Source organism: Watersipora subatra, chromosome 10, assembly GCF_963576615.1.
Source record: "Watersipora subatra chromosome 10, tzWatSuba1.1, whole genome shotgun sequence".
NCBI lineage: Eukaryota > Metazoa > Bryozoa > Gymnolaemata > Cheilostomatida > Watersiporidae > Watersipora > Watersipora subatra.
In genome coordinates this window covers 44197289-44333940 of record NC_088717.1, presented here as the reverse complement: position 1 = coordinate 44333940, position 136652 = coordinate 44197289, and the positions used below count along the sequence as shown (strand labels likewise).

Here is a 136652-nt window from a genome sequence, read left to right as displayed (position 1 = left end):
TGCCTTTTCATCCTTTATCCTTCATTACATATGGATTAGTAGATCAACCACAAGTTGGAGTTTTCTACTCTTGAGTTTATTTTAAATTTTATTTTATATCTAATTCCTAATCTAGAAGTTTACATTGATACAGAGCTACCCATAAATAATATGATAGTATACATTGCAGCCGCTATGCCAGCCTTGTGGTTGCATTGGAAAACATATAACATAAAGTTTGTGATACCAAAAACCCTTCCTTTATGTAAAACCAGAGAAAAGGCATTTACACTAGAGTAAATTTGCTTCCGGACTCATTCTGTACAGATGATTGAACTGTTATTCAAAATACGTTTCAGCTAAATGAAATTGCGAAAACAGTTTAATGGTGCTGTTGCTAATCTTGAAGAAATCAAAATATCCTAGGTCTAATAATAGTGAAACCAGGAAAAAATTGAAAAAGAGCTAGGTAGGTCCAATTTTAAGCCAATCCAGGGCAAGCATCTCTTTTCACTTAAAGGTTGACTTGCACCAAAATTCACATTACAGTTATTTGATATGAAAAGATTCACCATGTCTTACTCTGTTGTGTTGCAGGTGCCAAATATGTGGGAATGTGATTACAAGCTCTTAAAAGCTAAAAAACGAACAGTTAATCGCAGTCACATGAGACCGCTGTAGTTTGGATTCTCTTTCCAAAACGGCTCAAATGGGATGTACTTGTTACAGGATGGTTTTAGTTTACACTTTCATGCAATCTCGTTCATCAAAATATTTTCACAAATATATTCACGCATGCAATAAAACCATGTCTATTGTTCTTACGCGTCTGTTTTATCGTCATTGTAATGCTGTCACTTTTAGCAGTGATATCTTATAACTTAACGTAAAAAATTGTTAAACTTTTCAACCCTAGCTCAAATGAGTACATATCATTGTCTAATAATCATGACGGGCCTGTTGGTTACCTGTGATAATCGAAAAGTGCTGCAAAAATTATTTTCAAAGTATTGGGTCACATGTTCAGATTACAACTTGACGATTAGTTCAAGCCGAAACAAAACGTAAAGTAGCGAGCATCTATATTTGATACGGGTCTTCGGTAAAACCCGAAGTGTTTGTCATAAACTAGTGCTACAATAAGTTTTATATTGAGCTTCTTATTGGCCTTTCAATTCACGTGAGAATATTACGTGACAAGACGATAACCAAACTGTAACGAATACGTCAAATAAATAAAGAGATTCCAATCTACGGCGGCTTTTCGTTTTTGAGCTTTTAAGAGCTTGTAATCCCATGTCCACGTATTTGGCACCTACAGCACAACAGAGTAGGACATGGTGAATCTTTTGATACCAAATAACTGTAATGTGAATTTTGTTGCAAGTCAACCTTTAATGAAACTAAAGTGAAATAGAGGGAAAACAACTCCCAGGTGCTATTGACCTAACACCTTTGAAAGTCATATCGTAAAAGTAAGGAACTTTATTTTTATTATCATAATCTGTGATCAGGTTTTCAGCAAAAAATTTGTAGAAGAGATCTGAAATAAGTATCAGTTTATAAGATCAGTATCAGATGAGCTGCCTCTTTTACATGGATGATATCATTAAATTCTGTTTTCCATTTTACGGAAGTGACTCCTGCCACCATTGTAATGTTTCAAATATTTACCTTTTTAGTGGTCCATTGATTTACTAGCCACTACACTTTTTATCTAGCTTCTGCAACTTGTGAAGTCCTTTAAAAAGCATGAATGTCATCAAGCTATATAGGTTGTATAAAAGCTTCTTAAAATTATTATTTTTTGGCCAATCATAAACTATTGAACCTCATTTATAACTGAGTAGTCTGTAATAAGATTGTCTAAATGTTTATACTAAATCAATAATGTTTATGCTACTGTTAAAACAATTATAGTCAGCAATAACTGGTTTTTCGGTATCATGTTAATTGTTAATATGTTAATTGTTAACATGTTAATTGTTAACATGTTAATTGTTAACATGTTAATTGTTAACATGTTAATGTTAATCCTGTTAACTGAAGGTAATTATAGATTGTAAAGAGCCATCTTTGTATCTTTGTGCAAGAATGAAAGTGATTAAAATTGAATCCAAATTATACAAAACATAATTTACTTATATAAGATTACTTCTCAAAGCGCTAAAAGGTAAATGCTAAAATTATTCAATTTCATAATTATGTAAAACTTGAGCTATATTTACAAACGTCAGCTGCAAAAAAATCATAAATACAATTTCAAAAATTTTGCTAGCAGTTTATGTAATGTGGCCATTTTATAGGCACTTGATCTTCAACAACACAAAAGCTCTATATTCAGTTAATATTTGGTTAAGGCGTAAAAGGTCTAACAGAATTAAATTAAAAACATTAACTCTATTGCTGTCCATCTCAAAACAGATTGAAGTTTCAATAAAATTTTAATAAAAAAGTAAGCCACAAAGTCTTGTGCAACAGTTAAAATGAATTTGCACCATCAAGTTTGGGATCTAAACTATATAGGACAAGGTTTTCTGCCTCAAGGCTTCTTTACGTTATAGCTCATTTAGGAAGCCACAAATGCTGCCTAATCGCTAGCTAGTGTTTACACCTGTTTAATTTGCCACGGTTAGCGTGCTTCAAGTTGATGGGTTTCCCAGCTTTCAGTTAACAAATACAATTTGGAGCTATGCGCCCTTACAATATAATCGTTCACACAATCCATACACTGCTTTAGGTTAGTGATACAGTTATAGCCAATCAAAGTGTTTAGGATCTTAGCTGAATAGCGAAATAATTGAATAAAGGTCACAAGCTCTGCCCCAATTTGTTGTATGAACGTTAAAGTTTAGCGGTCAAATCATATTCAATGTCTATAGTTAATAAAAAGTTTTTGTCAATAGTAGATAGTAAATTGTTTGTTAAGCCCATCGATTTGCAATTTCGTAAACCGGTGATAAAATAACTGTGCGCTACGCTATTGCCTCATTGTCTCATATCTCTCAAAGTAGTTATCTTGTTAATATACTTTTGCTTTCGTAAAAAGCCATATCGTTCACATCACACAAGCAATATTTGTAACATGTATTTTATTAACAAATAGTAATCATACAATGACAAAACTAAGAAGTGCTAAAGAATTCTGGTAGTCAGCAGAACACCAAATGGAATAGAGGAAAGCTAATAAAGGTATGCACTAGCTATAAAATCTATAGCTATAGAATTAAAGCTATATAGCTAAACCACGAATAAAGGTATGAATGGCTATAAAATCTAACACGGGTGCATGAAATGTAGCAGCTTTTATGGTAAAGAATGTATTACGTACGGCTGAAAAAACTCTTGATTACAGTCAACTCCCCAAAATGATAACTACATTTTATCATTTTCTATTCTTACTAGGATTTTGCTGTACTATGTTCCTTTTAGGATTTCACTGTATTCTGTTCAATTTGGGATGTCGCTGCACTTTATGATATTTAGGGTTTTACTGTACTCAGCTTCTTTAGGGTTTTACTGTAAACTGTTATTTCAAAGGCCTCATTGTACTCAGCTTTTTGTAAGGTTTCAATAGTTCCAAGTGAGGACAGTTTAGACATGAGCTTTTCGCAAATGTCATTTTCACATCTATTTTAATCTAAAAATTAAACAGTTCGCTGCCTCCCTTACAAGGTAAACTTGTTTTGAAAGTCAGTTTTTGTGAGACGAAAATTGATGAAGTTGGAAAAATTTTAGGAGTAACATTAAATCTCTGCCTCTACCGTATGAAGAAACATCATTTTAACAATACTGTAAAAGGTGAAGATCTTTTTGCAGTTTACAATTTAGGAGTTGTTTCGCTAAATGTACATTTTTATACTTTCTATCATTCGATAGCTTGCTGTATGGCAGCTAAAAGTATGGGATCACACAAGGTGTGCTGTCGACAGTTTTTTGTTCTTGCTAATTTGCTATCATTGCGCGCAACGTTCTGAAATATTAAACCAGGCTTTGACTTTTGAACAAGCTTTGTGGATATCATTGAATGACATCTTCAATCAAATGAACAATGCACCATTTAATATTGAAACAATATTAACAATAAAACAATAAAATCAAATCAAATAAAATAAAACAATCAAATAAAACAATCACAATTTGGGTGTTATTATTATTACTGTTGTTGTTTTGTAAGGTCATAATACAAACAAAGGTCATTTAGTTTTTGTTTCGATCGACAATTTCATTCAATTACTCATTTGAATTTTAAAATATTCTGTTTCAAACTACCAGATACTTAACACAGACATTTGCAGAAAGCCCATTTTTAAACTGTCCTTTTAGAACTAGTACATAGTATTGGAAGCGTTTCACAAAGTTTGTTTATCAATTGATTTGGAAACCAAATTGGGTAATAAGAAATGCGGGCATCTGTTAGTAAAAATCGGCCTTCAAAAGCGTTATTGTGCCCTAGCCTTAGTGCCCTAGCCTTCAGCAAATCTAGCAAGCCTTCTAACAGCATTCAAGTCTAAAAAAATAAATTGCCTCTTCACAAAGTCTTCAAACGATAATTTGAACACTAAAAGTTAACTTTTTACTTTAATAACTGTTGATAAATGCAAATAAATTAATTGGTACTAATATGTTACAAATATATATAAATAATATGTAGTTAGAGATCGCTGAAGATAGTGAGAGCTGCCACATGCTGCCGGGTAACACTACAAGGTGTCATATCTAAACACTTTTACACAGTGATTGCCTGAGTCCGCCACTATCACTCTGTTATCTAGTGTCGCATAGATAGACTGTGGTCCAAAGAGAGGAGCTGCGCTAGTATCCACAAGGCTAAGAAAAGAACCTTCTTCATCAAATATCTAAAATCACCAGCAAACTTACAAGAAGACATGATAAAAATAGATATCACATTTTTGCTTTTGATTCACTGATCAACGACTGCTAATATTTCGTCTCATATCACATGTAATAGCTACATTTTTATTTGTGTGGCACTTTTTCACGACGAGCTCACTACACACAGTTTCATCCTTCGCAAATATTTGTAAAGATACATGTATTTGGAATATTTTACAAATATAAAAAATATATTTGTAAAATACTTAGTGCTGACTTGAAGATTAACTGACCAAATTTAAAAATTACACCTATTTATAACAATACAATATTTATTGATATTTTATTTTTCAGCAATCATTGTGATATTAGAACAAAAAGCCAGTTTTACAGACGAAAAACCTATACTGAAAGCTCCAAGCTGTGATAAAAGGAGGTCAGCAAATTCAGACTTATGAATTATGTCAATGCCCACGATTAACCAATGCGTGAATGTTGGACAAAAGTACTTCTGTTTCAAGTATCTCAGACAATGACAACTTCAGATTATCATAAACATAAAATTCAGATTGGGCTACTTTTAGGATTACAATTATTGAAGATTATGTTAAACGTAGTGTACAAAAATAAAATTCCTTCAATTAAATGTTGTTATTAACTGTATAACCAGAAATTATCATATACTTCAGGGTCTTTGGTAAATGATAACTGTCAGGGCTAAATGATGTTAATTTCACAAAAAGAAATAATAAAATCAACATAACCCGCTGCTTTAAAAGATTCGCCGTACACGGTGATAATTTAGTGACTTCAAGATTAGGATAAACTCTGCTCTCTAAAAATATTGATAACACATTCTACAATACATAGACACTAAATTAAGGATTATTTTGTTGGTGAAGAAAAAAATTGAATTCATTAAAACAATTATACTTTGAGGTCTTTTCTATTTTCTATTTATACATTAGAAAACCTGATTTATATTTTTTGATAAGTTTCTAAACTTTTCAAAAGATAATTCAACACTTTAACTGCGCTAACCTGTATTCGAGAATTGCCCCAATCAGAAACCAGAACATGTCCATTCTGATCAATTGTCACACCAGTTGGTGCATTGAACTGCCCATTACCACTCCCGTGGTGACCAAAACTCCTTTGGAATTCACCCTCTTTATCAAATACCTGTAGGAACAAACATCTACTAGCTGCATGACAACTGGACAGTGAAAACACAAAGGCTTTTCCTTTGTAAATGTAAGACAGAGAACTAGCATGCTTTAAAAGAGATGATAACTCCTAGTTTTCTTTATAAAGACCCTGATTTCAACATAGTTTTGACATCAGTTAGTGTCAAGATGTTAACTGCAAGCCAATGTGCCTATTGAGTTGTCAGCAGTGCATATGCGTAGAGAAGACAACACCAATATGGTTTATTGAAAGTCTCCGTACAGCTGAGTCCATGAATCAAGGTTTGTCATCATTAATAAGAAAATAAGTTGCATACATAAAGAGCTTCAGACTGAATGGATCAGTAAATAATACAGTTTTAGTCATTAGCTGTTCCACTCATACTGTATGTACTGAATTTCTTTTTGTTAAAACATGGCGCTAATTTCAAGTAAAACCTATTCTAAATTGAACCATTAAGCATATTATTTATACTGATGGGTAGAAAATCTTTATATTTATTAAAAGAAATGCTAATAACAACTAAATTTTTCTATAGATTATTCCACATTCACATCTAAAAATATTCTTTCAAAAGTGGTTGTTGGAGTTGTCCTTCCCAATTCTGAAACTGCATTTCTTTCTAGTCAAAATAAGATGAAAACATGTAAATATTGATAGTAGTTAGATGCCATACCTTTATGCAATGATTGTGGAAGTCGGATACAAATATATCACCAGATTGGCTAACAGCCACGTAGTGGGGACCAGCAAAGTGTGTCGCCTAAAAAGACATCATGTTCATCTTAAATGGTTATAACCAATGGAAACTCCTCTCATAATTCTATTAAATTAGGTTTTTAAAACAGAATTAATTTTTGCAGCAGAACACATACCAAAACATGCACTAAAAAGTATTAAATGAAATAGCATAGCAGATTTTTTCTCCAAAAATCTGTTTCGAAAAGATTTTAAGATTAATTTCACACTTGATGTTGAATGGCCTACATGATTAAATATTAACAGTTTTGGAAATGTCACAGCAAAGCTAATCTTTTTGACATCCAATCAGAAGTTGAAGCAGATATTTTTGGTATCTAATCAGAACCTCAAGACAATTCTAGGCGTCCAATCATAAGTAAACTAGTACATTACTGCAAGTAAACAAGATAAAAATATACCAGTTTGAACCCAAAAATTGTGCAAATGGTAAAAAAAAATCATTTAATAAACCTTTTCCGGTTTGATCTCACTAACCTTATCATTCTTCACAGATTGAATCTTTTTTATAAGCCGCCCAGTGATAGTAAATTCTAAAAGCTGATTCCCTTTATTATCAGCAACAACTACACTGCCTCGAGGAGTAGTTGCGATACCCTTGGGTCCAATTAACTTTCCTTGACCGAATCGTCGGATATACGACCCATCTACATAAACAAACTCACAGTTCAAGATGATCAGCTTTCACTCTAAAGATGCGGGTCTACGGTTTATGAACTATTCAAGAAACGCTAAAAGGTTGGCTGAGCAAATAACCAAGTTTTAAAAATATGCTATTAGAAATAATCATCATTCGAGACTTCTGCTTGTATTACAAGCCTTGTAATAAGTAGGTGGAAATAATACCGGAAAAGTTGAGTGATCAAAACGACTTTGTGGCAATCAACTTCTAATAGCATCTTTTTAGTAAATACTGCAGTAAATTTTTTTTAGTTTATTTCAACTTAAAAAGACAATGATATAAAACTTTGTGGAAATGTTACAAAAACTGTAAATTGGGCCATAAAAATTATCAAAATAGCATTGCTATTTCTAGAATCCTCATTTTACTTACTTGAATACACTATTTAAACTTATAGGATGTATGCTGTAAGTGTGTGACTTACAGATCTCTAAAAATAATGTACATGTATATCATACATGTATATTTAATGGCATATAATTATAACCTTTGAAGACATTGATGCATTTGTTCTCATAGTCTGTGAAAAGAAGGCAGCCATCTTTACTACAGCATATCCCGATTGGTCGAAGCAACTGGCCTGGCTCTCTTCCTTTTCTACTCACAGTGTTGATAAATGAGCCTGTTTCTGTGAACATCTGAAAGTAGCGAAGAAGAATCACGTGAATAAAAATAGCTTGTTTTTATATATGAAGAAAAACAAACTGTAATTGCAGCTATTAAACCATTTTAGTTTGACAGGTGTTTTTAAGGTTTAAAACATAAAATAAATAGAAACATTTTTGAGGTTAAATTCAATTTTCTTGTATGTTAAAAGTTGACAGTTTGTTATACATTTACAACATAGAAACATTTATACCTTGTTATCAGCATGTTTTAAATGAAGCTTTCAAAATAATTCTGTTTATGCTTTCTTAGCTGAAAAGATGGTGTAACATTGTAGAAACAGAGCTACACAAAACATCAGTCAATTCGGGTCATAGTTTAGAGACTTCGACTCTGGTTTTTACACCTAAGAATGTTTGTACCTCACAGCAAAAGTTGTAATGACTCGTAGCTTATGGGAGCAAAGTTCAGGTGAACCTTAGCCCAGATCTCAAGAAATGTTTACCTCGAGGCTCTCATTGCATGATAGTAGTCTTTGAAGAAAATAAGAAAATGACTTTCAAAGCATCGTGTTAAAAAAGTAGCCCTCACCAAAGTTCTACTGGAAAAGATGATAAGAATTAAGCAGACAAAAAATCAATTAATTAGTTTAAAGACGAATGTATAAATAATTTTAGTAAATTTTACCAGAAACTATCAGCCTTTTTCTATTACTTGCAATGTTTATGATGTTTCAGGTGGTCTGATTGTCAGGATGTTCCAGGATTCAAGTTTAAAAAACTTAATTACAGTTAAAACTCTCAGATTAAGAGAAAAACGCTCAGATCAAAAGAAAGTGCAATTACAATGTCTATAGTTGTAAAGAGACCAACAGAATAGAGACACAACACTGCAACTTGAGCGCTGTAGCCAATATCAACTATAGCAACGATAACGACTAATGATTTCATTTTGGCACGTAATTTTCTTCTGAGGTTGTCAAATCAAGTTTGCCGATTTTAATCTTGAAACATCCTGGCAGTCAGATCACCTCTAACATCAAACATCAAGAACAGGAAAATAGATTTTCTTATCAAGATAGGAAAATAATATTGATTTTTGAAAGAGTTCATTTTTAAGGTTCACAAGTCTTATGAAATCATAAAAACAGAAAAATTATACTAAGCTTTACAATACACTCTCTCTCTAATAAAATGATACCTGGATATTCTGGTTGGTGCTATCTGTGCAGTATATCCTTCCATTGTAATCCATTGTAACTCCTTGCGGGTTGCTAAGGTCTCCCTTTTTTCTGCCATACTGGCCTATCACAGCCAAATAGTCACCAGAAGGAGGCTGAACAGCAGATGCTGCGCCGTGGGAGTTTGGGGATGTTGGTAATATCTAAAAAAGTCATTGTTTTAACTGATGAAGCACCTTAGACACCGGCAGCTTGTACTTTTCAAAGAAAAGCGGATTCATTTTAATTAAAATATTGTTAATCAAATCTTCATACACTTTGCACAGAATTCTAATAAAACGGAGTATAGACAAAACTAGCTGTTAGGTGAAAACAGTTTTATTTGTAAATAAAATCATGAAAGAATCAAACTAGTTTTGGACTAACCAATTTTAAACTACTGTTTTTAAAAACAAGAGCATTCTTCCATTACACACTCAGGTTCTAAAAATAGAACTGTAATAATTAGACTAATAATATAGCAACTTATACAGAAAACGCTTATATTTATCGTTTTAACTACTAAAAGCTCAAATTTTTTATTACTGCATGCTACCTTCATAAATTTAAAAACTACTCAATAAGAAAAATGAGTCAATTTCAAATTTTTCAAAAGCATCAACATCTTGTTAACTATTTTTATAGAAACCTAGCAGGTTTGTAACAAATTTTTTAGATATCAGTTAGTCAATCACAAGCCTACTATATAAAGCTACTTCATAGAAGTCTTAGACCGCAATTCTAAATAAAACAAACCACTATTTTTTGCAGAGATTATAAAGTTAATTGTCAAAGGGTTGGTTCTATCAGTTTTAAACTAAAACAAATAGTTACATTTGAACGCTAAAGGCTCAAACACACCATATCTCGCTACGTGGCACCAATCTGAGCTGGAGCTCGCCTAGCGAGTTGATGCTGAGTGATAACAATACACTCTATCAGAACTTTATCACACGCAAGATGCATTGTGATTGGTTGGTTTTCCCCAGAATGCAATGCTCTGGCTGCTAATTTGTTTTGTCAATGTTCACCAACTTACAGCAACAACATTTTGCTATTTTGTGGCGATTGAAACATTATCCAAATGAGCACCTATTTGTTGATAGATTTAATAAGAGCAGATCCAGTCCTGTACGATGCTACACACAAAATTACAAAGAAACCCAGTAGAAAACCAACATTTGGAAGTCAATCGTTGCGAAGGTTGACTATCTTGAGAATATTAAATATTTATTATATTAAAATTAAAAAAATACTATAAAGTAAACTATATATAAAAATCATAATATATTATGTTCTGTTAAAAATATAAGAATCGTTTTTCTCTTATGTCTTCTTGTAGTGTACAATTCGTGAAAGTGAAATAGGCCTAATAACAAAAGCGGAAGTTGTTTACGTCATTGCCTAAAAGGCTCCATATTGACGTAAATTTATTTACAACTCCGAAGAAACTGACGATATGGAATTTTATTGGCAGTTTGTGAGCGCGTCTGCATTATCGTTTGCTGGTGAATTGCTCAAGTGTGTTTGAGCACACGCCAGCGATATCTCCGCACTCCTCATGACGCACGCGATAAAATCGCCCAGTGTGTTTGCACCAGTGTGTTTGGGAAATGCATGAAAGCAATGTATTGGCTACTATGAATAAAGGATAGAGATACATACCTTGAGAGAACTGAAGGATTCAGCCGAGCTGATACTCCTTGGAGAGGAGATACGAGGGGAGGGAAGTCTAGACACCTGGACAGGTGATGGAGAGTTGTGATGCTGCTGCACCTTTCTCAGTTCATATGTGTTTGTAGATTTACTAAAGCGAAAAAAAGGTAAACATGTCAAAATACTCCTGCAGACACTAAACCTTTTATCGCTATTGTCGCTATTCGATAATGCTTCTGATAAGAGTGGGTCTCAATTCAAATATTTTGTCTTAAATAAAGAGACGCAGAGTTTCTTTTAGCAAAGATCTTTGCAACCTTCAGGCAACAAGGAGAGGAGCTCGAGTGATCATCTTTAAATATAAGCAACCTTTACTGTGGTAAGCACCAGTTATACTTTACAACATGTTTGCAACAAATGAAAAAGTTGAAACTTATTGTGGTAAAATACATGCTAAAGCTTAGCTTGAAGTAGGTGTTAAGATGGCCAAATTCATTTAAATTAAGTTAAGGTAATCAATAGTCATATTTTACAATATGTTTGCAACAAAGTACCACAACTATAATTCTTAACTCTATAACCTGATTCTATAACGCACTACACAGTTTTTTCTTACATTAATAGTATGAAACGAGAAGAACTATAAATAAGCACTTGTTGACAGTTGTCAACAGCTGTCTATCATCCCAGCCTGTGAATTTCATCAAATTAGTCTCTTTGTGTTTACAATAAGTAATTAAAAGTGCCGGACCAAAATTACACTTTATTTCAGCTTGAAAACATTAATTCAAACTAAATTAAAAGAGCCGTTAGCTGTGAAGATTCTTTACTAATCGGAGAGCTGTAATCGCTGTCTACATTTATATATCTGAGATGTATACAACTTTCCCCAAGACTAACCGGTGTCAAAATGAAGCAGCGGTTAGCCTGGTGCTTCTAAACTTGTAGAAGTAAACTGCTGAAAGGAAGTCTTCACATTTTGACCAATCAGAAATAAGTAGAGCGGCTCAGAGCAAACATTTATACCATAGCTCTATTAATATCAAATTATAATTACATCACTTTGGTTGATATGATCTCACAATGTGCTCTGACTTATTCTGCCCTTGATAATCATATTGAACTTTTCAATGATTCACTTCTGAACATTGTCAGTGAACGCAAAATATAGTAAAAGTTCACCAACCCTGTCCCTAAAGTGAGTTTCTGTTTATAAATTCAAGCCTATTTACAAATACACCTTCACAGCTTTTACCTTCACAAGGCTGTGAAGGTGTATTTACACTTCACAACAGAAGTTTAAATACACCGTTAGACTCGAGGTAAGCACAGATAAAATTTTAACGACTTTGTATGTATTCAAATTTTATTTTTCACTGTTCCGCTTTATGCTTACCTAAATGTTACCCTAGAGCCAGTAATGACCTTGACACTAAAGGGAGAGCCTTTGAGATGTTGGTGGAAGAGGCGTACAGCCAGTTTGTATTGGCCAGCCTCAGGAGCTATGTATAGAATGTTGTATGTTCCATTTCCATTGTCCAAACTTTGACACTCTACATTCACTTTCTCATTGTAGAGCTGTGCCGCTAACTGTAACAAGACAGATTTACTTTCTCATTTTAGAGCTGCGCCACTAACTGTAACAAGACAAGTTTACTTTCTCATTGTAGAGCTGCGCCACTAACTGTAACGAGACAGATTTGCTTTCTCATTTTAGAGCTGCACCACTAACTGTAACAAGACAAGTTTACTTTCTCATTGTAGAGCTGCGCCACTAACTGTAACGAGACAAGTTTACTTTCTCATCATAGAGCTGCGCCGCTAACTGCAATGAGACAAGTTTACTTTCTCATTATAGAGCTGTGCCGCTAACTGCAATGAGACAAGTTTACTTTCTCATTTTAGAGCTGCGCCGCTAACTGTAACGAGACAAGTTTACTTTCTCACCGTAGAGCTGCGCTGCTAACTGTAATGAGACAAGTTTATTTTGGCTCAAACATATCAGAGAATGTATTCATGTCTTTTCCAAACACTAATACCATAATATAATTTATAAAGGCACATTGGCTGATTACTGAAAATGCAAGGACAACTATTTAAAACACCTTAAAGTGTACATATACTTGAGGCAAATGCAAAATATACGTATGTACATACATATTATTGAAGTTTTGAAGTTGAAATGCAAAAGCCTGAAAAGGTGCCTTCAATTGCAAAAAACGATTCTATCAACTGACTCATCATCTAATTACAACTTACAAGTTTCCAAACAAAGAGTACTTCAGTAATGCATTTAGTTAATGATACTAAGTTTGAAGTTGTCTTCACAGTTTAGCTAAACCTTTTAAGCTAATAATTTAGAGAGATGAACAATCTCTTATAATTGAGGCATAAATGATACATATAAGCCTGACGAGCGCAAAGAATTAAACAGCGGTGTAGCTGCCATGAAAAATTTTAGTCATATAAAACTATCTAGTTTTATATATATAGGCCTATACAATATATATATATATTTATATATATATATATTTATTTTTATATGTATATATATTTATACATACGCCTTTTCAAAAAGAAACATTGTCAAATTTTATTGCACACTCTTTTGACTATAGTTTTAATAAAAAGAACAAATTATTGTATGTTAGAAAGTCTGCGGAGGGAGGCTTGTAAGCACATACAGCATGATGTAATTATATGCACATGAATTCTTGTAACAGCCAATCGCAAGCATCATATCAATTTTGGGCTACATTTAAAGCTAAAAGTATGAAGAGCTATATGTCTCATTCAAGGTAACAAGAATGAAGTAGCTGAGCTAATGAAAAGGTAACTACTGAATGAGTCAGTCAAAATTAAACTTGTTGTTCATTAAAGACACTGACAGAGTTGCTTACCACAAGACCTTTTTCCCTCTCCAAGGTAGACTGACAATTTCGAAGAGTTACTTTAACGAATGTCTGCTTATTGACATGAGCTTTGTGTATTCCATCTCCAGAAACAGTACATCTGCTTGGCACCACTTGGCTACTAGTGACGCGTGCGAGGCTGCCGAGGGCACGGCGTACTTCTGGTAGCCCATGCTTAGTAAACTGAAGGTCAGTATTCTTGTTCAAACTAAAAGAAATGATTTTGCTGGCTCTTTATATTTGGCCTTGAAGAATGTAAAGTTACATTCAATTTTAACTCTCTTTAAAGCTGAATGTAACTTTAAACAAAATATTGAACTTTAAAGAATGTTAAAGTATGCCTCTTTAAGGCATACGTTCCGTGTATGCCTTAAAGAATGGCATAGCAACTTTAAGGCATACCTGCTTTAAGAATGTCATTTACATTCTACACATCTATAAGCTCTGGAATGTATATGACTTATCATATTTAGCCTCAAAGAGTTTAAAAACTGTACAATCTTTAAGGCTATTTAAGGCTATACAAAAAAGCTACTTTGCACATTACAGAATTTTATTTTGTAATGTGCAAAATAACTTCTCCATTTTGCTGGCTCTGCATAATATGGAAAGTCAGCATATTTAGCCTTAAAAATATATAATTTGTGTGAGACATTCGGTGAAACATAGGTTATAAACAAAGTTCATAATATCTAGTCTTTGAACCAAGTTCTCAATTAAATTGTTTAAATTGCTATTCCAACTAGTAACTGTTGGAAGTACAATATCTTACTTTGAAGAAATATGGTGACCTATAATAAAGACTATTAGGTCATCAGAATCCGACCTTAGAATCAGAACATCTATCAAGCGACAGAATTTTAAATATTAAAGGGAAACTCTAAGCATAAAAATTGTCCAGACTCAAACACAAGGCAGCCAAAACTTATTCAGCTAGCAGACAAACACTTGTGGTCAGACAAGTTGTATAGTTATTCAAGTCTATCCTACACATTCCACTGTAAGAGGAGGTATAATTGTGGAGTTGGCTGCCCTACCATCTTAGGGAACTATAATTGTGGAGTTGGCTGCCCTACCACCTTAGAAAGGGCTAGCCTAGTACTGCACACTTGTTTTCCACTTTTAAATCTTAGAAATTTATCATAAAGCTGTCTAAGAAAATATTTGTTTTTTGCAGGCATTAGTCTTAAAAACTATAAAAATTTTACTGCCTAAAATTGAAGGTTGTTTAATAAAAACTAGAAGGGTAGGTAACTCCGAAAATAATGAAACGCACAAAAATGTGACACAACCAAACGTTTGAAACTTTTGGAATCAATTTCATAAAGTGGCTAAAATTAAGAACTCAGTCTACCTGAAAGAGTTGATAGAATCAGCTTGCTTTTCAATGCTCTCAGAGGCTTGATGTAGCTTGTCACAGTGCAGGGCTATTAGGTTTGTGTCAGTCAACTCCTCTCTTATCTAATACATACACAAAGTGTACATCAATAAGGTCTGCTATTGCATAATTGACAGAAAAGAGCTACAGTACTAGCATCATCTTTAAAAATCTCAATGAATAACCAAGTCATTGATTCACATGAGTTTAATTTGATGCCATCGATAGAGATGGAACGAGACAGGTTTTTAAAGTTCGAGACGAGACTCGAGACACTGTCTTGTGAAAATTCGAGACTCGAGACAGTAAAATAATGAGCATTTGGTGATGATTTCACTACACAAGTGCTAGCGTACTTGGTATATATAAAATTGATAAACCTTTTTTTAAATTGAATTTTCACCTGGTGTAAACAATTTAAATACAACATTTTAATAGTGATATGCATGTAGTTTTTGTAATCAAAAGTGACACAAACAGCTCTAAAATATCGAAGTTATATATTACTAAAAATTTTGAGCTTGATTGATAATAATTATTATAAACATATTGCTTTGTACATGTATATTTTCACCATATATTGAATAGGTCTTACTTTTTAATGTAATGTGTAACGAAACCGATAGCCGTCGCTCTACAAAGAAATACCGCAACTAAAATAACACACGATAACATTTTCATTCTTATCGTTTGATTAATGTTAAGTTTTGTTTGTGTATTAACTGTAGTATGTGATTTATATTTAAATTGTACTTACGAAATTATATGAATTACTGTACACATGTACATGTATATTCTTATATTGAATTAACAATAACGTTATTGTTAACCGAACACGGACTATGGTCGACACGGCCTTTCGTTCATTCCTCGGTGTCCGGACAAGTTTTACCCGCAATTGGTAGTATATAAAAGAGGCCCGAATTTTATAAAGGGCAGTTGATGTTTAGACACGATACGATTAAATACAGACATTTTACTCGCAATAGTCTTATTTATTAAATTGGATTATCCGAAGAGTAATTGGATACAACCCAGTATCTGTTTTAAGGACACAGAACCAAACTACAATATATTAACAGGGCCGTTGTCCGGACTACATGATTAGACTCGGTGGCCAACATAATCAATAGCAACAGGTAGTAACGGACCGGGTATAACTTTAAAGGCAGTTGCCTGCAATCCATTACAATATATGGAGTTGTTGCTACCGCAAGAAGCCATGTTTTAACAACCGTGCGCAGGCGCTTTAGTTCTGTTTCCTGTCTCGAGTTTGGAAATAGTTAAGTCGAGACGAGACCGATACGAGACAGGTCGATACTCGAGACGTCTTGTGTCTCGTTCCACCTCTAACTATAGATACATTCAGGGTTTAGAGGAACTATTCAAAATGACAGTCTGGTTATAAAAAGGGTCTTATTAGAAATGTCAGCAAACTGCTGTCAGCTACCATATTGCCAGTCAGCCTGTTTATTAAATTCGATTTCTTCAAGTAATTTTGGCATTCATTAATCAAAATAAAACCCAGTCTTTGAATATGCCCTGAGCTCTTCATTATCAGAGATATAGTGGCAACTAGAACATCTATAAGACAGCCTTGTTGACACTAATTAAGAACCTGTGATGATAGATATGATACTTTATAACCTAGTGTTGTAATTGCAGGGAACAATATGATACCTGCTATACGTGTCGACAAGATCTAGCAGCTGATTGGGCAAGTTGAGTAAAAAATTATCTCTAACACTTTCTTTAAACTAGTGTCATATCAGGTTTCATTTAGTTAACTCTTTCGCTACAGCTCGTCCCTTTAGTCACGGCGGAGTCATTTACATGTATTCCGTACGGGCACGCCACTTTATCAGCCACTCGATACGTTGTTAAGAATAAGTGGTATTGCTTGATTTGTACTAGGAGTAGACCTGTAGTTTCTTTTTTTTTCTTACAAAAAATAAGCAAAACGGTATTTCCTCTGACCAATTATTAGATTTGTTTCAAAATTGGAAGGATGAAAAATATAATTGTTAGATTTACTAATTGTGTCTTCCAAGATGGCTAACGATTGCACAGCAAGCACATTTTGGCTTTATGCAGAAGTATTAGCTCCACTTTTTTACACTTATTAAAACTTATTAAAACTAGCCCATAATGTAGGAATATGTACTAATCTCTCATTTTTATTTTTTGGTAAGTAGATCAATACTTTTTAAGTTATGGTTAAATTTGCGTCAGCTCATTTCTGAAATAGCAAAGTTTCAAAAAATTAATTACATTCAAGTTAAAAAAAATCATGTATTGAAAGAGTTGAAGCGCAATTTATTTGTTAAAGTGGTTTTGAAAATTTATAAAATTTAAGTGCTTTGAATATTTAAAATGAAGATACCATAAAACCTCTAATTGAGTGCCACCTCTATTTGAACGCTACCTCCAATTGACCGCCACCCTGAGAGAAGGGTTAAACAATAGAGCGCCACTCTCCAATTGAACGCCACCTTCATTTGACCGCCACTGACATTACTTGAACTATATGAGCCCATAATACCAACTGACCATTAGAAAAGTGTCCATATGATCGTATTAATAATGAATCGTTTATATCAACAACAATTAATTCTCTCGTTGTCCAATTCCAAAGCTTTTCGTTTCTTTAGTTAAAATTTTGAAAACAACACCATAGCAATAATCAAAACGGTCTCAGGCTTCTAGTAGTTCTTTGTTTAACGCGGTTTTTCTACTTCAAAGTAGCCTACAATTATAAGTAACGGCTTAAATTTACGATGGTAAATGAGTTTTCAAAGCAATGCTATAGAAATAATTATTGTGTCAGGCTAATTATAGTGGTTCTTTGTTTAACACAGTGCTGATACTTTGAATTACATGCATATAAAAACCGGTTTGCAAATTTTGGACGAAAGGCTACGTTTACCGAGCATACTTTTATTGTGCTTAATGCAGCGAGTAAAAGTTTTGCTCTGCCTAAAATTGTTTGGACGCTAATATCGACTAGTTTAGCAGTGCAGAAGAAGAGTTGAGGCCAGAAAATCTTGTGGAAGGTATTGGACAACTAGATTATGTTTGTTCCATCGAAAGCAACAATCAGAACGCAGCTATCCGAGCAAACAATGGAAATGTTTTTGTTTTAAAAACGTTAATTTTTGTTTCTGCATGTAATATAAGTATGATTCGTTTATGTCACTTGTTCATGAATATATATTTGTATCATTTGATAGGTAGATTATTGTATAACTTATAAATACCAGGTAAGCAGATTTAAAGCATGTTATGTAATAGCATCCTTGCAGTTATCTTAACACGGCATACAATGAATCGATGTTCATAACTCCACTTCCATTGCACATAAAAAGCTAGTCTTGGCTGTAAACTGTAGCAAACATGTCAAAGAGTGCAATGAGCCTTTATGCAACAATGTTAAATATAGATATAAAATAAAAATATGTTTTCATATTTAGAGTGAAATAAAAATTGAAAACGCCAACAAATTGCAAAGAAGGACACAGGCTATAATATCATTGCAAGTCAATTGCAAGCAATAGATATCAACTGGTAGAGATATTTCTCATTTTCTCGATGCACATTTATTAAGAGATCTTTGACAAGTTGGAGGTAAGTTAGCAGATTTATTGCATCCAAAAGGTTTAATATCGCTCCACCGAAAAAAGAAAGCGAAATATAGGCGACATTCGCTTTGTCCGTATTATAGGGATAAATTTATCTTCCGAAAATTCTGACAAGCCATTTGAAAAATAGACCGCCAGCCTCTATTTAAATGCCATCTCCAATTGACCACCACTATAATAGAGGAAAGGTTGAAAAATAAAGCGCCATAGCATTCAATTAGAGATTTTACGGTAAATTGAGAATTAATAAGAAGCAATTGTAGTGACTCCATTTCTACAACTAGCAAAATGTAAGCCTACCTGCTGGAGACTGGAAGCTGTCTCTAATAACTTTCCATGTAATCCTTGCATGTAAATCAGCTGCTCCTCGAGGTAACCTTCCTTTTCCACACCGCAGTCAGTCAGCTGAGCAAAGAGGGTCATTTTGCGCTCTTGCAGCTTGTGTTCTATTTCCCTAAAAGCCACAAATAAGCCGGCATTTTATTGCAATGTGAATATAAAAGGAAATAATTTTTTATCTGGGTGTCAAAGGTTCTTCTATATAGTTGCTGGAAGCTCTAGAAAGTAATCTATTAGTCTCTGTAAGTTGTTTTTGTATATTTTTAAGTCTTTTTCACATGTTTTAATTTTAGTAGATTGAATGTACATAAATACTGAAAAATAATCTCCTAAATCAAAAGTTATGGCGCTACTATTTAAAGACAGCATAAAACACCTTATTGGATATTTTAGCGGTATAGCTGGTTGGTTAGTAGCCATAACTTGCAGCCAACTAGCGTTGATAAATGGCCGACAGCATGTTTGTATATATAACTACTTCTTTATTTTTGGTACTGAAGTATTCTGTTGTATGTGTCAATTTCATTCAACAAAAAATCTTCAAACATTCCTTTCTTTTAAAAGTACCTTCCCCGTTTTATAAGTCCTCATTTGGTCATAGTTGTTTGTCTACAGGGTGAACTTGAATAAAAAAATTTATTTGCATTCCTTCATGCTTGATCTATTGAAACATGCTTCCTTTTGTTTAAAAAAGCAAGAAAGTTCCTTTAATGAAGCTATGCAGCCATCAAACTTATCAAACCTATAAAAATTAGGCTAGGTGAAGGCTTAAAGACTGAGGTATCAAGGAACAAGATGTGATAAACTGAGGCCTCAGTTGAAAGCTTTAAATATCAGCGTTAAAGCCACTCACCACAGACTAAATCCTGGCTCAAAAACTAATGCAAAACTCGAGCTATTTAAAATGTTAGACTGAGATCCTACCTAACTATTTTTATACAATTTAGAATTCAATTAATTACATACTAAATCTCTACTCTCAAACGCGTACAAAGCTTTATTGATTTTGTGCGAAGCCTGTGGCGCCTGAGTATTTACAAATACAGTACATATATGTACCTGAACATCTCATCGAGTTCAACTGCAATAGACTTTCTAGTTTTAACTAGTCCAGTGCGGAGGCAGGAGATATGGTTATTCCATCTTTCTGTACTGGCCAGGCAGGCAGCTGTGTTGGCCAAAAGAGAATCGCATTCACTTGTCTGGTTAGAGATCGCTGTGGTTACCTAGTAGCGTAAAGAAAATAGCAATGATCTCTCCTGCATAGTTATTCATTTCACTATTACTTGAATTAATAGCATTGCTAACAACAGCTCCTTGGAGTAAATTCATGTCTGTTTATATTCATGAGTTCAAATCCCGTACGAAGCAATGTTTTTTCTCAACCTCCAACAGTAGCTTTAGACAGACAGACAGGCACAGCTCTTATTATAGTAAAGATTTATTAGCTTGTTAAAATTTTCAAGAAACCAACTCTCTCACTGATATAAATTGTAATTTTTGTGCGATAAAAACTTTGTAAACTTCAGGAGAAATCTTCTTCAGGGACAATCGTAAGCAACAGGTAAATAATTTTGTGTTAAATTGTTATAATTTAGCACAAAGTTTAGTGAAATAGGTTAAGGAATCACATTGATAAAATCTTGCATGCTTTTCCTGTCTGACACATAAATATTCAAACTTATTTTTCCAAAATTAACGTTGTAATTGCTGCCAACGCAAAAAAGGTGTTATGATTTGCTCATGTTACAAGCAAATGAGGTCAGCGACTGCCCTGTGTAACCTAATGCTGACTGCATTTTATTATACACAAGCCCAGTCTATATGCACATGAAAGCTTGATGATTCTCAAAGATACTCTGACAATGCTAACTGTGACAGCGTCGGAAAGTAACTAATCTAGACCAAATGCATCAAGGATATGACTCAGGGTATATGACAAGTCAACTCTGATAAAACTCACACTTCATGCATCCAATCTTTAACTGGGTAACTTAATAGGACCAAGTGGCGGCTACAAGCGTTGAAGCACCTTGGGCACTTCCCGTTCATAGAGATTTTATATAAATGCTAGTACCCTGATAGTCTAGTGTGCTGTGAGAGATCATAAGGTTTGCCAACAAAACACAGTGAACAGCTATTCACGCAATTATTCCAAAATACCAGAAGGGGAAACAATTAGCACAAGTGTTAGTGTTGGTCTATCAAACAGAATGTTGCCAGTTCAAACCCTGCGCAAAGCAATCTTTTTTCCCAATTTCTAGCCAGGGCTTCAGACAGATGGACACCGGTCTTATTATAGTAAATGCTATAGTAAACGTTATAGTAAATTTTATAGCAAATATTATAGCAAATGTTATAGCAAATGTTATAGCAAATTTCATTGCAATTTTTATAGCAAATGTTATAGCAAATGCTATAGCAAATGTTATAGCAAATGTTATAGTAAATATTCCAGCAAATGTTATAACAAATGTTATAGCAAATGCTATAGCAAATGTTATAGCAAATGTTATAGCAAATGTTATAGCAAATGTTACAGTAAATGTCATAGTAAATGTCATAGTAAACATTACAGCAAATGTTATGGTAAATGTTACAATAAATGCTATAGTAAATGTTATAGCAAATGTTTATTGGAATATTATAGCGAATAATATAGTGAATATTCTAATGCATGAGGGCACCCCTGAATCAGAGCTCTTCACTGTGTCCACTATAGCCTTATCCAGAGATAACTGTGTCTACTGTTGTAAAAAGGATTACTTTTTAGATTACGATCTCTCATTGTGCTTTTCGCAGTTCAATATACAGTCTACTGATGAGTCAACATATTCTATTCACACTAGTTTTTGTCAAACAGAATACACATTTAATTCTGCATCTCATTTTCTAGCAGGGTTTATTGCTCGCTTGCCTATCCGCTAAAAGTTCTTTTGACAGATTTGAGTTAGCTACTGGTTTATATTGAAAGAGCTGAACTGCAGTGCACCTTTCAAGTTGGCCCGGTGCTGTGGCTAGCAGGTTACTAAGTGAGCATCTAATTATTTCCCTAGATACAAGATGACTAGGCTCTAGGCATCTACTACAGGAATAGTTCTGGTATAAAGTTAGAGTTACCCACTCTTGCTCCCGGGAATAAGGTGGCTGAGTTGACTAATAAGCGAGTCATACATTACGAATATAAATAATAAATAATAATATAATATGAATAACAGTTTATGAACTTTCCATTACTATAACCTACAATTCACTAACTCGACTCTTCTGCAATACTATTAGTTTACCAACTTTTAAAACACTTTTGTTCAACCCTCTCAATAATTCCTGATTTCTGTCTTGTCATTATTTTTCTTGTCTTGTTTGCATGTAATAACAAATATAATTTTTTGATGATTACTAGTACAAATAAAAAGCTATACATACATAGCAGTTCCCCATAGAGCTATGGCAGAACTTGGTTATAATAATAGAGTTATTTTGAAAGTACCAAATAAGCCAAACGCGTTATGGAGAGTAGGACAGGGTTTTGCTAGAAAGCTGTAACTCTCATGTAGTACAACTAGCAAATAGTTGTTTGCAGCACTATTGATTATTCTAACAACCAACATCAGCACTTTTAACAATTTTCAATCTGAAGAACTAGTGACGTCTAGTTTAAAAGTTCTCTGAACAACTATTTTACGATAGAGTTCACAAGTAGGTCAATATTATCAGAAACCAAAGTAAATGCGTTAGCTGTTTCCATAGCAACCATTTTTATTAGTAGAAATAAAGTAAATAATGCAACTTTAATCAAGAATGATCAAGTCGGGGACAATATTGCCATATGACTTGTGACATCATTTCCTTTTTAAGTCTACAGCTAGCCAATATGAATGCCAACACTAACAAGGTGACACACTGCTAGCATTATGGGTGGTCCTATCAGAACAAAAGTCTGTCTGTGTTGCAATTTTTGAGCAATAAGATTAGGGCTAACTTTAAACTCGCTGCCTCAGTTAAAAAATTTTCACGTGTCGCTCTTGTAGCATATTCATCTTGTAGCAGTAAGAACCATCAGATGAGTCATTATTACCCGCTTATTGACTGTCAGGCAGCACGTACAGTTTAATAGAAACTGATGCCTATAAACCTGTCACTGATTGGATTAAAGTGAAGTTAGTCCCCTATCTCTGCTAAACACTTTCCACAATGCTAGCAAATAATAGAATAATAATATAATAGAAAATAATAGAGTAAAGCATAGCCAAAGAAAATATATGATAATATAATACTATATTTTGTTTGGCTAATATAGTATAATAATATATAGTATATATAATATAGTAGAAACCTATACAATATAATAGAATATAACAATATTTACAAAATACTAAATGTTATAGATAAATATACAATTATAATGAGTAGTATTCTACTAGATTACACTCTATATTGTGTAATAAATTTTTTCAAATTGTTGCACTTTATATTATTTCCACAGCGCAGTCTCTATGTTTCTCTAGCACTTAGGGTTTATCTAAAAAGCATGTGCTATAGCTATAAATAACTCACTTCCACAATCTTGTGCTTTCTGTGCAGCTCCCTAGATTTTAGATGTTCATGGCAAGTGAGACAAAACAAATCATCCGAGTCTTCGGAAGTTATCTCCTCTTCATGAGAGAAAATGCTAGAAGCGTTAACCTTTTTATCAGATGAATTAGCTGAGTCAACACCTGTTGAAGGACTAACAAGTGCCTTCTCAGGGTTAGCATTTTGTTGAAAATTTTCGATGCTGCCATTCAAAGAGTCAGAGGTACTACAACTCAAAGGGTCGCTATGGTTGCTACTCGTAAGGTCGGTATCGCAGCCACTCATCTGTTCAATTGGCAAGCTGCTATTTGATACTTGTAAAACTTTGGTATCCTCTGAACTCTTGACCTTGGATTGAGCAATGTCACTACTGCCCTTAATAGGGTTTAAAGCTGTTTCTAAGGCTAATAAATCATCAAAAAGGGGATTGGTCTTGCTAGAAGTGGCAGACGATAATTTTTCTTTTGCTTGATCGCATGCAATCACAGGGGTTGAGGTTAGCGGAGGATCTGCTGCAGCTATGACAGTCTTGTTAAACTTTTTGGAATGTTCTATAGTAGGTGAGAAAGCGGGAGTGGTGCCAGACGTACCACCGGATGCTGCGCTGTCGTTTGCATTAGTCATGCTGCTCTTTTGCGCATTATCTGGGGCTGATACATGCGGAGACGGCCTTATGATATAATTAGCATCATCATTAGCGTGATTCTCTGGTGGAATAGATGAAATATAGCTCTTGGGTGTGAGAGGCAATGGAGTGGCTGAGAAAGATTTAACTAAACTGTTAACCTTTGATCCCGATGAAACGTTATTATTATTTTGGGAGTTATTGTACTTGGCCAGCAGTGTGCCTACTTTTTGCCTCGCTGTCGTCATTTCTGGTGCATCTAAAGCAGCCTCTGAGTTGGATATGTCTATTTCTGCATAGCCTGGGTGAAGTTGAGTTGGTGATAGAGGTAGAGATGTTGGAGGGAAGTCTTGGGTATCGGCCATTTCACAATTATGCTTGTAAGGCGGTCTATAAATACATTTAAAAAAAATGTATATATACTTTTATTGGTCAGTCCATATTAATTTTTGTAGAAAAATGTTCTACATATGGCACACAGAAAAAAAGATAAAATATATATGATATATATAAGATATACACTGTATGTCCTATATCTATATATGTAAACCTCAGTGCTTGTCAGTCATTCGTGTGCTCAGTTATAGCGATGACGTTTTAGGAAAGAGAAATCTACTTTGCACTAGATTTGAACTCGGAACTTCCAGGTCTGCAGACAGGCATGAATATCCACTAGGGGAAGTGGCTACATTGCTATGCAAATGAATAATTGTGCACATATTTATGTACCTGCCAGTCTTTAATGCCGAATGGTTAAAATAGCATGCTTCATGCTTCATCTAGTGCACTTGAAGATCACGCTTGCGTGGAGATCAAGATACAATCTTTTTTCTAACACATGAATAAGTTATAATAATGGCTATTATTATAGTAAAGATTTAGACTAGTTTATGTTATTCATTTAACTTATTTAGCAAAAAAACTTGACTAATTAAAAATGAATTTTTCTATGCAAAAACCTTTTTATTACTCCTGAAATGCCGGGCATTCACCTAGTATATATATATTTACAGTATACGAACAGATTATATTTTACATCTTTTAAAGTAAAAGTAAAAAATTATTGTATATTTTTCTATGTGTCTCTTCAATCTTTCGAATTTTTACTAATTGTGCTGAAGTAATCCTATAATGACAGTATGAAATTGTCTTCTCACCACCAAAACCTCTCTGCTGTAAAACGCTAGTGAAGTGCTGGGCATGTCATAATAAATCATTAAGTTAATCAAATTGACTTGAAAAAACTACAAAACCAGAATTCTTAACCGCTGCTTCAAACTAGAATCTGTTTCATACATCTATAGCCGCAAATTGATTTAACAGTCTAAAAAACCAGAACGGCATTAGTGTGAAATCGGTTGAGTGCTAACAAAACTCTGTAAGCTCTGTAGTCAAAGACACGCGTGAATTAGTGAATGAGCGATGTGGTACATACACTACCTGCTAATTAGTGCGTAAGCTGCATGAATGGATTGTTTTAAGTGCACTTTAAGAACAGCTTTGTTTGCTGCAGGAATAAACAGAGGAATTGAAAAGAATAGGAAGGTTTCGTTGTCATATGATATATATGGATGAGGCACAGCTTTTGATGCAATGTATCAAAATCTCCTCCGTGGAAAATGTAAAATAACCAAGTAAAAACAATACTATTAGTTCCATATCAAAATATAATTTTAGGTGATACTATTGCCTTTTTTATCAGGCAAAGAAGGCAAGTTGAAAGTCTAGCACATTTCCAAGCAACCAATGAAACTCATCTCTGAAAACAGTTGTTAGTATTTCCTGAAAATACCAACTTTGTATGTTTTGGAGTAGTAAGAATCGGAAGAATAACATGAAGCATAAAATACAGAGTATTCTGTTACTTATCTGGCTAAAACCTCAGGCTATAGCTCTCAGCCTAGACTCTAATGCTATAGCTGAAAAATAAAATACTAGTTTTGTAAATTAAGTATGCAGTACAAAACCATAAAAAATTGCAGCTTTAGGAAATGCTACAGATCGTCAGAGAGGAGAGAAACAACAACGCAATTACTATGTATGAGGTGTTGATAGTATAAAACCAGAGAAATAGCTTAAGAATTTTTAAAATAGGTTTTAATGTTATTTTTCGATAAGTATGACCCAACCTCATTCTCCGTAATGGAGTCTATCAACCTATCTTCAGTAATGGAGTCTACAGCCTCCCTTCAGTAATGGAGTCTACCAACCTAACCTTCGAGAATGGAGTCTGCCAACCTACCTTCAGTATTGGAGTCTGCCAACCTGACCTTCAGTAATGGAGTCTACCAACTTACCTTCAGTGATGGAGTCTACCAGCCTGCCTTTAGTAATGGAGTCTACCAACCTATCTTCAGTAATGGAGTCTATCAACTTACCTTCAGTAATGGAGTCTACCAACCTACCTTCAGTAATGGAGTCTACCAACTTACCTTTAGTTATGGAGTCTACCAACTTACCTTCAGTAATGGAGTCTACAGGCTCCCTTCCAGTAATGGAGTCTACCAACTTACCTTCAGTAATGGAGTCTACAGGCTCCCTTCAGTAATGTAGTCTACCAACCTACTTTCAGCAATGAAGTCTACCAACTTACCTTTAGTAATGGAGTCTACCAACTTACCTTCAGTAATGGAGTCTACCAACTTACTTTTAGTAATGGAGTCTACCAACCTGACATTCGAGAATGGAGTCTGCCAACCTATATTCAGTAATGTAGTCTACCAACCTACCTTCAGTAATGGAGTCTACCAACCTAACCTTCGAGAATGGAGTCTGCCAACCTATATTCAGTAATGTAGTCTACCAACCTACCATCAGTAATGGAGTCTGCCAACCTACATTCAGTATTGGAGTCTGCCAACCTGACCTTCAGTAATGGAGTCTACCAACTTACCTTCAGTGATGTAGTCTACCAACCTGACCTTCGAGAATGGAGTCTACCAACCGATATTCAGTAATGAATTCTACCAACCTAACCTTCAGTAAAGGAATCTATCAACCTCCCTTTAAACTCTGATAAAGCAATACAACTAGGGAGTGCTTGAGCAGCACTTACCTTCTAATTGCTACCAAATTCAGTCGTACAGTCGCACAAAGAACGACTAACTGAATATTTATAAGTGGTTAATCGCACAGAGCAGTTGAACATACTGAGTGGACACTGGGGGACGAATGTTGACCTATCGTAACACAAAAGCCACACTCGAGTTTCTATACAGACCATTAAGCGATTTTAAGCAATGGCCGTGTAAGAGGTAAAGATATTTGGTGAGAAAAAAATTAATTCTCATAATTTAGCAGCCATTGAGGAACAGGGGAGATAATCACACTAAAGAGTTAAGTCAATTGGACATATTCATAAAACATTAAGTTCTTTGTTACCGTAGAACCGTAAACATGCTTAGGCGCTAGCAGTTACTTTTCAAAACATATTTTACTCACTGCTGCTAGAGGTGCTGCCGCTGAGAACTATAAACTAGAAGCATTATTTAGACTGAAAAGCAATAAAACTAACGCAAATAGGGTAACTCTATCTAATTGATGTAGACATCTAAGGCCAGATTCTTAGGTAACATAGTAATTTTATGAGACTTACTAGGTTAGCTAATACTCTCTTCGCTTCAATGTAACGCAGAAGTTAGTAACAAAGGCTATTGAATTCCATAAAAGCGTGTCATAATTACTTTATGCTTTCTCTTTAGGTTCACTCTAGGTTTGAACTATCTAGTGAGACTCAGAATCGTCAAGTGACGCGTAATTGGCTAAAACTGGCAAAATATAGAAATTGCATTTCTGTCTCTACTCTCATGCACTGCGACTAGCTTTTTTTTAGCAAAAGACATGCAAAATATTTTATATTGTGAAATGATAAGGTCAACATACTGGCAAACGGTATAAGTTTTATGTTTCCTGTATTTTGGCAGCATGTAAAAGCCAGTGGACATAGATAAGCCAACAATTGTTTAGAGATTTTATCTTAAAAGACAAAACAGATGGAAGAACATCTGAGCTTGCCCAATCTGTGTCAGAGGTTTCTACTAACTTTTATAAATTTGCACTACTACTGGAGTAGATTAGGGCGAACAACAAACAGCTGTATATTTAGGCACCATACAACAAACAACTGTCTGTCTAGGCACCATACAACAAACAATCGTCTATCTAGACAGCATGCAACAAACAACTGCCTATTTAGGCAGCATACAACAAACAATCCGTCTATCTAGACAGCATACAACAAACAATCGTCTATCTAGACAGCATGCAACAAACAACTGCCTATTTAGGCAGCATACAACAAACGACTGTATATTTAGGCAGCAAACAACAAACAACTGTCTATCTAGACAGTATACAATAAACAACTGTCTATCTAGGCAGCATACAACAAACAATCATCTATCTAGGCAGCATATAACAAACAACTATCTAGGCAGCATACAACAAACAACTGTCTATCTAGGCAGCATACAACAAACAACTGTCTATCTAGGCAATCATCTAGCACCCTCACACGCGCCGCGCACACACCAGGTTATGACATACTCAAGCCAAAAATATTCAAATACACTGTATATTAATGACTACCCAGATGATAGTTAAAAAGTTAGCTTTACTCCTGCGACCCAAAGAGAAGTTCGGCGAACACAGCTTTCCAATATATTCAGATTATAAACTATTTATTTGTATGTTAAGTCGTTGTTTGTTTTTGCAACTTTCTACCCACTTTGCAACTTTCTACCCAACTTTGCTGTCTATGAAAAAGACAGCAAGTATGAAACTCAGCTTTGGTATCTTAACCCATGCGTGTCACCTCTACCGATGTTGCCATAGAAACCTTCAATAACAAAGGAGTTTGTAAACACCTAAATCTTACGCATTTCGTTTGGCAAGAAAACAAACTCAAAATCAAGAGGTAAATTTGTAATTGATATATGAGATGTTGATATAAGAAATATTTATGTGGGAGTGTGATGATGAGAGCCAAAGGAGAGACACACCAACTATTGACTGCCCGCGCAGGTGCTTTGAGCAGCAAGCTGTCATTTGGAACAGCCCCACTTGATGTAACCTTTTTTTCTTATCATCACTTAATTGAGGATGAACTTACACAAAATTTTATTGGACGTCATCAAAAAGTGTCGGTATTTTTCTATCATTTGTGATTGTTTTTGATGCGTGAGGTGATCTCACTGCTAAGATGTTTCAAGATTAAAATCGACAAAACTTTATCACGGTTAAAATGCTCAGAAGAAAAATATGCGCCAAAATGACATCACTAGTTGCTATCATTGCTATAGGTGATATCGGTTGCAACGTTACGAGTCTGTATTCTGTTGGTATTTTTGCAATTATAGACGTCACCATCGCACTTTCACTTGATCTGAGCATTTTAACCGCAATCACGTTTTGACGATTTCAATCTGAACTTTCAACAAAATTTCAACAACAACTGCAAATGATAGAAGTATACGTTCTAATAAAATCTACCAAAATCTTGTGCAGGTTTTTATCGTACAGCTTATCTAATATATAATTTGTGATCACTTTTGGAGTGTGACTAGGAAATAAGTACTAGTACAACTGGATAAGTAATTGATTTCTACATTTCACACCCACATGCAGGACATGCCAACACCACTTATGACTGGTCTGACCGATTACTGGCAGACTTCTACCGGTGATGTCATGAACTCATTCCGCATGAAGGCAATCACAAGTGTCAATATGATTTAAGGATTATGGCATGTTTCCAAACAAACCTATAAAGGGTTTGTATTAAGTCCGATTAGAAGGGTGTGATCTATCCATATCAGTAAAAGTTAAGAAAGAAGGCAGCTAAAAAGGATGATAAGGCACCACTGTAGCATCAGTAGTAGTAGTAGCAGCATCAGTAAAATGCTATTACAATTCACATAAAGTTCACTGTTGTCGCTCACATGAGTCAGACAGACCTACAGTTTTGCTCATTAGTAAATTTGAGGAAGGAATTCCAAACTTTTTCTAATAGAATATCCAGGCATTGGTTGAAAATACTGCCCTACATATGTGCACTTCAGAAAGACCAACCAGTCTAAAGGCTGGTTCACACTATATTGCCGTTTGTCAGTGTTGTCCTTTTGACGTTCATCGTCGATTATGTGAACCGTGAACCGATGGCATCGACGAAGCAACGCGGTCGCGTCGGCTAAGTTTGCAGCTGTCAAACTTTCCCGATATATTGCCAAGCATCGACGACTGCCTTTCAAATGTGAACAATTTCGGCGATAGTAGTTCGCAGTCACGGATAGCATGATTTATTCATATCCGCTTATGATAGTCGCTGCGGAACTAGTATTAATTCTAACACGCGAAAACAAAGAGGTTTTTTCGCAAAAACTTAAAAAGAGAAATGGTAACACTATGTCACGGAGTATTTCCTGATGTGAACGGCATAGGTTTGTGATAGTGTGAACATCGTTTCCATCGACGATCACCGAAGTGTTGTAGCATCAACCCCGAGATACGGCGATATAGCGTGAACCAGTCTAAGTTGCTCAGTATTGTTATGATAGTGAAATTGATTTTAGAAGTAGGAATGACTCGTTAAAACGATAGTGCAAGAGACAACTGCTAGCCTAATGTGTAGTTTCGACGAGAGCGATACTTCTACAACGCTTACGGTGAAACCTCGGGGCACAATTCTTTTGGGCTAAAATGATGGTTGCGTGACGATCAAACAACGTTCGGTTTATAAAATCGTTAGGGGAGATGATCGATATGCTTATGTGGTTATAGCTTACGCCATTTCTCTATTAGATGAAGCTGGAGCTAAGCTATTGGTCAATTGTTTGAAAGAAAGTAATGATGTTCCAGCTCGCTCAAAATATAGCCTACGTTACCATTGGCAGAATCAGTAATTCAGGTAAAACCACCAGATAATCTTTACTATGATAAGTTCATCCATTTTTCTCTCCGGAGTCACGGTTGAAGGTTGGAAAAGGATTGCATCGTGTGAGATTCCATTCCAGCTTATGACATTCCGCTAATTAGCATGGCATGCATAATCATTTACCTCCATGGATTTTAGATTAGTTGTGCACGCACTTAGTCACTGCGCTTTATTGGCATGTCTGATGATCTCTCACGGTAAACCAGACCATCACTGTACTAGTTTTGATAAAGTGTGACCACCCAGACCACCACTGTACTAGTTTTGATCAAGTGTGACCACCCAGACCACCAATGTACTAGTTTTGATCAAGTGTGACCACCCAGATCACCACTGCAGTACTAGTTTTGATCAAGTGTGACCACCCAGATGAAACTAATATTCTTTTTATCCAGGGTCTAGGTAGAGATGCATTTAAGTGTGAACTAGACATATGACTAAAATGTTGCAACTGATGAATTGTTCAAACTAATTTTTTATACTTTATCAGTTACATGTTTGTTTCAAACTGAAGTTTTTTTTCCATATTATGCCAAACTAATCAAAACATTAGTTACTTTATCTACTAGCCTAGCATTATTACAGCATATTAACCTATTTTTATGATTTTCCAGATGGTCTGTGTGTAGGGTGTATGAATGGTATGTGAATGGGGTACAGATTAGTAGGCTAATTATGGTAGTTTTTGAGATGATTTTTGCCCAGTGATTTGTTAAATTGAAAACCTAGAGGTAATGTTGGCAGTGAGTCAATCGTTAGATCTCTCTAAACACTTTTAAAATTGTTTGTATTGGACTCATTTATGGGTCGGTTTCTAATTGTTAGGGTAAATATTATCTCAATCGCCATTCGTTGAAAGTGGTTGAAATTTGTTGAAAGTGGTGTGCAGAACCCACTTCAACGCTATGGGTATTTTTGAGTTTCAACCATTGCTTAGCCTAAGCAACAAGATATATTTTTATACACATGCGTTTCTGAGGTACATGTTTGATCACACTCTGATGCAACACAGAATAATCTCACAGAATAACATGCCTGGCATGTTATTCCGTGAGCAAAGGTAAATGAACTATCTGACAAATGAAAGACATGGTCTGTTTATGGTAAAAATGGTTTGATCAAACTCATGCCCGGGTCATTTTTTAATTGTCAGAGTAAATACTAATTAAATCACAATTTGTTGAAAGTGGTGTGCAGAAACCAACTTCAAAGTTATGAATATTTTCAAGTTTCAACCATTGCTTAACCTAGGCAACAAGATCTATTGTTACCAGTAGTACCCCTTCTGAGGTATGCAATGAAACACATGTTTATACAACACAAAGAATAACATGTTATTCTGTGCAGAGTCTAAGCTAATGTGCAGGTAAACTACTAGTATTAGAGAAGCAAAAGATAATCTATGACAAGTCTAGAAGGCATTTAACTCCTAACTTGTTGAGATACGTAAATCAACTTAAATTATTAGTAATACAATACCTTTCATATGAAGATGTCGCACGTAAAAAGCACCTGCTGAAGTGTGCACAAATATCAATCACACGCTGGCAGCTGTCAGCAGAGCCGTAGAAGGATGTACGTACTAGACGGATTTTCTTACTAGCTATGACTAACTATGAGATAGTGTACAGAGTTCAGACAGGACTTTATTGTCTAAAATCAATACACTAGTGTGCCTATGTGCACTCTGTATTCGTCACGCGTTTATACGCTAGTATGAAGCACACGTGCATTGAAAGTGGCTACGAGGGAGGTCATTATCATTAGGAAAAATATGTTATTACTAACTTAAGTTCAATATTGCTGGGCCACATGCATTATTGTTTGCCCAAGTGCTGTATTGCAAGGACACAGTGTCTTTGCTAGCCTAAGTGCAGTACTGCTAAAACACACACATGACTGTTTACTTATATTTATGTGTAAGTGCATTATTGTTAGGCCACATGCATTATTATTATTAGCTTAAATACATTATTTTTAAAAAAACAGCATATTTGCTAGTCTAAATGCAATTATAATAATTACAGTGTTAATCTAAGTGCGCTATTGCTAGACTACATACCGAGACAACGTCATTGCTATCCTAGATATTTTGTTGCTGGGTAACGCATATCATTGCTAGCCTACACAAGTTATTGGTACACTACAAGCAATATCACGTGGCCAAGTTAAATAATTTTAGACCATACCCATCCTTACCGAAGATAGTTCATGGGCTATAGACTTATACTCCTAAACAGAGTTAAGGGGCCTACAAAATCCTCATGACAACTTGAGAAAAACTGCTTGGTTTACTTTTGCTCCTTTCTAATCAAGTCTAACAATATTCCATATGATGATTTGTGACATTATTTGCTTATGTCTACAGCTGGCTAATCTGAATGCCAAGGCTAACAAGGTGAAGCATGGACACTACTAGCATTATGGATGGTCATATTGAAGCATAAGTATGTCTGTGTTGAAATTTTGACCAACCTAGCTGGCTAGTTCCAACTTTAAACTTGCCGCCTCAGTCAATGATCTCACACGAGCCACACTGAAGGCAGTAAAATGTTAGCCAAGTACATGTAACTCAAGGGAAAAATATTGTATTAGTTCTTATAATTACTTAACTAGTTGACAACTTATGAAACTACAGATGGCTAAATCTTCAAAACAAACTCTAGATCTCAGATAGTATGATGTTTCTATAAAAATATGATAAAATGAGGTTCAATTAGTAGTTTAAATGAGAGTCACTCCCGCACAAATTTAAACCGCAACACTAGCATATACATATATCTACTTCAGAAGAACATGATACCTACAAACAGACAGCAAAACATTTAAAGCATTGATGACTCGGTACAAGCTACGTTGAGTTTATTATATATGTTGAAGGACGATTTAATTCATTCAGAATTTATAAATGTTTATTAAAATATTTATTAGAAATTGTAGAAGAGATTCTTAAACAAATGAGATTTAAATTTTTATATAAAAATTTGATATGTTAGAACTGTATGTTAATTTTTACTCATAACCCATACATGCTGTAATTGGACATAATTTGTTAGTATATATACGACAAATTATTGCTCGTACCTCTGTGTATATTTGTTATAAAACTATCATTAAAATGAAAGACTACCCGTTTAAATGTCCAAACAGAAGGCTAGTAGCTATTATATAGAGAACTAGGACAGATGACTACAGCTCGATAATGAGAGAGGAGAGAAGAGATCACAGATCAGTTATTACGTATCCACTGGTAGCAAGTACCTGCTGAGATTGTCTATAAGTATCCTGCAAGATTGCATATCAGTTTGCTTAAAAAGAGTGGGCTGAATTGTGCAGACTGCGTGCCAACAAATACCTATCATTTTTAGTGTAAACATTAAGAGATAAACCCATCAAAGCTAGTTCACCCATGTTGAATGATAATGCGCGGTAGCATTGCTCTGTAGTAAAATAATGTAGTAATGACACCGTGTAGCATTGATATACTATATAACATAGTGTAGTAATGAACAGTGTAGTATTGACCTATTATAGAACATAGTGCAATAATGACACATTGTAGCATTGACCTATTATAGAGCATAGTGTAGTAATGACACAGTTGAGCATTGACCAGTTATAGAACATAATGCAGTGATGATACAGTGTAGCATTGACCTGCTGTAGTAGCATAGTGCTGTAATGACATAGTGTAGCACTGACCTGCTAAATAACATAGTGCAGTAATGACACAGTGCATAATTGATCTACTACAGAACATATTGCAGCGATGACAGTTGACACAGTGCTGCATCGACCTGTTATGGGAAAAAAGGATGATGCCAATGAACTACAAGGGTAACCAGCCTTTCTTTGGTATTTACAGAATTATATACTGGAAATTATCTGTATGTTAATCATATAATCAACTAATAATCAATAATCAATTAATCTAAATACTGGTGAAACCCTTAGATGATGAGATGTTGTACAACACTAACAGCAATATTCTGATAACATAAAGTTAATAAATGCTCCAACATCCAGAATATTCCTACCACCTATATGTACATGTATGTATGTATGTATGTATGGATTAAACATGGATTATGTACAGCTATGTATGGATTAAACATGGATTATGTACATGTATGTATGAATTAAACATGGATTATGTACATGTATGTATGGATTAAACATGGATTATGTACATGTATGTATGAATTAAACATGGATTATGTACATGTATGTATGGATTAAACATGGATTATGTACAGCTATGTATGGATTAAACATGGATTATGTACAGCTATGTATGGATTAAACATGGATTATGTACAGCTATGTATGGGTTAAACATGGATTTGCCAAACAAAAAACTCTCTTGCGTATAAAACAAACTAAAAATTTCTCACCTCACCTCAAATATCAAGTTAGTGTGAAAACTTACTTTACTTATAACTTGTAAGTTCTCTCAGTATTTGGCACTGTAGATAATGACGTCAGCAACAGCTCTATATACCTAATAAGTTACAATTAAGGTTTCAACAGATTTATAGAACCACCTTCCACAGATTACCCACAACATAATTAAAAAATTACCCAGAAATTAATAGCAGTAGTGAAAAGTGCAAATAGCTGGCTACAGACAGGATAGCCAATACAAAACTAAAAAACTATTGAAGGATTTTAGGCTATCTTAACCTTAGCACCCTTATAGAGAGTACTGCCCCTGATTAGTTTATTTAAATCCTTAACTAAGTCAATGAGTGTAATTATCCTTAAGAGATATCTCCATGCATTCATACTGATAAAGAGCAGAGCTATGGTCCTTGAACTTTGTGTAAGTATTCACATACATGATGTGTACGTATGTTTATACAAGGGATAAAAGTACTGTCAGACAACTGATACGTTGCGTGACAGTACTCTTACTCATGAACTAACCCATTTACCAATATGCCATGACTGATATTCTACTAATCTCTTTCACCAGTTTCCTCTACTTCAGGCAAACTCTTAAACCTTTACTATAGTAAGCGCCGTGTTGGCGGTTTGGAAAAAATATTGCACTGCTTAAGATTTGAACTCGTGACATTCGGCTCACCAGCCCGACACTCCTAAACTTGAGGTAATCATTAGACTTCTAGCATATAGCAGAATAATTGTACGTATAGTTATTACACCTGATGATCTTTCAAGACACGCTAAACCAGAGATGTCAAACTCAATTGTACAAAGGACCAAAATCCAAAACAAAATCTAGACTGCGGGCCGAACAGGATAAACATATATTGTACCCAATAAAACTAACTGTTTTTGGAACATAAATACAGATAAAAACAGACAAGAATATCATTCTGAAACAAACTTCAGGTTAAATTGTTGTGATAAGTACGCAGCAAGGCAGCTGAAACATTCATTATGGGATCTGTAGTTCTGTGCAGTATTATGTCATTAGTGCTCCATATCAATGAGCCACGAATAATGGTAATTATGTAAAATGATCTTGAGGGCCAGATCTGATTACAAGGTTGGCCGGATGTGGCCCTTGGGCCGTGAGTTTGAAATATGTGCCGGCTAGACTGTTAAGATACTTATCCTTATAATTCAACACAAACTCAAACATTAGGAGTTAAGATTTTATGGAGCTGCTAACTTTGATGATAAGATTATATCGAAATCTCAGGCATTTCAAGATTGCTTGAGGGGTGAAACTATTAAAACCTCATCTGGTAGCTAGCTGCACCATTCAGACTTCATAAAACTAGTCATTACCCAGCGGTATGTCAGTCATGATATCACTTGTGTTACCAAAGCCGAAAAAATGGTACAAAAATCTCTATACTTTTGTTCTGACAAATATACCAAAATGACGATACAAACATCTACAATCACTGAAAAAATGTTTTCGAACCATACAAATAATACGCTTGCGGCTGTATAAAACTCAAACAGTGAAACCGCCATCGGCAGCAAAAAGAAATAAAATGTAACATACATCTGTACCTCTGTAAACACTATGTACCTTTTAGACAGTTCCCAATACCTCATTACATGAAAGAAAAAGCTAACTATAATAAACAGTGTAAACACTTACTGCTATCACATGCTGTAATACTGCTAGTGACATGCAGGCCGACAGCTGGGCTAATCTATGCTACAGAGCAGCCTGTTATGTTAGAGTGGGTATAGCAACCGCACGCTGCATGCTAATACATGACTCAGGAGGATGCGTAAGGAAAAACAAAGACTTATGGGTACATAATTGATAATATCTATTTAGAGGTAAGTGGAATGCAATCACAGGCCAGGTGTGCTAATTCATACTAATGTGATAGCATCAAGCGGGTGATATGGGAGTAGCAAAAAGCTTCTCAGAGTAAGGTTAAAGATACTACGAAAGACACGCAATGAGAATGAGAGTGACCGTGTCCGCGCAAGCTGTTGATTTCTTTATCTATAGCTTGATTGGCTGAAAGGTAATTGCATCAATTAGCCAACATTTAAGCGTATACCCTCACAGTACCCTATTCACTGTGTTGAAAATGAAATCAGTTTTGGTTGATGATATATAATGAGCGTTTGTTCACTCACTGAAATCCACATCTGAACAGATAAATGTATAGAATCATGATGCAACTCAAACCAATTCATTGACTTGCTAATTCCTATATAGCTAAATTTATAAAAAAAAACAATAAAAGTAAAAATGAACTTTTTTATCTGTATAATGGAAAGCAAGAGCAGATAACTCTAGTATGGCAATCGAAACAGTTGTAGAAAAATTTATCTAAAATTGCTGTTGTAAGTTCAATATAATAATACATTTAATTGTAGTTTACTAGTATTTAGTTAAGCTAATTGAAAAACCTTCTACATGTGACGACGCTGTCAAGCGATCATCATCGACTTCTTGCCATAAGATGTTTTGAATTTTTTGAGATTTGTAGTCTACCATTAGCTTGGCAATGTCTGCCATGCATTCAAACCTGCCTTTGTAGTTGTTTGATCATTCCAGCTCTACTTTATTGTCAAGTGAACTAGTTCTATCACGCTGCCTCTTTGCATGTGAGTGCATTCACTCATCAAGTACATCCATGCTTACTCATTGCTTTGTATCATGTTATGTCGAGTTTTTATGGAACACGATGACACCTGTCACATTAACCTATTTATGCCAATTTGCTTATTACAAAACATCAAAGACAGCATATGCAATTACTGTGGCAAGCCTAGCCGTGACCCAGACCCCATGAACAAACTGTTGTATGATTCATATGCACATTGGGTTTGAAGTCACACCGAATTTACGCAATACTGAGAACGTTAGAATAATAAAGATGTTAAAATGCAAAAAAATACAGACATTTTTAGGAACTTTACCTTATGTAAGAAACCTTTGAAAAATTATAAATGTTTTAGTCAGACCAGCTACTGTAACTTCTTCATTTGTTGTACCTGACAGTACTTCGACCAGGTAAATGGATATACATGTGTTACTTGACTGATGATGAGAATCAACTAAAGAAAAACCTATGTTAGTCTTAATTCTGTAAACACCTAAATATCTTTACTAAAATAAAAGCTAGGACTGTCCGTCTGTCAGAAGCCAAGGCAAAAAGTAGGTAAAAAGATGGCACTGCATTGAATTCGCACTCATGCCATTCAGCTTACCAGACCACCACTCTAACACTTGCGCCACTCAATCGACTTCCAGTGATTTGGAATAATTATAGGTATAGTTATTACACCGGACGATCTCTCATGACTAGTGCTGGGCACGGGTAGTAAAACTCATTGAACTCGCGGGTTTATCTTCCCTTCGAGTCTAGGGTAAGAGAAATTTTGAGCTTTTCCGTCTTGCGGGTTTGGGTTTTGACTTGCGGGTTCGGGTTTTCGTATACGAATCCATCGAGTAGAGTGGACAAAAACTCGGTCTATTGCTCCCTGAGCTCTAAGCACTGTTTAACAACCTGCCTGTGAATGCTGTAGGCACGAATATTGGTCGATATAAAACAGTAAAAAATAATGAATGAATTGAATAAAATTATGATGGCATTGTAAATTTTAAGATGTCTGATGTTTAGAAATTTTAGACATAAAACCCGTATCAACAAACCCGATACCCGAAAAACCCGTTGGCCAAGAAGTACTCGTGCCAAGCACTACCATCTACCCGATACTCGAAAAACTCGAACAGAAGGGTCTAAACTCATTAGCCAAAAAATACTCGTGCCCAGCACTACTCATGACACACTAGATTGAATACTAGTCAAGATACTAATATTCATTATAGTTCTCATCCTAAGAATATCTAAGAAGTAGGACCATAGACTAACTCAGACAAAAATCACAGAAGCCAATTGTTCTTCTTAATAAATTATAAGAGCTTTGGTTATGAACAGCATTTTTATTTGCTAGCCTGAAATTGATTTGTTCATAGCAAAATATCAGAAAAAACCTAAGATAGTGCAACTGCCATAAAATAGTGTGACATGCACATCAGTTCACAAGAGCAATTGGCAAGATAGGAACTGTGACTACACCAAATCAGTGAGACACATTGAGGTTAACCCTGACAATTTAATGCCTTTTGAGTTATAGCTCTGTTGCTACTGGCTAGGAGACTAGGTCTAAGAACCTTGGGTAGGGAGATGAGACAATCCTTTTGGAATTTGTACATGTTAGGCAAGTCTCCAGTTAAAAAGGAAGCCAAGTCGAGCCCACTAGAGACATGCCAACAGTGAGTAACAGATCTGACTAACTACGTTGAAGTTCTGTTACTAACATAATATTACACGCAATGACACTGTGCTGCAGCAAGCTCGTGAGTTGAGAAATACTCGATGTTGTTACTTACCACTTAGTGGTGACTACATTAGTAATTTAGGTTTAGATCAATAATAATAATAGTTATCATATTATTATTTTATGAATATATTGCAGACTAGAAGTGCTTTCAGATTGTCTTATGATTTTCTATGTTAATGGGGTTCACATTTCAACCTTTCACATTTGTAGTCTTCGTAATCCATCATTTGCAATGATGGATTACATGATAGTAGATGATATTAGATCACTTACACCTCCTTGGCAGGGGATAAGCATACTCTTCTCAATATATTATTAAAAATCATAGCCTGAGATCTGCTGAAATAGTTAATGGTTGTAGGCTACAGTAAATGAGCCTTTACTGTATACCATAATTATGTGTTTGGTGCATGATAGAATGTATACAGAGATCATTGCCTAAATAATGGAGTAATTCTCTTGTGAATCAAAGATTACTGAAAACAGTAGGTAGAAGATAACTCCAAGTTATAGATATGAGCAGGCACAACCTGTTCTCTATTCGATGATAAATATATTTTCAACTTTAACCAAGTACTCGGTTGAAAAACTCAGCCACACTCCATAATGAAGTAAAATAGCCTTACTAGATTACCTCTTGTCAGATCAATTCATTCGTGCATCAAATCCATTTCTATTAGCTAATTCTGAAACATCGACAGCGTATGCAGCACCTAAGTAAAACTACCGATCATGGCCAGAACGCAGCAAACTGTTGCAGTATTAAAAGGACCGAGTTTAAATAGTGTCGCATATTGTGAGACAGAAACCACTTGCATATGACACATCAGCATTTATATTATGGCTGAGTTTATGAAAATATTTCAAAGACAATATACGCTAGTCTAGGTGTCACCATGGACAGGGTGTCACCATGCGTGGGGTGTCACCATGTACAAAGTGTTACCATGCACAAGGTGTTGCCATGTACAAAGTGTCACCAGGTGCAAGGTGTCACTATGCAAGAGGTGCCACCACGCGCATGGTGTTACCATGCGCAAGGCTTCAACATGCACAAGGCATCACCATACACAAGGCGCCAACATGCACATGGTGTCACCATGCACAAGGTGTTAACATGCATAAGGTGTCACCATGCATAATGCGTCACCACGCAATATGTCATCATGTACAAGGTGTCACCATGCACAAGGTGTCGCTATGTACAAGGCGTCATCATGTACAAGGTGTCGCCATGCACAAGGTGTTACCATGCACAAGGTGTCACCATGCACAAGGTGTTACCATGCACAAGGTGTCACCATACACAACGTGTAAACATGCACATGAAGCATCAGAAATCTGGTTAATCTTGCACAAAAAGATTTTTTTTTATGTGCCCATTTATTATAGAAACTAAAAAAAAAGAAAAGCCACATAAAACGTCTGTATGCTTCCACATATCAAACTGATAGAACAGAACATTTGTGGGATTTTGTGTACTAAGCCTAATCAACATACCCATCCTGTGTTGCTGCAGGCTGCTCCAAGATGAAAGTGTACTGTTTTAGCAGCGACAAACAAGTTCTAACCAAATGTTAGATTACACGGAGATTACCAGCCTACCGTCCACGCATTCAAATGAATAGCACTTATAGGAAATAGGGCTATATCAGATAGATTGAGAGATAGAAAGCTTGATGCCTTATTAGTATTGGCAAAAAGCCAGTACCTGTTATTACCACTCAAACAAACAGCTGAAATTTATATATAGATATAAAAATAATCACAAAATGTAATTTATTGATGAAGGAAATCAATGAAAAGTTTCTATGTCACATTGTGTGGGCGTTATACAAAAATACTGACAATTTCTGAGAAATGAATGGTTAACAAACAGATATGCATAAGTGTGTGAGCCTATACGAATCCCAAGTTTTGCATACAAGTTTATTAAAAGGTGAGTAGTAGATGACAATGATAGGGAAGAGTGATAGAGAAAGCGATGAATAACAGGAATAGATGACAGCAATAGAGGACAGCAATAGATGACAGCAAAAGATGACAGCAAAAGATGACAGCGATGAATGACAGCAACAGATTGACAGCAAAAGATGACAGCAATAGATGACAGCGATGAATGACAGCAATAGATGACAGCAAAAGATGACAGCGATGAATGACAGCAACAGATGACAGCAAAAGATGACAGCGAATGACAGCAAAAAATGACAGCGATGAATGACAGCAAAAGATGACAGCGATGAATGACAGCAATGGATGACAGCAACAGATGACAGCAGAAAATGACAGCAATGGATGACAGCAGTGGATGACAGCAATAGATGACAGCAAAAGATGACAGCGATGAATGACAGCAATAGATGACAGCGATGAATGACAGCAATAGATGACAGCAAAAGATGACAGCAAAAGAAGACAGCGATGAATGACAGCAATAGATGACAGCAATAGATGACAGCAAAGATGACAGCGGTGAGTGACAGCAATACATGACAGCGATGAATGACAGCAATAGATGACAGCAAAAGATGACAGCGATGAATGAGAGCGATGAATGACAGCTAGCTAAACAAAATAGTCTAAATATCTGCTTTCAATTCTAATAAATTTGCCGAGTTACATTAATATTGTGAACATAAAAACCAGGATTGAGCTAACAATTCATGCTGTGGTGACAACTGGAGTGTACATTTTCACTATGAGAGCTGTCTATCTACTCTGGGTAGAAGGGAACACTTGATTTGCACAGCTTGCAGTTTGCTATAATCAGTATGACAGCAGAGATAAGGACTAGAAGTTAAATTGCTGACTTGACCAGCAACCAGAGAAAAAACAGCAAATTGGCTAAATGAAAGGAAACAGTTACTGTGTCACCCACAATATCAGATATTTGAAGAACTTGAATCTATTACAAAGGGCATTCTAGATTTCAATGTTCTTTTATAAAAACAATCTTTTGAATTTGTTCTCTCTTCCAGAAGACCTGGCTTTGAAGAGACGATGCAATCTTTTACAGTGCTTTGTCATACTATATGCAAAAAGTTAAAACATTTTTTATCTGCTAACAATCCTACCAGCTACTCTAATCAGATTACAATGCCCGCTGAGTCAACCTCTCACCGTACCGCAAAATATATAAATAGCTCTTCCTCAGGCAACACAAATGTGTGAGCGTGTGTTACAGTTTCATTAGGTACATAGCCCATCTATGATTAGACATTGAGTTTGTTGTCTATGAAGTTGTCTGCCACTGCATTCAAGAACCAATCAGAATTTTAATGAAACTTTTTCATTGCCTAATCACTATAATAAGTAATCAAATACACATGCTTTCTAACTCAGTGATGAGAAATGAAAAACCATTTAAGAAATCGACATTTTTACAAAGAATGCTCTGCTGGTTCCGTAAATTCCATTAAGCCTAAAGAATTTATGTAAAGTTTTTGGCATCACATTACAATGAAAAATTCCACATAATGGAAAGTCTTAAATTCGATTTGAATAACTAGAGTCCCATAGTTGGCCTTAAAAGTATCGTTTTTTTTTATTGGGGAAAAAGGAAATATCTATAATATATATATACTAGTACCATGACAGTCTAGGGTGCAGTAGGGAATCATCGGATGTGCTGATAAAGGACAGCAGAGAATAGGTATGCGTATAATTATTCTAAAATGCCGGAAGGCAGTTGATATTTGCAGGTGTTACAATGTTGGTATGCTGAGCTGAATGTCATGAGTTGAAGTCTTGTCGTATGCAATGTTTTATCTCAACTTCTGGTTGAAATAAAAAACGGAAGGAGAGACAGACATGGCTCTTTTTATTTATAGTGTAGACTTTCTTACTCTACTCCAGACATATATAATATTAGTTCTTTGTTTTGCTGTAGAAAGAAAAAAAATTGACTTATATTGACATCAAAGGTGTGCGTTCTCCTTAGCTTATTGTATAATTACTGCTATCATGAACCCTTAACCAAATGAAAGTGATGAAAAATGGAAAAAGCTGTCGATACAAACCAATAATACCACAGTTTTAGTACAGCCATTAAATAAGAAGGCAAGGTTAAGCTTTTTATGTTTAAAGGGCTACAGGGGTGAGTTTGGAACAATCTTGGAATGGATTAGGCAATTTACATGTACCGGTATTTTACTGTTCGTATAATGTAAAATCCCTTTAAAACGTACACATTCTCGGAATGGATTTTTTGTTTTTGTTGGGGCATTCACTGTATATCATATGGTAAAACATATAATATTATATAGTATATGAGTATATTCTCCCTCACTTCAGTTTAAATGAGCACTCTGTGAGAGGTGTGGCACTATTAGCCCTTGTGCAAAGCTCATCAATTTTGTGATTTGAGCACTCTGGTGCCAGCATTTTGACTTTCTTAAAGTCTGTCAGGCAACCTAGTTGTTTCATGGCAGGAAGTCAACTCTCATTGGTAATGGGATTTGTGTCCCTTGCCTGAGCTCGGAGCTGCACTGATGAGGCTTCAACAGCCGAAACAGTACTATCTGTAGCATGAGTACATGCTCCCTCACTTCCGTTTGGTTCAGCACTCTGCGAGAGGTGCGGCACTATTGGCCTTTGTGCAAAGCTCATCACTTTTGTGTTTGAGCACTCTAGTGCCAACACATTGACTTTCTTAAAGTCTGTGAGGCAACCTAGTTGTTTCATGGCAGGAAGTCAACTCTCATTGGTAATGGGATTTGTGTCCCTTGCCTAAGCTCTGAGCTGCACTGATGAGGCTTCAATAGCCGAAACAGTACTGTCTGTAGCATGAGTATATGCTCCCTTACTTCGGTTTGGTTGAGCACTCTGTGAGAGGTGTGGCACTATTAGCCTTTGTGCAAAGCTCATTACTTTTGGGATTTGAGCACTCTGGTGTCAGCACATTGATTTTATTAAAGTCTGTCAGGCAACCTAGTTGTTTCATGGCAGGAAGTCAACTCTCATTGGTAATGGGATTTGTGTCCCTTGCCTGAGCTCTGACCTGCACTGATGAGGCTTAAACAGCCGAAACAGTACTATCTGTAGCATGAGTATATGCTCCTTCACTTCGGTTTGGTTGAGCACTCTGTGAGAGATGCGGCACTATTAGCCTTTGTGCAAAGCTCATTTCTTTTGTGATTTGAGCACTCTGGTACCAGCACAATGACCGCAACGCCGGGTAGTACAGCTAGTATACATATATTGGTATAGAAATATAGTATATAACAATATAATATTTGAATACAAATGAGAGTATAGAAATGAAGTCAATAAAATTCTATTCCTCTTTATTAATGGCAGCTCCTTTTTGACATATATGTTAAAAACCTTTGCGGAGTCAACACATTCTACCACTGGATAAATACCATATCTAAAGATTTAACCAATAAGAAAGGTTTAGTATCACATTCATATTTGAACGAAGGGTATTATAAATGACATGATATCACGTCCTTGCTGTCTTACAACAAAACCTACCAAATTCTTTGCCATTAGCTATATGTATCTAAATGTAGGTTTCAACAAGCATGTAGTTACATGCATGCACCTACATGTAGGTATCTTCAAGTATGTGTTTATATATATGTATCTACATGTCTGTATCTACAAAATTTCCTAGTAAGTAGTAAATGTCAGTAAAAAACATATAAAACCGATAAATAAACAGAATATTTGAGATTTAAATTGCATGAAAATACTTTGTTCTAAGATTTTTAATACCTATATCTTTAATTAGTGTATATAGATTGCTTTTGCAACTGCTACTTTGTGGCAGGGAGTAAGACTTCTATATAGTGAGCATGACTTGTACAAATACTGAGTGTAACGTAGTCATTCTAAACCCACCCGATGAAAGCAGAGTACCTCAGTAATTCATCCAATCAGCTCGCAGTAGTATATTATACAGTTTTTTGCCCACCGAGGGAAAGGAGTTGATGATATTTTGGTCCTCTGCAGGATCCACCACGATATCGTAGAGCTCTTCAGCAACAATATCAGTAAGGTTAGAGGTCAGTGTAGATGAGTTGAAGGAAACCCATACAACATATCTACAGAGATAAAACAAGAGACAGAGATACTCTAGTAGCCAAAGACTGACACAAACTGTATCCAAATTTAAAAGAGATGATCTATGGAAAAAGGTGTTCCATGATATGAGAAAAAAACACGAAAACATAGTTCATGGTTGCCTGTTACGTATCTATATTAATAAACCAAACTTCGTCATTGTATGTGTCAGCTAACGAAAACGTTATGTTTTTCACAGTTTTAGGCTGATTTCATGCAAATTTCACACTCAAGCGCTCCACACCTTCCGCCAAATCGCCAAAAATATTTCGTTTAAAAACTCAATCCGGTTTCAGAGAACCAGCCTCTTAAACACCATTATGATTAGAAACTTGAAGAATGCACCTTTCTTGCACAATTGCCCTCAATTGATGCGTTTATTAATTGTTGTAATGAAAGCAGTGTAGCAATTTGTGTTGAAAATCGCCATGCGCTGCGGGGTATCTGATTGGAAATAAAAAGAAATCTTCACCAACACCAAACTTAATACAAGTATTGACTAAAATTAATTAGCCTAATCTACGACTAAACCTGAAATACCAGTATGTATGAATAACCTGTGTTCATTCAAGCTAGTCCAGTCGGACCTGTACTAACGATTCTTTAACACGTGAATTTTCAACATACGATATGAAACCCGAGCTAATATTTGATTCTGCAGTTATTTTCAACATACGATATGAAACCTGAGCGAATATTTGATTCTGCAGTTATTTTCAACATACGATATGAAACCCGAGCGAATATTTGATTCTGCAGCTATTTTCAACATACGATATGAAACCTGAGCGAATATTTGATTTTGCAGCTATTTTCAACATGACCCACACAAAATGTTCATAACAATGCAGTTTTGTAAAAAATGTGAAAAGACTAGTAAAAAAGGAAAGTAACATAAAGAGATATAAAATAATAAGAATATATATGCTAGTTTAAACATCCCTTAGTTACAGAAAGTAATGTGATGTTTCTCTATCACTCCCTCCTTCCCTAAATGTATGCATTGCTAAACCTACATTTCCATCTACATGGCTTCAAAGCGAAGTAACAAAATCCTATTTTTATTGTTTATAACTTTATTCATTTTAGTTTTTAAAAATAATGGAGTTTTTGCATTTAGTTTTAGACAGTTTATATAATGCATTTGTTTTAATGCTATTTGTAATTACCTGCAGCATTTAATATATTTAATACAGAATCAACGCTAAATTTTATTTATTTATTTTATGATAGTAACTTGAAATCCTGGTGTGCTGTAAGAGATAATCATGTGCATTGATTAAACGTTGAGAATAAGTATCGGCTCAATTATTCTGAAACTCCAGAAAGTAGCTGATTAGCTCAGGTCTTAGAGTGTCGTTCTAGTCTACCAAGCTGAGAGCTGAGGGTTTAAATCCTGTTTATATCATTCTTTTTTATCTCAATCTCCAACTGTGGATTGAAAGCCGGACATATGGCCATACACCACTCTCATTATAGCAAAGATTTGTTAAGGAGTTATAGCCAGCTTTGTGGATTGAGAAGCGAATTAAACAAACTACGGAGTAAACCTATTAGAATAGATGCTTCAACATACAATGTTTTTAGCATATTAAGCAGATCTTGGAACAAATTTACCTCAAATGAAGAGGTTTGACTTTACATGATCTCACACTGTATATATACCTGTATTGTGTACTCTTGACAGCGTATCCCATGTATTTAATATCAGAAGTAACTGGTTGATCGCTGTTCACCTGCGGTTGCATACTCGGTCTAGGATACTGAGAGAATGAGACATTAACTTTAGGATCCATACTCTTCCCATACATGAGTGAAACCAGACTATAATGAACCAGAATTTACATTTCAGACTATCTGGATTGGAAACAAAAAAATTTATCGTTTTCCACATATATTTGTATATGTATTTATAGAAGTTGAGAATATGCCATACTGATCAGTATGGTATACACTGTAATAGAGCAACATTAGTTTCACAACAGCGGCATTACACAAGGCAACCTGATGAGAGTTTACCTTTTCCCTTCAGTACATGTGGTTGTAGTCCTATTGTGACAGCGATCGAGGGGTTGGAAGCCTGCCAACTCTACGAGGGTAGGAAATAGGTCTACGAGTTCCGCCATATCATATACTACAATAGCATCAGTTCCATCATAATATATACTATTATAGCATCAGTTTCATCATATCACATACTACAATAGCATCAGTTCCGCCATATCATATACTATAATAGCATCAATTCACCATACCATATACTACAATAGAATCAGTGTCATCATATGATATACTACAATAGCATCAGTTCTATGGCATCAGTTAAATCATAGAACAGACTATAATAGCTTCAGCTCCACCATAGCATACATTACAATAGCATTTGTTCCATCATATCATATACTACAGTAGCCTCAGTTCTATCAGACCATAGAGGTCTATAGACCATAGATTATGGACCACAGACTTGGTATGGTCTATGGTATAGACTATAGCATAGACCATACCAAGTCTATCGTATTGTGAAAGAGGTATTCCGTCTCGCTTATGCATTATGGACTTTATATGGATTTAGATTTCATAAATATTTGGAATTAGGCATTCATGTTGATGAGGTAAGGCAAACATTTCACTGACATTAAATAGCTACATGTAGATATAATAAAGACTGGTCATTCAGTTACACCTTTAAATAATGGAACTGTAAAGAAGTTATGCACCCAGGGGCAGACAACTACTTTATATAAGACAATAGCCTCATCCCGATACATGTACTTCTTGATGCCAAAATTAATACACTGTGCATTACAAGTCTTCACAGATTAAAAGCAAACAACAATTTGCGCTGAAAGTCGTAAAAAGTTTGATCCAAGTGAATAACTAATTTTATTTAAAAAAACAACAATAAACTCATGCATTGATCTATTATTCACATGCTCACTCTAGTAAACATAACAGTTTGCATGGATACTGACTATATAACTGGCAGAATACATCTAGATATGTCATGTTTAAGTAGATCTGAGAGAGAGGTGAATGCGCCTCGACAGCTATCATTAAAAGCCATTACTTCATATCACTTCTTTTTACATTATAACAAGTGTAATTATTTTTTACATTATAATATAAAAAGTGTAATTATTTTTTCAATTCATAATAAAAAATGTGTACTTCTTGTTTACATATATAATATGTATCAAGTTGAAAGTGCGATAAAAAAATAAATGCACTAAAATGTGTCTCAAATCTCAACTTTCATATCAACTCAATTAGTTTTAGACAAGTATCTTTTATTACACCCAACCTGAGAGCATAGTTTAACTAGAACCTAAAGGTTTACTTTATGTTTAGAGAAATAATAATGTTGATGAATTATTATACATGATCATATGCCTTAATCTTTATTTGTAGTGAACGATCCTCTCTGAATCATACTAAAATCAATACTAACCATGGTGAACTGTTTTGCCGAAGAAGGGCGGTACATAGATACCAAATGGAACACGAGTGGCTACATCATAGTTGCTGAACTTGGACCACTCTCCGTGCTCTCCCAGAGACCAGCCTTAAAAATAAATGTGCTTTTCTCAGTTTGGGTGGCCTTGCATATTGTGCTATGTTAGAGCAGAGAACACCCATATTATTTGTTGAAGACTACACTGCTGTTCAAATCACAGGCAAATGTCAGTTAGAAGTTCTTGTTGCATAACTAATTGGTTAGGTGCAAATATTTTTAGGTGCAAATTTCTTAAACTTTAAAAAAAATTTTTTAGGTAATATTTTTTTCTTTTTAGAAAAATTTGGTTTGACTGATTTTTTACATAAACACGACATGTATTTTTCTGTATCAGGTTTGGGCCTTTTTACTTATTCTTTTTTTCGCTACTCAACTTACAAGAAAATTTAACTTCGGACACTCACTGCTCGCTAGATTGGGGAAGAGCAAAACCTGCTGATTGACAAAGGAAACACAAATCCTGCGCTAGAAGGGCTGTAGTGGAAGAGAAGAGGGCAGATCAGCGATTCTTACTTTTTCAAATTCAACGGATGACATTCTTCCAGCTGTTTTAATAGATAAGTCGCGATTGTGAGGCTTTGCACAGCTTTCTGTTAACAACTATAGCAGCATAACATGCAGCCTGTAATAAGACTACTGCATAAGCAAATTTAGCTCTATTTTTAAAATTACATTGAAGGAAACTATTAGGTTGCACTGGTTATTCATTTTTACATATTTACATTTGCATTATAAAAGCATTAAGGCGAGGGAGAACATTCAGGGCAGTGGTATTGATAATGCTTTTTGATTTAACAAAAAGTAAAGCCAACGAAAAAAGCTTTTCTTTGTTTTTTGATTCAACAAAAAGCAAAGGAAAGCTTTTTTCGATAATAATTTACCGACGGCATGTTTTCAAACTTCTATTTGTCTGCTTACCAGTGTAATAAATAATATGTCAAAATAAAAGAACTTGTTTATTGCTGACTGTCATCAAGTGAGGCAATGCTGTTTAGTTGTGTATGATAGTAATACAAAAATATAAAATACTTCAATACTCTTAGTTCATGTAAAAGTTAACCACATATTAAAATATAATTGTCAAGTAACAATTTCAGTTTTAATTGCTACGGCATAGAAAATCAGAACAGAAAATTATTTTTTTAGCTATTTCCCTAATATCCTTTTGTCTGTTCCTGATACCAGACCGGTCATACATTTTCTCCTAGACCAAATTGAGACTTACATTAATAACAAAACACGACTTGTGCATCCAATATTTATGACACTTTAACATATAAACGGCATACCTACGAGAAAAAGCAGCGATTATTCTAATTAGGTAATGAACTAGATACTAATAGCTACCGTGGTCAGATAGAAGAACTATTATGGAATCGTTCCATAGATGAAGAGCATCTACAGCAGCGAGAACCTCTCCGATCATGTCATCCACATATGAGATAGCAGCCAAGTAACTGAGAATAAGGCGTCGCTGCAAAAACACACAGACCATCACATGATACATTAATATTTTATGAGATAGTGTAATGTATGCATATAGAGCGGAACTGACCAGATAGAACCGTATTGGGCTCTTCATGGTGTATATATATACCGTGAAACTATATATATATATTCATTTTATATATATATATAAATATAAAATGATTATATAAAATATATATATTATTTATATTATATAAAATGATATTTATATATATCATTTTATAATATATATACATATATATCATATATATAAAATGATTTAAAATGAACAATGAAAATTGTGTCACAATCAAGTATTTATTTTGTAACGTTGTCATAAGCACTCTTAACTAGAGAACTAAGTTGTTGATATACTAAGAAAACAGCGAACAAGAGTGACAGCGACATAAACAAAACAAAAACTCCATGTAGAACAGCAGCCATCTCTAGCTTCTTTATTGAATCAAAGAATTTGCCACTGCTACTCTAGTCTTCATAGTTCTTGATAATATGAACACATCTAATACGCTTGAACATGATTATGCAACAAACCTTGTAGATATATGCAACCGAAACTTTATAAAATTACTTTGTGAGCTCTTTAATTTACCACCGGTGAAAACAGAATTGACATGTGCGCATATCCGTGTTACAACAGACACATATGTGCACGCATGTGTGTGTCCAACATGTTACAATAGACACATACATGTACGCATGTGTGTGTCCAATGTGTTACAACAGACACATACATGTACGCATGTCCGTGTTAAAACAGACACATACCTGTACGCATGTCCGTGTTACAAGAGACACATACATGTATGCATGTCCGTGTTACAAGAGACACATACATGTACGCATGTGTGTATCTAACGTGTTACAATGAACACATACATGTACGCATGTCCATGTTACAACAGACACATAAATGTACGCATGTGTGTATCTAACGTGTTTCAAGGGACACATACATGTACGCATGGTGTATCCAATGTGTTACAATGGACACATACATGTACGCATGTGTGTATCTAACGTGTTACAAGGGACACATACATGTACGAATGTGTGTATCCAATGTGTTACAATAGACACATACATGTACGCATGTGTGTATCCAACGTGTTACAACAGACACATACATGTCCGCAAGTCCGTGTCTACATGTGTTCGTGTTACAAGTTTCATTAGATCTAATAACTTTAGCATATGGAAGAGTTGATACAACCAACTGATGTTTAGAGTGATAATCATAGTTCAACTAGTTATCAGCCAACAATATGACTTTGACCTTGCAGTATTGGAGCATGAATCTGCAAGTAAGCATTGAGCTTCGGTGTCTTATTTAAAAAAAAGCTAATTGTTATTCTCAACAGTTACCCAAAAATAGACTAGAATCCTGCTCATTGAAAAGCTGACAAGAATTGCCTTCTCATTACTAACAAATTGGGAAATTTTTGTAAAAAATTTGATAACCCGTTTCTATGTGAAATGAAGTTGAAGCAAATAAAACACTAAAAAAAGCCTACCTGAAAGTGGTTAGGAATGGCTCCATATGGAAAAGAAATATTGAGTGCCGCCACGTCCTCCCTCCACTTGAGATCCATGAAAGGATTCCAGGCTATATTAGGAAGTCCAGTTGGCTTGTGACCATCTTGAGCTGGTATTATATCTGATAAGTTGTACAAATCTACAAAAATGGAATATTTTAATTAGCTAATCTCTAAATTCTACAAAGAAAGCATAATCAAACTTCTTTGAGATGAAGGCTTTTGAGACTGTAAACCTAATCTTGAACATGCAGCAAGTAAATGAAAAAAACAGATGAATGCAAAATAATAACTGTAATATAATACAACTATTAGAATATTATACAAACGACAAAGTCTACAACTTCGTATTATACATGAGGTTTACAGAGATGGCGTGTAAACAAGTGACATATGGATGAACACAGAGCTTTACAAAAGACTCTCTTTTTGTCAGTATTGATTCTGTTTGATACAAACTCATCACCTTCTAAAGCAACACATTGTTGAAATTAAAAAGGCTATCCCGAACTTAGTGAAAACACGGAGAGTGTACCAGACCAGATATGACTGCTTCAAACGCATTTTCAAGTCACATGGTCACTTCAATATTAAGTTACTGATTACTATAAACATTTAAAACTATCAATTATGCTATCTAAACAACATGCAAACCATGACACTGCTGTTAAAATGTTTTTTGTGCTAAGGTAGCTTATCTTAATACTACAAGCTCTAAAAATGTGCGAATAGGATATTAATTTGAGCATCAGCTCCAGGTGAGCAGACTGATGGCATCAGTTTAGTCATTTTGCTACTAGATATAGAGAAAGGATAAAAAATCACTTTAGCGGATATTTCGGTTAAACTATTGCTACAAGCCATAGTTGTTATTACATACTACAAATAAAACAATAACAGAATAAACACAAGATTGCCAAATTAGTTATAAGCTAATTTGGCATAGAAACTTATACATGAGCTAAGAAAAAATATAAGTAAGAGACAGTAAAATAGCAACACAAAAACTAATGATCAGACTAATTTTAGAAAACCAAACAAAAATTAAACTTTCATATTTGGTTTCTACCATGTCTCTCAAAAGTGACTAATTCCTTAACCCTGATTTTACTAAAATAACAAAAAAAAATTTTGAGATCTGCATTTTAGTCATACAAAATACACAAAATAACAATGTCTACTTATTATATTGGCAAGTTAATTTTGTTGCGTAATGTTTAAAACGCATGTACGCGTCTAACCATCATATTGTTCAGGATATTTGAGAGGAATATGCGGCTTGTGAAAGCCAGCAGCGAGGAAAAAGGGACCCTGCCGAGATGAAAGGTCTTTTAGTCTCCTGACAGTCTCCGAAGCAGTTTGAATATCAGGCAGTGACCCCTCTGGCTGTAGTGAGACATTCACAGGGCACACGATATTCTGGTGCAGAACCTTTCCTTTTCCTGGACAAACCTACAACAGAGTTTTAGATTTTCAGTGCACAAAAACAATTCTATGAGCTTCATGGAGTTACTATAAAAAGTGCTCAAAGAGCAAAAAATGGTTTATACTGTGGCAATATTTGCCTTAGGTTCAGTTTAAATATTACAACTACTTATTTGACAACGTAGCTGCCACATATAAATTGGTAACCACACATAAAAATTTTACTTGATATAAAATAAACAAATTTAAAACGGCAGATAACTTTTTTCACATTTTTTTAAAATTAAACATTCAACTTTCAGGCTTACAAAATTACATTACAGCTCCATCTAAAATCTCGATAAAACAAAGGAATATTATTTACTCAGCTACAGAAATCTAAAACATGTTTGTTTGCTGGTTTTATTTCACATTAAATCATGACATAACAAAATTATAGAAAAAGTAAGGTGCAATGTGGGCCCATATGTCTACAACATGTTAAGACATGCTTAATGTGTAATGTTCTTTAATAATCATTGTAAAATTCTATAACGTCATTTCAGCTAACTTGTTTATTATCAGCTACCAGCCAATCTATCAATGTAATGATATAACCACAAGTGCAAATCAGTCTGCAATCAGGTGCAATGCCTCATCGCTGCCGATTCATGTTCAAATGTACAACCACAAACTACTCGAATTGTTTACCTTAGTAAGATTCCCACTCCTCAGCATCCTCCTTCCTTTAAAAATATATGCTTATAGTATTACCACCCAAAGTAAAAGAAATAAATGAAATCAGTGCTGCCCTTATGTTGTCACTATTTGCAATACGATCATTCTCCTCTAGTTTTATATAAATTTCCAGAAACCGTTTTCTTATTCATTTCATATTATATTCTCAGAAAGTGTAGACATCTTTATAACTAGATTAGAACAGAAACTTATTGTACACCTAACTCTCTCCTGGAAAGGGGTGAAAAAGGTATGTCTGTCTATATGTATGCTTTTATTTTTTGGATTAATGTTGTTCATCCATGTCTTTAGTTTTGCAATTCTTTTCAACATTTCACATTATATTTTATTACCTATATGTCAATCAAGCTTTAAAAATTTTTTAGTTTCATGGTGTTAAGATGTAAATATACCACAACAAATACATTCATACATCAGTGTGGAATTTCATTACTATTTCCGGGAGGGCAGTTACAATGTAAGTTTCTTTAATTTACTTATAAAAAGCAGAGACTTACATTAAGCAAACATAACTACACGGTAACCATTCACATACGCTATTTGCAATTTTAAAACTAAGTGTAACCCAATTGACTTATAGGTATTATTAAACTTCATAGTCAGCAAGTTAAATATAACACCATGTAATGTAGTTTAACACATTAATGTGATATAGAATCCCATTTTTCTATTTAATATCTCAGGAAGTACACCCTTAACATGCTCAGTCATGACTAAAAACAAACTTTAGTGTTTTACATGCACTGACGAAAGCGCCTTATCCCAAACCCTTGAACAATCCTGACAGCTGAAAACTGCAGAAAGCTGTATAAATGATTTGGGCATCAACGATCATGATTTACCATCTTAATACAAAGAGCCTCAGACTATAAATATAATGTTCTTGGAAGCCACTGAATGTGAAACTTTATGTGAAGAACACAAGTATGACTGTCTGTCTGATCACAGTTTAGTGATCACTAGTTTCACTTCAACGACTGTGATGTGCAGGATTATGAACATATTTCTCTACAATTACGTGTTATATTGATACCACTAGTAATTTGTCAGATTATAAAGCTTTTACAAACTTGAGCAACTGAAAGAACATTGAACTGTCGTGCACACTGCAAATACCTTTGAATTCTTGTAAGTCTGTGTAGAAGGGTGATAAGGAATGTCGGACCAGCTGTATGGAAAATCATCTAGCTTGCCCGAAAGTTTACCTAATAACATTTACAGCATGTATAATGATACTGTAGTTTACGATATCGTGTAGATATGATAGCTGACAATTCGAGTTGTTCCTACACTTATAAACCACTCTTTGAAGCGATATGAGAACAAAGAGGATCTGAGTGATTGTAAAAGAAAGAATAATGGCATTAAAATTAAATATGAGAGTAAAAATGTTAAACACATATAATACTTACTTGGGTGAAAGACCTTGCCAAGAGAGGTAGTGTGGTACATTGATTCCTTAAAATACTGCGGCAGTGAAGTAAAGTTTCCCGGTAAGTCTCGCCAGTATGGCCCATGCTGATCAAACGTAGTTAGCGTATTTGGCCGCCTGCTAGTAAGTAATGATGTTCTGCTAGGACCGCACAATGCAAACTGGAACATAAAAAAGTACGTTTAAATCACACACAAAATCTTTATATCGAAGCTACCAATTCAAATAATCATGTTTTGGAATTGAATTAAAATTGCAGCATGCATTTTAAAACTATTTACCTGAGAATGCACATTATAAAATTGGGTCGATCTATGCAATAGCTTGTCAATATTGGGTGTATGACACAGCTTGCAACCGTAAGTGCCCAACTCGGGTCGGAGATCATCAACGACCAACAATATAATGTTGGTAGCAGAAAGAATAGGGACAAGCGTGTAAAAATATGACAAAAGGAAAAATAGCCATTTTAATTTTACTAACCAAAAAAACATTATAAATCTTATTATAATAGAAAATTGCAATTACACCATCTGAGACATGGAATTTTATCTATAACTATCAAGATGCCTTGATCAGATAAATGTAACTAATGGAATAGCAATAAGTACTATTAAATTTTCCCAGCTGTGGGCGGACACAAACGTTCGCTATAGCCTGTAAAATATACTGACATGCATGAAGTGTTGAGTATGGATTTTAAAGAACCCAACTATTGATGAACCGAGGCTTATGCAAGGCCACCGCTACCACGTAATACGAATACTATCTAATACGAGACGCTTGTTACAGTAGTTGCTAGTAGTCGACAGAAGTGATATCAGAGTACGCCGCTCCCGGTTACTGATTCACTTTCTTATTATTTCCAGTGCCATATCTGCGAAATTTTATCTGTAAGGTTTTAAAGTATAATATTCGAACTTGCTTTTGCGGAGTAATGCATTTTTTCTGTCAAGTTTGATTAGTTTTTATCAGGTTTTGTAGACCATCTAGGACTACTCAGCTTCATAAGCTAAGCTGCAGGCGTCGGTTTAATATATGTTTGGTTCTTTTCTATGCTAGTTAGAATACCGTGTTGATATGGAAGTCGGAGAGGTGCGACCTGCAGAAGCTTCGGACTTTGATCGTCTCATTCAGCTCGCCCAATCCGACACAGATGGAGGTTGGGAGCTCCGTGTCAAAAAGTCATTTTGCTCGGTGTTCACGCGAACTAATGAGCTGAGCAATTTTAAAATGATCAAGGTGAGTTTCTTGTATTCCTATAATAATGAATAAGCTATTTTATTGACCTGCTTTCTTTGATGGTTAATATCATTTTTGTCATGCATGATACCCACAAACTTAATTCTAGGAAGTTTGTACATCGAGAAAATGTGGGTGTGTTTGCTAAAATATTCCTAGTGCAATGGTTTCATTTTAATTGTAGTGTGTCTTGATCCTCAATCATTGGATGATAGTTGTAAATCGTAAAAATTGGTTTCGCGTACCTATTCAATTTTTTTGTTTATTTGCTCCTTCAATATCTGGTGTTCTTACGTACAAGTAGGCCTGATAAGGTTATCTTAAAGCCAAGAGTAGATTAACCTATAACTGAATTTTCATAGCAAATAGTGCTGTAAAAACCTCGTACAATGTTCTTTGTTATTCTAGTTGCTAAATTTGATTTTGACTGCTAATTTCACCTTTTTGCGCATTTGTGATTACTAGGAGCTTTAAGACTTGCTTTTCATTTCTTTATGTGCCCAGAATGCCTTTTTTGCCACATGTATAAGTTGCCTTCTTTTGTCAAATGTACAGGTAACTGCAGATGTATCAGAATTGCCAGCAGCGACCATGTATAACGCACTGCATGATGCTAAATATCGAGCAGTATGGGATAAACAGATGTGTTCCTCAAAGGAGATCTGTGTCATCGACGCAGAGAATGATATAGGATATTATCAGGGTGCGTATCACAGTCATAGCAGGATTTTGGGTTTACTTTCTATTTATTACAGCTCTACCCTACTCCTTTTGTACCTTTGCCAGTAGTCAAATGCATTGCACTGCATGGTTTACATAGTGTTAGATTGTAGGTCTTCAAACTCATTTATTTACATCTACTTTAGATGATATTATCAACAGTAGTAAGAGTAAGTTACTTTCTTCACTCTGGCCAAACCAACATTTTATGAGTCTTCATGACTTGTCTTTTAAAATATTAAAGATCTTTAAATAGTAGAAGATACAAAAATATTCAGTATTTTCTTTTCAAATTTGGGTGTTAGTCCTTCAAATCCTAGTATTTTAAAAATCTAATTTCTTTTTTCAACTTAAAAAGTGTCTTGTTGAATTGTCCTTTGAAAAATTTTGTGATATCAAAGTTGCTTTGAAAATGTTCTGGAAAACTAAATTGATTTGAATGGATTAGTTTTTCGTGTGTGCGACTTGCCGTAAATTACCCTAACATGTTCGTTCATAATTTTCACAGAGAAGCTATTTCATTATATAGACCAATAGGATTAAGAACAGTTTTTTTATGAAGTCCGATGATTCTGACAATGGGCTACTTACAAGCTAACACTTAAAGGGAGGCCTTATTTGATAGTAATTATCTAAAAAAAAGAAGCATTATAAGAAGGTTTTGTTATATTGAAAAGGTAATAGTATATAACTAGGCTATCTATTTATAGATAGTGGTTTCTATGTTCTATCTATCGTTTAGAAGCATGGTGATATACCACTCGGAGAGCTAGTATATAATGCAGTGCTGTGCCTGTTGTAAAACATCGAAATCAATTGCATTACGATGGCATCCTGGATCTTACTTGAACCTGGTTACATGAGCTAGAAGCCATAATCCAGTCATGGTAACAAACCATATGCAAAGGTCGACTTGGTACGGGCATTTCATCATAATAGGCATGACTGGTTATCATCAGATTACTTGGTAAAATCTCTGATATGCATTTTTATTTATGTGGAGGTAGTTACTGTAAGTAGATAAAAACTAGCCAACACAGAGTATTCACAGACTAGCTATGCGCTGTCATCTACTCTTTTTCATCCACTGTACAGCGTGTATTCTTAGTTATTCTTTATCTTGTTCTTGTCGTATAATGTGGACTCTCAGTACTGCATGGTTGATTAACTCACGAATAAGCAATTTTTAAGGTTGTTCTGAAAGGCTCTCGTCTTTACCGCTGAAAGCAATAAATATGTGACATAAATTACATCTTGAAAGACTTGGAGATACTAAATTGCCTGGTGCAACCCAATGATTATCTATTGCCTGGTTCTTTATCAGTTTGGTTTCAGAAAGGTCAATGAACTTAGCAATGAACCTAACAATAATTTTAACTTTTTCTCAATCTCAAAGCTGTTATTCGCTTTAGTTCAAATTTGAGTTGAGTCAAACTGAAAAGAGCTGTTTAGATAACTTTCTTCCCAAATCTTTCTCAAACAATCTGTATCCCCTAAGAGCTCTGGGATATATATGAGAATGAGTACAGTAATAAATGTAGAATATTATTGAGTATTATATATACGGAGTTTAGTTGTAACTTTCTGTGTCACAAGTGAGCACTATGGCTCATCCAACTGTCAGATATGCGGTAATAGAAATATCTAAATTGTGGTCATAGAATCATTTTTAATTTTTATTAGTTGCACTAACGATTATCTTTGACAGTGATAATATATGGAATAGCAAACTGGTGGAATTGGTGACTTTTGGTGAGGTGATTTTGTGTTCTCCTGAAAAAAAGCATATTTAGGGCATCTTTAAGGCCATTTATCTACCTCAGGACTCTTCTGCCATGAAAAGGTTTAAATCTCTTTGAACCGGGCTTATGATCAAAGTACTTCCTTTTGTTGTAGTTTTAGTTATCCTATTGCGATGACAGAGATAATGTAGTATTTTGCCAGGAAAGCATATTTAGATGTTGTTCCTCAATGCTATGTTTTGCAATTGCAGTGAAAACCCCATCACCTCTAAGGAACCGAGACTTTGTTACTCAGAGATCTTGGAAAGTATCTGGGGGAAAGTACATGATAATGAACCATTCTGTCTATCACAAGGTATGAGCCTGAAGCTGTCTTTCGTCGCAGCAGCTTACTATCAAGAATACTCATGAGCTTTAGACTATAATCATTTCTTAGCAGTGACCTTAAAATAAAATTTCCAAGTTGCAATTTTATGGACATGGCCGTTAATCGTCCAACGGCTCGGCTATACCAAACGGTGAGACACATTTATTTTGAGATGGCTTACAGCAAAAAGCATGGTAAGATAATTCCTGAACGCTGTACGACATTACATACATGTATATCAATCTTTACTGTAATAAGAGCAGTGCCCGTTTGTACGAAGTCACTCTAAGAGTGTAGAAAAATTGCATTACACGGGAATTGAACTCATATACTCCAATTTAGAGACCGGCACCATAACCATGACACTACTAGGCTGCCTTGCCGCTTCATGAAGTAATTATGTACATACTTATTACTCATTATGATCTCTCATGGTGCACGGGACAGCCAAGTGTGTCAGTTAGTTATTATTCGACATATGAGTAACCTTGACTTGAGGCTATCATTCTTAATTTGTATTTGTATTGAGGGGCAAAAGATTTATTGAGACAGCAACAGTGTCTCCCTAATAGGATTTGAGAACATAAAATGATACCCAGATTTGCACATGTGGAAAATGATGTTTTTAACATATGAAAGGTGACTCGTGTTTCAGGTTACAGTAGTGTTCCCTAGAGGTCCTTGATATAAGGTGATTCATAACAGCTATAAGGTGTTTCATTACAGCTATAAGGTGTTTTATAACAGCTATAAGATGTTTTACAACAGCTATAAGATGTTTCATAAACACTGTAAGGCGTATCATAACTGCTATAAGGTGTTTCACAACAGCATCCATAAAAGAGCTCCACACAATCATTTCTGATGTGATGAGTAAGGTCTTTTGAAGACTCCTACGTGACTGCCACAATTAGTGGCAGATTTAGCTTCCCCCACTCAGCTTTACATTTTTAATCCCTTTTGAAGTTGAAAAAAAACTCTCTGCTATCCATAATCTTCATAGTACTTGAAAATGAACTTACACCAAATTTTAGTAGATCTCATCAGAAACTGCCGGTATTTGTCTATCATTTGTGATTGTTTTCGATGTTAGAAGTGATGTGACTACCAGAATGTTTCAAGATTAACATTGATAAAACTTGATCACGGTTGAAACGTTCAGATCAAGCGAATGTGTGATTATGGCCTCTGTAGCTGCACTTAGACAAAGAGACCAACAGAATAGATAGATGTAATGCTGCAACCTGAGTTAAATAGAATCCTAGTATTTTGAAAATCATTGCTATAGTTGCCGATAGCAACTATAGCAATGATAGCAACTATAGCAATGATAACAACTATAGCAATGATAGCAACTATAGCAATGATAGCAACTATAGCAATGATAGCAACTATAGCAATGATAGCAACTATAGCAATGATAGCAACTATAGCAATGATAGCAACTATAGCAATGATAGCAACTATAGCAATGATAGAAACTAATGACACCCATATTTGTCTACTGAGCGTTTGAACCATGATCCAGTTTTGTCGCTTTTTATCTTGAAACCTACCTGTTAGATCACTTCATACATCAAAACAATCACCAAGGATAGAAAAATACTTATACTTTCTGATAAAATCTACTGAAATTTTGTATAAGTTGATCTATAACAACTTGCCTGCAAGTTTGGCAGCTTTATACGAGTCAGTTAAGGCATCTTAACTCACCAATTCGTCTGCACAATCTTATCAAATGACCTTCATCTGACACTCCGGAAACTTAGCTTACTCTAATACAATGGTTGTTTACTGAGATTGAGACTGCGTTTGTATAATGCTATAGAAATCAGTTTATACAATCTTTACATCTTCTATGCTTCCAAGATATCTCTCGTTAAAGTCAGTATTCCTTTGATGAAGTTATTTTAGTCAGGGTTCTGTAAAGTCAGAGAAGGTTGTAGCAAATTTTATCATTTCTAGATGATAGTGGTATCACAACCACTAGGTTTACAGGCTACTATACTGGTGATTATATTCTACACGGTTACTTCCTTATTCTTGTTATCTATTACTATTAATTTATTGATAACTGGCGGTAAACTTGGCGATGCTTGGGTTCTTTTTCACGTTCAACCAGAAAATGAAGCCCTCAGTGCTTGTCTGCTTGGACTAGTATACAAGTAGCACTCATGATTTCTGTCGCAAAGCGTATGATACCTTCAATAACAAAAACTAAATATTTCGTTTACTGAGGAATCCAATGCGAATCATTGTTAAATGGGGGTGGTTTCTCAAATTATCTCAAGTTTTATACAAATACTTGGTGTGGATTATGATCTATCAGAGTGTTCTAGTTTGAGAGATATAATGGGTTGTAGGGTCACTAGCCAGCCGGATTTCAGTGTTTGGCTTTTGATGTTATTGCTGTGCTGTAAACAGCGTGAATAGATCACTGACATGCCAACATATGTGTGAAGGGCTGCTTATATAGGACAATGAATCATGTCCTATATTTTACCGCCCGGTTATAGTTTTACCAAGGCCGCGTCTTAGGTTTTATAGCGCCTTCATGTTAGACTCTATGGATCATAGAGCAATTTTTACTATAATAATAGCTGCGTCCGTTTGACTGTCCGAAGCCTATGGTTGGACTTCATTAAAAAAAATGAATCGTACAAGATTCGATCCTGCAACATTTGGCTTTGCCGCCCTGCACGCTCCTACTCACGCAAATAATTCCTTTTTGAGCATTTCTTAGTTGTGTATATAGACTACATATTATCTGTGCTTTATCGTCACACCTGATGATCTCTCACGGCACACTGGACAGTTAAGGGTACTAGTAACTAATCTTTACTAGTCTGTCCTAAGCCACAGTTGAGATTTTGCAAAAAGATTGTATCATACAAGATTCGAACTCGTGACATCTGGCTTAGCCACCCAGTACTCTCATGCATGGGCTAATCGTTCACCTTTTAATATATTAGACTAGTTGTTAGTATCCTTACTCTCTGTGTTTTATTGGCACTCCTGGCAACTTCTCACAGCACTAGAGATTGCCAGGGAACTAGTACATATAAGACTGCTGGGTGTGGTAAGGCCGGTCTCATCCTTATATATACATCTAGTCTGTTGCTCGTTACTAAGGACGACAACATGGATGAGTTTGCTTCCTGTTTTAAAAATTTGATTCATTCTTAAATGACGCTTTGATTTTGTCTTCTAATACGTATAATTATAATTTATTAAGCATGACTCATCGGCAAGCATTTTGCGCTAGCACCTTACGCTAGCTGGTCGTTCCTCGCAGTGGCAAAAGCTTTTTAGCTAAGCCTGGACAGTAGGGCTCCCACATTGCTATCTTCGGTTTAGTTTATAAGGCCTAGCTTACACCATCTGTTGACACGTATTTGCTAGGTTTCAGAGTTTTGTTTGGCTAGTTAATGCGGCTATTAATTGTAACTTGGCATACAATGGTCTTTTGTACTAAATAATACCATCTGCTGGTAATATTGCAGAAAGAGCCTTCCCGCAAAGGTGTGATTAGGGGCACCTCCTACTATACAGGTTATGTCATGGAATCTACAGGGCCAAAGTCTACAAAATTTACCTACATTACACAATCAAATCCTGGAGGTTGGTACATTATCCAAAGTTCATTACTTGCCTTTGCGGTCTTTGTTGATGCAGTGTGGTGATTAGGGCTTTAGTATAATGCCTTGGTCTTTTGGCCTTCTGGACCAGAGCCCGTAGTGGTGTGAGCATTTTATTTCTCAGGCTATTGCTAGGGAATGTCAGATGATTTGAGACTCAACTTTCTCTAATCCCTTTGGTTGATGGATGAACTTGGTCAGCAGTTCTGTTATCTGGGATTGAAAATTGAAAATGTAGCTAAGGCTACCTCTAGTTGTCTAAAGCCAGCAAGTCTAAAGCCAGCAAGTCAAACATCTGAAGGCTGATTCACACTATATTGCTGTATGTCCTTTCGACGATTATCGTCATAAATACAGGTATCTGAGCGAATACAGCAGACCACGCGCGGCATAAACCAATGGCATCGGCGAAACAACGGGGTTACATCCGGAAAGTTCACAGCTGTCAAACTTTCCCGATATTTCGCTGAGTGATGACGACAGCCTTTTCAATGTGAACCATTGCGGTTATAATAATTCGCGGTCGCGAATGGCGGGATTTATTTCTGTTTATTATAGTTGCTGCGAGACTAGTATTTGATTCAAGCACGCGGAAACAAAGAGGTACTGTCGAGAGAAATTAAAAAGAAAAATGTGAACACTACGTCACGGAGTATTCGATAGTATGAACATTGTTATCATTGACAATCGACAAAGTATTGTGGTATCAATGCTGAGATACAGCGAAATAGTGTGAACCAGCCTTAAACAAAGGCATCCTTAACACTGAAGGGCTAGCTATGTTTTAGATATCTGCTCTCTACAATACTCAGGTCGTATCTCCAGTCTACCTGACCATCCATTAACATTGCTACATTCTCAGAAAATCCACTACACCCTATACCAAACACCAATGCCTTGATAATTCACATTTTATCGAGCAGGGTTGTGCAAAAAAACGTATTTCTTCCAATATGCATAATTTACCTTAGTGATCATTACTTTTTTTGTCTCATGGTTTAATTTGTCTTAAGCGGCCGGCATTGACTGGTGATAATGAAGTTCATATCTATCTGTATCTATCATCTATCTACTACACTTTTCTGTCTATATATCAATGCACCACATTAAGAGTTGGTAAAAATAGATTGAGTTATTTTAATAATAAAAAAATTAATTTTTAAAAATTATTCATAAAAATGGCCAACTGGGCGTGAACATACAACTATCCAAGCTAACATACCAGCTGACCTCCGGCTGGTGTCTCTTCAGTTCTGGAAATATTCTACTACTGCATTTCTAACTAACAATATATAGATTTGTTTGGTATTGATATACGATATATACGAGTCGAGTCGTGCATCACTGTTAGTATGTTTGTGAATAATGCTTGATGAGAAAGTCAAGTTGGAATTATGTGCTTGACAAATGGACACTCAGCTTGTTTAAATGGGAGTCTCGAGTTTCACTGCGTGCTGTCACACAGTGTCTGTCAAAACAACTTCATATTTTCAAGTTGTGCATGGAGTTCTGTCCCATAAAGCTTAGCCAATTGTGATTGGCCAATACATCAACAAGCTTTTGCAATGGTTCTGCACACGTTACTAATGCGTTACTAATGCATCTGAAAGTGGGTGTTAATCGCTAAAGTCGGATGAAACAGAACTTAATCATTTCTTGATAGATTTCAACACCTGGCTTTCTCCCTAACGAGATAGTTTTAATTTTGCTATTATATTAGTAAAAAATAGGATTTTGCCAAGCGCACATTCTAGCCATTGCATAAGGCAAAGCACAAAGCATAGTCTGAGATGAAGCCTTCTTTCGAGTGGATTGAGGAAGTGGCTGGATACTGTACGAGGAAAGCTCATAACCCGTAGGGAAAAGACGTCACATAATCATTGCATTGTCACAATTAGCGTAGAGCTACCTAAAGCAGATTAGCTTGCTTGACATCACAGGGCACTTCCTGTTTAAATGGTTTACAGGAAAGATAACCTTCAACAAGCAAGCTAATGAGCATTCCTCTTAGAACTTGACCCTGAAGCTTGTGGTGAGGTGTCTTCTGCACAAAGGTCAAACTCAGTTACTAGTGAGCGAGTGTCTGGTAGAGAACACTCTCTGTGATGTAATGGTGACCCTTGGGGCTTGTAAGGTGACCGCTGTTGCTCCGCTGAACAGCTGTTTGTGGAAAGGTCAAAGTGCCCTCTTATCACTGAGCCATGTAATGTTCACAACCTGTGGAGCTTATCAGGGTTTACTAATTTGAGAGAGTCAAGGGGCTGGATGACTTAATCTCATTGCTCCAAGGCATTTTTCACATTTACACTTGACAGTTTTGCTATTTCAAGAAGCCTATTACCAAAATCACATGCCTGGGTAGTATGCATTGGGTTTTATGCAAGAACACATCGGTGAGAAATACTAGCCATCTTTTTGCATTGAATTTAAATGGTTTACGTTGAATCCCAGGCTAGTCTTATCACCTAAAATTTTACAGGTAGCATATGCTTGGCTATAATGCATATTGTCATGTACTACACTCGTGAGCAAAAAGTTGTTTGACAACGTCTGCAGGTTCTTGACATAGTGCTGCCCCCACACATTTGGTACATGCTGTAGTCTTTGCTTTCTATTTCAATTTGTTGTAGTTGTCAAACTTCAACACACAAAACAGATTTAATCTGTTCCAATATTTGTTTCGTATGTCAAAACAGTGGTATGTTGTAACAAATATTCTTACTAAATAAATACTAGTAACCTGATAGTCCCATGCGCTGTGAGGCTTCATCGTTTGTATTAAGTATGTGCACAATTATTCCGCCATGATGCAAGGTAGTCGAGGAGCGCAGTCGGTAGTGCGCCTGGCTGGTAAGCCGATATCTGAGTTCTATTTGGTCTGGCATATTTTTTCCTATTTTCTCCTTCAGATGAAGAGACGGGTTGACGGACACGGCTATCATTAAAGCAAAGGTTGTAATTTGTATGATTCGTCCTAGTGCATGAAAAATGCTGACCAATTACAAATAGCATTAAAGGAAACTCATTTTATAGAACTATGTAAAAGTTTAAACCATGCGTAAAAGCACAGTAATGAAGTAATAAACAGTAAAAATACGATTTTAGACGTTTTATCGTTATTTTAACTAAAAAAGGCATAACAGAAGTTTAAGCTTGATAATGTATAGGTTCTGGGCCAGAGTAAGTGATAGAATAACACAAGTAAATTAGAATAATTTACTCGTGTTATTCTGTTATACTTAGTTAATGTTTTTATTTTAATATTTTCACTTTTTACCACATATTCCCTTATAGAATTGTATGTAATATATTACAGAATGTTTATGTAGAGATAGATGTTGGTAAGTCACAATTTGACTGTGAAAGGTAGAATTAAAGTTTTTCTTCATTTTTTGTCATGGCTCTATCATATCAACTTGTCGTATCTATTTTTACAGGCAATATCCCAGCTTGGCTGACCAACAAACTAGTCACAGTGGTTGCACCCAAGGTACGTCTGCTCTAGTATACTATAAAGTGTAGTGAACTTTCGGCTCATGTAGAAACTTGAAATAAATGTTTATACTGTCTGTTGTGGCTGAGAGTGTACGGGTTAAATATTTACTTGAAGTTGACCTTTTGACCTGTCTAATAAATCAGTGACATTACATAAGTAGTTGTCTAATAGGAAGTCTATAGCCGAGGGTATGGCTATTATGACAGCTGATGGTCTGTACAGGCAATTTACGACCTAGATTATTTACGGCTCACATCAAGACATTCATAAGTCAAAATTTATTTATTTCAAAGCAAATTTAAAATGGCTAACTGGATTATTACACTCAAAGGCGAGTGATATCAAATTGTTGGATTTAAAATGAACTTAGGCCAAATTTTAGTAGATTTTATCTCAAAGTACCTTTTGTTAGTGAAATTTAGTAAAAAGACCAAAAAGTGTTCAAAGCATTTCTATTTGTTGCTATAAAAATGAACTTTTGCAAAAAATTTTGTAGATTATATCAAAAAGTATCGATATTTTTATATCATTTGTGATTGTTTTTATGTTTAAGGTGTTCTGACTGCCAGGATGTTTCAAGATTAAAATCGATCAAACTTGATTGCAGTTAAAACACTCAGAAGAGAAATAACACGATGAAAGGATGTCACTAGTTGTTATTGTTGCTATAGTTGATATCGGCTATAGCATTCAAGTGGCTGTGTCAAGAGTCTCTATTCTGCTGGTATCTCTGCTGAAGTGCAACCATAGATGTCATAATCACACTTTCACTTGAAGCTCAGCGATTTGTGATTTTTGTGATTTGTGATTTATTTTCATCAACCAAATTAGTTAGGCAAAAGAAAAAAAACTGGAAGAGTGATGAAGCCCATAATACGCAATGGCATAGCTAGTCGGGGCGTTGTGCTTTTTTTGTTGAGTGTTTTAACTGTGATCAAGTTTTGTTGATTTTAACCTCGAAACATCCTGGCAGTCAGATCACCTCAAACACCAAAAACAATCAGAAATGATAGAAAAAGGCTGATACTTTCTGATAAAATCTGCCAAAACCTTGTGTAAGTTTATTTTAAAGTACTTGTATATAATAGTATTCATCAGACTACGTATTCTGTAGAATATTATTATACACAGACTGTTTATTTATTTATCGCTTTATATTATTTTAAGCTTCTGCAGTAGACTGTGGTGGAAAGCTACAGGTGCAAGTGTGTGACGTAATTTTTATTAGCTACCCTAGGACACTTATATTTCGTTAGTATTTAGTTTCGTGAGTAGCATACAGAGTAAAATTTCGCCCCAACTTAATTTCGCAGCTCTGATGAGTTCGAAAATATAGTGATGTGAAAATAAATGCAGTGGAACAAACATAATTAGATTCCTCAGGTCCAGTTCACTGGTAAGAAAATTTTTTTCAATTTGGGACTAGTTTGGAATTGTGAACCGCAGGTAGAATTGTGTGGCCGATATCGATGATGCAATTTGATCGCTTGCTGCCATTTGTTTCTTGGACTATCAATAAACAAAGCTATTTAAGTTCGCATTTTTGCTCATTCGTTATGATAGTTTAGCTCATGACATTTTCGCGAGAGGATGACTCCGCGAAAAGGCGAAAGTTAGATGAGGCGAATACATAAGTGTCCTAGGGTATGCTGTTAAAGGTGTAGTGTGGGTGTAAGTAGGGATGGCTGGAATTCCTAAATGTCATAAAATGAATAGTGGGTTTATACTTACATGGATCCTAGTAATATTTCTAATAGTAATTTTTAAAATTGCTATTTATACCAAAATATCATTCATATTTTACTAATAGTAATATTGCCCACTTGCTAAAATTACTACTGGGAAAATGCAGGCTCAGGAAAAGTGCTGAATTCAGACATGAGATCTGAATGCCTCGCTAGGCTATGCCAACAAATGCCAAATTGTCTATATCATCTGAATTTGTATAAGGGATGATTCAATACAATGGGCTTTGTGTTGAATGACAGTGTTGATTGTTTCTTAGTAGTATATATATATGGCTGTGGTATGGCTGTATTCTGTGTTGTATATGGGTGTGGTATTGCTGTATTCTGTGAGGTATATGGCTGTGGTATTGCTGTATTCTGTGTGGTATATGGCTGTGGTATTGCTGTACTCTGTGTTGTATATGGCTGTGGTATTGCTGTATTCTGTGTGGTATATGGCTGTGGTATTGCTGTATTCTGTGTTGTATATGGCTGTGGTATTGCTGTATTCTGTGTTGTATATGGCTGTGGTATTGCTGTATTCTGTGTGGTATATGGCTGTGGTATTGCTGTATTCTGTGTGGTAATGTTGTATTCTGTGTGGTGTATGGCTGTGATATTGCTGTATTCTGTGTGGTAATGTTGTATTCTGTCTGTTGTATGGCTGTGATATTGCTGTATTTTGTGTAGTATATGGCTGTGGTGTTGCGGTATTCTGTCTGTTGTATGGCTGTAATATTGCTGTCTTCTGTGTGGTATATGGCTGTAGTATTGCTGTATTCTGTGTGGTATATGGCTGTGGTATTGCTGCTATCTGTGTGATATTTGGCTGTAATATAGCTGTACTTGCCCTGTTGTATGTCTATGGTATTGATGGTTTCTGGGTAGTGCATGGCTGTGATATTTTCACCCAGGTGCTACAGCGCATGTTAAAGGCTAGTAGGGGCTATGAGTCTTGGAAGAAGAAGAATGATCCAGAACATATGCCATGGCTCTGGCCTGATCAGAACACTACAGATTTGATAGGTATGTGATGTCACATGGACACTCTCTTATAAAACTCCTTAATGGGGTAAATAATAAATAATATGTAAAAAGGATGTATTAAAGCTGAAATTTTTTAATTATGAATGGAGGATCAGATATTTAAACATGATATTTTCATGAGTCGTCTTTCCCTTCTAGCCAAATAACTCATTTACAATGATCATTCGCCGAGTTCATCACCAGTTTCTTGAATGCTCGAATGGAACGATCAGCATTTGCTTAGGTTCATCAACTACAGTGAAAGACAAATCGAGTTGTCTGTTTATTTGCTGCTTAGAATGACAGAGAAGACAATTTGTAATTTCATGCTTCGCATCCAGTATTATTGCAACAGTTATTGGTTATAAGTTTTGTGACTTTGCTAAAAGGTATCCGGTAAGCATTTTTTCCAATGAATTAGATTTTTGTTCTTTGTCTACATCACAATTTACCAAAACAATACGTTAGAAGTAATTCACCTGAGGTGAATAACTAACTACCTGTGGCAGCTAGTCATTTTAATGCTAACTAGGAAATGGCGCTAAAAAGGAATCCTTTGTTCTAGATCATTCTATTTAATTATACTGCTCACATTTCAAACAAGTTTTGATTTATAATTGTTGATTAGGAACATCGTTTGTGAGTAGACGCCAATGTTCAAGACTGTAATGATACACGCAGCAACCTACAACAATGGAAGCCATCTTTAGCCATCGGAAATGAGCATTTTAAGCATGTAGTAGTTCAACTAGTCAGTGTGTGGGTGATGCATGGTAGTATAGAAAATATTTAATGTTGAGACTGTTTCATGCTACGTCCTAATTCACTTATATATTATCATAAGGAGGGTTTGTGCAGCAAGAATTGTATGTAGAGTGGTTCAGATACATCGTCATATTATGTTAACAAGAAAAAAGTATTTATGTTACCATTTATTGATTGTGTGCTTGCGATTTGTATACTCAAGGTAAATTAGTAGCTCTTCAGGGCTTGCCTCAAGTAGTCCGTTTGTCTCAGTTTATTAAAAACCTTGATTGTCTAGAGATAAGGTTTGACAAATAGATCAATAACAGCATAGCAGTATTGTTTTCATGGCTGACTGGTGTGAACAATATTGATTAATAGAAATCAAGCCAAGACAACTTCATCTAAACATATTATGCTTTATGTGCGTGCTATTGAATACTGGGAAATTCCAGAACTATATCAGGTCAACACAAGTATTCAGGAATTTGGACAACATCTCATTAACAAGTTCTCCATGAAATTCATCTCATCTATAGCGAGTTTATTCATGTTAGTGGTGATAAGTAGATAAGTTCCTTGAAATTAAAATTGTGTCTTTGCAGTTGTTCGGTTAACATTCTTTCGATAGGCAATGTACACCGCTTACTTAATCACAATTAGCATTATTGTTAGGAGCTCACTGGCTTAGTTTTTAGGTTGTCCTACTGTAAATTAGTAGGAGTGATTTTCATCAGTTCTTAGAGAGACCACTCACTAAAACTCACCTAATTATCTGTAGTTGTTTGTATACTGCCATTTGTATACTCTCAATTGTATACCATTATTTGTATATTGTGATGCAGCTAATATCTGCATAATTAAAGTTTGACTTGCAACAAAATTCACATTACAGTTATTTGGTATCAAAAGATTCACCATGTTTTACTCTGCTGTGTTGTAGGTGTCAAATATGTGGAAATGTGATTACAAGCTCTTAAAAGTTCAAAAACGAACAGTTAATCGCAGCCATCACGAAAACGCCGTAGACTGGAATCCCTTTCCAAAACGGCTCAAATGGGACGTAGCTGGACACGATGGCTTCTGTTTACACTTTCATGCAACCTCAGTCGTCGAAATATTTTCACAAATATACTTCACGCATTCAATAAAACTATGTGTATTGCCCTTACGTGTCTATTTTATCCTCATTGTAATGCGGTCATTTTGAGTACTGATATCTCAAAACCTACCATAAAAATTCATTTAATCTTTTAACCTCGGCTCGAAGGAGTGCATATCATCTTTTGGTAAACATGACGAGCTTGTTGGTAACCTGTGATAGTCAAAAAATGCTGCAGAAATTGTTCGTGCCGTTTGGCAGGAGGTATGAGTCACATGATCGGATTCTGACTAGATGATTAGGCTCAGCCGAAACAAAACTGTAAAGTAGCGAGCATCTATATTTGATATGGGCTTTCTGGTAGAACCTGAAGTGTTTGTCATAAACTAGTGCTACAAGACGTTTTATATTGAGCCTTTTATTGGCCTTTAAGTTCACGCGATCATAAACAACAACTACATTGTTTGAGTATGTCGTCGAAATAAAGAGATTCCAATCTACGGCGTTTTCGTGATGGCTGCAATCAACCGTTCGTTTTTTAGCTTTTAAGAGCTTGTAATCACATTTCCACATATTTTGCACCTACAACACAACAGAGTAAAACATGTCGAATCTTTCGATACCAAATAACTGTAATGTGAATTTTGTGTCAAGTCAACCTTTAAGGCTTTCAAATGTGGCTACGTATCTGACAATCATTAGCAATATGTCCCGCCTTTCCATGGATCATCGTACTACTGTTTTCATAATAAATAAGATTTATCTTGTCATGAATCACCGATGTTCAGGTCAAGGTCTTATCTTAACATCAGTTTGGACTCAAAAACTGGAGCATCTGGAAAAAACTGGCCTGAAGAACACCAGTTTCTTTTCAATTCCTCTATAATTTAGTAGATAGTCCAAATATATTCATGATATAATCTATAGTTTATATTTCTACTTATATTAGCAAATGCAGAAAAATGCTGTGATATTTTAAGTTTTTCATTCTGTTAATTTGTATTCATCGTAGATTGGGACGATGTAGAGAACACTGGTTTGGAGAATGAATTGAATAATTCGGAAGAGACAGAGGAGTATCCTGACCCAGGAAATGATGACAACACGCTGATGCAAGACGTACAAGATGATAGTTGATCTCCATTACGTTATTATTAGGTTCCGTCCTGTTCAAATTAACTTTTTTGGTGTCATCATTTTTTGAACAGCTAATCATGTTATCGCAGCAGCGATTAGCATTTACATTGAAATGCCTCTAATTCTCAAATAGATGAAGTTCTATCTTTTGACTGTTCTGATGATGTTCATAGTCAAGGAGCATATATCATTATTTTTACATTTCACATTTTTATTATTTTGAATAACATCTATTTCTTGCCTACAAATTAGATGTCAAATATATTCAACAAACATTTGCTATATCACTTTGATGTTCCTTTGCTCTTAGACGAAATCTCTTCTTTTGCAACCCTCTAATCAGAATAAATAAATAGTTTTTCATTTGAAATAGTTGAGTTGCACACTTGAAAGCAGTTACAGTATATGGAAATGCTATGATGCGGCATGTAAGACTTGCTTCATTATGTTCAGGCCTTTGAGAACAAGTGTCCAATTGCAAGCATTTAGCACTTTAGAAACTTCTATTTGAATAGGCCTAGATAAAAGTTGCAAATGTTGAACAAATATGTGTATAAATCTCTAAAAAAGTTTATTAAAATTAGATGGGGGCGTTGGAAGGCGCTCGTATTGGCACTATGGCTGTAAACGGGCAACTGCAAACTAAACAATTATATGTGGAAATGTGATTACAAGCTCTTAAAAGCTAAAAAAACAAACAGTTAATCGCAGCCACACGAGACCGCCCTAGTTTGGATTCTCTTTCCAAAATGGCTCAAATGTGACGCAGTTGTGGTAAATGGTTTCTGTTTACACTTTCATGCAACCTTGTTTGTCGACATATTTTTACAAACATACTTCACGCATTCAATAAAACTATGTCTATTGTTCTTATACGCGTCTGTTTTATCGTCATTGTAATGATGTCACTTTTAGCACTGATATCTTATAACTTACTGTAAAAATTCGTTTAATTTTTTAACCTTTTGCTCAAAGGAGTACATAGCATTGTCTGATAAACATGACGAGCCTGTCGGTCACCTGTGATAATCGAAAAGTGCTGCAGAAATTATTTGCGAAGTATTGGGTCACATGATCAGATTACGAATTGCCGATTAGACCAAGCCGAAACAAAACTGTAAAGTAGCAAGCATTTATATTTACGGGGTCTTTGGTAAAACCTGAAGTGTTTTTCATAAACTAGTGCTACGATAAGTTTTATATTGAGCTTTTTATTGGCCTTTCAATTCACGTGAGAACATCACGTGACACGGCAATAACCAAATTTCGTGGCTACGTCATCGAAATAAAGAGATTCCAATCTACGGCGGCTCTTCGTTTTTGAGCTTTTAAGAGCTTGTAATCACATTTCCACATATTTGGCACCTACAACACAACAGAGTAAGGCATGGTGAATCTTTTGATACCAAATACCGGTAACTGTAATGTGAATTTTGTTGCAAGTCTACCTTTAAAGAGTTATAGGGGTTTATGAGAAAATTATCGATCAGCCAGAGTTTTGATGTTTGGCGTTTTGCTCAATGTTATGTGACAACTATTTTGGGCTCAGTTGTCGTTGCTAAGTAGATAAATGCTTCAATTGCTTGCTTTATCATCTAAGAAATGGAATTAGAGAAAATGGAATGAGAGCTTTATAGGAGTTGTTTTCTCTACCTCTACAACAAATTAACTTTGGTGGTTTTTTTTATATAAAACATTACGCTGCCAATTTTTGTTAATTTATACGTATCAATTTTTGACTGTGTTTTAAAAATTTTAAATGCTTTCCGTGAAAAGAATGATATTGCTAGCTAACATTTTCATTCAATATGGCCGACACGTCTGCTTCCGGTTTAACATCCAAACAACTAAGAGAAAGTTTGTCAAAATGGGATTCACCGGACAACTGCACAGCAGCACTATCACATTCTCAAAAAGATTGTATATTAGAATTAACATCTACTTCTTTAAGAAGGCCGTTGTCTGCATCGGTAAACAAATTATTTGCTTTTTTTAGTTTGCATTGGTTTGTTATACCAGTTGTGTATTGAATATGCATGCAATGAAGAGATATGCAAAGTATTTTTTATCGTGTTACCATTGCTGGCAAATTATTTTTTGGATGTGTTTATATTTTGTCGATTAGACTGATTTTCATCGCAATTTGTAACTACTGAAATATTGCGTTTCCTAGCTGCACCGTTTAAACCCGACTTCTCTTTGTTAACAACACGCCTAGCCAGGTTATGAGATTCGGGGCACTGAGAAATTATAAGTTATAACTACTAAATAATCAGTAGTGCATGGCTCTGATTTTTCTCAACTAATACACCAAAGCGTCCTTCTTTAGTTAGTTGACGAAGAAGAAAAAACCAGTGGCGCTGTCCTGCCAGATGTAACAAGCAAACAAAAGAATGCTTTGCTCGATACCCTCTGTTCAACAGATATTACTAATACGCAACAGGTTAGTATTGAGTAAATTTACATTCATTGTGGAAAAGATTTACGGCTTGCATGTTTTAATTCTTTTTTCTCAACTTTTCTCTTCATTGAATATAATTATTTTTTGAATGTGCCCTTATGTTTCAAAACAATTTCATATGATGGTCAATTAAATGGCTGGTTGGATGCATTACAAAGTACACCATCCCTCTCTGAATATATGGATTACTTGAGGTTGAAGGGCAACAATGATCATTGTCTCCGCTTTTAAGAACTTTTTTGTTTGTTTGGTTCCAAATATTTTTGGATAGCATTCATTTGTTTTGTTTTTTTCTCATAAATTTGTTACTGAATTTTTGTTTTTGCTGTATATCAACTCATATTGTCAATGACAGTAGCAAATGTCAAAATTCTTCTGTAAACCTTTTTATGCTCTGATCCTTTGATAATTAATGTCAAATTTGTAAATTATAACAATTTAAAGTTAGTGTTTCTAGTTAGTGGCATCAAGTCTTGTACTACATTAGCTGCTCAACTCATCATCATAGCCACTTTTTATGTTCATTATCATGAAAGGTAATTTTACTATACAACGATTTAGCTTGTGGCTTTGTATCTTCATTCTTTGATCGTTTTGATTTTTTACACCGGGTTCTGTTTTGGTCAGTTCTACAGCTGGTTCTGTGATGTTCAAGCGGAGATGGAGAGAGATGAGGAAGGAGAATATACAGATTTTATTAGTCAGCTTCAGGATTTCAAGTCTCGCTGTGATGGGTAGATAAATCTTACTTACACTCACTCTCACTTATATATGTAGACCAGATAGAGTAGATAAATATTGTTGGTTGTTTATGTATATCACCTACTCTCACCCATCTATGTAGACCAGATAGGGTAGATAAATATTGTTGGTTGTTTATGTATATCACCTACTCTCACCTATCTATGTTGACCAGATAGGGTAGTTAAATATTGTTGGTTGTTTATGTATATCACCTACTCTCACCTATCTATGTAGACCAGATAGGGTAGATAAATATTGTTGGTTGTTTTTGTATATCACCTACTCTCACCTATATATGTAGACCAGATAGGGTAAATAAATCTCATTGGTTATTTATGTATATCACCTACTCTCACCTATCTATGTTGACCAGATAGGGTAGTAGATATATTGAGATTATCTCATTGACTGTTGATGTATATTGTCTGCTCTCTCTATTGAAGTAGAGCGAAAGTTCAGTTCTTAGTTCTCCGCTAACAATATTAATACAGTGTGATGTATTTGTAAATTATCAAACTTGTCCAAATATCATTAAATACATGCAAAGTTTTGCTAACAGATTGTATTCAAAATTATGTAGTTTTCCATTTGAAAAAAACTGTTGCATAATTTGAACTTCTACTTAAATCTCAATAAGCATGCAAAGCTTTTCCAAAGGTTTTTACTCAAATTCATGCTGCACTTTGAATTTTCCGATCGCTAATTAAAAAATTTCATTTTAAATTTCACCAAACACATTTGGCTAAATCATTCGTTGCAAAAATTAGCATTGCATTGCTCATATCATAGAGTTGTCACAGGTTGTCTTTATAATAGGTTGCTGGAAGAAGTGGGCGCTTCTCTGGAGCTGCTCAATGACTTGCAAGGAAAGCATGATTTTGTCTCTACAAAGACGACAAGTCTGCATCAGTCGTGCGAGCACCTCCTTGAAGAACAGACTGATCTCATGAATGTCGCTGAGGCGATACAGAATAAACTCTCTTATTTTAATGAGCTCGATAGAATTAACAGTGTAAGTTGATCTATGAGTCGCATTGCAGCTCTTAACATGCTTGCATTTAAGAATATTTACATTTATGGTTTTATTTTAATAATGTGTTTTAACAATGGCCCGTTTGCATCAACTTATCAACGTACTCTGCGAGTAGACAACTTTTACAGGGCAAGCTTTTTAATTAATAGGCAACAATATTGTTTTGAAAATCTTAGTTGAAATGAATGCTTCCTCTCTGTACCTTTTTTTATCTAACTAACCTCTTGAAATAATGCGGTAAGATCTTAGAAGTGTAAGACGTATATGTGAGTATGCGTATGTATATATATAAAATATATATCTGAAGGTCTTATATATACATATATGTATATGCGTATATATATACATATATATGTATATATATACGCATATATATGTATATATATACGCATATATATATATATATATACGCATATATATGTATATATATACGCATATATATATATATATATATACGCATATATATATGTATATACGCATATATATACATGTATATGCTTATATTTCAGGTATGCGTATATATATATAAGCATACCTGAAATATATATGAGTATACATATACATGAGTATGCACATATCTTTTGCACAAGACATTCAAGTAGTTAGTCTTGTGTGAAAGATGTTTGCGCAAGCAGGGTTTTTCGTTCTGCTACATTTGTGTCCACACATTTACTCAAACTGTTGCATCTTCATTTAATCTTTTTCACAGAATCAAGTATTAGAGTAAATCTTGTTATATTTGATCAATTGACTTATCGCATATCATCAATTCTGTTTGTAGAAATTAGGAACATCATCTCTGACTGTGACAAGTGAAGGATTTATCCCGATGCTTACGAGGATAGATGAATGTATCTCATACATACAGTCTAACGTAAGTCAAACTTGGGATTCCCCATGCCTCAATAAACTCTTGGTGGCAGTCTTCTAATAGCATTCATTCTGAGTGGAAGACTCTAAGCCAAGCATAGGAACTGAGTCTAGCATTCATAAATGACCTTGTCCAGGGGTGTCCAATCTCTTTGCAAAGGGGTCAGATTTGACGTGTTAAAAATTTATGGGGCCAACTTAGGCAGACATTTTTTACATATAACAGCAATTAATTTAAATAGATTTTACCGAACCAATCTGTGTTTCATATTTGCTTTTTTATTCTAATTTCAGTTATCTTAAGTATGTGTTTTGATTTCTTTGAAACATGCATATCAAAATTGCATTGACATTATAATTGAAATTTAATAATCACTTAACTTCACTTTTTTAACACTTACTTTTTTGTAACAGTTAAACAGAAGTAATTGTACTCTTGGGTACAAATTACATTTGAAACGTATAACAACATCTCACTATGACAGTTTAATATTTATAGAGTTTTTAAACACAATTACAGAAAAATGAACAAGTAATAGGCATATCAACAAGTGGAGGGCTTATTTAAGATATGACAGTACTATAAATGTTGATTGGATTTTTATATTGTTAACACACAGGTAACAGCGCTTCTGCCCAATTTATTAACCCTTTGAACCGTGGTCGTTTTTCTCAGTGGTGTCAGTAACCCTGTGTAAGCAACCTGTCCAACGATCCTTAGTTTTTAAACATTTACTAAATATAACTAAACATGCTCATAATACAATAATATTTGGTAAAACATGAGTAAAAAGGTCGAGCAACCCACAACAAATGTCATCAAACAGAAAAAAACAGTGCATCACCATTATTCGGCCCAAAACTATAAAAATTCGTACGTTTTAAAAAAACTTTTAAAAATATTCCAGTAGCATCATATCCATTGAGCACACGTTAATCATCATTTCATGACTCAAAATATAGTGGAAAATTATAGTTAGTATCATAAAATTCTTTATTTGCATCACAATCATTTATGACCTGCTAACAAACGAGTTGTATCACTTTTTTCGCGATACTGTTCTAGTAAAGTATGTTATTAAATTAAAGGAAGTGAAGATATTTGAAAACTGTTACAAATGGATGAGACATTTCTGGTCAAACACTCTGTGCAAGAAATAATCTGATTGGTTTACGCTGTTACTTAGAACCTACTTTTGTAAACAAAGCCATGTGAATGCCAGAATTCCAGCCTTTAGGGATTTTAACACACCCTACGCGATGCTGGAATATCAGAGGTTCAAAGGGTTAATTCTACGGGCGGGCCAGACGTTATTGATTTTATGACAGGCTGATGATGAGGCGGATGAAAATTGACCCTGGGCCGCATTTGTCCCGCGGGCCGGACTTTGGGCATGTCTGGCCTTGACACTTTCAGTTTTATTTAACGTTAATGTGATAGTTGTCACGTCGATAGTTTTATAGTTTTGGTTGCTTTTTGATGTTTTTTAACAATATCAAGTGATAACTTCAGAAAGCTTTTTGAAGTTATCCCTTGATGAGAACAAGTCTAATATCTGTTTCAAACAAATTTGTAGTGATTGACTAACTGCTAAGTACTCTTTAGATTTTAAATTATAGTATTATTATATTGTCTAAAAATTTATGTGTATGAGAGCTAAAACAATTCGATTATGATCTCTATTGTATTCAGTTTATAGAACAGCTGTAGAGTTAATCTAGTCTCTGTTTACTCAATGCCGGTATAAATATAACCACGTGCTGAAAATATTCTCTTTTCTAGATAAACATGGTATGCAATTTCTGTTCTGTTTAAATTTCAATAGTTTTACATTGAGAATGAATGGCTTTATAGTAGCGTTTCAAACACACTGGATGCCAAGTATGACACATGATTATTCGATTGAGTGAAATGTAAGAAATGGTACTATAACTGCAGTCAAAAGATGCAAAGATCCATCAGTGTGTGCAATAAGTGTATACTTGAAATTTACCAACTCATATCCAGTTTTTGTTGATTTGGAGACCTCATTTAAGAACACTTGACTTGTCTTTTCATAATTTTCATCATTTTTTGTGGAAGTTATTTCATCTTGTAAATTTTTTACTCCAGTCAAGGCTGTTGTGTCACATGATCACCTGTGCCTTGTTATAGCCACGTTATAAAGACTCATCCGTATTTCTGCTCAAGTTCCATCAGAGCTTAGCTCGAGCTCTATCTCTCATCAAGACTCACGTATCTAACCTTCTCGCTACCGCTACACAGAATGTCCAAACCTCTTCTAAGGTCTGTATGCAGCTAAAAGAATCTTAGTCAGAAATCTTTTTTGTGCTTTTTGTGGTGTCCATGACGTCAGTCTTTAGGCAAAGAGACTGTATGTAATAATTAATAAATCTACTTATACATTCATTTTTTCTTGAATGCGATTGGTTGAACATGTCAACATAATTTGTTGTTAAATCCATCCCTTTTATTTTGACTGAGGGAAGGTGGAATACTACAATCATATACGTTAGGTGAATGGTTTCATTTGCAGGGCTCAACATCGGTCAATGATGATGCATTTACTCTATATTATGGAAAGTTTAGAACGAATGCACCTCGAGTCAAATCATTGATTGAGCAAATCGAGAGACGAGTCGACAAAAATGCATCGTAAGTCAGTCAAGTGTAACACTGAGTCAACCAAGTCTTTGGCTCACAATGCATCACTTATGACTCCTGTAGACTATACATATGTCTATGGCTACTAGTTTGTTTAGGAAAATATAATTTGCTTTAACGTACATTTTTAATATTACTCTATCCTAGAACATGTCGATATTACCGTAGTCATGGGAGATTTTACCATTTGGCTAACCGATGGAGCAAATCAAATTTTATTCAATTTTGATCATTTTGTTGAGGTCTCTTGGCACATGTTTGGGAGTGGCATTCAGACTCACGACATGTTTTAGCTGTTTAGGATGGCTCGTGACCACAATTAGCCACCGGCATATAGCATTAAAAGATACTTTTTACGTTCTTTGGGGATTTTTAGATTTGACACTCACGGTTAGTTAAATTATTGATGACATGCTCTGCAGGTACCAGCAGCTTCTCACAGACTGTCATCAGTGCTATGTGAATCAACGAGAAACTCTGATAGAACCAAGTGTCTCCTCAGCAGTCATTGACCTCACTGTAAAACACAAGACTGATCACTGTGCCTTGGTGGGTTCTATTTGAGTGATTGGGATTCTAGGTACAGTCATGCAATCACACAAATTAACTGCTTGGCTTCAATCATGTTCAAAATTTCAGCCTAGTTCCTAGTATTTAATACTACTACTCAACGTTTAGGGTACAGTAATAATTACACCGGTTGAGCAATCTTTGTTAGATTGTCTACAGGATATATCCTTTCGTCTGTTGTGATCGGCCATGTCTATTGTCCATAGTCTCTTTGGCTCGCCCAATGTTTTCATACTTTTCACTATGAAACTGCAATACAGACATGCATCTGCACTTGTCTAACATGCTGATTGTGTACGTATGTGTGACAGATGAGAAGTGGTTGCGCTCTGATGGTGCACATCTGTCAAGACGAATATCAACTCTATCACCATTTCTTCAGTCGGCCTTGTGAATCCATTGAGTAAGTAACTTTTAGCTGGCAAAAGAATGACAATGCCAATAAGGAACATTTTTCCAAATTCATTTTAACCATAATTCTGTGTAGTGTTTGGAACTAAATAATTTAAACTGGCCATTTTCTTGTTTCATCGGCATAGCCTTAAACCAGTTCATTTGTGATGTAGAATTTTTTATCTTTTTGCACGTACAGATGCTTATAAAATTTGCAAAATTACAAATGCTATTAACCCTCACCCTTCTTGTTTTTTACCTAATCCGCAACGCAATTTTTTCCTGCCTTATTTGCGCCACCACCCAATTATAACTTCTCCCATTATATCTATATATCTCAAAGCTTGTCCGTTTGTTGGGATATCCGTCCGTCTGTCCGGCTATAGCATTAAAATTTTGGTTATTAACCCTTTGAACCCTAACGGCTGGTTTTCCGGCATTGCTTAGGGTGTGTCAGAATCCCTAATGGCCAGAATTTCAGCATTCACATGGCTTTGTTTACAAAGGCTGTTTCAAAGTAACAGCGTAAACCAATCAAATTAATTCTTGCACAGAATGTTATACCGGACATTTCACTTGCATTTGTAACAGTTTTCAAATATCTTTATCTACTTCCTTCGTTATAATAACAAATTTAATTAGAGCGGTATCGTTAAAAAATCGATATGTAGGTCATAAATGATTGTGATGCAAATAAAGAATTTGATGATACTAACAATAATTTTCCAGTATATTTTGAGGCATGAAATGATGATGAACATGTGCTCAATAGATATGGTAGTACTATAAAAATTTTTACGAGTTTTTAAAATCGCATGAACTTTTATAGTTATAGCCCGAATAATGGTGTAAGTACTGTTTTTTTCTGTTTGATGACATTTGTTGTGGGTTGCTTGACTTTTTACTAGTGTTTTACCAAATATCATTGTATTATGTGCACATTTAGATATATTTAATAAAAGTTTAAAAACTTCGGATCGTTGGAAAAATTGCCCAGGGTTATTGACACGCATTGACAAGAACAGCCAGGGTTCAGAGGGTTAAAATTTCACTTTTTGCTGGACTCGAACGCACGGAGATTGCAACTGCAGGTTTTAAATCTATGCGCTCTACTACTAAGCTGTACAATGCATATTGATCAAAGGCATTACCATATACCGTATAGCGTATGCACATGCTAAAGGACGTATTATTTGAAAATTTATGAATTCTATTAACTGTAAAAACACAATGCTTTTTTGTGTTTTCTTGAACTTTTACTTTCGGTTTTTCGTAAGGTTCAATTGTTATGTCGCCCCCAAGGCCAATTCTTTTCACGCGGACAATTGTATTATCTCTGTAGGAAGAGCCTCTACATTCTCTCTCGTTCGGTCAGACAAAATCAGTTCGATATCTCATTTGTACCAGTATCGAGAGGTACCAGTATCATCTTATTCAAAGTTTTGATGGATAGCTTCTGGTGGAGCTTTGTTTTGTATTGCTTTGTATTGTTTAATATTGCTTTGTTGTTTATTACATCATCAAAAAAGGAGTTATCCTGCCATGCAGCATCTTAGTCCTGACCTGGATAAGCCGTCTGCTTGAACCATGCCGTATATGCATGTTTTTATACAAAAGGTTTCAGTGCTCGAGTATCTTGAAGAGCTTGTGCTGTTGAGCTGACCTTGCAGTAAATAAAAATAATAATGGTTGTTCCATTCAGCGTTACCAACAAAGTTGTACTGAATTGATATTGGATACTTTTTGCATACATATTTGTAGCTGTACCAGGTTATGTCTAAGGGTATGCGTCTACGGGTTCAATAGGACTAGACACAATTCTTTGAGGTTGAATAGGTTATTTTATTATGCGTGCCAGTTCTTGGTATGCACGGTGAAAGCTAAAATAAAAGTCGTAATGTTAAGAGCAAAATACGTAAAATCGGCAAGAATGCGATAAGAAATACGTTTATAAAAAAAGATTAGTAATTACCTTTTGCCCTTTAATGTTCTGGTACGGCTAGGTTTATGTTAGTTTATAATCATGTATGAGTTGTCTCGCCGTAGTGGTTTCTAACTAATAAAGAAAACAGATTTTAAGAAATATTAATACGCAAATAATTCAAGTTGGTTAAAAAGAAAAACGACAAAATCAGAAATTGGATAAATATTAAATGGTAAATACCTTGTACTTAAGAATAGAGTGGTATAGTTGTCCAATACACGGTATATTAACTCAACCAAACTACAGAGACCGGTGTGACCAACTGATCTGCACTAGATGAAAAGCGTAGGTAATCCTAAGCCGTTCTGCATGACTAACTGAGAAAACGGCACTGAAACTATCGGCCGATACCGCACCGTGACCGGACACATCGCAACGGCGAAAACGCACCCCAGCCAAATAGTTTCACTGCACCACTCACACGCATTGACTCAGCATTGTTAGTTTCGTTAAGGCATAAATTAACTAAGTTAAATATAAGGGTTAGTCCAATATAAAAGGCTGTCCTTTACAATATTAGTATTTCTCACATGTTTACGACAATAATTGTGTATAAAATAGATATAGATACTTGTCAAAGTTACAACTGTAAATATTGGTAACAAAGTTTGAAAATAAATTTACATAACCATCAAGGTTTTGTCTTTGTATGAGTTTGTATCTGGTATAAAATGTCTTTCCCTATATTCTGATATGAAGGCCTAGTGTTGTAAGAAGTTGTATTACTTCAACTACCCTTATTATTTAGTGTCTTTCTGGAGCGACTCTGTAACTACCTGTATGACGCATTCCGACCTCTCATTATCCATATAAACCACATGGAAACCCTAGCTGAGCTATGTAGCATTCTAAAGGTAAGCTCACCTGTTACTTGTCCTCACCTCATGTCAGCCCTAGGTTATGGCTTCTATAGCACCTATGAAGTAATTTACTTTGAATGTTCACATGATTTCTAGCTGTAATCTAGGATCTTATGGCTACGAAGCGTTTTTTATCATATGTAATATTAGTATCACATGCTTACTTCGTGTCATGCGTAATGTTGGTAGTATACATGTATTTTGGTTTACATGGTGTCATGCATTCAGCATTATTTTGTTCTCCTGTGTTAGTCTGAAGTCACGTGCTATTGTAGTATTCTGATATCAATCATCATGGTGGCGTGGTTTACCATTCATATCGTTTATTATCTTGTTGTCATCCATTGTCATATGATATGTTATCCAGCATTATCCAACTATCCTACATTGTTCTATTATTATGCATTACCCTTTTAATGCTCTTCACCATGATGTCATTTGTTATCTTCATGTCATGCATTATTGTATTAGCTCACATCCTGTTATCATACTTTGTTTTGTTATCACTCGTTAATCTGTTATAATTCATTATCCCATTGTCACTCATTGTTCTGTTATTGTACATTATCCAGTTATGTTATCTCACATCCAGTTATTATGCGTTGACCTGTTATCTAATTTTATCCTTTTGTCGTATGTCATCATGCATTATCATGTATTATCCTAGTATTATTTATTAACCTGGTCATAAATTGTTTGATACTCGTAAGTGAAGTATCATTCTATTCTGTCCATTAAAATTGAGATCGTCTCCAGTCATAGCTTGCTATTATCTGTTTATTTTCTGTTCACCGTGAGACCTTTTGTTGTGTGTTCAGGTTGAGATGCTAGAAGACCATGTGCAGAATAACCCTCAGCCCCTGCAGTCATTCGAAAAGGTAGCTCTACAAATGCTGCAGGATGTACAGGAAAGGCTTGTGTATAGGACCTACATCTACATTGACTCAGATATTCTCAAGTATAAACCAGCCTCTGGCGACCTCGCCTATCCAGACAAGCTTCAGATGATGCAGGTTAGTGTGGCTTAGGAGCACAAGACCTGATATCTTTTACTATTGCATGCTGCTAAATGTGAATCATCTATTTCGGTTGGCATCCTTGAGTGTATTGCAAATCGTGAATAGTACGTTTGATACATTCCTTGATTAATTGATATTTATCACAGTTATTTTGCGTAACTTCTTTTTTTTTAATGCAGGATATCAGTAGTGAGTATACATACAGCCTTGCAATAGTATCAAAACTAACTGTAGTGAGCAGAATTGGTCAACACAGCTCTTGAATACCTAGAACATCTCCAAATAAACTGACGATTGCAAGGGATACTGGGCTGTTGGTAATGAGATGAGTTATGTTGTGTTTCTCTTCATCTAGAGCATTGCTGAGAGCATGAAGGCTAGCGAGAGGAAACAACAGCTCTCTAGCAATTCAATGAATTCTTCAACACACTCACTTGAGAGCCAAGAGGTGGAGGCCATAGTGAGTGGAGCAGTCAATGGTACGCAGACACAGGCACCCAATACTCACACCTCTACCCTCACTGTATCACACAGCAGGTATATCTACTGCAAGGTGCTTATTGCCTTTGATGCGGTTTTAAGAAAATCCGGTAGCGGATAGCAATTACTATTTAACATACTTATTTAACATATGACATAAAATTTGTGCAAATATGTCTTAAAATGCAGAGTAAACAGAAGTGTAAACAGAAACCATCTCTCACAACTACATCACATTTGAGCCGTTTTGGAAAAGGAATCCAAACTACGGCGGTCTTGTGTGGCTGCGATTTTCTGTTCGTTTTTGAGCTTTTAAGAGCTTGTAATTTAATAATAAATTTGATAATATTTCCACATATTTGGCACTTACAACACAACAGAGTAAGACATGGTGAATCTTTTGATACCAAATAACTGTAATGTGAATTTTGTTGCAAGTCAACCTTTAACATACAACATCCAAAGTTCCTCTAAGTTGCACTTAACCAAAGTTAGGTGTAATAAAACTTAGAAATATGTACAGTATGTTGGAATAATTCTTTAATTCTATCGGGACCTCTTCCTGCTCACTATCCTTTTTCTCTATTGCTAAGGCTACTCCTCAATTCGCAAGTCATAGGCAAAGTAATAATAATATTTTTTTATTGATTATGACTTGGATATACAGTCAAACATGGATAACTCGTCCACGGATAGCTCAAACACATGGTTAATTCGAACGGTTTCTTTGGTCCGTTCCCACGTAATGATAAATTGCTATAGATAACTCGAACTCAACACTGTTAATTCGAACTGTTTTTTTGCCCAACGGCTACCGAAACGGTTGTTATCGCTTTAGAAAATCACTTTATTCAAAGCCATACCTCATCTTTTCGTAATTCATAAGCATTATTACCACCATCGGCAAAATATTTTTGTCAACGACTTTTCTAAAGGTTTGGTCAAATTTGATTTATACTGCTATACGATGAATAGCACGGGCTAGCCGGGTCACGCGCGCAAGGATTTTCGCCACGCACATACAAAACAAAAATAGCATGTTGTTTTGTATGTGCGTGGCGAAAATCCTTGAGTGCGTGACCCGGCTAGCCCGTGACGAATAGTTTTCCGACGTTGATTCCGTGTTGAATCAACGTCGGAATGTTGAATGTTTAAAACGTCTTAAAAATTGTTGTAATTAAACGTATACGTTGTCTTAGCTAAAAAAACTATTCATCGTTTGACCTAAACACAGAATACGTGTGTACATTCAATAAGTATCCATTCAAAAAGCGTGAGTGATATACAATGTACCGTAAAACCTCGTAAAACTTTTAATTGAACTGCCTCGAAGTGTTGCTCTTAACGAATCCCAGGTAAAGTAAGGTAATCTTTGCATAAACTTCAAGAAAAATCGGCAAAATTGATCGTGGGTAAAACGCTCAAAAGAAAAAGATGTCTTTTCTTTTGAGCATTTCAACAACGATCAAGTTTTGCCAATGTCAATCTAAAAACGTCCTGGCAATAACATCACCTCAAACAACAAACCAATCTCAAGTGATAGAAAAATCTCTATACTTTTTGATAAAAACGTTTTAAACTTTACATTAGAAGCATTTAATTTGAAACAAGCCATTTGTGCTTTTGATTTATATTATAGTTTGCATATGTACATGTATCTACTAATAAATAAGTAAATACATGGACTTGTGACAGTGCTCTGATAACTTGAACGCTCTGATAATTCGAACACTTTTGCTCGGTCCCATGAAGTTCGAGTTATCCATGTTTGACTGTATTTTAGTTTCTCACATATACCGTATATCCCCGCATTTAAGCCGATTCTAGAATGCGAAAAAATTCACCAAGTCGAGGGATTTGGCTTATACGCGCATAACGCTGATTGGAAACACAAAATGGCATGATGCTAGCTTAATTTCAACAACTGCAACTCGAACCACGGTAGACATGCCGCTGGTAGCCGTTACAGTTTGTTTAGGATGGTAGCGATTGCTTGCACTTGAAGGAAATGCCGCATGTGAAAATTCATTCAAAAAGAAATGAGACGGAACCAGAGCATTTAGCCTTCTTCTATCCAGCTTTGGTTCTCACTGTAAGAGTGGGAACAGCCTCGCGAAACAGCTCTTGTTTAACAATAGTACGTTATGACTGCGATAACAGTCTGTGGTTAGTTAGTCAATCGCGTGATTGCTCAATTTTTATGCAATTGCGTTAATAGTGTGGCAAGGATAGTTAAAAAGATTTTACAGAAGAAAATAATGTCTGATGTAATCCATAAAAGAAAACAAGTGTCTTAAAAATGCTTTTTTATCAATGGCCACCACTATCGTTACCTTTTGAGCTACTTAAAAAAAATTTTACCGATGGAATTAAATATTTGGTGAAATCAAATATTTGACATTGGCACATTTAAGTTGTCATAACATTTGACCGAATTAATTGGCATAAAATTTTACATCATCTGATGCCATAAAAAGCCACAATTGTGTTGCAGAACAAGTTCGAACACTTTTTTGTCCCCTTCGTACTACCATGGTTGACAATTTGAGCATGTTCTGAGCCAGATGTGTTACAACTATTACTATAGCTTACGGCACTGTTATTACTGTTAAATATAAACACCCGTTGTCACTACTTCCGGTGCCTAATAGATAATCATCAGAGAAGTCAATTGATCTACAATTTATGTAACCTACATGGCTACCTACATTTGATCATCGCGAAGAAGATATTGCTGTAAAGTGTTTTTGCAAAGCAAAACTAAGGACAGCAGGAGATACAAACATGTTTTCCATTGGCTCAACGCAAACAGATTATTGTTTTCTTTCGATTGAGCGGAGACATGATAGGCTAATTATACAACTACTTACCAATCAGACTCATTTTGTACTAAGCCTACAAAAGCAGCTCCGTTTCCGCAACCTTTTGCTTCGATAGGTACTTACGGTGCGGTACGGTTTATAGGGTCAGCTTATAAGCGAATTCTTATGAGTTCCCTAATTTTAGGGATGTTTTGCTAGGGTCGGTTTATATGTGAGAAAGGCTTATATGTGAGAACATACTGTAATTCATTTTTTACATTTAGTTATTTTTCATTATTTTCTTCATGCATTAGGTTTAATGCTATAAATAATTCCCTGAATTATTTATAGCATTAAAGGTTCTGTTGGGTCATGCTCAAATGTAACAATTTCTTAACACCATGTTGATTATGATTGGTTGAAGCATTTAAGAACTCGGACTAGCATTTTGTGTAAAACTAGCGTGCAATTATTTCTCTACCTTATCAAGGGACTGGTCGAGGCATGTACAGTTTAAGCTGTTAGAAAAAAACTGATGCTTCAAATGGTCTGAAATTTTGTTATTCTGTTCAACAAGATGGTGTTAACGGATTGTTTTATCTAAATATGGCTCATCAGGACCTTGAAGTTTGTCTAGATGGGGAAGGCGCTGAAGTAAAGTCTCGCATTCTGTCAAGAGTACTTGCTTCACACATGTCAATTTTAACATTTGAAACAAATATTGGAATGGGTTAACTTCTTATGTCATGGCTTGACTGTAATTTCAAGTAACATGATTCATTCTAACAATATACTCTTCAGAATACTGGAAAAAAATTGGAAGGTTTCTGTTATTTTGCACAAGTTTGGGGCTTTTATTTTTCAACTAAATCTGCATCTCTTTCTCTCTATGAATTCACCGTCAGTAAAACTAAAAGTTTAACTTCTAGGAATAAGATCAGAAATTATCTGCTAAAATCATATGCTTTAATAAGCATTTATTTGACACAAAATGTGGAGTTTATCTCCTTGATCAATCAAGCAGTTCTAAGTTAATAATTCTGTATGACATTGTTATTCATCACATAAAATCTAATGTGCTCTTTGATATTGTATTAGTTTTGTTTTGTTTGTGATTTTATCTGACCCTGCACTCTGTTTACCAATTGTTGGCAACAGTGATATTATAACAAGCAGTTATTGGGCATCATAAGTTGATAGTATTGTTCTTTATATTTCTATGAAGCTGAGGCTATGTATATGCAACACACACCCAAAGGTTACACAGCAGAGTTCATTTAGAGCTGCTCAGCTTATGCATCTCAAATCAATATTTTAGTTTTTCTAGATTAATTACCATTCCTTTAAGGGCTTTAGCGGGTTGACAAAATATTTCATAAAATACCCTAACTTTTCGTCATTTTTCTTTTTATCTCAATCATACACTTGGTTGCCTTATATTTTTATGCACATGCATTGTTATTATCTACGATAAACAAATAAGTTAAAACCTTTTGCTAGTTTATGCAACTCATGTAAATAGAATTAGAGTGGTAGTAGTTGTAGCTCGTACTCTTACTTACACATTAGCGTTACAACCGTGTTACAGCTCAATGCCAATGTCACCAGCTGACCTGCATGGGATGTGGTACCCGACAGTACGCAAGACCCTTGTCTGCTTATCCAAACTCTCTCGCTGCATTGATGTAAGTTTATTTTCTGCTAGAATCATTTTCTATGTTTTTCATTCTATAGTTTGGATATGTTCGCTTTGCTCTCCAATCCATGTAATATTCTCTAATGGAGCTGTGTTACTACTGAGCTCATACCATTGAAGTGTGCAAGTTCATGTCAACTTACGACTGAGTTACGTTCAGACTGACAGGCTGTAAGTTGCTCTGTACATTAGCTGTAATATGATTTGTACATTTACTGAATAAGTTCTATCAGCTTTGAGCTGTTCTATTTTTTTTCTAAACCTTTTTGTAATTTCATCAGATTTCCTTTGAGAAACTGCACACAAGTTACTCCAACCCTTCTTTATTTGTTGTTTCTTACTGACAATGGGTAAAGCCTAGCTTAGGTAGGTTTACTTACCTTTAATCTTCAAATACCTTGTAGGTTAAGGTAAAATCATGGTATAATTTACATTTGATTTATTTACAAAAGATATAAGATAAAAAACGTACAATACAAAATCAGAATGCAATTTATTTTCAAAGCAGTCTTTTTGTTTATTGCAGCAAAATTCTTATCGACAATAAACTGAAAAAAGTTGAAAAAATTTTACTGTTACTGTATTTCGAATTCAGGTTATGGAAAATACCTGTGGATTTACTGCATTTGATTTGTGGCATCGCAACAAATTAAAAAATTAATTGAAAAAATTCCCTTGTAACAGAACTAAAGAAAGCCTTTTTTTACTTGTGCTAGACTGTATTGTTTGGGTCCACCACCGAAGTAGGAGTCAGGGAAGGAACTTTTTTCTTAAACCTGCCAAGTGTTGTCTGAATAGATCATTTCTTTTTCTGTCTGGCAGGTGCGACGCCATGTTTACTCACTACTGTACTAAGTGTTAAATATTATAAAAATATTGTGGTCGCAGTCATAAATTCTATCAGACATAAGTCGCTTAGGTTGTAAGTCAGCGCAAAGCTGTATTTTGCGCCATAGGTGTAGCTATGTGGGTTGAATGTTGCCTTTTATTAATAAAATGCGGTTTTTTACTCCGAAAATCTGTTCATCGACAATGGTTGTGTTAACCCATTATATAAACTATTTAAAGTTTATATAAAGTTTATAGAAGTTTAAAATGACACTCCAAACTTCAGACCTAATTACAATTTTATAATTACGAGTGTAAATTTCTGCAAATCATATGCCTAGCTGTTTCAATGAGTTTTATATTTGAAACCTTGTGCCAGTTAGCTAATTCTCTTAATCCAAGATGCCCATAAAGCCTTCGACTTATTACCTGATATTTTATGGTTATGTAAGTGATTGGTGATTCAGTTGTGCATATTTAAACTTCTTAAAACTTGTTAAGGTTAAAAGAGAGTTGAGTTTCAATTCGAATAGTTTTAATCATTTATTGTAAGGTATCGGGTTTTAAATATAACCCAAAAACCTAAGGGATCACGCCATGAAATGTCATAAATCTTTCAAAATAGTTGGCTACTAGGCAGTTAACAAATCCAAAGGATTTGCATCTGACAATTTAATAGAATATTATTATTACATACCCCTTTATTTTTTAGGTTTTATATCTGATCACATTTAAAATCAGCCGTTTAGGATTTAGTTCATCTTTAATGTGCAAATCATAGCCCGAATTCACATTTAGATTTTAACTCAGCAGTTCAAATCTACCTGTAACCTACTTGGTTAACACTTTTCGGTTTCAAGGTAGCAGCAAGCAGCGAGTTTTTGTAATCATATGGTTTCTCGTGCAGAGTACAACATTCCAAGGCCTCTCACAAGAAGCGCTGAGCTTCTGCATCCAGTCTCTGCAGATCGCCAAGAAACTCATCACGAGCCGGAAGAGTGCACTAGATGGTCAGCTCTTCTATATCAAGCATTTGCTCATCATAAGAGAGCAGATCAGCCCTTTTCATGCTGCCTTCGCCGTTAAAGAAACTCAACTAGCTTTCGGCCACATCAAGGGTAGGATTGTCATTGGGGAGTTGTCTCTCTACCGCAGTTGCTCATGCTGTTCATCAGTTCAAATTGTTCTTGTTTAATTATCACCGGGTAATCATTGTTATTTATTGTTGTTCTATGTATTACTGAAAACTGTGCATTTGAATGGATTATAAAATTCTCTTTACATTTGTGGCTCTAAGATCAGCTGATGCAAACATTCTGATTTTAACAAGCTGAGTTGTTTGCTACTTTCATGTCTACCATCAATGCCTACTTGGGTTTCTGTTGCAGACGCTGCAATTGGTCTCATGAAAAGGAGCTCTGATCTTTTCAAGTTTAATTCTAATAACTCACTGCTTCAGTTCTTGGTGGAGGTCAGTTAACTCAAGGGTTGTTTTGTTGAATCTAGGCGAATTTCTGTGTTTTTCAGGTAATCAGAAATACATCATTTTGGCAGTTTGTGGCTTGTAACTTATAAATAGGCCGTTGTATGGCTTTTTCACAATACCAGAGGTCCAGGTATACATACACACATATATATATATATCGATATATATACTTAAACTCAACTCCAGCCAGTTGCTTCGTCTATATTTGAAGTCATCAGTGAAGCAGTGAATGTCATGGGGGATAAACCCTAGCCATGTTGATATATATATATATATAGATATATATATATATATATATATATGATATATATATATACATATATGTATATGTACATACGAATTTTCAAGTTATGCAACCTCTTGGTAGCAATTTCGCTTTGATTTACCAAAGACGTCTCTGGATACAAAGGGCTGACACGCATTTGGTAGTTTGACCCATTTTCTTGTTTTGTATTTAGGCCTAATTTCTTTCTATTTGTATGACACGATGTAGAAAGCTTACTCTCACTAGTAAATGTATGGAGTACATTTACTAGTGAAAGTAAGAAGACAACGAGTGTTTTGTTTTCGTTTGTTTTATAATTTGGAGTCATCATATATCCCATAATGCAGAGTAGGACAACTTCGGTTTCTAACAATTCAAGTTCTGTTTTGCGAATGAGGGCAGTTTTTCAGTTCATGCCCATGTAAACAAAAATTTCTCTGTACATTCTTAAAACATTTATTCTGAGTAAAACAAAACCAAGACAATAATACAACGCCTACTTTTTCTGACCGCCATCCTCCCACTCCCTACGGTTTTTGCTTAGACACTCTTAGACGACCAACGCCATAGGTAAACAAAGACACCGTTTGTAGTTTTATTCATCATTTCTCTGTTTTTCTTTGTATGCGTACTCTCGCTATTTAGTCATATAATTCTACCGTGTATTTTTTACAGTTTTTGACCATTACATGTGTTTATACAAATATGATTTTCGAGTTTTGCGGCGGCTTGGTTAGAGATTAGGGCATTTGTAATGTAAAATGTGTTTCTGCTTACAAAATTATCTACTTACGAAATGGCTTCAGGAATGAATGAATTTCATAAGTAGAGGTTGCACTGTATATATAAATAGCTTAAAGAATAGTTAGTACTGAACCTTCAGTTATTGTTCGTTACATGGAAGCCATCTTTCCTCTCATTTGGCCGTTCTCCCACAACACGATACGTACATATAAAATGAAAGAAACGATCACATAGACAAAAATATGCCATGACAATTTCTGTTAATATAACTTGGTGAATTCAGTGTTATCTCACAGGAACTGTTATAATCAGCTGTCATATTCATTATTAAAATTGTTTAGGTTTTGTTCCAAGTTTGACCATGAAAGCTATTTTGAGTGTCGCATCATCATTTTCAGGGAAATTTGAGATTCTAGTGAGATGCTAAGTTTGTGGTTAGCTATTTAATTTTCTATTACGAAACGCAAATTGATGTATTTGAACTGATACAAGATTTTAAATGTTTCTGCCGATATCAACAATCATGTTGAGTGTTAAATTAGTGTTCTAATGAAGGGTTGCTTTGCTGTATCGTATGGAACGTGTTAGCAGATAAGAAATCTCATGCCTGTATCAGTATAAGATAACGTAAGTTTGAAATCCTGCCACACTATTGCGATTGAATTTTGAATTTGGAGTACTATCATTAATATCGGCCTGCGAAGTTTACTTGCAACAACTGTTTCCAGCTTACAGCTACACCAATTGTTGGCTAGTAAAACTTTGGAATTATTTTGTTGAATATCTAAATTTAAACATCTGAAAGTGGTGGATGCAGTAAGAAGCTGGGACCGAAATGCAATTAGTTATTAGCTCAAGTACTTAATGCAAACAAAAACTCACATTTTGTATTTGACCACCTGTGAGTTGTTAATGACCTTGAGGATGGCGTTGCGACTTGAGGTGGTTTACTGATGTAGTTCCTGTCTAGTGTAGATGTGATTTTCATATTGAATTTCTGATTGCAGGGCACCCCACAGGCCACCGAATACTTGATGGATTCCAAGCTAGAGGTCGATCAGCAGCTGAAGGTCTCGTGCGCTGACTTTATAGAGCTGGTTTCTCTTCAACTTGTCAATAAAATGGAGGACTTCCACACCAAGGTTATATCACTCACCTTTCTCTTTCATTTTGTTTATCTTTAATCCATCTTTCGCTTCTTTGGATGTGAATGGTTCTCAGGCTTCCGAAGCTCGCATGGCACTGAAGTATTGATCCGCTCTCGTGACTCGCGTATCCTGTTGGGCCAAGTCAATATCCTACTCAAATTGTCTGGTTGATATTATTGATGATTGTATTTGACTATTAAAACAGCCAAACAACTGGAGGAGTGATTTGACTAAAGTAAAAATGGAAACATATCTTGTAGTAATCTTGTCTTAGTACAGGTAGGCTTTGAAGTAGAGGTAGTCATTTATTAATGACAAGTCGGAGCAATGACAACCTTTAAAACTGTTCTAATATTCGTTTAACTCAGACCCCTTGTAATTACTAGGTGTAGTGGCAGCGGAGTGGTGGGTGTAACAGTATGCCGTCGCATGTGTATGATAAGTTGGTTAAGGCAATGTAGCCACCATCTCCCGAACTCTGTCAGTATCTTCCCACATTAGTTGTATGCTTTCTAGGCCTATATCTGTACCTCGTGTTCATTTTTAAGTTCAATATCCTTATATTCTTTCGAAGAAAAAAAAAGTATTATACTTCTTGAGGATCAATAAGTATAATTTATATATAAATATGCAATAAAAGGATTCATAATAGAAAGTAATAAATACCGTATGTATTGTCGATTGATGACGAAATGGCTAGGGCCATTCACTTCCGATATTTTAGTCTTCATTAAGTTTTTAAAATCTTAAAATTTAGAACTAAAATGTTCATCGGACTTTAATATACTTTCAAAACAGTAAATAAGGTTTTAATGTATAAAAGAGGAACAGTATACCGTATTGCCGAATGATGATGAAATGGCCCAACCTATTTAACAACGAATTTGTTTATCGGCTGGTTTTCTAGCAGAAATTACCGTTGTTAAATGAGTACTACCCTGTATTCTACTTTGTCTCCAATAAATTGTGTGGACCTGAGTGGCTGCCATCTATTATGCGTTCAGGTTTTCTCTTGTTTCTCATAAAGCTAGTGAACGGTCAATTAGTTTGTCAGTGGCACTCAGCGTACAATTACTTGACATTGGTGAATGACTTAGTAACTTAATCAGTTGGAGTTGTTTTCTTTCACATTGCTCACTTGAAATCATCATTATCGGCTGCTAATAATTGAAACAAGTTGAACCATATACAACATCAAGTCATGTGTGCAATGTTGAATGTTCCTAATAGCAGTACTATAATAAAGATAAGCACCGTTGCAAGAGCCTGCTGTATGGTCATTGGCTTATCGTTAGAGGGAAGAATACCTGTTATAAATAAGACGACTCCATAGCATTAGTATAACTTAAATCAATGATTTCACTGACATTTTTGACAGCTTCAGCCTTTGTGCCATACATGTTGACATGTTAAGCAGTCTTAGACTATAAGATAGGTTTGATAGACTGAGCACCATGTTTAGAATAGACTCGTGTCTATATTTAGCTCACTGGTAAAAGTGCAGCAGTTAGTAGTCAAGTTTTGATATGCAATGTCATCGTGAAATCTTTCATCCATTTTGGTTTATTTCGTTATTTTATTGACAGGCTGAGGTCATCCGTAAAATGGCTGCAGGAGAGGCACCACTATTAACTAGCCAACCTTTTGCCAAGCCTGAAGCTCTCAGAGAACTTGTAGCTGAATCGTATCGGGTGCTCAAAGCAACAACCCCCAATATACATAAGAGTATGACTCTTTATCTGGCTAACAGGGAGACTGAGGCTATTCTTTTTAAGCCAATCAAGGTGAGCTCTACATAACCGCGAAGAGATAGCCTTCCAGTGTGTAGTATATTCTACCCTTTATTAAAAGTATGTGTATTTAACCAGTAGCATGTGAATTTGGGGTCGTGTGTGAGTGGTATGTATATAAGTTATTAGAATAATCAGCATTGCTAGCTCCATCATCGTGAACCTTTCTGTTGTCAATTCTTCGTGTTCTATATAAATATTTGCTGCAGTCCGGCAGTGTTCTTAGCCTCACACTAATAAGTCATATGCAGTGTTTCTTTGCTACTTCGCATTAGAGTTTTTTGTGTTTTGAGTCCTTTACACAGTACAAAAATATCCATTAAAATTGAATTAAATATATTTAAAAAACAACTAAAATACGTGTATTTCTCTCATACTCTGGCACAGTGAGATCATTGTGAGAGCAATCGACCTGCTTTCCTATTACGGTTTGTGAAGTGTGAAAGTGCAGAGTCTTTGTGACACCCTTTATCATGCCTCTTAAATGCCCATGACTCTCCAAGTCATCTAATGGACTTACAAAAAGTGGAAATTAACTCAAATGCTACAGTATTATAACCCCATGAATATCCCATTTATGGCTCAAATGCATTATTTTCTAAAACATTCTGTTAAGTAATGTATTATTTACTATTATCATACTATGATTGCTGTTATTATCTTGAAAAGCTGTACTGTGGCAGCTCAACAGTAGTCAATATACATACTAATTGTCCTTTATTTTCAGCCTATCCTTTATACTTATCTATCTAAATAATACACGTCGGTCACTCAAACACTGTTGTAAAATCTCAACTATTAAAATGTGCTTTTAACCTGTTGTAACAACAGCAAAACCTTTTAAAAGCTCCTTTTAAATTTCTTGTGAGCATTCTAATCCTTCTTAAGCCATAACTGCCACGAACAGCTTTCATTGTTTGTTCATTGGTAAATCAGACACGCTGATTCCGATTATGTACTCAAAATAAAGATTGGTCCATTATCTGTCAAAGTCATTTTTGTTTTTGGATGCTTTTTTACAATGTTTCCATATCGGTGTCGCAATCGACACAACAAGCCCCGCCCATAAATATGTGACGTACACTAGCTTTTAAGGGACGGAAGTTGGGGATGCTTAGTTCGATCTAGAATTACAGAGATGGGTGACTTAAAACCTATTATTCTCTAAAATCAGCCTTCAAAATTTTCTCAGTCTTTTATGAAAGGTAGATAAACTATTTAAAATTGCTCGTAGTAGTTTGTTACAGGATGTTTAATAGGCTGAACGCCAAAAAAAAATAAGCTCAAAAAAGCACGATAACAATGTTAGCTTGTGATAAAATAGTGCTTTTTTAGCTCATTTTTCTTGGGGTTCAGCCTTTTAAACATCCTGTAACAAGCTACAAGCAATGTTAAATAGCTTATCTACCTTTCAGAAAAGACTGAAATTATTTTGAAGGCTGAATTTAGAGAATAGTGGGTTTTAAGTCACCTATCTCTATAATTCTCGATCGGATTAAACATCCTCAACTTCCGTCCCTTAAAAGCTAGTATACGGCACATATTTATGGGCGGGGCTTGTTGTATCGATTGCGACACTGATATTAAATCGTTGTAAAAAAGCATTCAAAAACAAAAAGGACTTTGACAGATAGCGGACCAATCTTTATTTCGATACAAAATCGGAATCAACGTGTCTGATTTACCTATGAACAAACAATGAAAGCTGTTCGTGGCAGTTATGATTTAACTTACGTATATTGCTGAACAGGAGATGCTGAAGTAAAAACATTGCCATCAGCCTCATAAAAAAGAATAATGTTTTATTCTACTAATTTGTTATTCTGTTTTTGTTTTCAGAGAAAGTTATAATTGTTGGCATATGGTAACTTTCTTTCAACATTGACCTCAAACAAACTTGAATAGTAGTGTGTGCATAATAGTAAGAAATTGTTAAAATTCCCATTTCTTCTTTTTGTTTGCTATAGCCCTTCCGAGTTTTATATAGCAAAATACTTCTATATAGCAAACTTCTAGGGCTGTAGCAAACTTTTTGTACTTCGGCTTGATTTAGGTGTTAAGCTCAATTTGCATATTGATGGCTGTTAAATTGTTTAATTAAGTTTGGTGATTTAATGTGTAAATAAATTCCCATTAACAGTTTTCATATGGAGCATTTTTGGAATAGTATTATTGTGTCTCCTTGAATGTGCTTCAGAGTGTTTAATGAACATTAGATGAAACCTTTAAAAAACATTTAGAAAGCATTTTTTTTACAGTTTTCACTTTTGTATTTATCTCCCCACTTCTGTTGAGTTGCTCTAAACCAAAAGTATAACATTTGAGTAGTCATATCAGCATATAATTTAACTGCGACAGTTTGCATCACTCACGGGGTTGTATTGCTGTCCACTCACTTATATTCAATAGCTTTCATTTCATCTTAGGCCATCCTTGTAAGCTTACTGTGGCAGATATGGTGGCTACAGGGGTTTGGGGTTGATTAGCAGTCTATAGTCTCAACACGTATGCGTGTCTACTCATTCAGACTAATTGATTGATCTTCTTATCACTGTTCAATAAATGTCATAATTGTATGTGTTGAACTTAAGTGATATGTACATGGGCTGAAGTTCATAAACAATGTACCTGTATATGTTGAGCGTGCGGGATTTGTACATAGGCTAAAGTACATTAACAATATCATATCCACATGTAGTGATTGTTAGTGATGCGTATAGTGATTGTAAATGGTGTGTACACAGGCTAGAGTACAGAAACAATACCAACAGCTGATAGATGTTATTGAGAAGGAGTACGGAGAGGAAGAGTCACAGATTATAGCCTGTCCCACTATGGAACAGGTGAGCTTATTCAGCATACATGGTTCATCTATATATAAATCTGAGTGTTTGGCTTTTTTTTAACCCTTTGTCTAGTTATAGCAATTAAAATTTAGCAATAAAAAATCAGCTCGGTATTGGATTTGATCTTTGAACCTTCATATGTAAAGGTGACAAACTTAACCATTAAGCTACGGGGAATACGATAAGTTCTTTGGGCATATAATCATTACATTGGTTAAGATACTCACGCTTAAAGCGCTTCCTTCAGGTTAATAACTAGAACTGTTGACCATTAGGCGTAACGATTGTTAAGCTGGCCCAAAACGCGGTATTGTTTTAGTAAAGATTTTAATAAAGATCTAGCTTTCCAGATAAGTTACTCAAATTCATTAAGGTTATTCTATTACTCGTGCAACGCCGGGCATTTGGCTAGTCAGTCTATAAAAATGAGTCAGTATTTCAGAGAATAGTTCTTTGACTGGGGTGTATCAAATTACTGGGTTTGATGATGTACTATTGCTGCGCTCTCTTTCCCAAATCATATTTGCTTCAGCGGAGAAACGAGTGTGATGTGGGGTCAGGAAGTATTAAAATAATGTCCATAGTTCACATCAGTTTTCTCTCCACAATGCATTCTTGACATTCCTACCACTCCGTCATTATTTGTTGAGTATACCTCCACCTTGTATCAACCACCACCTGTGTATGGAAGTTCATAGCATCGGTTGATGCGATCTGGCATGGCTGAAACTTCATCTTACCAGCTTTGTCATCAAAATTGAGTGACGATTCTATCACTGCTATACAATACTCAACTTCCTGTGTATGCCTTTAAAACTAATGAAACTAATGAATGTTCATTTCAAGTTTAGTGGACCTTCATTTTTATAGTTTTCTTATTTTTATGGCTGTGGCTTTGGATTAGTCAACAATGACATCACTATTGGAATAATACAATACCTGGTAGTGGTTACTGGAGTAGGTTGCGTATTCAGTACCTGGTAGTGGTTACTGGAGGAGGTTGCGTATTCAGTACCTGGTAGTGGTTACTGGAGTAGGTTGCGTATTCAGTACCTGGTAGCGGTTACTGGAGTAGGTTGCGTATTCAGTAACTGGTAGTGGTTACTGGAGGAGGTTGTGTAATTTAATTTGTCTCAAGATTGCTCGCTGATAGCATCAGTCTATTCATTCACATTCACCTTTACATTTGAGTCCACTTGAGCATATTTATTGCTTGAAGACTGGAAATCTTTTTACCTTCTGCACCCATGGTATTAGAAAGCTTGCTAAGTTAATGGACGAGGCAACTAATGTCATAAAGTTCTCTACTCCAGTCTAACCTTGGCCCTGACTTAGGAATCTTCAGACATAGGATATCAAGTTGTAAGGAATTATTAGACCCTTCTACTGAAGTAATTTTCACCATACGGTGTTCAAAGTTGCGGTTTCATACGCCAGTGCATATGCCTGCAGTATTTCTTTACAAAGTTTACTTCCTCAGTGTTCGAGTAATATTAAACTGTGCTTCATATTTTCCTTATTTAGTTTTTTTTAAATTGGTAGTAGAAAAATATGAACAGTTTTCCTCAGCTCAGTTCTTTTAAAAAATCTCTCAAGCTACATGCTAGTTTTCGTGAAGAAAAAGCATGAAACTAGGGGAAGTTGAGAATATAAATATATGGGAAAATATTGCCCAATAGCTCCATATAATTGTTTCCGCCTCCATATATATGCTTAAAGCTTGTTAGAGGTTTTATCGAAATTGGTCTGTAACTTTTTTGTTCATATTAGATTTGGCTGCTACACTGTAAAACATCTATTTCACTGAATTATGCTGTTCATAATGTATCACCAAGGCTACAGCTCCATTTGTTAGTCTTTAACGTAAGGGAAAGTGTTAATCAATTATTTTTTACACATAATTTTGTTTTATACATATTTTCATACAAATGCATTTGTTTTGAGACTAAATGTGATTTTCTGCAGTATTTATTGTTAGTTTTAAGTTGTAAGACGAGTTGAATAAAATATGGTGTATTCTCATAAGAATAGGGTTGCTCCGACATATTGTTGGTTTTGACATACAAATGAAATATACCAGAATGGCTTAACTTTATTTAATAAGGTTTGGCTGTGTTGAACTATATGATAGCTATATATACGTACTTGTATCGAATGAGTACAATATATTTTACTAAAATGGATTCATACCATACAATTTGTTTCTTGCTTGTCTAATACTAGGCTTAAGGAACGGACCAAACTTTTGACAGTACTGTGATCTCATGCGCAAGCTTAATCGGTCAGAATTATTGGCTACTTTGTACAAGTCTAATAACTGTTACCTGATGTTTGAGGTCTAAGTGTGAGGTCATGGCAATAAGTATTCTCAGTTATATTTAGAAATTATTTTTTATGTACTTTTTATGTTGTGATGTATATTGTGTACAGGTGCTGTTGGTACTAGCAAGCAAGTGAGGGTCATCTTTTCTAACCATGCTCATCCTATCACCCTCATCACTGGCTGATCACAACAGCTGAGGCATATGATGTAAACAGAAATTGTGAAGGCAATGGACACATGTGTGTACTTTGAATTCTTGGTTTTTCTTATATTTATTGGTTCATCACTCTAGATCTTCATTTAGTTCGAAGATAAACTATTCCAGATACTAGGATTGTCGTGATTGTTTTTGGGCATTCCCATCAAGGCATGAACGTGTTGTAAAGTACGGTGTGCCTTCTTATTCCATATACTAACTTATATTTTATTTTAGCCCTTTTAAAATTGGGTTTGGCATTTCCCTATTTTGTAAAACACTTCGGATGGTATGATGTATTCCTACATTTTTCAGAGTTTTGGTTCTATTTAATGAAAGATACAACCACTTCAAAGGAACACTCTTTAGTCATTTTGCTTGCAAACATCGAGTTTATTCACGCTTCTATTTATAGTAGTTACTAATAGAACTCTGGCAAGGCTTTCTTTCACTCACACTGTCATGGTAGTCTCCATTCTCTCATCATGGTCTAATTCATAACATAAGTTTAACTCTGTTTATTTGTTTCAACCGGTGTTGAACTGATTCAGAAACATTAGGATTGTTATTTACTTGTAACTATAAAGCAGTAACTATACAGCTTTCCAGTTTTTAATGCAACCTTGAGATCATATTACAAGGACAGGTAATGACTAAATAAGAAGTTGATGTGATGAGAAAGCCAAAGGCTTGTAGAGATGCGATTTTTTATGAAACACACCACTCTTTGTGTTGACTGATAAGAGTATTTGTCACTTTAACTATGTGTATCTAAGGAGAAAATGGATCACACAGTCCAGCAAGTGAGTTTTTCTAAGTTCATTAGTCACAAGTTTAATGAGTTGAAAGTCCAGGCAAATATCAACGTTCTATTGCAGTGAGACACAGTTACAAAAGAGAAACTCAACTTCATGCTGCTGGTTGTCCGTGAGAGACATGTGTTCATGACAGTTTCTATTTGTTCTGTCAAGTGATAAATTAATTACATGCATGCTCTGTATTATACAATTTGATAGAATCGAATCTGTAATCTCATTAATGCTAGGAAATTAGCACTTTCACTTTAGGGTAGCTCCTTATTTGAATTGATTTCTCTGAACTCTGTATTAATCAAGTGCATAGATCAATAAAGCCTAGAGATTATGTGACCCTATTTCATTGCGGGTGCTGGCTTGTTGTACCCGGTCTGAATCTGTCCGTAACCTGATTGGCTATTCGTCCTTTGACATTCTGCTATATATTGGACACTACATTTGATACTCGAATACGCGGATGAAAAGGCTGCCAGTTTATAATTTATAAGATATTTTCACATCTGGCCTCTGCAATGATTTCTACCCTAGTCTTCACCGCAGGTATGTACCATATAAATTTGTTCGCGAGCGGTACTGTTTAGGTTTTCATGATTTTCTTTCTCTTAGAAAGAGAGTGTGAAAAAAGTCGGTCTAAATAAGTCCATTTTACCCTGATCAACTCACAAGAGTTAAAAAAGATGTTCAGTACCTTACTGAAATCGAAAAGTTGACAAAATTATTATTTAAATAAAATGTTGTTGAACCTGCTAAAATATAAATCGACTTGCGATCATTTAAAAAAAGCTATAAGGAATATCTATAGGTTGCAGTGCAGTTTTGGCTCAATTTTTGGTGTGAATTTTTGTTTCATTCAAATAAATAAAACATCTTTTAACAATAAAAAAGCATGTTTTGAAGTTGCTGTTATAAACACACCCATTTTTAAATGCCACCTGCATTAGCAAATCTAAGAAGCCAAGTAGTTCGCATCAGGAGTTATCACACCAACAAGACTTGAGTTAAACAGTTGTTAAGCCACTTGTAAGTTCATACAATATGGCAACAACATACATTGATATAGACACTTTGTTTGCAGAAAAGATTATGTAGTTGAGAAAACTAGTATTAGCCACTTCAAGTGTTTGATCTCAGCAAACATATTCCTTTGATTTGATGCATTGTTCACAACTTTATGTACATGTAAGCAAGTGTTAGCAAGTGCTAGAATTGTCAATTCATGTCATGGCTAGTACATTTCATCAGAATGTAGGTATGTCAGCGTAGGTGTCAAATAAGAGTTCATAGTGACATCAGCTGTCACTTTGTGCTGCCTTAGGAGCATGATTTATATCACGTTTTTCTTATATTCCAAACTAGCCTGCTAGGCTAGAATTGATCTCCAATCAACTATTGCAGGGATGGTAATGGTGATGGGACAGGGAATGGACAGGTGGGACCTCTGGTGGAGTTACAATGCTGGAGTGTCAGGTCTGTCGAATACGTAAAACTACACGATTTAATATGTATTAGATAGTGTTACAGCGGCATCAGAAATTATGAGACTACCACTTTAAGCGACATTTTCCAGTAAGAATGATTTACTGCCTTAAATTTACTAGAAACCACCTAGAATTTACCATATACCATTAGATGATGAAGTTTCTAATAATTATTATGGGATGTGCTTCCAATAAGCAATTATATTTTTTTTGAATGTAATTGTTAATGCAACTGACCTTGACAAGGATCAAAAGATATCAAAAACTCACAAGATCAAAAGGTAGTCTAGTTATCTGCTTATTGGGTTCTCAACTAATTAATTTTGTGATACTATGGCAATATAATTTGAACAACTCTTGTAATGATTGGTGGTCTTGTAAAGGGCCATTGGGGGTGTATAAAGTGGCTTGATTAGCATGAATACTTGGTAGGCCAGCCTTTGTTCTTGATGACGGCTTGACAGTGTTTTGTCACACTGCCAACCAGCTTTTCCACCTCTGCCACTGTCACAACACAATGCCATGCTTTGATCTTCTCTATTAATGTAATACAATAATGCTCTATATAACAGAATATAATATATTATAGTGCAACTTTATTTTCATTATTAATGTGGCAATTATTGGTTAACAATGTGATCAACTAATGAAATAATTCTACTGATAGTTGTCTCCTCTTACCGGTATTTTTATCACTTTTACTAAAAATAATGAGTTCCAGGAATTTTTCCCAATATTACTTTTAAATACGCTTATTTCTACCTTGTTTGTTGTATGAAATTTTTGTCAGTACAAAAGTATCTAGTGTTATTATAGCGGAAGGTCTACCGCACTATAGTTTGTTTGTTTGTTTGTTTCATCAATAAGAAAATAGAACAACAAATTGAAGTAATAAAAAATCACGCAGTTGTCAACATAAAAGTGTATAATTAATTTCTAATAATAAACAATAAATATAACAACACAAAGGAGGTGATGATGAGGCCTATATGCAACGACGATAGCAGAAAAAAACAGACTCACTCCCGCTCCAGGAGATGAACTCTTAAACTATATTTAAATTCGGAAATGGTCCTGTTTTTTAACATATATAGGTAGTTGGTTTCATAGCACCAATTCTTGGTATGTTGTTTCATCAATGATTGACAGCGGAGCTAGATGGTGGAATGTGTAAAGTTATAAAACTTTGTCTCGTAATTTTTACGGGCACAGTGTTTTAAAAATAATCTTGAAATGTTAGAAAAGCACGAAGCAAGGTACGATATTTATGTAACCAAAAAAATTTAAAAAGTTTTAAGGTTTGGAAAAGCTCTTTAGTAGGATATAGGAAATCTTTTTTACAAATAATACAAACTAGCCTTTTCGAAAGAGAAATAAATGATTTAAGTACACAGCTGCAGCATTTCCCCACTTTTCAACACAGTAAGTTAGTTTTTAGTTTACACAAGAATTGTAAATCAGTAGTAAAATATATCCAGGAAGACCCTGGGAACATCTTAACAATAACCCTGATATAGGACATAATTTTTGCAAGATCAAATAAACATGGTGTGACCAATTGAACTGTTTATCTAACGTTGTACCTAAAAATTGAATAGTATCAGATTTAGAAATAATTTGCGAGATAATGTTAAGGATTTTATCAGTAAACTTAAATTTAATTTGATGGTTTTTCAAAACAATGTATTGGGTTTTTTCCATGTTAATAGTCAATTTGTTTGAAGTACACCAAGTACATAAAATTTGAAGGTCATCGTTTAGATCATCGGAAACTCTATTAAGGTCTTTGTTTTTATAGTGTTAGATCTAACTCCTTATAGTACTATAGGATCTTGTTGTATTCTGCTAAAGAATCGAAGCCTGATGTAGTGTAGATTGTAATGTAGTTTATTCACTGATGGAAACACACGACTTGAACTGAAGATGTTGTGGGTATTTATATGAAACCAAAAGTAGCTTTATAAATATTAGCTTAGTATATGGTAAAAATACAATAGAGCGCTATATGGCTATCTTGCTTCAGATGTAAACAGAATTGTTATAAGCAAAAGGAATACTATAGCCATAAACTATTATCTCATAATTGTCACAATCCCTTATAGCTCAATAGCCATAACAGATCTACTGCGGAATTACTTGTTCCTCATAGATAAAACACATTTCATACATTTGTTTGAACAACAAACACCTAATTTTTACATATCTTAAAAATGGTTTATAAAAATAATTTAATTTCTAATTACCGGTACATTAAAAAGGAATATAGGTAAAAATAAACATGTTATAATATATTATATATAAATTTTATACATTTATATATAATACGAATATAATATAGACAATATACATGTATATAATATTATAAATATTTGATATAAATCTTGTTCCAGATCAATGTGGTAGGCTGGGTAGATCACTGATGGCGGTAACCCTCACGCTATATTAGCACCGAATATTTTTACAAAATGGTAGTATTAACAGTGGTAAAAAACATGGCTGCTAGTCAGCTGTCTGAATCAGATGCACGTGATATGGCAGAAGCTATTAATTGGAGAGATACTCATTCAGTGAATGGCATCCGTAGCAAACACTTAGGTGTCACTCGCAGGCTGTGCGAGCAATCCACCTGACTCTGCTTGTCACTTTATTGACAGTCTGGTTAATTACTTTTACACTAATGAAAGCATTTATTTCCTCCCCGATATTATAATTTGCCTGTTTGGTGAGAATAATGTAAGCTTTCACATTGGCCCACATTGTTGCTCTTTATAACAGTATAAACAAGGGTTAATTCTCAAGTATTTAAGTTGTATGTTTGCATGTGTTTTGCTTTCATATCGAGTACATGCTCGGGGTCACCGGGGTTTATCATAGAGTCCTGATTCTTGCTGTATTGACAAAACTGGCCCTTTTGCCAGCTATGTTCACAATTGTCCAATGTCATGAACGTGTACCGTGGCTACAAAGGATATACCTGTGTATTGTATATATTGTATATGTATGTATTGTATTGTAATGTATTTATAACTTTTTATAGACATTAGTAATCATCAAAAAAATTATGTTTTTCCGTTACATGCATACAGAAAAAAAACCAAAATTGACCAAACAGAAACCGGGGACTATTGAGTGAGTTGAGCAAAGTGTTTTAATAGTTGTTAATCAAAGAGTATTGCAGAGGAGTCGGGTTAGTGAATTGTGGGTTTAGTGACAGAAAGTTTATAAACTAAAACATATGATGATGGGTGTAGTATGTTGGTGTCACGAAATAGAAAACAATGTTTCCAATATGTATGGAAGTATGACTACAAGTTATCTGGGCATAGTTTACAGTGTTTGAAACCTGTAATCAAAGGCAAAAACAAGCAAGTTCAAGATAACACAATCTGTTTAAAGATTCTGCGTTGTGATTGGTGAAAGTGTGGTAAACTGGGATACATGATCGGTGGTACACAAATTTTGTATAGATTTCTGCAAGAGATTTGTGGCTGATATGTTTTTCATCTTTAATGCGCTGTAACATCTCTCACTTATCATGAACTGTCCTGATCCCAGGCTATTGCTAGACTGGCACTGTACCTCATGTTATGTCTTTTAATGCAACTAACGTGCAATAGTAATAGGATTGAGATTTGGATCAAGCTGGCAAGTGAGTTATTGATAATACACTAGTTACCTGTACAGTTGCTCTTGAGACTATAAGCAATAGGTGCTTCATTAAATCCGTATGTCTGATTGGAATCACCTACCATTGCCTTAGGGCAGCGGTATAGGACAAATTACAACAAGAAACTGGCTGTTAGCACTCTAAAATTACTGTTTAGCCTCGGGTTCTCAAATTGTTATGCTGGTTATCAGTTTAGCAAACGATAAGAAGCACTACTTTAGAATACGATTAGGTTAATAGTGTCTGATATATTTAGTGACCTGAAAGCAGAAATTGTAGGAATTCTAAAAATTTATGTTGACCTTTAGGTCAACCTTTAGCATCTCAAAATGTCTGCAAGCATGCGTAACTTCACTTCTAAGACATGCAGAGGTAAAATGTCACACTTTTTAAATATTTTGACCCAGAAATGAACACCATGCTAAATTAGTTAATGTATTAAGTTTTCTATAATATATATGAGTGATATGAGATTTTTTAATAGCCACTTGAGTTTTTAAAGCATCACTTGCTTCATGTATTCAGTTTATGGTATATATGAACTAATTTGTAGGGCCTGAGGCTTGGGGAGGTTTCAACCTTCAGTGGAAACTGTGCGGAATAGGAAAGAGACAATCTCCAATAGACATAATACCAGAGGACTTGCTCTATGACTCTAATCTCAAGCGTATCAGTCTTGATAAGCACAAAGTAAGTTGCACAACTACTTGCAAGGATATTGCACTCCAATGAGGCTCAAAACTTTTGAAATTTGCAATCGTTGACCATTACATTTGCTCGAAACTTAAGTTACTTCTGATTGAAATGTAAGTTTTAATTTCTGGTTGCTATGATGTTTTATAGTTCCAAACAAAGGTATTAATAGTAGTAGTTAGCCATCCATTGCTGCTGATAATGACGAGCATCGCCTCTGTATTTGTTGTCTCTAAAAGTTTTTGTTCCAAGATAGACTCTGCCAGGATCCTAGGAAGATTTTACAACTGCTCAGAATCCTTTCTGTAGAGTATTTTTATCTTAGCTTAGTACATTCTATGTGTACTCTCTGAGTGGTGAAAATAGAGTATGAGCTCTGGTAGTCTAGTGTTGTCTAATCTGTCAGCATTTTTCGTGTTTCATTGTGATAATTAATTTAGTTCTGTTCCAAAATGTTAAGATGTGTGGTAGTATCCTACAGCTTAGTATGTTGGCAGGTATTTGTCAAGGTTAGTTATCCTGTTGCTACCAGGTTCAAGGAGTGCTTAAGAACACAGGCCATGACTTGACTGTGGAAATTCCCAGTTCAACCCATGATGTGACACTGAGTGATGGACCGCTAGGGTACAGTTACACTGTCTATAAGATAGTCATACACTTTGGCAGCAAGGACACTCAAGGCAGCGAGCATAGAATAGAAGGAAAAGCCTTTCCAGCTGAAGTATGCTTATTGATAACTAGTTAGCTGGTTTGAAACTTTTTTTTCAAATAATTATCGATGTTGCTATTATTTATATTCCTCCTTGCAAAAGGAGTTATTTCCTCTACTTATGAGTAGACAACTCTATTTAATCTTTATTAAATTTATTTAAATTTACTACCAGCCTAGCAATAATTTACTGTAATCCTCCTATTCCTAGCTTGTTTCTTAAACTGACTCAAGACAAAACTAAAATGATGACTACAAAAGCTCTTTGAGTTTTGAACGAGTTATCAACCCAATAGACCCACTGCTTTGAAGTCTCTATTGATATTCAGTAAAAATAATTGCTACATATAAATACATGCAAATCGCTATTGCAGAGGTTGCTGCTTAAAAGGACTAAAGCTATAGCCTGGTCTATAGCTGTTTAGACTATTGCTAAATGTAACTTTACTTTAGGATAGAATCACTCTGTAAATATCAGCATTGGTATTTCTTAATGCAGTTTACTTCAGGATAGAATCACCCTGTAAATACCAGCATTGGTATTCCTTAATGCAGTTTACTTCAGGATAGAATTACCCTGTAAATACCAGTATTGGTATTCCTTAATGCAGTTTACTTCAGGATAGAATCACCCTGTAAATACCAGCATTGGTATTCCTTAATGCAGTTTACTTCAGGATAGAATCACCCTGTAAATACCAGTATTGGTATTCCTTAATGCAGTTTACTTCAGGATAGAATCACCCTGTAAATACCAGCATTGGTATTCCTTAATGCAACTACTGTACATTATATATGAGCTCATTCCGCAATTTCATCTAAAGTTTCTTCTCAGGTCCAGATTGTAGCCTACAACAATGATCTCTATCCAAACTCAACATCAGCTGCGGATGCACATGCTGGCCTTGCTATCTTGTCTCTGATGATCGGGCTCAATGAAAGCAGCATGACCAACTTGGGAGACATAATTGAGAGTGCCTCCAGCGTACAATATAAAGGTAGACCTCTCAATTGCTACCCGCTAGTTCACAGGGTTTTAAGTAAGAAGCCAGTAATCAACAAAAAGATTCAGAATGTCTTGCCTATCCTTTTAACCATCTCACTGACATTTGCTTATATTTTTATATAGGATTTCTAGCAAGTTTAAGCTTAAAAACTACTAAAAATTTAAATAAACTACTAAAGAAAAAAACTTTGTTTGAACTTTGGTCTATATACGTTTTTGCTATAATATCAGTAGAGATGTCAAAGTAGTGTCTTTCTCATGACTAAAACCATCCTGAGTTTTTACATTTTGGTCTAAATTTGCAACAAATATCTCAAACAATTTTGATTTTTGAGGAATTAAAAAGTTTGTCTGTAAAGTATACATATTTTTTAAATCTTTGAAATCATCTAATATTTTAAATATTCTTTTTAGATCATCAAAACACATACAATATAATAAGATATATACAATTAACGTATATTAATATATATTTTATATATATGTACAGTATATTGTTTTAAAATATATTTAATACCATTCATAATAATTTAATGTATATATTTACATATATAATATCAAAATTTATATAAAATATATTTAGGTATACATTTCGCAGATAAACATTGAAAAAAATCATAAATAAAATTTTTGAGATATTTGTTACAAATTTGAAAACACAAAATCTTGAGGTGGTTTTTGGTTGCTAGAACGGGCAGGTTTTACCGTCATGGGAAACACACACTTCACTCCTGTACTTTCTGAATAAAGAAGCTGATTTAGCCAATTAGAATGCACGATCATGACGTCAAAAGTTTTTATTGGGTAGATATTTTTACTACATCACGATTACACATGTAAATTCTCATTAGACTGTTACTTGTAGCCAAGACTGGGTTACAAGCAAATGGCTTCATCTTTTATAATGGCTCTTTGTTTGTTTTAGTTTTTAAGATCTACTAAAAAGGTTTGCAATGATAAAAAGCTAGGCATAGTCTAAAATTACTATGTAACTTTTTTACCTCATTGAAGACAATAAAAAAGGTAACAGCATTTTATTAAAAATGTATGAGATTATATTTCAACTGTATTAAGCAGTAAAATAGTCAGTAAGAACTTTTCATTTTATCAAAATGTTTGTCAAAATGTACATCTGTTTGTAGTCAAAAATCACAAATGAACAGCCTGAGGTTTTTATCTTTGAAAGCCGCAAATTGCTCTTTGGAGATATCTGCAATAGTGCCAAAAGTTTAAAATGATAAAATGGAGGATAGGAAGTGTTTAGGCTAACACAGCTTATGAATGTTGCACCGCAGGTGAATCCAAGTCGTTGGTTAAATTTTCGGTACACGATCTTCTACCTGATACCCATAATTACATGACATACGAAGGATCAGTGACTCGGCCCGGATGTCTTGAGATTGTAACATGGATTATCATGAACAAGCCTGTCTACATTACTCCTGAACAGGTATGTCTGTCTACAATAAACTTAAATAGGTATATGTGCCGACATAGCCACAAAACAGGTATGTGTGTCTAGGTCAACCCTCAAAAGATATGCATGTGTCTACATCACCCCTGAGTGGGTACGTGTGTTTACATCATCTGTGAACAGGTGTGTGGCGTGTGTGTGTGCGTGTGCGTGTGTGGTGTGTGTGTGCGCGTGTGCGTGTGTGTGTGGCGTGTGTGTGGTGTGTGGCGTGTGTGTGGCGTGTGTGGCGTGTGTGGCGTGTGTGGCGTGTGTGGCGTGTGTGTGTGTGTGACAGTTGTGTGTCTACATCTTCCCTGAATAGGTATAGGTGTGTGTCTATCTCACCCCTGAACAGGTACCTGTTTTGTGGCAACATTGCATTCATAATTTTTTCATGTGATCTTATCAGAAGGCTAAAGATCAGTAAAGAGTGATTACGTTGCTAAGAAATTTATCTAGAGAAAAAAAGTTGAGATGTGAGAAAACTTGTTTTGTCTAAATTGTCACTTGACTATAAACTCAGCAAACAGGAAACAAGAAAGAAGCATAGCAAGATTTTTGTAGCCATTCTGATGTATTGTTAGTCCCAAACATAGATAAGTATACTTGCTGCAATTTTGTATGATACAACAGGCCGCAAAACAGCTGAAGAATAGCCATGCTATGTTTAGTAAGTAACAATCTTTGCAGCTAGGACTACTTCGGCAGACAGTAAACACGGAGAAGGACTCCTCAGTGAAGTCACCACTCTATGACAACTACAGACCAGTGCAAAGTGTTAACAGGAGGGCTGTAAGAACAAACATCAACTTTCCACAGCAGGTCTGTTTATGATCAGAAACATAACGACATTAGGTAACATGTGCTAGTTGATTAAACATGGAATAAGTTGTTGCTTCCATTTTAGAAACATATAAAACTTTCCTAAATCAAGATTTCTCTGGCTGCAAATTATTAGAACTTGGGAATTATCTTTCCTTTAACATTTTAGTCTTAACACTATTTTTTCTTTACGTACTGACAACTCTTAACAATGAATAGCACACATGACTACTGACAGGCCAACTAAGTCTCTGTTACGCCACTTAGGTGCCTCTTGAACCAACGTTGATTATTTTTTTCTAAATACCTCTGGACAAGTCCTGCAAGTGGAAACCTATTTTAAGAAGTATGCATATGACACACATAAATCTATATTTGCGTTCCTACATGGCTGAAGAAATCACTGATAGTTTGCAGGTTTACACCATTCCTTTCCTTTCTTATCTAAGACAGTAATTCATTGCATGAGTTATAATGTTTTGTGTCTGTAGACAAGCAAGGCAGATGCTTTGCCAAGAAGACTTGATGACATGCTAAGCGTATTACTTCCCTCCATCACACACACTCTCTGCGTTTTTGTTACAGAAATCTACAGCTTGCGATTTTAAGATGGAAAAGTCTTACACCGGTATGATTAGCAGCCTTCCTCGCATCGTTGTCACCTGCTTTCTTTACACACATTAGTTAGTCTTTGAGCACGGTTGTAGTTTAGTTCCTGAAGCTAGTCATTCATGGCATGATATATCCACCTTCACACACTTACAGGCAAAAATTCAACAATTATTAAAACAACCATTCACAGAGGCACAGAAAGTTTGTTGTCAGTTTTGTTGAGTGAAGGAAATAATTTGACAAACTTTGTTTAAAATAATATGTTAAAAGTTTGCACTTGTCTAAAATTCATCCCACAAACAAATTATCACTTATTGACTTGAAGCACCTCTATAAACTCTAGATTAGTTTGACACAGAAGGTAACACCGTGGGCCATAACAAAAAAGATGGCAACGAGATTCTTGATAAAGGTTTCAGTATAAAGAAACATTAAGAAGTCATCAGTGAATATCAAATCATGATAAGTGTAGCATGACAGCTAAAAAACATTCAGTAAGACACTTTTACTGCCAAGAATCGTTGTAACTTGTGTCTGAAGGATAAGCTTGATATACAAGCTTTAGAGATCAAGCTTGAGCTCTATGTAGCACAAGTACCTTGAACAACTAGAAGGTTCTTTTATTATAACCAGTAAGGAATATGCACTGAAGTAAGGTAGCTTATTAAATCGAACTGAGTTTTCTGGTCAAAGTAATCTATTTTCCGGTATAATCCAAAAACTTCATTAAAAAACTATTACTATTGTTATTTAAACATTATTGATGATTTGCAAGACTGCTGTTATTTGGCTTTTACTTAAATAAAATTAATAAAAACATTTACTCGTGAATTATGAAATTATGAAAGATGTCACACATGAAAAAGTACAATTTGCTGTTTTATGTGACTTGTTATAAAGGACGATCTTATCATTGTTAGGGGAAAACTTTTGATATCACTTTTCAATAGTGAATTGATATTAAATTGTCATAAAAAAGATGCTTTTTCTTACGTTTTCATCATAATTACTGCAACTTATGATAAGCGGTTGCTTCATATTTGTACAAACCATTATTCAAGAGAAGGTTTCATTCAAGGAGACATGCATACAGCATCAGTTTGAAAATCTCATAACTGTTCATGCCATTCCTCTCTTTTATCAATTATCAGTTTAACTTCTCTCACCATGCCACTAAAATACCATATAGATGCTTGAGTTTATCCGCTGAAGGCAGTATCATCGTGTGGAAGCATTTTAATATCCCAGATTTCTCTGAAAAATTTCCATTGAATATTAGCAGGTGAGATTATTACTAAGTGAAGACGACTTCTACTACAACATATAAAAAGCAGGCATAATTTTTAAAAATGCTAATGATTAAAATTAAAAACCATCTATTTTAGTGTAAAAAAACGTTAAAAATTTTTAGCCATAAAATTCAGCTGTTTAAAACATTCCAAAATATAAAAAATAAATATATGTACAAAATGTATATGCTGTACATATAAGGATAAAATAATGTAAAATAAATGGCTGTCATAATTTGTCAGCGTTTGCAAGTAAGGCAAGGCTTAGCAGTACTCATCAAAAAACAAATAATATATTTCTATTTCAGGAAACCCACAGATTTTAGAAGCACTCAATCCTATTCTGTAGAGCAGCCCAGTTATCTGGTCATCTGGTCTTCAGATGTAGTCTTACTTGAACCAGCAGTAAAAGATGATGACAGGCCAAAGAAATGAGATTTTATTTTCTGATTTATACAAAACCTGAATAAAATAATAATGCGCTAATTTTCCTCAGATATTATTCTACATGTAGAATTTGTTCAGTGTTGAGAAGTTATGTTATTTTATTTTAATATATTGTAAACAATATGCTGCTCTATAATATATAATACTCTTTAGATGATTTGCTTCGACTGGTTTTTTCATGGTAGCACCGACTTTTAAATCGGTTTCCAAAATTATCCAATATAATTTTTAAAGAGGTTGTTATATACAGACAGAATTTGAATAAAAGTAAAGTGAAATAATTAACAGCTTGTTAGCAATCAGCCAAAATACAATACACACAGAGGATTCTTGTTCAACTTGGAAATGACCATGAAAAATGACAGTTTCTATTAGTTCAGGACAGTTCTAACTTTTTACTTTGTTTGTTTGAACAAACTACATAAAAAATATTTCAATTCATACTTTATTTACATGAAAACATGCCTTGAAACCTTGCTACACTTTTTCAAATTGTTTTTGTGCTAAATAGCGGTAAATATGCCGGCCGATCAAGCAGAGATTTTGCTTGTAATCATAGATTTAATTGAGTAAGAATTTTATGGTGTCGAGGAAACGCAAAAACAATATATCAACCCTCAGAAACGTACATGTATATTATGTTTATATGTGATATAAATGTTAAAAAGCAGAAGAGGGCAACAAAAATACACATAACAGCAAGGAGTAGTTTTATAGTATGTTGGTGTCAATAATCTGACAATTCACAATTTCAAAGTAAAGCAGCAGTGTAATCATAGTTTTAATAGAGTGAAAGTTTTATGAAGTCGAGGAAACACAAAATGAAGATATGAACACTCAGAAACATACCTGTATATCACATAAATGTTAAAAAACACAAAGGGTCACACTTACCATAACAGTAGTGAGTAGTTTTACACTGCTATATATTAATAACATGAAGTAGTGTGGTGAGCATTTAAAGTGTTTTTATTCAAAGAGTGGATGTTCATGTTAATATACTTTGGTGTGCTCATGTATGTCTGTATAATTTTTCATCGATATTTTTAATAATCATCAACAAAATTATGTCTTCACTACATTCCAAAAATGGTAGATGTGGTATGTCGGTGTCACAAAATTGTAAACTATGTCTGTTATGTGTGTGGAAGGATAAACACAACTATCTTGGGCCTAGTTTATGCAGAGTTTTGAAACCTGTGATACAATTTCAGTTTGTGATAAGTCAATATGTTCAAAGATTTGGAAATGTGATTGGCGGAAGTGTGGTAAGCTAGAAGATAGAATAGTAGTAGGCCTATATAAGTCTAAGTCTAGGTTTCTGTAAGAGGAATACCCTTTTCCGCTATCGATATGGTGAGACAAAATATATTTATCTCCACCAACAATAATATGACAATGTACAGCTTTAAAGTAAAACAGCAGTGCTGTCTTTCTGTTTATGAAATATCTGCATGGCCTCAAAGGAAATGTATTTGATGAAAGCTATCAGCAACAATGATATATAGGTTTGGACCAGGTAAGATCATCACTTTTGACGAAGCCGAGTCATTTATTTGATCTCCTTTGTGATTGAACGTTATCCCCACATAGAAATCAAAGAATACAGTAGAGTATCCATATATATTCATAATGTTATCCCCCATATAGAAATTAAAAAATACAGTATTTACATTAAATGAGAGATCAACAAAGCGTAACTTTTTGCATATTGATTTTCATATGATTGGTGGTATACCACTAAAGATTATTATTGATATCAGAATCAACCTCTCGTTTTAGCAAGGTGATGCCGTTGATTTTTCGTATGAAAACAGTGTATTATGAAATCAGTGTATGAATACAAGGTAATGGAAAACGATATTGTAAGGAAGTTGTTTATGTACATTAGAAAGTGAAGGAGTAAGACTACATATTATCTGTAGCAGGTAGTTTCACCTGACCTGATTTGGTTGAAGCGCAGAAGCAAGTGGGGCTGGATGCACCTTCTAACACCACCAATGGTTATTGTGTGATTCAAACCACTGACCCACTGATCATAAAACAGTATACTACCCACTTATCACCCTCTCAGGTTACAGTCATTGTATGAATATTATTGTTTTATCATCACTCGAAGCATTTTTACAGAAAAAAATGATAGTTTTTTTATAAAAGCATGTTATTAATGCATTGCCTGCTCTTTGAGTTGTGTTTGCTCAGTCAGGTAGTATGCAGAGACACCAGATGAGAGTTTGGGATAGATTTCAAGAATCACACATTTCCAGACTGACAGTTCTGTAGACAAAATATGAAATATCTAAAGCATTTTGGCTGAAACTAGGAGAACAGTGTAGACACCAAAAGACTTTAACGAGTCATGTGTACTCTTTGTTCTCAGTTCAATTTTATCTCATTTTAAGGCTCCATAATTGTAACAACTTCTCTGGGTTCATTTGGATTAAAACATAGCTAAAGTTTATCCTTCTATTGTTTGCAAGTCATTGTCTCTCCTATTCTCTATTGGCACCTTTTGTTGATTGTCTTTGTCTGTTAGTTAGACATTGGTAGTTATCTGGTAATTATACATCGATTGTCCATGACTTGAGTTTATGAGGCTGAATATGTACTCAGCTTTTAATTCTGACTGCGATGTGACTGCAGTCGGTCTTCAATCAGCTTACGTCAGTAACTCATCCAACAGGAAGAAAAATCCTTCACACTAGCGGACCTTTACTAAATCTTCATTGTTTTTTTGCAAACTGAACTAGTTTTAATACAGTTCATGTACTTTTATTTATTGTATTCAATTTATTTTTGTTTGTTTGTTTATTTATCTATCACCATGGTTTTAATGTTGTAAATGCTTGAATAATCTATTTTTTCTGTGTAGATTAAGTCATTATATGTTTATTCTCTATTTTACAAATCTGTTAAGTACAAAATTACCCTGTGGATGTCAAATTGTGTATTGATATAGTTATGATCTTTCATTAAATCCAATGCATTGTTCTAAATTGTTTCCACTGCGTTGTTGGTGTTGTAACACTTCACACTGAGAGCGGAAAGAGACGGAGGTCTTCTTCAGTTGTCGAAATAGATTTGACCGGAATACCTGCTGTTGCTGCTGAGCTTGCTGATTTGACTGCATCAGACGAATAGATGGCTACACCTGTTGATGATACGATGGTGAGTGTGTGTCAGCGTATCTTTAGGTCGCATATGTTGACCTTTGCGTTTTTATCTGGCATTTCTGATTAATTCTGTCATACTGTGGAGAAACTAGGAGTATAAAGTTAATTACACTTATATGTTAACTCTAACCGATTTCGACTATCAAAATTTTCAAGTATTATATTCCTACACAATATGTATTATATAATACAGGCTAATTTTAGAATAGTCCATCGTCAGTTATATCTCAATTAGGTTTTTACTAAATTTTGTACAGAATCTAGTCATTTATGAGACAGGAATAATGATGAGTCATTCATTGCTTGGCATGGTGAGTCACTTGTTATTAATCATGACAAGTGCTGTAAACCATTCACGCTGTAATCATTATCCTGCTGTAAGGAGATGTGAGAGCTTTTATGGGACTTAATTTTTCTTTTCAGGTTTATTAGTCTTAGTCTTATTAGTCTAGTATTATTGTCTTCTTATAACCTTTACGTATTCCAGTCTTCTTGTGTAAATAGTTTCATGACTAGTTGCTTCTTCACCAGTTTTACTCTGTCCATAAAACTTTTGTTTTTTATCATCTGTTTACATTTTATTATGAGTTGAAAGAGCTAAGACTCCCTCAACCTTAATAAATCTAGAATCTCATCAAGTAGACATATTGTGCTGCAATCTAGCAAATGCCGTCGTCTTTCAGTCATCACAAGAGCACCTGCCTGAGGTCTCTGCATCAGCTAGACAGCGACCTGAACAAGCGGAGTCTACTCTAGAACAACTGCTGACTTCACATAATAACACTTTATCACCTGTACATGACAGACATTCTGGTGTCTCTCATAGTTCATCGTGGTACGACATGTCAGAGCCTTACAGTCGTGTTGCTGGGTATGTTGTTTGACTCAATTTGTTATGAATATACACTAGGACACCATTATTTCGCTGTTATTTAGTTTTGTGAGTGGCACACAGAATAAAATTTTGCTGCAACATAATTTCGTGGCTCTGATGAGTGCGAAAATATAGTGATGTGTAAATAAATGCAGCGGAACAAACATTAGATTCCTCATGTCCAGTTGGCTAGATTTTCAATTTGGGACTATGGTTTGTATTTGTAAACCGCAGGTAGAAATGTGTGGGTGAGATCGATAATTCAATTTGATCGATTGCTGCAATTTGTTTCTTGGACTATCAATGACGTCTAGGTCCCTCCCGCCGTGACTTTCACATGTCTTTCACACTCAAGTCCCAAGAAAAAGAAAATAGATAACAAACAACTTCACAACCAGAACTGTATTACATGGTTAGACCTGGTGAGGGTTGTTATTGTTTTTGGCTGGTAACAAAATTCATCACTGCAATAATTATTATTCAATTTTATGATTTCACCTACCAGATTTTCATCCTCATCAGTTACAAATTCGGTGACTAAACAGATATCATCATCTTCCTCATTTGTTTTGGCTTTTCCAAAAAACCTTGTAATCTTAATTTGCTTTGCCATGCTGCTCAGTCGGTGTAGTAGCTATAATGAATTTACCAGAAATTTCCCAGTGAGCCCAACCACACACAAAAATTACCTGCATTTCTAAAATGACGATTTTATTGTGGATTTCAACGAACAAAGCTATTTAAATTGGCGTTTTTGCTCGTTCGCTATGATAGTTTTGTTTCGCTCTTGAAATTTTCGCGAGAGGATGACTCCGCGAAAATGCGAAAGTTAGATGACGTGAATCCATAAGTGTCTTAGGGTAGTTGCAACATAGAACAGAGACGTTTAAATCTGCAACAAACACAATAGCCGATATGATCAATACTAACAATGGCAACTAATGATGTCATTTTGGCACATAGTTTTCTTCTGTGCGATTTAGCCTAACTAGTTTTTGTCAATTTTAATCTTTCCACATCCCGCCACTCAAATCACTTAAAATAACTTTCCACATCCTGCCGATAAAATCACTTACAATAACAGCAATCGCAAATGAGAAAAATATATCAGTAATTGATGAGAAAATTTACTAAAACTTGTGTGTGAGGTAAACAAACTGTTACTTTAACAAAATAATTGACGAATAAGAATATGTTTCAGCCACTATTGACCATTGAGTATACTAAGTTCACTTGTGAAGAATGTATTCTTTCTGCCATGTTTTCAACATTAACATGTATAAAGTGTGTTCTGTTCTAACACTTTGATTCATTATAGATGTCAGTATAGAAGTTTCTGTAGGCACCTTGCAGACCAAGAGAGAGTTTGCTCGATCTGACAAGCTGAAACATGTGTCATTGTAGGCAACAACAGAATCGTGCCCCGAGACCAATCCACCACTATTTAGCCAGCAGTCAGAGCCATTTTCAACCAGAGCGGTTCGCCAATCCCAATCATGACCCAGTCTTGTACGGGGCTCCTCATCATAGAAATCACACAAGTCTAATGCTTCCTAATTATTCTCCTTTCCATTATCCCTACAACATCCTTATTAGACCAGTCGCTAGCAATGATCATTGTGTGCACCATGGTTACTATGGTTACACTGAAGGTAAGTCAGTGTAGTAACTGTGTATATACACTACGAGTTATATGACTGTATGAAATACCCGCGTTAACAATAATGTTGTTGAGTTTGAGGACATCTAACTAGCTTTAAGACCTGTCTTCTCTTGACTAACCTCTACCATTAAATAGACAGCAAAGATTCGTGCTAATTAAGGCTTATAAAAGTGTGAAGCGCCAAAAAAAGAAAACTTACAGCAAATTTAATATACCTACTTATTATTTATTTTTTCTTGTAGCTTTTTTAATGAATGTTTGTAAGAGCTTTTTACATAAAATCCTTCGGTAGCTAGCAAACTCTATTTCAATAACACACATACAACTTGCTGACTCTTTAGTATTAGAAGGTACTTTTATCCAACACAGCTAACATGAATGCCTCAATGCTGAGATGAATGTACACCTTGATGCACCAAATATTTATATCTCTATTGCAGGACCACATTATGAAAGTGGAGAACAGAATCATAGACGCAGTCCTAGTTCACGGAGACCGCTTGTGGAGCTAGTTCCTGGCTCTCATTCTTCAACACTGGTATGTCATTGGAATGTCAGCTTTTCATCATTTTCGTCTTTGCTTCTAACCAGTTTAGGTGACATAGAAAATGGCTCTAATTGTAGCAGCAACAGGGTGCCAGGACGTCTACTGAAACTCACATCTTAAATGACCAGAGTCACCGTATGACTGCTCCCCTCTCATCTTCTCATGCTGCCCCACCTAGAGTATGTAGGCCTACTTCTATATGTTACACTGTTGTCTGTGTTCCTTCTTGTTGATGGGTTGTATTTACTAATGAGCTTTCACAACTGCAAGAATACCTATCACTGTAGTTGATTGCTCCTCACGGTTTTGTACTTGTTTAAATGGAGTTATATGTACTTTCAGGAACCCTTACCAAGGCTGAGAGAGCACATCAGACCATGGCATCTTGTGCAGCACGAAGATACATATGAATCTGATGACGGTCCAAGAAACAGTAGAGAGAGATCATGGCATAGCCTTGATACAAGGAGGCAGAGGAATGAAAATCCTGATGATCATTATAACCGGTCTGTACGTGAAACTGAGCAATCTCATACCAGAACAGAACCTTCAAGGTGAGGGTCTGTCTAATCAGAAAAACTCATGAACAATGTAATTCATAGATGTGAGTTGAAGACTCACTATTCAAGTTTGTTTTTTAATAGCTTGAATAAAATAATTTGTTTTTGCAGATCTATCTTTTCACCCAGAATGTATAGTTTCAGTATTGTAGCAGTTTTTATAATGCATCTGTGTGTGCTAAGTTAGAATAGCAAAACTAGAGATATGGTTATGTAAAGGCTGGCTGTTTCCATATCGACCTTTTTTTCTTTGTCTTTATTAAGGCATGCTTACCTAGTACTGACAACACACACTATTTATGATGTTACCAGCGGGTTTTGCCTTATCCCTGCAACAATTTTATGTGTGATATACAGAGAAGAGACTCTACAGGAATCGCAACGACAGCATAGAAATGTGGAAAGCTTACCTGCAGAGCCTTTGAACCGCAGCCAAAACCATGTTGATCGTTCAGGGCCCTGGTATGTAGCATTTTCAATAATTGGACCATATTTGGTACACAACTTTTCGACTTTGCCCTTTCATTTTTACAGTTTTATGATTAACAGTGTCTCGAACAGGAGCTCAGTTTCAAGGCCATCCTTCACATCAAGACAGACAGTATTTGACAATCCACATACTAATACCACAGCTGAAAGCAGTCATCCTACTGGCTACTTCAATGTTGGACAGATGCATATTATTATCAACCATGATGTAAGCAGTACAAACCTCTCTCTTTTGTTAGTTATCTAATTAAACCATGTTACTCTATGTCAGTTGTATATTTACTCGTGTATTTAACTTTATTCACTAGACAATAATTTCAGTTAAAACAGTAATTACTTTCAAATAATGCCATCGAGAATCATAAAAGAAAAAAAGGAAAAAGGGCAACAATTAGCCACTGAAGTTATATAAATGGTTCCATATATAGAGATTAAACTTTTCTGTGCTAAGAGAACTGAAATTGTGTGGATGACTATTAAAGCCTTAACTTAAAGCCTCAAACCTATAGTTAGATGTTGTATGTAATTTGTTCAAATGATTTGAAAACATTTAACGTCCACATGAAAAAATGAAGACACAAACCATCATCACCTTTTATATCACCTTTCTTATCCACTTAGCCTCAAGCCTACCAGCCTGCTCAGCGAGGTCGGACTCACAATCATCTGATGAGCCTTCTACCCTCTTTCCATGTTCAACACCATCAGCCCTTCCACCGTACTCCAACCCACCCTCCTTCGACGGCTAATAACAGAAATACAGGCGCCTCACAGGAGACGATAGATTGTATGACAGTTGCTTATCAATACAGTCAGAGGGTTGCTAGTGACAGTGATCAGGGCAGCTCAAGCGACAAGTGCACTATCTGCATCAGTGAATACAAGACAGGTGAACATGTTAGGTAAGTTACGGACTTCTATCACAACAGTAACTTACAGATATGTTGTCACTATTTAACACCTTGAAGTCTGGTCTAATACATGTACATACAAACAAGAAATAAGATCATATTAACAAATTCTATTGACTGTGTAACCAGTATGTTATTAGAAACTAATCTCCTGCCTGCAGACAGTTTTAATTTTTACACATGTATGAAATGCCTTCAGTTTTCCAGTGCTAACTCACAATTTAGTAATTCACTCAATTTAAAACTTTGGAGCTACAGTAACTTAAAAATCAAACAAAAAGGGTTGAAATTTTCTAAATATACGTAAACCAGAGGTGCATAAGTTTTCTTGAGCATAAGATAAAAAGGAAAACAACTGATTATTACTGATTTTATCCCACGGCTTCAAAGTGCTAAAACTTGCTTGTTAAATTTAATCACCATTATATATGATTCAAATTACATCATCATATACATCATTGTACCGTATATACATTGTAGTTCAAATTTCTTATTCTTAAAATTTTTCAGCTGACTTGCAGTTATTTATATTTTCCATGCTTCGTATCGAGTACTTATTTGCGTCTAGTATTTGTGTTTAGTTTTCAGTATTGAGACATTTTATATAAGTTTTTGCTAAGGCCTGGAACTACATGTAGAACATGGCATGGTAATATTGCACTGCCAGTTGCGTAGGGTCTTTCAGTTATCTCTGCATTTGTAATTGATATATATAACCCTATTCACATGCCAACTTACCAAATTATTGAAACATATTGTGCAGGATTACAAGAAAGCTTTTTTGTTAATCATTTTTACCAATTTTATGAACTTGTTCACTGACAAATCTCTTTAAAAGGCTTATTTATGATCGAGTCTTATTAGACAGCCATAAGTTTTTGATTTGCAACCGCTCATTAAAAACACCCGCGTACAAGAAAACATCAATCAATGTACAACGTGTTATAGATAATGGTTTTTTGCAACAAAATTCACATTACAGTTATTTGGTATCAAAAGGTTCACCATGTCTTACTCCGCTGTGTTGTAGGTGTAAGATATGTGAAAACGCTATTAAAAGCTTTTAAAAGCTAAAAAACGAACAGTTAATCGCAGCCACCATGAAAATGCCGCAGATTGGAATATCTTTATTTCAATGACGTACTCTAATGTTTTGGTTATTGTTTTTTTTGGTTATTGAAATTTTGTTGCAAGTAAATCTTTAAGATTGCACCTACCTTTTTTACCTATTCTATTTTTTTTGTAGACGACTACCTTGCCTTCACCTTTTCCATCGTGACTGTGTCGATCAGTGGCTTAATTCTAACAAGAGGTGTCCGATGTGTCGCGTTGATATTGAGGCGACTACACCAGAGAGAACTAGGATTTCTACTTAGTACACTTGTCAATTCTGATGTGCCGTTTTGATACTGAGGCGACTACAAAAGATTAAGCAAGGGTCTCTGGTTAATACCCCGGGCACTGTTCATGACGGTTTTTAATTAACAAAAACTTGATATGTATCATCTCAGTTTTTATATATATTGATATAATATTATTTTATTGAATTAAATTTTAAATATAGTGAACTTTTTGTGGTTTGCGGTTTTTCAATTAGTACTAGGTGCTCACTTTGATTTAAGGTGCAATGATAAATGCATTTCTACAGGTTTCCATTTTGTCATATCATCTTCCATTTCATAAAATTGTAGAGTTTGATTGTGTAATAAGTTTTATCACAGTTACAGTGTTAGAAAAACAGCATTGCAGCAATATCTTGTAGCTTTACTTTATACTGTTTACATACATAGCGTACTTTTTTAAGATTTTGTGTTGTAAAATATAGATAGTACTCGTATCATCAAACAAACATTAAATATACCATAATGAGAGCTCCTAAAATCTTCAGATATGAGAACAATTATTTGATAAACAAGGCAGAGTTTCAGAATATTTATAATTATAAATTTATTTTCAAAAATTCTACAGCTTGCGATTTTAAGCAGAAGTCCCACACTGATATGATTAGAAGCCTTCCTCGCATCGTTGTCACCCGCTTCCATTACACACATTAGTTTGCCTCTGAGCACAGCTGTAGTTCAGTTCTTGAACCTAGTCATTCAGGGCATGGTATATCTACCCTAGTTTAGTTTCGCTCATGAAATTTTCGCGAGAGGATGACTCCGCGAAAATGCAAAAGTTAGATGACACGAATCCATAAGTTTCCTAGGGTAGTTGCAACATAGAACAGAGACGTTTAACTCTGCAACAAAAACAATAGCCGATATGATCAATAGTAACAATGGCGACTAATGGTGTCATTTTGGCAAATAGTTTTCTTCCATGCGATTTAGCCCAACTAGTTTTTGTCAATTTTAATCTTGACACATCCTGTCGATCACATCCCTTAAAACCTCAACAACAATCGCAAATGAGAGAAAGACATCATTAATTGTTGATAAATTTACTAAAACCTTTGTGTGAGGTAAACAAACTGTTACTTTAACAAAATAGTTGACAAATAAAAAAATATGTTTCAGCCACTATTGACCATTGAGTCTACTAAATCAACTTGTCATGAATGTAATCTTTCTGCCACCATTTTCAACATTGCCGTGTATGAAGTGTGTTTCGTTCTAACACTTTGATTCATTAGAGATGTCAGTCTAGAAGTTTCTGTAGGCACCTTGCAGACCAAGTGAGAGTTTGCTCAATCTGACAAGCTGAAACATGTGTCATTGTAGGCAGCAACAGAACTATGCACAGAAACAAAACCATCACTATTTAGCCAGTGGTTAGAGCCCTTTTCAACAAGAGCAGTTCTCCAGTCACAATCATGATCCAATCTTGTCTGCAGCTCCTCATCCTGGAAGTCACACAAGTCTAATACTTCCTACCTATTTTCCTTTCCATTCTCCCTACTACAGTCTTATTAGACCGGTCGCTAGGAATGACCATTGTGTGCGCCATGTTACTATGGTTACACTGAAGGTAAGTCAGTGTAGTAGCTGTGTATATACACTACAAGTTATATGACTGTATGAAATACCCGTATTAACAATCGTGTTGTTGAGTTTGAGGACGTTTAACTAGCTTTAAGATTTGTCGTCTCTTGACTAACCTCTACCATTAAATAGGCAGCACAGATTCGTGCTAATCAAGGCTTATAAAAGTGTGAAGCGCCAAAAAATAGAAAACTTAGAGTAAATTTAATAGTTATTACGTATTTTTTCTTATAGCTTTTTTAGTTAATGTTTGTAGGAGCTTTTTACATAAAATCCTTTGGCAGTTAGCAAACTCTATTTCATTAACAAACATTCAACCGGCTTGCTCTTCAACATTAGAAGGTACTTTTAACCAATGTAGCTCACAAGAATGCCTCAATGCTGAGATGAAAGTGCACTTTGATGCACCAAAGGTTTTATATCTCTATTGCAAGACCACATTATGAAAGTGGAGAACAGAATCAACGACGCAGTCCTAGTTTACAAAGACGGCTTGTGGAACTATTTCCCTGTTCTCATTCTTCAACGCTGGTATGTCTTTTGAATGTCCGCTTTTCCGTATTTTCATCTTCGCTTCCAACCAGTTTAGGTGACATGAAAAATGGCTCTAATTGTTGCAGCAACAGGGTGCACGGAGGTCTACTGAAACTCACACCTTAGATGATCAGAGTCATCGTATAAATGCTCCCCACTCCTCTACTCATGCTGCCCAACCTAGTGTATGTAGTCCTACTTCTATATGTTACACTGTTGTCTGTGTTCCTTTTTGTTGATGCATTGTATTTACTGAGCTTTCACAACTGCAAGAATACCTAGCACTATAGATGACTGCTCCTCACAATTTTGTACTTGTTTAAATGGAGTGATATATACTTTCAGGAACAATTACCCAGGTTGAGAGAGCACATCAGACCATGGCCTGTTGCGCAGCACGAAGATACATATGAATCTGATGACTGTCCAAGAAACAGTAGAGAGAGATCATAGCATAGCCTTGATACAAGGAGGCAGAGGCATGAAAATCCTGACGATCAGTATAACCGGTCCGTGCGTGAAACTGAGCAATCTTATACCAGAACAGAACCTACAAGGCGAGGGTCTGTCTAATCTGATAAACTCATGGACAATGTAATTCATAGATTTGTGTTGAAGATTCACATTTCGAGTTTGTTTTTATTAGCTTGAATAAAATAATTTGTTTTTGCAGATTATCTTTTTACCCAGATTGTCTAGTTTGGGTTTTTACAGCCAAGCAATTTTTCATAATGCATTTGTGTGTGCTAAGTTAGAATAGCAAAACTAGAGATATGGTTATGTAAAGGCTGGCTGTTTCCATTTCGACGATTTTTTTTCTTTATTGAGGCATGCTTACCTAGTACTGACAACGCATACTAATTGTGATGTTACCAGCTGGTTTTGTCTCAAATCTGCAACAATTTTATGTGTTATATACAAAGAGGAAACTCTACAGGCATCGCAACAGCAGCATAGGTATGTGGAAAGCTTACCCGCAGACTCTTTGAACCGGAGCCAAAACCATGTTGATCGTTCAGGGCCTTGGTATGTAGCATTTTCGATAATTTAACCTTATTTGGTACATGACTTTTCAACGTTGCCCTCTCATTTTTACAGATTTTTGATTAACAGCATCTCGAACAGGAGTTCAGTTTCAAGGCCATCTTTCACACCAAGACCGACAGTATTTGACAATCCAAACTCTCATACCACAGCTAAAAGGACTCCTCCTATTGGCTACTTCAATGTTGGACAGATGCATATTATTATCAACCATGCTGTAAGCAGTATACAACCCTCTCTCTTTTGTTAATTATCTAACTAAACCATGTTCCTCTATATCATTTGTATATTTACTTGTGTATTTTATTCAATTCAGTGTGCAATAATTTAATTTCAAACAGAACTTATTTTCAAATAATGCCGTCGAGAATCATAAAAGAAAAAAGCCAACAGTTAAAGCTACTAAAACCATATAAATGGTTCCATATATAGCGATTAAAAACTTTCCTCTGCTAAGAGGACTGAAATTGTGTGGATGATTATTAAAGCCTTAACTTAAAGCATCAAACCTATTGTTAGATGTTGTATGTAATCTGCTCAAATGATCTGAAAACCTTTAACATTCACTTGAAAAATTAAGAAAAAAACCATCATCAACTTTTATATCACCTTTCTCATCCATTTAGCCTCAGGCCTACCAGCCTGCTCAGTGAAGTCGGACTCACAATCATCCGAGCCTTCCACACTCTTTCCCATGTTCAATCCCAGCAGCCCTTCCACAGTGTTCCAACCCAGCCTCCCTGGACGAATAATAACAGAAATAAAGGTGCCTCACAGGAGACGATAGATCATATGACATCTTCTTACCAATACAGAGGCTTGCTAGTGACAGTGATCAGGGCAGCTCAAACAAAAAGTGCACTATTTGCATCAGTAAATACAAGACAGGTGAACATGTTCGGTAAGTTACAGACTCCTATCACTACAGTAGCTTACATATTTGTGGTCACTATTTATCACCTTGAAGTATGGTCTAATATATACAAACAGGAAACTAGATCATATTAACAGGTTACATTGACTGTGTAACCAGTATGTTTTTAGAAACTAATTTCCTGCCAGAAGACATTTTTAATTTCTGCACCTGGATAAAATGCCTTCAGTATTTCAGCGGTATCTCACAAATTGGTAATTCACTCAATTTAAAATTTTGGAATTACACTAATAAAACATCAAGCACAAAGGATTAAAACTTCGTAATTATTCAGAAACCAGAAAAGGGTAAAAGCAAGGCAAAACTATGCCAGAGAGTTTTCTCGAGCAAAAGACAAGATGAGAAAACAACTCCCTGGTTAATTTTAGGCCAAGGCTTTAAAGTGCTAAAACTCGCTTGCTAAACTTAATTACCATTATGATTGATTTTAATTACATAATTTTAAAACCTTGCAACTGACATAGGCAGTTGTTTTTCATTTCTATGTTTATCTTGGTTTACCCAAAATGCTACTTTACATTTCATAGTGTTCATTTATACTAATCAAATACCTATGAAAACATTATTGATTCAAAAGAAATGTCACATGACAGTTTGAAACTTTACTCAATGCCCTTTACTGATTGGTCTGCATTCGATGCAATTATCCTTCTCAATAGCTGCCAACTACACAATTTTACCGCTGCCTACACAATACTTTATACAAGTGATTGTAAAATTGAGCTGATATCATACTTTTTGAGCATTTCTGATTCAAAATATTTCATTCATTAGTCTAATTATATTTTAACAATTTCGATACAAAAATAAACAGTTACAAGGTAACTTAATCCTGAAATTTGCTGAGTTTTGCAATAGTAATGCAATGTTGACTGTATGAACAGACAGATGCATGTAGGCTAATTGGCTCAAATTACTTAACAATACCTATTCAGAGGTTTCAGGGTTTCCTTTTCTGACAAATATTGGGCTATTTTTAACAAATTTTCTTGTAAACTTCAAGCAAATCAAATTAATGTGATAATGTCGTAGTTGAAACTTTTATACCGTCTTAAAAACATATTAGAATCTATTACAATACTAATTCATATTTGTTGTTTATCTACACTTATGTTAGCCTATGAATAAAGCCAACACTACTTCATAAAATAATTACTTGAAATTAAATAAAATTGCCCGCCCCACCGGTTTTGTTGATGACATGTCTTAAGATTAATTCTGTTTCTTCTTACATTAATCTTAATTTTGGTACTCAATGTTGCAGTTAGTTGGTAATGGTTGGCTTTTAGTTGTTAATTTATAGTTGAAACAGTTCTGTACCATTTGCTGACTAATAACCGTAGTACAAACTGTTGGTTAGACTGCCGTAGGTCACAAATTCACTTGTCATCTACCTCTCTGAAATCCCTCTAATAATTATTAGTATAAGGTGTCTGCTTGCATATCAGTGTGTTGTTGGATGACTCCATAGCTCTATCATGGATTTGGACAGATGATTGGAGTGTTGACATCAGATATCATCATACGTATGAGTGTCTGATTGACTTGCTCAGAGCTTGTGTCTGTGTTTCATTCTCTCATTTTCAAAGATTCTAACGCTTTTATGAGTCTCCATCTGGTTCTTCTGGTGGCATTTAAATAGTGTTCGTAGACTAGATAAACTTCTTCATAAGTCAGCTTAACTAGCGCATAGGCCAAGAGGTAAAGGGTGTCTGATACAAGATTTGTTGAAAAGCTATGGACTAATAATGTTTTCAGGTTCTGAGTCGAGTCAAAACTTTCATAGGATTTATCTGTCTGATACAGCTGATTACACATGTTAACTCCTACCCACAGTTCATATGCATGTATGTTCTGATAATTAAGATTGTTCATATTTCTAAAGCAGTATTAAAAAAGAAATTGTACTAATTTCATATAAACAAACTCCGATTTTCATAACAGACATCAGCCTAATACAGCTTTAAATTTCCTATCAACGAGTAATTAAAAAGTTGGGTGTGTTAGCATGTGACCTACAGTTATATAACTTTTTATTATATGTTATTGGTTTGTATCAATTTTGAAGATTGGCAAATGGACGACTTTTAGATGTTAAGTTATAGTTTTACTAGTTAGAAAATTGCAAATATTGAACCATTTTATATATAAAGCTTTGCTAAGGCATTGAACAAAACACATGACCTGATAATATTGCACTGCCTGTTGCATAAGGTTCTTCAGCTAGCTCATGTCTTCTTGTCTCATTGGACAGTCATGAGTTGCTGATTTGCCACAAGTTATTAAAGAACACGCATGTACAAAGAAATATAATTCTTTGATAATATTTGATCGATCATTGAATATAATGTGCACCGTTTTATCTTTAAGAATGGATGTTTGTCTACAAATATACAGGTTGTCTCAACTTTTTTGTAGATGACTACCGTGCCTTCACCTTTTCTATCGAGAATGTGTCGATCGGTGGCTTAGTTCTAATAACAAGTGTCCAATGTGTCGTGTTGATCTTGAGGCGACTATATCAGAGGGAGCTTGGATTTCTACTTATTACACTTGTCAATACTGATGTGTTGAGTTGATATTGAAGAGACTACAACAAAGGAAGCAAGGGTCTCTGGTTAATACCCCTGTCCTTGTTCATGACGGTTTTTAAATAACAAAAGCTTGATACGCATTATCTCAGTTTTATACATATTGGTATCAGTTTTATACATATTGGTATCAGTTTTATACATATTGGTATCAGTTTTATATATATTGGTATCAGTTTTATACATGTTGGTATCAGTTTTATACATATTGGTATCAGTTTTATACATATTGGTATCAGTTTTATACATATTGGTATCAGTTTTATATATATTGGTATCAGTTTTATACATATTGATATCAGTTTTATACATATTGGTATAAGTTTTATATATATTGGTATCAGTTTTATACATATTGGTATCAGTTTTATACATATTGGTATCAGTTTTATATATATTGGTATCAGTTTTATACATATTGGTATCAGTTTTATACATATTGGTATCAGTTTTATACATATTGGTATCAGTTTTATATATATTGGTATCAGTTTTATATATATTGGTATCAGTTTTATACATATTGATATCAGTTTTATACATATTGGTATCAGTTTTATACATATTGGTATCAGTTTTATACATATTGGTATCAGTTTTATACATGTTGGTATCAGTTTTATACATATTGGTATCAGTTTTATACATATTAGTATCAGTTTTATACATATTGGTATCAGTTTTATATATATTGGTATCAGTTTTATACATATTGGTATCAGTTTTATACATGTTGGTATCAGTTTTATACATATTGGTATCAGTTTTATACATATTAGTATCAGTTTTATACATATTGGTATCAGTTTTATACATGTTGGTATCAGTTTTATACATATTGGTATCAGTTTTATACATATTGGTATCAGTTTTATACATGTTGGTATCAGTTTTATACATATTGGTATCAGTTTTATACATATTAGTATCAGTTTTATACATATTGGTATCAGTTCTATACATGTTGGTATCAGTTTTATACATATTGGTATCAGTTTTATATATATTGGTATCAGTTTTAAACATATTGGTATCAGTTTTATATATATTGGTATAAGTTTTATACATATTGGTATCAGTTTTATACATATTGGTATCAGTTTTATACATATTGGTATCAGTTTTATACATGTTGGTATCAGTTTTATACATATTAGTATCAGTTTTATATATATTGGTATCAGTTTTAAACATATTGGTATCAGTTTTATATATATTGGTATCAGTTTTAAACATATTGGTATCAGTTTTATATATATTGGTATAAGTTTTATACATATTGGTATCAGTTTTATACATATTGGTATCAGTTTTATACATATTGGTATCAGTTTTATACATATTGGTATCAGTTTTATATATATTGGTATCAGTTTTATACATATTGGTATCAGTTTTATACATATTGGTATCAGTTTTATACATATTGGTATCAGTTTTATACATATTAATATCAGTTTTATACATATTGGTATCAGATTTATATATATTGGTATCAGTTTTATACATATTGGTATCAGTTTTATACATGTTGGTAACAGTTTTATACATATTGGTATCAGTTTTATACATATTAGTATCAGTTTTATACATATTGGTATCAGTTTTATACATGTTGGTATCAGTTTTATACATATTGGTATCAGTTTTATACATATTGGTATCAGTTTTATACATGTTGGTATCAGTTTTATACATAATGGTATCAGTTTTATACATATTAGTATCAGTTTTATACATATTGGTATCAGTTTTATATATATTGGTATCAGTTTTATACATTTTGATATCAGTTTTATACATATTGGTATAAGTTTTATATATATTGGTATCAGTTTTATACATATTGGTATCAGTTTTATACATATTGGTATCAGTTTTATATATATTGGTATCAGTTTTATACATATTGATATCAGTTTTATACATATTGGTATAAGTTTTATATATATTGGTATCAGTTTTATACATATTGGTATCAGTTTTATACATATTGGTATCAGTTTTATATATATTGGTATCAGTTTTATACATATTGGTATCAGTTTTATACATATTGGTATCAGTTTTATATATATTGGTATCAGTTTTATACATGTTGGTATCAGTTTTATACATATTGGTATCAGTTTTATACATGTTGGTATCAGTTTTATACATATTGGTATCAGTTTTATATATATTGGTATCAGTTTTATACATGTTGGTATCAGTTTTATACATATTGGTATCAGTTTTATACATGTTGGTATCAGTTTTATACATATTGGTATCAGTTTTATACATATTGGTATCAGTTTTATACATATTGGTATCAGTTTTATACATATTGGTATCAGTTTTATACATATTGGTATCAGTTTTATACATATTGGTATCAGTTTTATATATATTGGTATCAGTTTTATACATATTGGTATCAGTTTTATACATATTGGTATCAGTTTTATACATATTGGTATCAGTTTTATACATATTGGTATCAGTTTGATATATATTGGTATCAGTTTTATACATGTTGGTATCAGTTTTATACATATTGGTATCAGTTTTATACATGTTGGTATCAGTTTTATACATATTGGTATCAGTTTTATACATATTGGTATCAGTTTTATACATATTAGTATCAGTTTTATACATATTGGTATCAGTTTTATACATATTGGTATCAGTTTTATACATATTGGTATCAGTTTTATACATATTGGTATCAGTTTTATATATATTGGTATCAGTTTTATACATATTGGTATCAGTTTTATACATATTGGTATCAGTTTTATACATATTGGTATCAGTTTAATACATATTGGTATCAGTTTTATACATGTTGGTATCAGTTTTATATATATTGGTATCAGTTTTATACATATTGGTATCAGTTTTATACATAATAGTATCAGTTTTATACATATTGGTATCAGTTTTATACATATTGGTATCAGTTTTATACATATTGGTATCAGTTTTATACATATTGGTATCAGTTTTATATATATTGGTATCAGTTTTATACATATTGGTATCAGTTTTATACATATTGGTATCAGTTTTATATATATTGGTATCAGTTTTATACATATTGGTATCAGTTTTATACATATTGGTATCAGTTTGATATATATTGGTATCAGTTTTATACATATTGGAATCAGTTTTATACATATTGATATCAGTTTGATATATATTGGTATCAGTTTTATACATGTTGGTATCAGTTTTATATATATTGGTATCAGTTTTATACATGTTGGTATCAGTTTTATACATATTGGTATCAGTTTTATACATGTTGGTATCAGTTTTATACATATTGGTATCAGTTTTATACATATTGGTATCAGTTTTATATATATTGGTATCAGTTTTATACATATTGATATCAGTTTTATACATATTGGTATCAGTTTTATACATATTGGTATCAGTTTTATACATATTGGTATCAGTTTTATACATGTTGGTATCAGTTTTATACATATTGGTATCAGTTTTATACATATTAGTATCAGTTTTATACATATTGGTATCAGTTTTATATATATTGGTATCAGTTTTATACATATTGGTATCAGTTTTATACATGTTGGTATCAGTTTTATACATATTGGTATCAGTTTTATACATATTAGTATCAGTTTTATACATATTGGTATCAGTTTTATACATGTTGGTATCAGTTTTATACATATTGGTATCAGTTTTATACATATTGGTATCAGTTTTATACATGTTGGTATCAGTTTTATACATATTGGTATCAGTTTTATACATATTAGTATCAGTTTTATACATATTGGTATCAGTTTTATATATATTGGTATCAGTTTTATACATATTGATATCAGTTTTATACATATTGGTATAAGTTTTATATATATTGGTATCAGTTTTATACATATTGATATCAGTTTTATACATATTGGTATAAGTTTTATATATATTGGTATCAGTTTTATACATATTGGTATCAGTTTTATACATATTGGTATCAGTTTTATATATATTGGTATCAGTTTTATACATATTGGTATCAGTTTTATACATATTGGTATCAGTTTTATATATATTGGTATCAGTTTTATACATGTTGGTATCAGTTTTATACATATTGGTATCAGTTTTATACATGTTGGTATCAGTTTTATACATATTGGTATCAGTTTTATATATATTGGTATCAGTTTTATACATGTTGGTATCAGTTCTATACATGTTGGTATCAGTTTTATACATATTGGTATCAGTTTTATATATATTGGTATCAGTTTTATACATATTGGTATCAGTTTTATATATATTGGTATAAGTTTTATACATATTGGTATCAGTTTTATACATATTGGTATCAGTTTTATACATATTGGTATCAGTTTTATACATATTGATATCAGTTTTATACATATTGGTATAAGTTTTATACATATTGGTATAAGTTTTATATATATTGGTATCAGTTTTATACATATTGGTATCAGTTTTATACATATTGGTATCAGTTTTATATATATTGGTATCAGTTTTATACATATTGATATCAGTTTTATACATATTGGTATAAGTTTTATATATATTGGTATCAGTTTTATACATATTGGTATCAGTTTTATACATATTGGTATCAGTTTTATATATATTGGTATCAGTTTTATACATATTGGTATCAGTTTTATACATATTGGTATCAGTTTTATATATATTGGTATCAGTTTTATACATGTTGGTATCAGTTTTATACATATTGGTATCAGTTTTATACATGTTGGTATCAGTTTTATACATGTTGGTATCAGTTTTATACATATTGGTATCAGTTCTATACATGTTGGTATCAGTTTTATACATATTGGTATCAGTTTTATACATGTTGGTATCAGTTTTATACATATTGGTA

The 136652-nt window shown here is 34.7% G+C and overlaps 5 protein-coding genes across 5 annotated transcripts; 3 read left to right on the top strand and 2 right to left on the bottom strand.

Annotated features, from left to right (window-relative positions):
- Positions 1–4449: 4449 nt before the first annotated feature.
- Positions 4450–24640, bottom strand: LOC137407117 (tripartite motif-containing protein 2-like). The gene is made up of 13 exons (XM_068093718.1): positions 23750–24640; positions 20252–20418; positions 19154–19307; positions 15192–15298; positions 13826–14045; positions 12322–12515; positions 10935–11076; positions 9251–9433; positions 7932–8082; positions 7240–7409; positions 6680–6766; positions 5857–5997; positions 4450–4838 (listed from the first exon to the last, which is right to left on the bottom strand). Exons 1-13 carry the CDS (start codon positions 24638–24640, stop codon positions 4683–4685), a joined length of 2763 nt encoding a protein of 920 aa, XP_067949819.1. The 3' UTR covers positions 4450–4682.
- A 20659-nt stretch (positions 24641–45299) lies between these two features.
- Positions 45300–56834, bottom strand: LOC137407404 (iduronate 2-sulfatase-like). The gene is made up of 10 exons (XM_068094055.1): positions 56599–56834; positions 56298–56478; positions 56002–56090; positions 53964–54174; positions 52702–52862; positions 51050–51176; positions 49637–49750; positions 48205–48319; positions 47851–48009; positions 45300–46166 (listed from the first exon to the last, which is right to left on the bottom strand). The coding sequence occupies exons 1-10, from the start codon at positions 56809–56811 to the stop codon at positions 45983–45985; spliced, it is 1554 nt and encodes a 517-aa protein (XP_067950156.1). The 5' UTR covers positions 56812–56834; the 3' UTR covers positions 45300–45982.
- Positions 56835–57098: 264 nt separating this feature from the next.
- On the top strand, positions 57099–73538 carry LOC137407405 (START domain-containing protein 10-like). The gene is made up of 8 exons (XM_068094056.1): positions 57099–57210; positions 57380–57559; positions 58115–58262; positions 60273–60376; positions 63892–64009; positions 67464–67516; positions 70164–70275; positions 73134–73538. The coding sequence occupies exons 2-8, from the start codon at positions 57398–57400 to the stop codon at positions 73256–73258; spliced, it is 822 nt and encodes a 273-aa protein (XP_067950157.1). The 5' UTR covers positions 57099–57210; positions 57380–57397; the 3' UTR covers positions 73259–73538.
- Positions 73539–75066: 1528 nt separating this feature from the next.
- LOC137405755 (conserved oligomeric Golgi complex subunit 3-like) lies at positions 75067–102808 on the top strand. Its single transcript, XM_068092139.1, has 19 exons — positions 75067–75228; positions 75588–75701; positions 76347–76453; positions 77280–77475; positions 78278–78370; positions 80522–80653; positions 80904–81022; positions 81454–81580; positions 81913–82004; positions 84727–84832; positions 85657–85851; positions 86213–86394; positions 90727–90823; positions 92570–92780; positions 93051–93133; positions 95165–95299; positions 96892–97089; positions 99840–99938; positions 102372–102808. The coding sequence occupies exons 1-19, from the start codon at positions 75067–75069 to the stop codon at positions 102396–102398; spliced, it is 2475 nt and encodes an 824-aa protein (XP_067948240.1). The 3' UTR covers positions 102399–102808.
- A 1864-nt stretch (positions 102809–104672) lies between these two features.
- Positions 104673–115429, top strand: LOC137407116 (carbonic anhydrase-related protein 10-like). Its single transcript, XM_068093717.1, has 8 exons — positions 104673–104742; positions 108974–109110; positions 109646–109834; positions 110658–110820; positions 112124–112278; positions 112972–113103; positions 113689–113731; positions 115313–115429. Exons 1-8 carry the CDS (start codon positions 104673–104675, stop codon positions 115351–115353), a joined length of 930 nt encoding a protein of 309 aa, XP_067949818.1. The 3' UTR covers positions 115354–115429.
- The last annotated feature ends 21223 nt before the right edge of the window (positions 115430–136652 follow it).

Bases quoted from the DNA above. Each gene is read 5' to 3' on its own strand.
- LOC137407117 (XM_068093718.1), bottom strand. From the start codon at position 24,640: ATGACGACAGCGAGGCAAAAAGTAGGCACACTGCTGGCCAAGTACAAT. The intron at 12,516-13,825 runs GTAAGCAACTCT...GTCTTGTTACAG, and splicing joins AGAGGGAAAAAGGTCTTGTG to TTAGCGGCACAGCTCTACAA. The intron at 8,083-9,250 runs GTATCATTTTAT...CGCTACTTTCAG, and splicing joins GCACCAACCAGAATATCCAG to ATGTTCACAGAAACAGGCTC.
- LOC137407404 (XM_068094055.1), bottom strand. From the start codon at position 56,811: ATGTTTTTTTGGTTAGTAAAATTAAAATGGCTATTTTTCCTTTTGTCA. The intron at 51,177-52,701 runs GTAGGCTTTTTT...GTGTTTTTGCAG, and splicing joins CCATTCCTAACCACTTTCAG to CGACGCCTTATTCTCAGTTA. The intron at 48,320-49,636 runs GTTAGTATTGAT...ATGCTATTGTAG, and splicing joins CGGCAAAACAGTTCACCATG to TATATGATATGGCGGAACTC.
- LOC137407405 (XM_068094056.1), top strand. From the start codon at position 57,398: ATGGAAGTCGGAGAGGTGCGACCTGCAGAAGCTTCGGACTTTGATCGT. The intron at 60,377-63,891 runs GTATGAGCCTGA...GTAATATTGCAG, and splicing joins ACCATTCTGTCTATCACAAG to AAAGAGCCTTCCCGCAAAGG. The intron at 70,276-73,133 runs GTATGTGATGTC...TATTCATCGTAG, and splicing joins GAACACTACAGATTTGATAG to ATTGGGACGATGTAGAGAAC.
- LOC137405755 (XM_068092139.1), top strand. From the start codon at position 75,067: ATGGCCGACACGTCTGCTTCCGGTTTAACATCCAAACAACTAAGAGAA. The intron at 75,229-75,587 runs GTAAACAAATTA...GTCCTTCTTTAG, and splicing joins GAAGGCCGTTGTCTGCATCG to TTAGTTGACGAAGAAGAAAA. The intron at 81,581-81,912 runs GTGGGTTCTATT...TATGTGTGACAG, and splicing joins AGACTGATCACTGTGCCTTG to ATGAGAAGTGGTTGCGCTCT.
- LOC137407116 (XM_068093717.1), top strand. From the start codon at position 104,673: ATGGTAATGGTGATGGGACAGGGAATGGACAGGTGGGACCTCTGGTGG. The intron at 109,111-109,645 runs GTAAGTTGCACA...TGTTGCTACCAG, and splicing joins TCAGTCTTGATAAGCACAAA to GTTCAAGGAGTGCTTAAGAA. The intron at 113,732-115,312 runs GTATGATTAGCA...TTTCTATTTCAG, and splicing joins GATGGAAAAGTCTTACACCG to GAAACCCACAGATTTTAGAA.